The sequence below is a fragment of the Mus caroli genome, unplaced genomic scaffold (assembly GCF_978045245.1).
Source record: "Mus caroli unplaced genomic scaffold, Mus_caroli_1 scaffold_6, whole genome shotgun sequence".
NCBI classification, from domain to species: Eukaryota; Metazoa; Chordata; class Mammalia; order Rodentia; family Muridae; genus Mus; species Mus caroli.
Window position 1 is genome coordinate 24,884,054 of NW_028227261.1, and position 114,888 is coordinate 24,998,941.

Sequence of the window (114,888 nt, forward strand, 5' to 3'; positions counted from 1 at the left end):
TCAACATACAAACACATACAGACAGACGCACACACACACAGACATATACATAGATACTCAGACATACACATACATATACATACATACACACAAACACACACACACACACATACACACACACACACACATACACACACACACACACACACACACAGAGGCATGCAACTATTTTCTTGGCTAGAAATGTACTAAAGGGGTTGAAAGGATAACTTCAGGGCGCAAGACCTTGGGTTTGGTCCCGAGCACTGCAGAAATAAAAAGCAACCCATTCAGTCTTCATTTCACACTTCTTTCTTTCTTTCTTTCTTTCTTTCTTTCTTTCTTTCTTTCTTTCTTTCTTTCTTTAAACATTCACATTTTTTTTTTAAAGATTTATTTATTTATTATATGTAAGTACACTGCAGCTGTCTTCAGACACTCCAGAAGAGGGTGCCAGATCTCGTTACGGATGGTTGTGAGCCACCATGTGGTTGCTGGGATTTGAACTCTGGACCTTCGGAAGAGCAGTCGGGTGCTCTTACCCACTGAGCCATCTCACCAGCCCCCCCCCCTTTTTTTTTAAGATTTATTTATTATATGTAAGTACACTGCAGCTGTCTTCAGACACTCCAGAAGAGGGCGCCAGATCTCGTTACGGATGGTTGTGAGCCACCATGTGGTTGCTGGGATTGGAAGAGCAGTAGGGTGCTCTTACCCACTGAGCCATCTCACCAGCCCCATTTCACACTTCTAAGAGATACAAAGAGCCCACAAGCTAGAGAAGCTGGAGTACTCGTTGCTCTAACAGAGGACCCAGGTTCAATTCCCAGCACCCATGTGGAGGCTCACAGATGATTGTAATTCTAGTGCTAGGGGTCCAACATCCTCTGGTGGCCTCCTTGGGGACCAGGCACACTCGTGATGGACCCACATACATGCAAGTAAAACCCTTATACCATATAAAATAAATGAGATCTTAAAAAAAAAAAACAAAACCCAAACCAAAAGAACTTACTAACTAGATGATGTCTCTCCATATGGATCTAGAAGCTAGCATGTCAAAACAACCCTTTTTGGTTTTGGCACCGAATGTCACCTAATCTTCTCTTTTGTCACAAGTCCCGCAACACACACACACACACACACACACACACACACACACACACACACGGCTGGGCATGTTGATCTTTATTTACATCTGCCCTTCCCTTCCCACCTCCCAAATGAAATCCACTGGGCATCCTGCTCACTCTAGCACCACACATGTCTTGAATCCTTCACTTCTTTCCACTGTGACCTTTAACCCACCACCTCTAGCCTAGAGAACTGCAGGAGACTCCTAAAATGATAGCTAAGCATTTATTCCTGCCTGGGGCCATCAATTCTGATGTAATTGTTGTCTGGAAGACTTACTGCTTCTGTCTGCTAACCCAGGCTGCAAGCCCAGGTGCACTCTTTTCTGGGCCTAGAATGTTCTCAGCCTCTGAGACTGACTGCTGAATAAGCTCACCCCTTCTCTAGTTCTTTCTGATCTCTGATTGGCTGGCTCAATTCAACTGTTGTGACTCCAACTCCTCTCCATGCTAACCAATTCAATCTGGTTTCTCTGGGCTTCTCCTGAACTGCTCTTTTTGCCCTCAAACTATCTCTGTCAATCTGTTCGAATCTTCTGGCTCCTTCTCCTTCTCTGGCTTGTTCTGTCTTCCCCTGTGTCTAGTTTGTTCTCTCTCTGCAGCCTGCCTCTGTACCACTGTCCCAGTAAACCTGCCTCCCTCTTTTTCCTTTCTCTACACTGCCTTGCCTCTTTCTTTTCTTCCTTTTTTTTTTTTTTTTTTTTTTTTTTTTGGTTTTTCGAGACAGGGTTTCTCTGTGTAGCCCTGGCTGTCCTGGCACTCACTTTGTAGACCAGGCTGGCCTCGAACTCAGAAATCCGCCTGCCTCTGCCTCCCGAGTGCTGGGATTAAAGGTGTGTGCCACCCGGCCCGGCCACTGCCTCTTTCTTAAGTAGCTTCCCTTTCTCTCTCTTCTCATGAGTTGGGAAGATCCTACTTTGTCAAATCTGATTCTTTTGATAACTTTGACCACTTTGTCTGCCATTCAAATGGACATTAATTTGGACCGTGGTTGCTTCCTTCTACAAACTAATTTTACATTCATTGTTTGGGATTAAAGGTATTCACTAAGGGTGTATGTGCATTCTAGCTAGAGGGATTAAAGCTGCTGGGCTGAGGCCGAGTCACACCATAAACACAACCTCGGGGCTCATCGTGTGATCAGATCTCCTGCAAGAACAGGGTCTCACGGAAACCAAACCAGCATCGACATCACTGTGTGGAGAAAAATCACCTTGAATTTCGAATTCTCTTACCTCTATCTCCTGAGTGCTGGGATTATAAGTCTGCACCATTGTGCCCAGTTTATGCAGTGCTGTAGACTGGAACCTAGGGCATTCTAAAGGCTGTACAAGTTTTTAACACTTGGCCTCACATGTAGCCCCCACTGGCCTGGAGCTAACTACATAGACAAGAGCAGACTCAACCCTTTATCAATCCTGCCTCTGTCTCTGATAAATCTTAAAAAAAAAAAAAAATCAGGCTTACCTTATATGTATGAATGGTCCACCTGTATGTATGCATGTGCACCACTTTTATGTTCCCTGACTCCCCTGGAGTTGGGGTTACAGATGTCTCGACACCATGAATGTGCTGGAAACTGAATTTAGGAATCTGAAGCAGCTCTTCCTCCTGAGTCATCGATGCAGCCCCTCAGATCAATCTTTCAAAACCACAAACTCAGTCATGTGGCTCCTTGCTTTAAAAAAAAAAAACAAAAAAAAACCTGCCAGTAACTTCTTTCCTATTGTCTTTTCTCTATTGCCTTGTATGGTCCACCATGATAAAACCCCATACGGAGCCAGGCAGTGGTGGTACAGACCTTTAAGCCCAGCACTCAGGAGGCAGAGGCAGGTAGATCTCTGAGTTTGAGGCCAGCCTGATTTCCAGAGCAAGTTCCAGGACAGCCAGGGCTACATAGAGAAACTCCCATCTCAAACGAACAAACAAACCAACAACATCATCATCATCATCGATCCACACAGGGCCCGAGGTGCTGCCCACAATGCCCTGTCCACGCTGTAGGTATCCTTTCTCTCCCTCTTTTCCTCTGAGGCCCAGGTAGATGGGGCTTCTCTTTTCTCTCTGCATAAAATACTTTCGGTTAAATCAGGAGGCTAAATTCTTCTTGACTTTGAGATCTTGGCCCCTCAGAAAGTTCTCCATTTTATCATTCCATCATCTCGGTCTATCCTACCTATCTCCCCCCATCCCCCATCCTCCCGTCCTAGGTCTGTCCTCTTTTCTTGCAGGATTTTTTTTCCCTTTCTTCCTTTTTTGGTCCTGTGCAGCCCTGGCTGTCCTGGAATTTGCTCTGTAGACCAGGCTGGCCTCTAACACAGAGCTCTGTTTAGTTTTGGCCCCTGAGGACAAGGAACTGAGATTCGAATTTTACAGATCAAAGCAGACCCGGTTTCCAGGTTCTCCCAGCATCCCTCAGTTACTATCTGGCACACCCTGCCCCCAATCCTGAACTTTCCAGCCCGGGGGCTAGGCTGCCCTTCTCCAGGGGCACATTTTGTTCTCTGAGTTCTCTCTCTCCCTCTCCTCCTCCCCCTGCCCCCTCTCCCTCCCTCCCTCTCTCTCTTCTCCTCCCTCCCCCCTCCTTCTCTTCTTTCTCTGCTCACCGTTTTTCCTCTTTCTCTCCCCTGACCTTTGCCCTCATGGTGACTCCCCTGGCCTTAATCCTTGGGGCCAGTGAACTTGCCAGAGAGCCCAATAAACCTCCATTTAATATAATGTAATCTGGCTTGAATTTGGCTTGTTCCATGGATGGAGAAATAATTTATCAAGATCCACCTGCCTCTGCCTCCCTGGCTGTGGGGTTTTTTGCTTGTTTTTAAAGACAGGGTCACATGGAGCTTACCTAGACTCAAACATAGTAAGTTGTCAAGGATAAATTTGAACTTCTGATCCTTCTGCCTCCAGTTCCCATGTACTATGATTACAGGTGTTACTGCTATGCTCAACTTACAGTTTGTCTTTTCATTTATCATAGCCCCTTTTGGCTAATTTGCCAAACAAAGGCAGAGATCATGTCTGGCTTATTGATTGTGTGCATAAACCAGAATTGTCACATAGTAAATACTTAACACGTAATTCAAGGAGGGTCTGGAGAGATGGCTCAGTGGTTAAGATTACATACTGTGTGTACAGTATTCATGTCAGACAGTTTAAAACTGCCTGCAACTCCAGCCCCGGGGGACTCCATCTAGCCTTGATAGGCACTGCATTCACACACACACACACACACACACACACACACACACACACACACACACACACACAGAGACATGCACACATACACAAACACATTTTTTAAAAAGATTTATTTATTTTCTGTATATGGGTACACTGTAGCTGAACAGATGGTTCTGAGCCTTCATGTGGTTGCTGGGAATTGAACTCAGGACCTCTGCTGGCTCCAGCCCTGCTGGCTCCGGCCCCAAGATTTATTTATTATTATATGTAAGTACACTGTTGCTATCTTCAGACACATACTAGAAGAGGGCATCAGACCCCATTCCAGATGGTTATGAGCCACCATGTGGTTGCTGGGAATTGAACTTAGGACCCTTAGAAGACAGTCAGTGCTCTTTACCGCTGAGCCATCTCTCCAGCCCCACAAACACATTTACAAGTAAAAATAACTTAAAAAAAAAGGTTTATTGTATGAATGATCATTGATATTTTGTATTCCTTTCTTTCCTCTCACTTCCTATGACCTACCTCTTTTTCTTTCTCCAGTGCTAGAGATCAAATCAATCCCTAAGTCTCACACACACTAGCATGGACAGATCAATTAGCTCCATATTAAGTGAGGGGGACACAGAGAGACACACGCAAACTAAAATGTAATAAAGATTTTGGGTCATGTACACATGGCCTCCATACACACACAGCCAACCGATCTCAAGAGTACCATGGCCACTGTGTTCCTATTGCCTCTAATTCTAGCTTCAGGTCTCTACTGTTTTACCATTTTCCAATTGCCCATCTTTTGTAAGTGCACGTGAGTGCAGTGCTGAGTTAAGAGGCATCAGGGATAGCCCTGCAGCTGGAGTTACAGGCGATCTGAGCCTCCAGATGTGGGTGCTGGGAACCAAACTTTGCAAAAGCAGCATTCGGAGCCTTCTCTCCAGCCCATAGAGGACACTCATTTAAAACCCTGCTTTTCCCCTCCGCCAGCTCCAAGGATAGACTTTCCTCCTTGGTTGCCAGTGGGTTTAAACTCCGATGGTCTCGTAGTTCGAATCCGACGTTGCCCGACTGTCACCCCAATCCCACCCTCCTTGGGCTAGCGGGAAGCTCCATGGCAACCCAAAACATCACAACTTCATCGAGTATCGCGAGAAGCTCCAATGCTCCGGCGGCCCCCGGAGAGGCGGAGCGAAGGCGGGGCCTCAGCGGGCAAGTGGGCGGAGCCCGAGGGCTTCCGCTATCCTACTCGGAAGACGCTCTTTTCAGGCGGCGCCCCCGCGTGACTGCGCTTTACATAATCGCGGCCCCGAGCGTCACAGTGGCGTAGCCCAACCCGGAACGAATCAGAGCCGTCGGGAACTCCACGTTCCGCCCTCTCCCGAGTGATCGACGTCCACGCGAGCCAGCGAACGGCCTCTGAGCACCGGAGAGCCCGCCCCTGAGTCCCCGGCCCGCCCTCGCCCGCCCGCCCTCCGCAGCCCGCGGCCCGGCCGCCGCCGCCAGGTTGTGCCTGAGACTGTCAGATAAAGCGGCGGGCCGGCGGGAGGGGCGGAGGCGAGCACGGCCCGGGCCGGACATGGCGGCGCTGTACGCCTGCACCAAGTGCCACCAGCGCTTCCCCTTCGAGGCGCTGTCTCAGGGGCAGCAGCTGTGCAAGGTGCGCGGGCTGGGGCGGCGGCCGGGAGCTGGGGACGCTCCGGGCGCGGTTCGGAACTCTCGGTCCGGCGAGGACGGCTGCCGGGGTCCCCTCGGGCAGGGTGTGGCCGGCCCATTTTGCGGAGGAGCTGAGCCGGGCCCGCAGAGGACTGCAGGGTACTTGGGGGAGCCCCGGGCCGAGTCCAGGCCCTGGCAGCCGGCGTGTCCTGGTGCTTAGCAACGGCTGGGGTTTCTTCTCCGACCTGGTGAGGTCGCGGGAGGGGACAGCGACTCCCCTGTTTGCCCCCGACTGGCCCCCGGGAAGATTCCCTTGAACCGCCTTCTCTCCTGCTGTGGTCGTCTTGAGTGAGAATGAGGGCCCAGAGATTTCCCTTGTCCTGGATGAGATTGAACCCCGGAATCATGTGCTGCCTGTGAGGAGTGTTTCGAACTCTGACACTTCATGGGCACTTTACAGCCAATCTCAAAGTTAGAGGTGGCAAAGCTTTATTAGGGAAAATGAAAAAAGTACCCCAGCAGTGTCTTGGAAAACACACGAACAGGGTGACTTTTTAGCATCTAATTGGTAGCCTTCCTCCTCTTCCTAAGCATTTTTTAACCCCTGAAATGCCAGCGTTTTTATATATAACTTCCTCCCACCTCGTCGGTTCAAGAGAGCTACAGTTAAGTCGCCAAGCTCGTGCAGAGTTGCCGTTGACAGATCCTCAGATATTTCAGATACAGAATGTGTGTGTGTGTGTGTCCCCGTCCACTGTGTGTAGTTCACCTCCCCGCATCCCCCCAAAAAGATGCCCATATACTTTCCTTCAGCCACTTGGGTTTACTGAGTCTGAAAGATAGTGTTTGAGGGCCCCTTTGGACATAAAAACTTTGATCTAAACATTTTTCTTGTTTGGTTCTGAGGCAGGGTCATATAACTCATAGCTCTGGCTGTCTTTGAACTCTCAGAGATCTGACTGCCTCTGTCTCCCAAACACTGGGATTAAAGTCCGTGTACTGCTGCTCTGTCTAAGACTGTATGATTTTTTTGTTGTTGTTTTTTGTTTTTCCAAGACTAGGGTTTCTCTGTATAGCCCTGGCTGTCCTGAAACTCACTTTGTAGACCAGGCTGGCAGCGAACTCAGAAAATCGCCTCTTGAGTGCTGGGATTAAAGGCATGGGCCACTACCGCCCTGCTCTTTTTTTTTTTTTTTTTTTTTTTGGTTTTTCGAGACAGGGTTTCTCTGTGTAGCCCTGGCTGTCCTGGCACTCACTTTGTAGACCAGGCTGGCCTCGAGCTCACAAATCCGCCTGCCTCTGCCTTCCAAGTATTTTTTTTTTTTTAAGGAAGTTCTATAAACAAGACAGCTTTAGTCTTTTGCCTTCGTATCACAAGTAATCCTCACTGTCCCACAACAGCAGACGGACTAGCTGGACTCTTATCTAGAGAGCTAACGACCAATCTACAGCTTATTCATGATATATTTGTTTTAAAATCTATGAGTAGTTCATACAGATTCCTACTCCCACATCAACAGCAGGGAAGTGATATGCGTATAGAGGAGGGAATGAGGTCCAGAGGGTTACATGACTCACCCAAACCTCTTGCTAGCAACAGTTATTACCCAGTCTGCAGCTTCTTACCGAATTCAGACTTTCTGCTCCTCTGGTCCTTTTCAGACTGTCTCCTTTCATTTCAGGAATGCCGGATTGCTCACCCTGTTGTGAAGTGTACCTACTGCAGGACCGAGTACCAGCAGGAGAGGTACAGTTCTCCTTGACCTCGAAAGAGGTTTTTGTTTTTCTTGTTCTTTTGTTTATAGTTGTTTCATTTTGTTTTTGAGATGGTAGTCCAGGCTAACTTTCTTTTTTGTTTGTTTGGTTTTTGAGACAGGGTTTCTCTGTATAGCCCTGGCTGTCCTGAAACTCACTCTGTAGACCAGGCTGGCCTCGAACTCAGAAATCCCCCTGCCTCTGCCTCTCAGAGTGCTAGGATTAAAGGCAGACTAGCTTTCAGTTTGAGAACAGTCTTTATCTTCAACCTCCCTAGGGCTGGGATTAAAAATGTGAACCACCACATCTGCATAGAGAAATATCAACAGCTCTGGGTGTGGTGAGTCACTTCTTTAATACCAGCAGTCCCGTTGGCTCTGAGTGCTTAAGTGAACTGTTCTTCCAGAGGACCAGAGTTCAAAGGAGACACTCTTAGCAGATTCCCTGTAAGTTTACCTCCTGGGGAATCTGACCGCTCTGGTCTCTGGGCACCTGAAGAGACATGTACAGGACACACGTTTTAAAAAATAGTAAAATTAAAAAAAAAAAAAGAAAGTACCAGACATGGTGGCAAAGGTCTATAAACCTCTACAAAGGAGGCAGAGGCAGGAAGATCTCTGAGTTCAAGGCCAGCCTTGTCAACACAGCCAGCTCCAGGACAGCCAGGGTTATTATGTAGAGATCATATCTCTCTTACAAAGTCTTATACAAAAATATCAGTGCTCCGGGGCTGGTGAGATGGCTCAGCGGTTAAGAGCGCCTACTGCTCTTCCAAAGGTCCTGAGTTCAAATCCCAGCAACCACATGGTGGCTCAAAACCATCTGTAATGAAATCTGATGCCCTCTTCTGGAGTGTCTGAAGACAGCTACAGAGTACTTACATATAATTAATAAATAAATAAATAAATATTAAAAAAATATATCAGTGCTCCTTTAATTGTAGACTGGGAAGCAATCTGGTCTCAGAGTGGAAGTTCAAGACCCCACCAGGTTTACACATTACACAGTGAAATCATGTCTTAAAAATAAAATGTGCCAGGCAGTGGTGGCTCACGCCTTTAATCCCAGCACTTGGGGGAAGCAGAGGCAGGTGGATTTCTGAGTTCAAGGCCAGCCTGGTCTATAGTGAATTCCAGGACAGCCAGGGATATACAGAGAAACCCTGTCTTTTTTGGTTTGTTTGTTTGTTTGTTTTCCAAGACAGGATGCCACCATGACCAGCTGGATAAGGTCTTACTATGTAGACTAGATTTTTTTTTTTTTAAAGTTTTATTTTTATTGTTAACTCTGTTTGTGAGCTCAGTTGCTGGTAGAAGCTTAGAGGCGTCAGAAGCCACTGGAACTGGGGTGAAGGTGGGAGTGAGCCATGGAACGTGGGTGCTGAAACTGAACTCTGGCCCTCTGGAAATGGAGGAACTGTTTTTGGTTTTTTGAGACAGGGTTTCTCTGTATAGCCCTGGCTGTCCTGGAACTCACTTTGTAGACCAGGCTGGCCTCGAACTCAGAAATCCGCCTGGCTCTGCCTCCCGAGTGCTGGGATTAAAAGCATGCGCCACCACGCCTGGCTGGATGAAATGTTCTTTTTTTTTTTTTTTTTTTTTTTGGTTTTTTCGAGACAGGGTTTCTCTGTGTAGCCCTGGCTGTCCTGGCACTCACTTTGTAGACCAGGCTGGCCTCGAACTCAGAAATCCGCCTGGCTCTGCCTCCCGAGTGCTGGGATTAAAAGCATGCGCCACCACGCCTGGCTGGATGAAATGTTCTTAACCCCAGTATCTCGCTAGTCTTAGGATGGTCTCATACTCAAGACACCCACCTGCCTCTGCCTCCGCCTCCATAGTGCTGAGGTCAAAGGCATTCACCGTCTGTGAAACTAAATCTTACAGAAAGGTAGTCAGTTACATTGTATACAAGTTGTATGTTTCTTGTATATTAGTGGGTTTATAGTGTAAACATTATTTCCGGTTACCCATTGTTTGCTTAGGTTTTTTATTTTACTAGTGTAGTTTTCTGCCACTTTAAAAAAAGAAGTGGCGAGCTCAGCATGGTGGTACAGATCTGTGATCCCAGGGACGGATGAGGCCTTTCTCAGCCAAACAAAGGTAACCCTATGCAAATGATCAAGGAACTGGAAAGTAACTAACAAGTGACTTTAAACATTTAACCAGGCTGGCAGAGCACTCACAGAGAGAGAGAGACCTTGTCTCACAAAAACAGCAACAGAAACCACACACACACACACATCATCATCATCATCAGGCCTTTTACTGCAGCCCTGGAGAAGCAAGCCTGGTCTCCATAGTGAGCTCCAGGCAGCAGCAAAAGTAAGATGATGAGGTCAGCCTGGGGCTCATGCTGCAGACACACATCTTCCTCCTCACCTTTGAGTTCTCACGTACTCATCTGAAGCCAAGAGAATTGACTTCTTTTCTGGTGTTTCGTTTCAGATTTTGAGGGATTTTTCTATATGTGGTAGTTTTATTTAGGGATATTTAAAGATGTCATAATTAAAGCTGGGCATGGTGGTCTCACATCTGTAGTCCTAACAACAGGAGGTCAGAGCTGTCCTTCTCAGCTACATTAGTGAGTTTGAGGCCAGCATGGGCTATGTGACTAAAGTTCCAAACCTGAGGGTGGGGGATGGGATGTGGACCATTATCTGAAGTAACCCATTCTCTATTTAAACTAAGTTGTCATTATTAGTTTACCAAATGCCCATACTATTGTCAGCTGTCCCCTAGCACCTAAGCAGTGACAATTTCCTTGGATTTAAGAGGATTACGTTTTCAGATGTTCTAAGGAAAGCCTTGTGTTTCTTTTTTTCTTTAACAGTAAAACCAATACAATTTGCAAGAAGTGTGCTCAGAATGTACAGTTGTATGGAACGGTAAGTAGGATTTCCCTAATTAAGTCCTAACAAGAATGAGCGCTTAGATTTTTTTTTTTTTTAAGGTTTATTTTATGTATGTAAGTACACAGTTGTTCTCTTCAGACACACCAGAAGAGGGCATCAGATTCCATTACAGATGGTTGTGAGTCACTGTGTGGTTACTGGGAACTGAACTCAGGACCTCTAGAAAAACAGTCAGTGCTCTTAACCGCTGAGCCATCTCTCAAGCCCCGGAGTGTTCCTTTCTTAAGTGCTAAGAATTGGACTTCATTTGAGCCCTGTGGGGCAAATGGGTGATATTGGGGACACATGTTTACCATGTGTCATGGACTACAAAGTAGGATCATTGCAGTAAAAATGGACCAGTGGTTTAGGATATACTAATTTGACCTTTCTTTCTGTCTAAGCCTAAGCCTTGTCAGTATTGCAACATAATTGCTGCATTCATTGGGAACAAATGCCAGCGCTGCACAAATTCAGAGAAGAAGTATGGGCCCCCATATTCCTGTGAACAGTGCAAGCAGCAGTGTGCATTTGACAGGAAGGATGATCGAAAGAAGGTAAATTTTGTGTTTTTCTCCTCCTCCTCCTTCCTCTCCTTCCTCTTCTTCAACTTCCTCCTCGACTTCCTTCTCTTTCTCTTTCTCCTCCTCTTAAGGAATTGAGTTGGGCCCAAATCAGGTGGACATGCTTTTGAGATCCTGCCCTGCTTCTGTTACCAACCTTGAAGAGTTAGACTTTGTTTCTTCATTCATCCAATCTTGACTATTCTAACATTTCTTTAAATAAAGGTTTTTGTTTTTTGAGGCAAGGTTTCTCTGTGTAGCCCTGGCTGTCTTGGAACTAATTCTTTAGACCAGGCTGGCCTTGAACTCAGAAATCTGCCAGCCTCTGCCTCCCGAGTGCTGGGTTAAAGGCGTGCGCCACCACGTCTGGCTCATAAAGTATTTTGTTACCTTTTTTAATTGTGTTTCTATGAGAGGGATGCTTTGTTTGCTCGTTTGTTTTTTAGAATTATTTGTGCGTGTTTGGCCTGCATATACACATGTGCACCACATGTGTGCTTGGTGCTGGAGAAGGTCAGGAGAGGGCATCAGATTCCCCGGTCTTGGATTTGGGTGCTGTTGTGACTCACCATGTATGTGCTGAGAATCAAACCAGGGTTCTCTACAAGAGCAACAAGTACTCTTAACAGCTGTGCCATCTCTCCATCGGGTCTCCCATTTTGCTTTTTTTTTTTTAATTTTTTTTAATTAGGTATTTTCCTCATTTACATTTCCAATGCTATCCAAAAAGTCCCCAATACACTCCCCCCCCCAACTCCCCTACTCACCCACTCCCACTTTTTGGCCCTGGCATTCCCCTGTACTGGGGCATATAAAGTTTGCAAGTCCAATGGGCCTCTCTTTCCAGTGATGGCCGACTAGGCCATCTTTTGATACAAATGCAGCTAGAGTCAAGAGCTCCGGGGTACTGGTTAGTTCAAAATGTTGTTCCACCTATAGGGTTGCAGTTCCCTTTAGCTCCTTGGGTACTTTCTCTAGCTCCTCCATTGGGGGCCCTGTGATCCATTCAATAGCTGACTGTGAGCATCCACTTCTGTGTTTGCTAGGCCCCGGCATTGTCTCGCCATTTTGCTTTTTTAAGACAGGGTCTTGGGCTGGAGAGGTGGCTCTTCAGTTAGCACTTCCAGAGGTCCTGAATTCAATTCCCAGCAACCACATGGTGGCTCACAACCATCTGTAATGGGATCTGATGCCCTCTTCTGGTGTGTCTGAAGACAGCTACAGTGTACTCATATACATAAAATAGATAAATGATTCTTTAAAAAAAAAAAAAAAGACAGAGTCTCTTTGAATCTGTGGTTATCTTTTGTTTTTCGAGACAGGGTTTTTTTTTTTTGTTTGTTTGTTTGTTTGTTTCTCTGTGTAGTCCTGGCTGTCCTGGAACGCACTCTGTAGACCAGGCTGGCCTCGAACTCAGAAATCCACCTGCCTCTGCCTCCCGAGTGCTGGGATTGAAGGTGTACGCCACCACGCCCGGCTTAGGCAGTCAGTTCTTTCTCTGTCTTTTTCTCTCTCGATGATCTCGTTGCCAGGTAGGTCATGGTAAGGAGGTGGTAAGGAAATCCTTAGGAATGAAGAACATAATGGGACTGAAAATGTCAATGGCCTGAGCCACTTGGGCTTTTAAGGCTGGCTCTTGCTAACCAAATTTATTCATTTATATGGACGTAACTTTCATTGATGAAAATATTCCTGCCTGCCAGCAAGGACATTTCCTTAAACAAGACACTGGAAAAGCTGTGCTTGTAATCAGGAGATGCCTTTAGTGGTGGTCCCTGGGCTGCAGAGATGGCTCAGGGGTTAAGAGCGCAGGCTGTTTTTGTAGAGGACCCAGGTTTGATTCCTAATGTCCACCTGGCAGCTCACAACTCTCTGTATCTCTAGTGCCAGGGCATCCAGTGCTCTCTCCGGCCTCTGAGTGCACAGCACACAAGGTAAACTGACATACATGCAGGCAAAACACTCATAGGATAAAAATAAAGGGGAAAATAGCACTCTGTCCATCTTCAGGGCTGGGAGACTGTTTTGTCTTGTTCCTGGGGCTCGCTGAATGATCTTGGGAAGTTGTTCTTATGTGTCCATTTCTCTATCTTTCTTGATGGGAATAATAGCTACAGCAGAGAAATGGGAGGACTGAATGAGGTATTTACAGAAAATAGCTTTTTTGTTCTGTTTGTTTGAAACAGGCTCTCGCTGTGTAGCCCTGGACAGTGTAGAGCTCTCTGTTCTGGCCTTAAACTCACAGCTGTTTGCTTGCTTCTGCCTCCGGATGCTGATATTGAGGTTTGAGCCCACACTTGGCTTTTGTTTGTTTTGAGATAAAAGTTCTTTGGACTCATTATGCAGTAAGATTGACCTGGACTCTTGGTCTTCTTCCTGAGTGCTGGGATTATAAGCAGCTATCACTACACCAAGATAAAAGTCTTTTTTTTTTTTTTTTGTTTTTAGAGACAGGATTTCTTTGTATAGCCCTGGCTGTCTCCTGGAACTCACTCTGTAGATCAGGCTGGCCTCGAACTTGGAAATCCACCTGCCTCTGCCTCCCAAGTGCTGGGATTAAAGTCGTGCGCCACCACTGCCCGGCTTTTTTTTGGTTGGGGGCGGGGGGGTTCTAAGACATGGTTTCTATGTATGTTAGCCCTGGCTGTTCTGGAACTCACTCTGTAGACCACGCTGGTGTTGAACTCAGAAATCTGTCTGCCTCTGCCTCCCAAGTGTTGAAAAAGTCTTCTTTAAAAAATTCAAATTTGGGCTGGTGAGATGGCTCAGCAGGTAAGAGCACTGACTGCTCTTCTGAAGGTCCCAAGTTCAAGTCCTAGCAACCACATGGTGGCTCGCAACCATCTGTAATGGGATTCGATGCCCTCTTCTAGTTTGTTTGAAGACAACCACAGTGTACTCATACACATAAAATAAATATTAAAAAATAACCTGGGACATAACTCAGTAAATGATCTCTATTTTTTATTAATATTGTTAATATTAGTATTTTTAATTTCTACTAATTTGATGTCAAATTTATTAAATTCTTAGCATAAGTAGCTAACAATCCTACTCTAAGGGTTTGGTTTTTGTTTTTCTCAGAAGACAATGTTTCTTTGTGTAGCCCTGTTTGTCCTGTCCAGCCCCTTTGTAAACCTGGCTGGCTTCAAGCACCACACCCAGCCTAAGAGCATGGCTTTTTTCTTTTTCTATTTTGTTTTGTTTTGTTTTTTGTTTTTTTGAGGCAGAATCTTAACTCAGTATCCTGTCTTAGAACTCACTCTGTAACACAGGACTGAGCTACCACCAGTGTCTTATCTTTTCTGTCTGTCTGTCTGTCTCTCTCTTTCTTTCTTTCTTTCTTATTTATTTATTTATTTATTTATTTATTTTAAACATTTATTTATTACTGTATGTAAGTACAGTGTAGCTGTCTTCAGACACACCAGATGAGGGCATCAGATCTCATTACGGATGGTTGTGAGCCACCATGTGGGTGCTGGGATTTGAACTGGGGACCTCCGGAAGAGCAGTCGGTGCTCTTAACCACTGAGCCATTTCTCCAGGCCCTTCTTTCTTTTTTAAAGCAGAGTTAGAGTTTAATAAGAAAGACGTTGGGGCCCCGGGAGAGGAGCTGGGGCCCCTCTGGCTGGGTTGAGTACCCAGCACCCGCACGACAGTGGTGAAAGACACCTGTCACTCCAGCCTCATCTGATCTCCAACGGTACACAGGTGTCTCTGCAGGCATATACCCATACACATAAAGAAGATAAATCTAAAACATCTTTATTTTAAAGGTGTTGGCCCAGGTACCATGGCACATGTCTTCTTTAACATAGGTGAAAGAGACAGACGAATCTCCGTGGGCGACATAGTGAATTCCTAGAGACCCAGGGATACTTGGTGAGACCATGTTTCTCTGTGTGGCCCTGGCTATCCTGGAACTCACTCTATAGACCAGGCTGGCCCTGAACTCAGAGATCTGCCTGCCTCTGCCTCTTGAGTGCTGGGACTAAAGGTGTGCAACATAAATAAGTTTTTGCCTGTGTGGTCCCACACTAAGTAGCTTATGTGTATTGTCACTGAGTCCTCTGTGACTTGCCCCAGGCTCACAGGGCTGGAGTGTAGCTGGTTCTAGCTGCCCCGTGCTGCCCCGTGCTGCCCCGTGCTGTCCTGGCGCTCATGGTCTCTCCGCTGACTGCACCCTGTCTCGTTTTGTCTCCTCTTTCAGGTAGATGGGAAGCTGCTATGCTGGCTGTGCACGCTGTCGTACAAGCGTGTCCTTCAGAAGACCAAAGAGCAGAGGAAGCACCTGAGCAGCTCTTCTCGAGGCAGCCATCAGGAGAAGGAGCAGTACAGCCGCCTGAGTGGAGGCAGCCATTACAACAGGTAACCCCAGACGCATGGAGGACAGAGGAGCCGGCAGGGCGTGTGCCGTATTTTCACAGGCAGTTGAAGACGGTTTCGTCTCATAGAAGCTTTCTGTGGAAAGACTTTAGGAAGTTTCTTGCTTGCCATACTTAGAGTTCCCCTGTTTCTCAGGGCCAAAGAGGTTTCTGTATCATGGCTCTAAGGTCTGTGGGACTTCTGATTGCACTTCTCAGCCTTATTGTGCATAAGGTTATGGGGACTGGACATTTTGTTTCCTGTCTAGAAACAGCATTTGATATACGTGTTTTGATGAATAGTTGATAGGTATTCTAGACTTTTTCAGACTAGGAGCTAGTCAAAAGATGTCCTTCCCTTGATGGCTAAAGCTTCCTTTTAGAGGATGTACAATAATGTTGGGGCTTTAGGTTTAATTGTGTATCTAGCAGGTTTTCTCAGGGACAGTGAGGAAGAGAACAGTGTCACCTCACGGGGCTGCTGTGAAGGCTGACTCTGTAGGACATGGATAGCAGTCTGTTTTCTGATGACGGGATACAATGGGTTTTAGCTGGTTTGTTATTACTGTCATTATGGGTTTGTTTGTTCTCTAGGCATTAGTAAGTGCTCTTGTGGGCCAGGGCTCAGCTGGGAATACAGAGATGAATAAAAACCATGCTGCTTTCAATAGTATGCTGTCTGGTAGAGAAGACAGACTTGTAATCAAATCATTGAAGTCTAATGCAATGGGCACTACTTTAAAAACTTGTCAAGATTCAGACAAGAAAGGCAGTTCTAATTAACTGCTTAGGTTAAACGGAAGGCTGGCTTCCAGAGAGCCTGCTGTAACTCTCCCGGTTACAGCAGTTGGTCTTGTCAGATGACAATGAAGCAGGGTCATCCTCTGAGAGGGACCAGTGCTTGCAGAGGACCAGAGGGCGTGAGACCACACAGGTCCCTTGAGATTTGTGTTGCTGGAAACTGGAGGAGGAGGAGGAAAGGGCCTTGTACTTGTCATTGGTAGTGGGCAGCCACTGATAGGCCCTTCGAGGAAAGGGTGCAACCTGTGTTGGCAGTAATTGCAAAACTAGTAGAGAAGGCACTGAAAGGATAGGTAGCTGAGGACTGGAAATGTAGTTCACAGTGGTGTTTGCCTGATGTTCTCAAGACCTTGGGTGTCTACCTCTTCCCAATGGGGCTGCTCTTTTGTATAAGTATAGATGAGCTAGGAATGTTATAGAACCTCATCTCAGGCTGGAGGTGATGGTGCTTACCTGTAACTCGAGCTCTCTGGAGGTGGACGCAGAAGGTCAGCTGCAGCTGCATAGTAAGCCAGTCTGAGCTACAGGAAACCCTGCCTCACCCTCACATACCCCAACTTCTCCTACCCTTCCCCCCACTACACACATACAAAGAACCGTCCTGATGATGCCTTGCGACAGTAAGAAGGGACTTGGGAGCGAAGCTTCTAAGTAACTTGGATGCATGGTTCATTTGATGCGTGTGGTTCTCAGGGTTCTTACGTGGATGAATGCATAGATCCTAACTTAAGAGGAAACAGGAAGAGAAGGAAGAAGGTCAGTTTTGAAATGTTTTGTCTGAGGTTCCAGTGGTGTTGTTTAAACTGATCCTGGAACTGAGAAGATTCAGGCAGGAGTTGGTAGGAGTACATTAAACAAATCACTAAGAGCCCAGGAGTGGCAGTGCACACCTTTTAACCCAGCACTCATGAGGCAGAGGCAGGTGGATAGCTGTGAGTTTGAGGCCACCCTGGTCTACAGAGGGAGTTCTGGGACAGCCAGGGCTACACAGAGTAATCCTGTTTTGAAAAACCAAAATAAGTTTGTTTTTTTATAAAGATTTATTTATTTTATAAATAAGTACACTGTAGCTGTCTTCAGATGCACCAGAAGAGGGTGTCAGATCTCATTATTGGTGGTTGTGAGCCACCATGTGGTTGCTGGGATTTGAACTTGGGACCTTCGAAAGAGCAGTCAGTGCTCTTACCTGCTGAGCCATCTCTCCAGCCCTCCATTAAAGCCATGCTGCTTGATATATAACTTAAGAGCAGAGACTGAAGACAGAAGTTGGAAGCATTCAATGTTCAAGAATCAGAAAGTAGCCATCCAAAATAGGATGTGAGTGGTGAAGGTTCCAAGAAGGAGATCACTCACTGAGATCACAACTGAAGAGAGCTCAGATGAGAAGTGTGACCGCCGGGAAGGGGGCTCAGCAGTTAAGAGCACTCTCAGAATTTCTTGGGGGTGCTTGGTTCTAGCACCCCCCGGGTGGCTCCCAACCGTCTGTAGCTCCAGTTCCAAGGGATCTGATGTGTCTCTTCTGGCCTCTGAGGATGCACACAGTGTGCACAGGTACATGTATACAAAATACTCACACATATAAGATAAAATGATTTTTAAAAAATGGTATGTAGCAGGAGTGGGTGGCACTGGAACACTCGTCAGTGTAAAGGGGTCATGCTAGTGACAGGCTTCCAGCTTTAGTGGTAAGGCCAGTTTTTGAGTGACCTTACCAGACTAAAAGATGATTTTACTGTGAGGCTGAGGTCCATATTGGGTTCACAGGGATCTGACTAGGAGGCCAGGAGTTGCATTGCGCCTACTCAGTTTCTCAGCACACCTTCCCTGCTGGAGATCATTCCTGCTCAGGGAACCTTGAAGAAGTCGTCTCCTTCAAGGCCGGCCGAGAGAATAACTTGTCTGTATTTCCCAGAACTATGGGGTGGAGAATGCATGTGATTCAGGAAACAAAGACTGTTTCTTACTGTACTGTCACAGTTCTGTTTTATAGTGATTAAATCAGAGTGGTTTTGACCCCATGGAAACTGGGCTCTTAAGTGGACTGAAGCCAAGCACTGACCCTGTGAAACCTCCTCGGTAGATTTTACTAATTAAAAATAATAAGCTAGTGCACGGAAGAAATTGTCCATTTGACAGACTTTCCTTGGAGTGCGTTATTAATCTTGGATTTCTAATCTCTCTCTTTCTCTCTCTTTGCCATCAAAAGCCAGAAAACACTTTCTACATCTTCAATTCAAAATGAAATCCCAAAGAAAAAATCCAAGTTTGAGTCAATCACAACTAACGGAGACAGGTGAGCCAGATGGAGTGTGAGTGCATACTTGGAACACACACACAGAACTTGACTACACTGAGCGTGAACCTCGGAGCTAGCCAGGCTCCCGGGTGGACCAGTTACGAGTGCTGTGCTAGTCACCTTAGAGTTGGTAGATAAGCTGTACTGATGGCTGTTTATCAACTGAATATAAGAACTTAGTTGGCATGTTGGCTCATGCTTGTAATCTCAGAATTTGGGAGGTTGAGGCAGTTGGGTGGCCTTGAGTTCAAGGCCAATCTGATATAAATAAATAGTTCCAGACCACCTTGGACTACAGTTTGAGACCCTGCCTCAGAAAACAAAAACAAGATATTTGTGTGTGATGGCATATTCTTTTAATCTAGGACTTGGGAGGCAGGGGCAGGTAAATCTCTGAGTTCAAGGCCAGCCAGGGCTACAGAGTGAGACCCCGTTCACAATAGAACTAGTAACCAGGTTAACTGTAGTCAAATCCTTTTTTTTTAAAAGATTCATTTATTTATTTATTATATGTAAGTACACTGTAGCTGTCTTCAGACACTCCAGAAGAGGGCGCCAGATCTCGTTACTGATGGTTGTGAGCCACCATGTGGTTGCTGGGATTTGAACTCAGGACCTTTGGAAGAGCTGTCAGTGCTCTTAACGGCTGAGCCATCTCTCCAGCCCCAGGGAAATTCTTTAGTCCACTAAGAAGTGAGTCTAAGAAGTGAGGCGCCAAATATCCTGTGTGATCTGTCTGCAGCCTCCTCTGGGAGGAGTTGGTTTAGAGACAGGCGGAGGTGGGGTGAAGGCAGGGCTGCATGTCTGACAGGATAGTCCTTGCTTCCTTGGAGCCTTCCTCTGCAGATGCTGGGGCAGGCGAGAGTGCGATACAGTTCAGGATTTTGTTTGATTTTGGCCTGCCTAAATGCATATTTTCATTCCTCGGTTTCCTCTCTTCTCAGCGATGCTTCCTCTCATGAGCTGCATTGTCCTAATACTCAGAGCCCGTCTGCATTGGTGCAGTGGGCTGCTTCCCAACAGAGTCTTGGAGCCATCCATTTTCCTGTTTCTCCAGGCCCAGGCATCCTGAAGTGAGAACACCTGACATTTCCCCAAAGGCCTTGGAATCTTCTTCATTCTGAACGCTGGCATTCACAGCACTCCCTTCCAGCCTGTGGGCCTATGGGAGCGGCCAGCAGAGGGGCTTTGCAGGGCTGGCTGTTGCTTTCTCTCACAAAGTGTGAAGTATCTGGGGAGGGTGCTCTTCTTTTTTTTTTTTGTTTTTTGTTTGTCGAGACAGGGTTTCTCTGTGTAGCCTTGGCTGTCCTGGAACTCACTTTGTAGACCAGGCTGGCCTCGAACTCAGAAATCCGCCTGCCTCTGCCTCCCGAATGCTGGGATTAAAGGCGTGCGCCACCACGCCCGGCGAGGGAGGGTGCTCTTCTCTGTGGCGGATTTTATTTGCTTGATTTCAGGTCCTACCAAGGTAATCTCTGTTGGCTCCAGTTTAATTGGGTTCCAACTTCTTGAACGTCCTGGCAATGCTTACCCTTTTCAGACTGCATATGGGAAGGAACCCTGCAGACTAACTTTCTGGTCCCTTCTCCTGTTTTTTTGAGCAGCTAGTCTTACTGTTCTGAAGAAAACAGATGTGTTCATCATCTTTGACCTTGTAAAAACTGCTTCAAGGGCCGGGCAGCTGGCACGCACACCTTTAATCCCAGCATTTGGGAGGCAGAGGCAGGTGGATTTCTGAGTTTGAGGCCAGCCTGGTCTACAGAGTGAGTTCCAGGACAGCCAGGGCAACACAGAGAAACCCTGTCTCAAAAAAAATAAACAAACCAACAAAAAAACCCAAAAAAAACTGCTTCAAGGAACAATTGAAGCCCTAGAAAGCAGACCACTAAAGCCCAGCCCCCGCTTTCAAACCTAACTCTTGTACCCCTTGCATCTGCTCATTGCCCAGGCTGTGTTAGCCGTCCAGGGAGAGCTCATCTCTAAGCTCCCCCTCAGCCAGCCCGGTCTTGAGCAGCTCTGCCTCCTCTCAGCTTACTTGTTCTTGGGGCATCATCTGTTGCTTTGGATGCACCAAGCTAAAGCCCCAGGCTGATGTGTACATTGTTGAACCACATCTGGCCGCAACTGGCTTTTCTGAATGGGATGCTAGTCCTTACCTTGGCTACCGGGTCTTTTATTATGTTGTCAGAGAAGAAGATGAAGGCCATTTCCCATACTGTTTTTGGGTGTGTGTGGTAGTAAAGTGCTCAACTGCTGGGCTGGATCTCTAGCCTCATACTAATTGTAAAAGGTTATTTATTGCCATGTATGGTGGCCCACACCTTTAATCCCAGCACTCAGGAGGCAGAGGCAGGCGGATTGCTTGAGTTTGAGGCCAACCTGGTCTACAAAGAGAGTTCCTTGCTAGCCAGGGCTGTTACACAGAGAAAGCCTGTCTGACACCCCCTCTCCAAAATTATTTTTATTTTATTGGTTTGTGTGTGTATGTGTGTGTGCATGCGAGCTGTAACTTGTATGTAGTTCAGGCTGACCTGAAGTCATTGCCTCACCTAACCCACTGGTTACAAGATGTGCCGCCAAGTCCATCTTATAATTTGAAATTTAGGAAATTCTATTTGTTGCCACAGAAATGTTCATTTATAAACACATTCCTTTTGAATGTTCACACAGTATTAGTGCTTCTAATAATCTTGTCTACTTACTTGCATTTTCTTTAAAATATTGGTAACACAGCATAAAGTATATTTTGCTGTCCTTTTTACTTTTTGTGGGGTTTGTCCTGGTCTTTTGCTTCACTTTGGAAGAAAAGCATTCAGACACTGGGCTAGTGGTGCACCGCTATAATCCCAGCACTCAGGAGGTAGAAGCAGGAGAAGCAAGAGTTCAAGGTTGGGGGTCTGGAGAGATGGCTCAGTAGTTAAGAGCACTGACTGAAGAAAAAAAAGAAAGAAAGAAAAGGCCGGGCATGGTAGCACACGCCTTTAATCCCAGAATTTGGAAGGCAGAGGCAGGAGGATTTCTGAGTTTGAGGCCAGCCTGGTCTACAAAGTGAGCCAGGGCTACACAGAGAAACCCTGTCTCAAAAAACCAAACCAAACCAAACCAAACCAAAAAAAAACCCCTGTCTCGAAAAACCAAAAATAAAGAAGCACTGACTGCTCTCCCAGAGGTCCCGAGTTCAATTCCCAGCAACCACATGGTGGCTCACAAGCATCTGTAATGGAACCTGGTGCCCTCTTTTCTTCTGGTGTGTCTAAAGAGAGCAACAGTGTACATATATCTATATCTTTAAAAATAAAAAAAGAGTTGAAGGTCACCCTCAGCCACATAGGGAGGTTAAGTCAGCCTGCAGTACCAGAGGTACTGTTTCAGAAACAATAGAAGCATTTCTACAGGTTTTTTGATATTAATATTCAAACAATATTTTATTTATAAATATGGAATGATTTAACAATTTGCATATTTCCTTGGGCAGGTGTTATGTTAATTTTTTATTCAAATTTTAGTGTTTGTGTTGCTGAAGCAAACACTTGATAAACTGCCTGTGATGCCTGTATGTCTGTGCGCCTGCCTGAGTGCAGGTGGGGCACGTATCTCATGTATCCCAGGCTAGCCTTATTCTCTGAGTAGTGGAGGATGACAGATGACCTTAAGCTTCCTGCCCCATCTCTACCTCCTGAGTTCTGGAATTACAAGCTTGGGCCATTCTGCCAGGTTTATTTAGTACTGGGAATCCATCCCAGAGCCTTGTGCTCACTAGGCCAGCACTCTTGTCAGCCCAGGTGCATCCCTAACCCTGAGGGTTCTCATGTACTTAGGGGTGGGGCAGCTGCTGAGTACTTCCTGAGCGTGTGTGTAAGGCTCTCAGTTTTCATCTCTCAACGCTTTTTTTAAAATTTATGTTTTTACTCTTTAATTTTGTTCTTTGTGTCTTCCTTATATTGCTTCATGACAGTTCTATGTTGATCTTTTACTGCCACATTCTCTTATTTAATATGGAGGCATGTCTGATTCTCTTATTTGAGACAGGGTCTTACTACTATGTAGACCTGGCTAGCCTGGAACTTTCTATTAGCATGATAAGCATTGATTACACTTGATCTTAGCCAAGAGGCTAAGGAGCAGTTCTGGAACTTTTTGTGGAGACCACGGCTGGCTTGGACCTCAGGGATCTGGCTGCCTCTATCTCTGCCTCCCAAGTGTAGGATCAGTGATGTGCACTGCCGTGCCTAGCCTCCTCTCTTACCACTGTCCTTTAGCTTTCCATCTGGAAACTGGGCAGAATGTGTTAGCTTAGCTGTGTCTGATGCTTTGATACTTACAAGCTGTCTTAGTCTATTTGGTTCTTGTAGCCTACAAAGTTTACAGTCCCTGCTCATTCTTTTCTTTTCTTTATGTATATGAGTACAGCATTGCTCTCTTTAGACACACTAGAAGAGGGCATCAGATCCCATTGCAGATGGTTGTGAGCCACCATGTGGTTGCTGGGATTTGAACTCAGGACCTCTGGAAGAGCAGTCAATGCTCTTAACCGCTGAGCCATCTCTCCAGCCCTAGTATTTTCCAATTTGCTAGTTGTGACAAAAGCTTTCCAGTGTGAGGAATGTGAGTTAGACAGTACTCCTTCCTTGAGAAAACACACCAGTCACACTCTTCAGTCAGCCTGCTAAATGCTCCCTCTGTAGGCAGGCCAAAGTCAACTCAGCAGTGGGCGGCAGCCAAGTACCTAGTTTGTCATTTCCAAAGGACATTTTAGATTTCATTTTATTCTCTGCCCTTGAGCTGTGTACAGTATTGGGGTTCCCAATGGCCTTGAAGATGGCCGCAGGACCAGTGTGTTGTTGTTGCAAACCTGTTTTGATTTCACCCAAGGAAAATAGTTGTCCTGAGAGTGGGTCTTACGGCACAGTACAGGCTGGTCTTGAATTTCTAGTCTCCTTGCCGAAGCCTCTTAGCATAGAACTTGTCTTGTTAAAAGCTTTCAGAAAGGCAGGAAGTCCTGGAGAAGCAGTAAGATCGCTGTGTGGAGGTGTTTGGAGAGACTAGCTGTCCGTCATGCTAACTAGTTGTTGTTGCTTTTCATTTGTAGCACTGTCTAAGCTAAGATCTAGGGTCAGAGGGATCAGGCCCTGACACAGGATAAACTGGGCTGGTTTTACCTACAGCTGATTGGTGCAAGAGCAATTACTATGGCTGGCGCTGAAGCTCAGTGGTAGAGCATTTGCCTCTCATGCTGGAGATCATTGACTTGGTAACTAGCAGTGCAGTGGAAAGGCTGCTGTTTTGAGCTTCTTCCTCTGTAGAGAAATGCTGCACAGTAGCTGCCATGTAAGACTCAGGGAAGAGCAAATGCATGCGGAGGGGCTGTGAGTTGTTGCTCTGTTGACAAAGGGTTAGGACCAGTGTCCAGAAGAGTGTTCAGAGAAGTCAACACAGAGAGAGCGAGAGGACTCCTTTCAGAATTCCCTGGGGAAAGACAGGAAGTGACCTTTGGCATTGATTTCTATTCTGTCAAAGGAGCCTCTGGCACTTTTGAAAATTTTGGATCCTCACCCAGAAAACTTCCTGTTGTAGACTCAGAAAAGGTTCTGCACATATAGTTTCAGGGCTTTATAGATTCCCTGACATGGAAGAAACCAGGAGGGTCTCTTAAAAGAACAGGAGAGTCCCCAGTACGTGACAGAGTGGAGAGAGCGGAAAGCATATGGCCTGCATGACTAGAGTTGGCCACCTTTGTCCCTTTCTCAGCATCACAGAACTCTTTTTGTTGTTTGAGACAAGGTGTCTCGTACCATTTAGCTCAGACTGTTCTGAAGTTCACTGTGTAGCCCAGCTGGCCTCACTCAAGAGTGCTTCAGCATGCTGACTATTGAAAGTGCTGGCTGCCATTGCAGCACAGAAGCTAGTCTTCTTCCTGTGCGTCCCATCTATTTTAGGGGAGACTTGCTGCTTCCAGGGTAAGGGCCATATTTTTTTAGGAGCTCAACCTCATCACAGGACATTAGACCTGAGAATGTGCCCAAAATTGATGGTCTGTCCAGGATTCTAGGGACGTTCTCTGATCACAGATATGACTGTCAGCAGCAGTGCATTGGAGGTATGGACTGAGCCTGGAGCAGTATCCGTGGCTTTAAGATGGTGTTTATATTGGTCCCACATATGAGAGGTTGTGGGTTGTGGTTTGGGTTGACTTGGTTTTCTGATGACCACCTTTCCTATGCAGTTCAAGCCTAGCAGATACTGGTGAGTCTGAGGGGGTGGAGCAATTCGTTGAAGGCTGGAATTGAGATTATTTCTGAAGCCCCTGAGTTTACCATCAAGTGACCTGGAGTTCAGGACCAGAAGTGCATCCTTAAGTAGAGAAACGTTATTACATTCAAGTAATGAAATTTCCCTCTTCCTCTTCTCTCCAGCTTTTCCCCAGACCTGGCTCTGGATTCCCCAGGCACTGACCACTTTGTCATCATTGCTCAGCTGAAGGAAGAGGTGGCCACTCTGAAGAAGATGCTGCATCAGAAGGATCAGATGATCCTAGAGAAAGAGAAGAAGGTATAACCATTAACCCTTTCAGGCCAGAGGCTTACAAAAGTAAGCCTGTGGAATGGGGTGTGATGCTTACTCGCTTTATAATAATAAATAAATCTTAAAAAGAAAAAAGGAAAAAAAGTGTTTGAAAAATAAGAGTAGAGATGGAGAGGAGTTAGATCACTAAAGGCATTAAATCAGAATGTATCAAAATGTTTATATTCAACCCTACAAAAGAGACAAAGTATTTAGCTATATAGTTAGAAAAAAATGAGTTAATTTTTAAAAATAATAGTGCCAGCAAGATGGCTCAACAGATACAGTTGCTTGCCACCAAACCCGAAGACCTGAGTTTGATCTCTAGGATCTACATGGTAGAAAGAGGGCACTGACTTCGTTAGTCTCCCTGACCTCAGCACGCACACATCTAAGTAGAGAAGCAAGTGGAACTCTGAATGTGTCTATAAACAAAACAGCTGCAGCAGGTGGCTCAGCTGGCACAGTGCTGGCTTCGAAAGCCTGGCGACCTGAACTGGAACCCAATGAAAAGGTGGAGGAGACAAGCAGCCTCCTCCATAGCTAGCCTCAGACCTCCTCCTCTGTGCTGTGTCACTTGGTGCCCATGGGAGCTACACACAAATAACAGGGACATACTTTTTTTTTTTTTTTTTTTTTTTTTCGAGACAGGGTTTCTCTGTGTAGTCCTGGCTGTCCTGGAACTCACTTTGTAGACCAGGCTGGCCTCGAACTCAGAAATCCGCCTGCCTCTGCCTCCCAAGTGCTGGGATTAAAGGCGTGCGCCACCACCGCCCGGCTCTAGGACATGCATTTTAAATTAACTAATAGATGAAGGTTGATCGAAGTAGTGCAGCCAGCTTTTCAGAACTGACAGGAGAGATTCTCTCAGAACTCCTCAAACCCAGTCACCTTGGAGTGAGCATTTGGGGTTGTTGGCACGGTCAAATCCTAAAACACATTGGTGATTTCAGTTTTTTGCTGTTGTTGTTTTGGGTGTGTTTGTTTTGTTTGTTTTTTGAGACAGTCTCACTATATCTCCTAGGCTGGCCTTGAACTCAAGGCCACCTCCTGCTTTGGCCTTTTGAATGCTTAGATTATACTGCACCACCACCTCGACCCACTGAAGTGTTAACTCAGCGTCAGGGGAGGTGGTGTGGAGCTGAAGCATGGGAGGATGTGGGTGCCTTCCCTCCATTCTCTACCTTACTGCTTGCTGACCTTGGGAGGCTGAGGCAGGAAAATTCTTGACTCTAGGATTTTGAAGATAGCCTGGGAAATGAATCCCCACCCCACCCCACGCCCCCAAAAATAGAAAGAAAGGGCCGATTTGAAGCGGAGAAGGGGAGGAAGAAGAAAGGGGGAGTGGTGAGCTCAGGAGCTTGTGACGTTCAGCAGAGCCTTAGGGAAAAGGAAAGCTGTGTGGCTTTGATGAAGCGTGGTTGTGCAGGAGGGCCCTGGGTTTCAGTGAATGCACGACAGTGTTTAGTCCTGAATCCAAGACAGTCACCTTTATCAAGGTGTTCTTTCTAGTTCCTCTGATGTTTTCCTTCAGATCACGGAGCTGAAGGCTGATTTTCAGTACCAGGAGTCTCAGACTCGGGCCAAAATGAACCAAATGGAGAAAACCCACAAGGAGGTCACAGAGCAACTGCAGGTGAGCGTGTGCTGGCCGCCTGTGCCGGTTGTGTTTGATAGCCATGTCTAGATTGCTTTTTTTTTTTGGGGGGGGGGGGGGTTTCGAGACAGGGTTTCTCTGTGTAGCTCTGGCTGTCCTGGCACTCACTTTGTAGACCAGGCTGGCCTCGAACTCAGAAATCCGCCTGCCTCTGCCTCCCAAGTGCTGGGATTAAAGGCGTGCGCCACCACGCCCGGTCTAGATTGATTTTTCTTCACGTACGGAAGACACAGACCCCTTTAGACAGCTTTCATTCTTTGGGGTTGGCTGTGTTTTCATCTTTTTCCCTTAAGAACTGGAATTAATGGATGTGGTTTTGATTTCTTTAATTCAGCAGACGTGGGTCCAGGTGTCTGCATTATAGATTTGCCTGTCCCACTTACCAAAGCTTGTGGTGGGCTTTGTTGCATACATCTTCTGTCTGTAACAGTAGTCACCAAGAGGTCAGGGCTCACCATACACCTCTGCCAGGTCCTTTTTAACTCCCTGTCAAGTCCCAGAGTTTCCTGTTCTCTTCCTAGGACTACTTCCTGCCTCTTGAGTTCCCTCTTTATACCTACACAGACAGCTAGCTAGCTTGCTTTCTTTTATTATTTGTTTATTTGTTTGTTTGTTTGTTTAAGACACAGTTTTTCTGTGTAGCCCTGGCTGTCCTAGAACTTGAGACTAAGCTAGTTTCAGACAAGATCTGCCTGCCTCTGCCTCCTAAGCACTGGGATTAAAGGTATGCACCACCCCCACCCAGTTACCATTGTTACTATGACTCATTAAACTTATTCTGTGTTAAAACCACATTCTATCCTGTGGAAACTGAGCGTGTACTGACTTTATTTTTATTATTTTTAGGCCAAAAACCGCGAGCTTCTGAAACAGGCAGCTGCCTTGTCCAAGAGCAAGAAGTCTGAGAAGTCCGGCACCATAACGTCTCCCTGAAGACATGAGCAGGCTCCCAGCACCAAGCCCATACTCCCGGGTCAGGGCTGCTGAGCTGGCTGGTCTCTGGGAAGTGTGCTTCCTACAAAATCTCTATATTTTCTTACCTTACCCTCCTTGTTCTGATGCAGTGGGCTGAAAGGAACTCCTGGTCTGTGCCCTGTTATATGGCTGCATGCTGAGCGGTTAGGGTCCCAGACCTCCTCCTTTCCTCTTCCCGCTCCCCACCCCCCCCATGCTCCCCCCTCTCTCTGTTTTAGTACTCTGTTTTCCATAGTAGTCACTGCTCAGTGTCACGTGCAGAGTGTCTGTCCACCATCACACCTGCCATCCCCGTGAGCAAGCAGTCTGTCATCAGCTGTACATCACTGCCGCTCCCAACCTTGATACCTGCCACCTGGAGACTCTGTGCAGTGAGGGAGGCTTTTTCTCACCAATAAACCTTTGGCTTCAGGGTACACTCTTGGGTTTTTCCAGGTATTTTATGTATGACCTTTGTACTATGTATAGACAGAGTTTTATTTATTTTTTAAAAAGGAACCTTTTCTTGATAAAGGAATGATGGTAGCCTAGCTAGTTCTTGTAAAAGTGATGCCTCTTTAAAAAACAAACAAACCCAGTCCCGTTTGCTAGCTTTTAGTAAAAGAACGCAATCTTTTCTTTCTCATTACCTTAGAGTCTTGATGCTGAGGTAATGTTGGAGGTGTACGTGTGGAGCTAAGTGCCTTTTGGAGGACCCCATGGAAGAGCGTGTGAGGAGAGGCTTAAGGACGGTTGCTGAGTTTGGCCAGTCTGTCTTTAAGTAGGGCAGAAAGACGCTTGTCCAGGTTGTACTGGACACTTCCTCCTCTACCCACCCCTCCTCCTCCTTCTACATAATTTTAAATTCCCACACTGCCACTTCTTTTTTAAAAGTATTCCTGTTTCTTGCTACATCAGCTGTCGTACCACGTTGTTATCACAACCTGGGTCTTTGGTTTTGTTTTTTAACTTGAGCAGATTCAAGCGGGATAAGATGTGAACTACTGTGCATTTCCGAGGACTGGCATGGGTTGCTCGGGTGCGGGCTGCACCGTGGGGAGGACCTCACAGTTCCTTCCTTTCTCTCCCTCATCCCGCGTGCTCCCTGTTCTTAATGGAATGTCAAAAAGCACGCGCTTCTGGGAGCGCCCTTGACCCTGTCTGACTCTGTAGTTGTGGGGGAAGGAGCCGTGCTCCTCCATCTTTGGGAAAGGAACTAGAGATGGGGAGTATGTGCTGGGACACAGAGCAAACCCTGCAGTGAGTGCCAGTGGTGCTGGAGCTAGAGTGGATCCTGAAGGCAGTGACAGTCAGGGTCACTGTTCACCTGCTCTGTAGTCTGGGATTACATTCTCCAAAGAGTCACGTGCACACAGGTGAGCAGTGTCCGCACGCGAGTGGCTCTTCCCGACAGGAGATTCGAAGGACTGTGTTTTTGTAACACTGGTCGGGAGTGCAATTTTCCCTTCTAAGCAGGGAAAGCTGCTGTGCTAAATCATTTTGTAACTTTCCGAATGAGAGACTTCGGTAAAGATAAACTATCGTTAAGTATTTTTCAAATGCATTTGCATTGGCTGTGGGGAAAAGATGGTAGAAAAGAATAACAGCCATGGTTTCGTCAATGAAAAGTAAGACTGAGAAATTGTTGGTGTGGTTTGACAATATACAAAGGCTTACTTAGTTTTATACTAAACCTTTTTTAAGGTCTTAGCATTTAATATTCAGCAAATCCACACATTTTCTAAACTACCACGAGCTCCTGAAAGATAGAGGAACCTCAGTCCTGAAATGGTGATTTTTCTTTTTTTTAAAATCATGACAGCATTTTACCATGTAATTGAGTAACTTTTGGTAACACCTTCTGTTTCTTTGTATGTTTGTAATAATGGACATTTTAAAACATAGGAATGTTTGGTTTGTACAGACTTTGACAAATGTGTGTTAATAAAACTTCATACTGACTCGGATGCATGTTGTGATTCAGTTGCTGGATTGCTTCCCCCCTCCTCTCCCTCCCTGCCTCCCCGTCTCTCCTCCCTTCTTTTCCTCTGTGCTGGGGTGGAACCCAGGCTCTTACTAGGTCAGCAAACTGAACTGCTGAGCTGCCCCTGGCCCACGTGTTTGTTCTTGTTGATTCTCCTAGTGATATATTCTTCTGTGTCCTGCCACCCTAAAAATAGTTTAGCCTGTTTTAGATTACTAGGGAATTGAACAGCTGTCAGGAGTAACAGAGGGATCTAGTTGCTGTTCCTATAAGACAAATGACCCCAAAATTTAATGACTTAAAACAACACTTTTAATATGTTACTAGACCTTGTTGGATAATCTCAACAGGACAAGGACAAGAGTTGGTTTCTAAGCCGGGTGTGGTGACACAAGCCTTTAATCCCAGCACTTGGGAGGCAGAGGCAGGTGGATTTCTGAGTTTGAGGCCAGCCTGGTCTACAAAGTGAGTTCCAGTACAGCCAGGGCTACACAGAGAAACACTGTCTCGAAAAAAACAAAACAAAAAAACAAAAACACAAAAAGAGTTGGTTTCTATTCCATCTCTAGTTGTGAGCTGTATCAGATGAATCAGCCAGGAAGATTGAAAGTTCACAGGGCTGGGGTTGGCCCTTTGCTCATGTAGCTGCACTTGCGCTGGGTGAGGAGAAAGTGGAACAGAGCTGGCTCAGGTAGCCTTCCCGGGCATGGGGGCCTCAAGGTAAGCAGACTTGGGCCACACCTGAAGACTCCAAGCAGCAGTGTTACAGCCAGCGAGGTCCAAGCTCTGTCCATCCCACCAACACTCCTGAGGCCACATGTCCTCATGGCTGCTGTACACCTGTTGTTTAAGCAGTCAGAAACCCACTCAGACTCAAGGAGAGGACACGGATCGTGCCCCTTGATGGCTTAATGACAAAGTCCATGTGTGATGAGAGCCATTCTGACCATCATGAAGTAGGATCTGCTACATGAGATCGCGTCGGGAACTAAAACAGGTTCAAAAGAGCAAGGCAGCAGCTGCAGTGTGTTCTAATTCCTGCCTCAGGACAAGATCATTTCCTAGTTCCTCCAATATCCTATTGATTGCTGAGGCAAAATTACCACTGCTATTCAGCACGTGTTCCCAGGAGCAAGAATCACAAGTTGAGGCTGGAGGGATGTTCAGTGGTTAAGAGCACTAGCTGTTCTTCCAGAGGACCCAGGTTTAGTTCCCGACACCCGTGTGGTAGTTCATGGTCATCTGTTAGTCTAGTTCCAGGGGAATCTGACCACCTCATCTGGCCTCTGAGGGCACTGAGGCATGTGGTGCAGAAATATACATGGAAGCAAAATAGCCATGCACAAAATGAAATAATTCAAAACAAAACTGAATCCTGCTCTTTTGGAGGACCTGGTCTCAGTTCCCAGTTGCAGTATTTAGCCAAGTGTCTGAAACAGCAGTTGTGGGTGACCTGACACCGTCTTCTGACTTCTGCAGGCTTCTGTCCACACGTGTATACATATGTACACACACACATAATATTAAAAGAACTGCAGGTGTCCAGCTTGGAGCTGGCTCCCACACTGATCTTGGCTTGTAGGGTTAAGTTCTAAAACTGGTTGGCTATTTTCAGAAGTAGCTCATATACGTCTTAACTATCACTTTAATAGATGACTTCATTGTTTCTCAGTAGATAGAGGCATATTTTTAATCTTGCTTGAGAAAGTAAGGTCATGCTGCATATGGTGGCATGTGCTTATAATCCCAGCCCTCAGACAGCTAAGTGGGGGAAGATCTTGAGTTTAAGGCTAGCATGAGCTACATAGAGCATCTCAAAAAAGTTACCACCACTGCTAGCAACAATGAAACTAAGATCGAGCCGGGCATGGTGGCGCACGCCTTTAATCCCAGCACTCAGGAGGCAGAGGCAGGCAGATTTCTGAGTTCGAGGCCAGCCTGGTCTACAAAGTGAGTGCCAGGACAGCCAGGGCTACACAGAGAAACCCTGTCTCGAAAAACCAAAAAAAAAAAAAAAACAAAAACAAAACGAAACTAAGATCGTGGTGTGCTGCCAAGTCTGAGTGCCTGGGCTTTACTTTTGTCTCTGTCTTAAGATTGTACTGAGGTTAGTAACACATAGAAACCTTAGGACAGTGCTCAGCACAGGATTCATCCAGTTGTATAAGCTGTAAGCACTCATGTTTTATAGCACTAACATCTTCTGTTGGGAGTCCCACTGTATGCTTGGCTGTTTGGAGACTCAGAAATCCCCCACCTCTGCTTAACAAGTGCTGAATTAAAGAGGTGTGCCACCACACTGCACCCCATCTTCTGTTTCTTATGCATATCAGTGTTTTGCCTGCATGCATATGTATGTGGTACCCACTGAAGCCAGAAGAGGGGATCAAATCTCTCTGAATGGAGTTACAGGCCCTGTGGTTCCTAGGTCCTCTGGAAGAGCACCCAGTGGTCCCAACAGCTGAGCCATCTCTCCACCTCCACCTCTGTTACTTGAGACAGAAGGTGATAGACAAATTAGAATGAACCTTGCCCCCTTCCCCTCCTCCTCCCTCTTCTCTGCTGGACCTTATGTATATTAGGCCAGTGTTCTACCATTAAGACTCATCTCCAGCTCCAGTCACTCTTTTTTACTTCCATTAAATTAAATTTTACCATCACCTGAGCAACGTGACACATACATGCCTGTAATCCCAGCTCTTGGGACTAGTTGAGGTTTGTTTTTTTTTGTTTTTTTTTTTTTTTGGTTTTTCGAGACAGGGTTTTTCTGTGTATCCCTGGCTGTCCTGGAACTCACTTTGTAGACCAGGCTGGCTTCGAACTCAGAAATCTGCCTGCCTTTGCCTCCCAAGTGCTGGGATTAAAGGTGTATGCCACCATGCCCAGCTTAGTTGAGGTTTTAAGTCACTCTGGGCTTCAAACTGAGACCTTGAGCCTGGCATGATGGTACATGCCTGTAACCCAGCAGAAACAGGGAAGGCTGAAGTCAGGAGTGAGGCTGCTGTGTATTACAATTTCTAAGATAGCTAGAACTACAAAGTGAGACCCTGACTCAAAAAAAAGAGGGCTGGAGAGATGGCTCAGCGGTTAAGAGCACTGACCGCTCTTCCGAAGGTCATGAGTTCAAATCCCAGCAACCACATGGTGGCTCACAACCATCTGTAATGAGATATGACGCCCTCTTCTGGTACATCTAAAGACAACTACAGTGTACTTACATATAATAAATAAATAAATGGTTAAAAAAAAACAAAAACAAAAACGAAAAAAGGAAAAAAAAAAAACAGAAAGAAAAAGGAAGTCCAGCCTGCCTGTTAAAATCTAGCAAAACAGAACTTTATTTTCTGGTTATTTTCATTTTAGATAATTCTTTTTTTTTTAAAGATTTATTCATTTATTATGTGTAAGTACACTGTTGGTGACTTCAACTCCAGAAAAGAGCGTCAGATCTCATTACAGGTGTTTGTGAGCCACCATGTGGTTGCTGAGAACCGAACTCATGACCTTCAGAAAAGCAGTCAGTGCTTTTAACCCCTGAGGCATCTCTCCAACCCCTAGCTAATTCTTTATTTATAACCAATTAATTTTTCAAATAATTAATTGTAATTGTTTTCCTCTTGAACTAATCACAGGCCCAACAGTATTAGAAACTCAGTCTTTGTCTGGTATAAAATATATATTTCTCTCTCTCTCTCTCTCTCTCTCTCTCTCTCTCTCTCTCTCTCTTTTACCTCTGAGGCAAATTCTCTCTACATCACCCTGATTGTCCTGGAATCAGCTATGTAGACCAGGCTAGCCTCCCGAGTGCTGGGATCAAAGTGTATCACTATGCCCAGCCTGACAGTTTTTCTCTTCTGCAAGAGTTTCTAGTTTATCTTCTGTAAATGTTGGCTTTGGTTCCTGTTCTTCCTCCCTCTCTTCCCGAGTTTCACCACTGAGCACTACCCCAGCTCTGCTTACGTCTTGCTGTAAACTAATGTGCACTAAGCCAAATACAAAAGCCCCAGTGTTTTTCCTCAACAAATAACCCTGAAAGATAGTCAAATCTGAGTGGGATGTGGGAGCACTCCCTGCATGTGGGATGTAGCAGCCTGCAGATCTCCATGAGTTTGGGGCCATGCTTGAGCCTTGTCTGCATCACAAGTTCCAGGGCTACATAGACCCTGTCTCTAAACAAACAAACAAACAAATACACAAACAGAAATAGCAAAGCAGGGGAAAAAATTTGTGGCGTGAGCCAGCACATGCTTTACAATAATGGCAGCAACGTGAAGCTATGAAAACTAGAACGTGACAACTGGTGGATAAAGAAGAAACATAAGCTAAAACTTTCTGGGGCAATGAAGATGCCGTCTCTCTGTTTGCTTGGTATTTCCAGGACTGAACAAATATTGACCCATCAAAACTGAATACTTCCCATTGCATCCCATTGCAAAGCAGTTCTAATTCAATTCTAGTTCTAATTCAAGTTCTGAGAAACGTTGTTAAGTCTTAGAAGATGCTGCTGGGAGCACAACTTTTAGGCAGGACTACAGGGTATGTATGAATCCTGGCTTCCGCTTAATGACATTACAACACCAGGGATCTCAGAGTGTTTTTCTTATCTGTACCAAAACAAATCAAACTTCAATGGCGACAAATCCTGGGACGGTTGCTTCTGTTAATTAACAAATGGACTGATGCTGAGAGATCTTAATCTCTAAAGTCCTAGATTGTCAGAAATTTTGTTTTGCGATGTCTCTAAGAACAGGATTTTTTTAACCTGGAAGGTTTGATTCATTTGGGCAGAGGAGCCTCCTGGGTTTCTAAGGAAGGTGTAGAGCTTCAGATAAGAAATTTCCAGCTAGAGCATCCCACATTTATCTTCACACGGTAGTTTCCAAGGAAACAGGATCCTGAGCCGCCTTGATAGCTCAAGCCTGCTGATAATCCCTTTACACAGCCCAGTGTGCTTTGAAGCGATCAGAATACCAGGCTGGAGACTGTGGCAGTGGGAGCTCTCACCTGGCAGGCTCACCCTAAGGGCCTGATCCACAGTGCTGCAGAAACCAAACCAAACCAAAGAAGTGAAGCCCACCCCGATTTCTTTTTGGTTTAACTTGCATTCCCTCTTTCCCCCACAAACAGATAGCTTCCTCTCACCTGGTAATCTGGTGGCACAGTCCATGGTTCCTGCAGCGTGTGGTTTCCCTTACAGCAATGAATGTGACTTTGTCCTATCACCAGTTTTCATTAGGCACACATTATCGTGGGGATCACTGTGCATTTAAAAAAAAATGTTTCCAACACATGGCATCTAAACAGTACTTAAATGGTCAAGGTGGGACTGTCTGTGGAGGGACCATAGCTCGGTTGGGACTGTCGTCTGTGGAGGGACCATAGCTCGGTTGGGACTGTCGTCTGTGGAGGGACCATAGCTCGGTTGGGACTGTCGTCTGTGGAGGGACCATAGCTCGGTTGGGACTGTCGTCTGTGGAGGGACCATAGCTCGGTTGGGACTGTCTGTGGAGGGACCATAGCTCGGTTGGGACTGTCGTCTGTGGAGGGACCATAGCTCGGTTGGGACTGTCTGTGGAGGGACCATAGCTCGGTTGGGACTGTCTGTGGAGGGACCATAGCTCGGTTGGGACTGTCGTCTGTGGAGGGACCATAGCTCGGTTGGGACTGTCGTCTGTGGAGGGACCATAGCTCGGTTGGGACTGTCTGTGGAGGGACCATAGCTCGGTTGGGACTGTCTGTGGAGGGACCATAGCTCGGTTGGCAAATTGTTTGCCTTGCAAGGATGAGTGAGGGTCAGAGTTTGATTCTCAGAGCCCTCATTTCCTGACAGATGCTCAGAACCTAGAGCTGGGGAGGCAAAGACGGGCAGATCCCTGGTGCTGACCATCGAGCCAGCCCAGGCAACTTGGCAAATTTCAGATCAGTGAAAAAGATCCTTACTTAGGAAAAAAGAAATTTGCAAAGAGAGCAGAGGCTGAGGAGATCTCCTTTACGTTGCTAAAGTGCTGCTCAAGGCAGAGCAGCTAAATTTGGATCCCCAGCACCCACATAAAAGTGGGGTGTGGCCCACTTACCTGCACTCTCACTGCTGGGAGACAGGATCCCTGGGGCTCTCTGGCCAGTTAGTTTATCCTGAGTTGATGACTCCAGGTTCAGAGAGAGTCCCTGTCTCATAATAAAAAAGATGGAGAGTGATTGAGGAAGAGGCCTGACACCAGCCTTTAGGTAGCCCCCCCTCCCCACAGGTTCATATGAGTACATGAATATATCACACACACACATAAATGCATTAGAGGAAGTTCGGGATGGTCAGCACTGGAGGAATGCCATCCAAGAGCTGTCCTCCAATTGTGTGTGTGCACAGATGCACACGCACCTGCAAAGAAATACACCCACGCAAAAAGATAAAAATAAACACACACAAAAAAGTAAAAAAAAAAAAAAAGAAAGAAAGACACCCGTGCACATACACATGATAGTAGAATTAGCCAGGTATGTTTGCATCTATAATCCAAGCACTGGGGAGGCTGAGGCAGGAGGATTGCGGTGGATTTGGAGTAAATCTGAACAGAGGGATACCTTCTCTCAAATCACACCCCCTCCATGTGCAGAAAACAACACACAAGTTGTTTATTGAGGTGAATTTATATATTTCAAGAAATGACCTGACTCTAAAGCACAGTGTATTTAATCTCCCTCAACTTTTGTCATTTCAAAGGCATCACATATAATACTTCTAGTGGTGTACCATAAAATTGTCAATATAAGACACATCTATAGGACTGGAGAGATGACTCAGTAGTTAAGAGCAAGTGCTCCTAGCTGGGTAGTGGTGGCAACACCTTTAATCACAGCACTCTGGAGGCAGAGAGAGACAGACCTCTGAGTTCAAGATCAGCTTGGTTGGCAGGGTGAGTTCTAAGAGAGCCAAAACAAAAAACAAATAAGCAAACCAAGCAAGCTCTGCTCTTACAGAGCCGTTGCATCCAGTTCCTAGCATCGAGTTGTACAGCTCACACTGCCTGTAACTCCAGCTCAGATACCCTCTTCTGGACTCTGAGAGCAGCTGCTCTCACGCACATATACCCACAGACAGACAGACAGACAGACACACGCATGCGTGCGTGCACATGTACTCGCACACACACATATGCATATAATTTAGAGTAAAAACAAATTTTAAACATAAAAATGTTAAAACATTAATAAGTTAATTAAAATTTCGCATTAAAAATCTCAAGTCAGGCTGGAGAGATGGCTCAGTGATTAAGAGTTCTGCCTGCTCTTCCAGAGGTCCTGAGTTCAATTCCCAGCAACCACATGGTGGCTTCCAACCATCTGTAATCCAATTCAATGCCCTCTTCTGGTGTGTCTGAAGACAGCTACAGTGTACTCACATATATAAAATAAATAAATCTTTTTTTTTTTTTTGGTTTTTCGAGACAGGGTTTCTCTGTATAGCCCTGGCTGTCCTGGAACTCACTTTGTAGACCAGGCTGGCCTGGAACTCAGAAATCCGCCTGCCTCTGCCTCCTGAGTGAGTGGTGGGATTAAAGGCGTGCGCCACCACGCCCGGCTAAATAAATCTTTAAAAAAAAAAAATCTCAAGTCAAGGGCTGGAAAGATGGCTCAGTGGTTAAAAGCACTGACTGCTCTTCCAGAGGTCCTGAGTTCAATTCCCAGAAACCACATGGTGGCTCACAACCATCTGTAGTGGGATCTGATGCCCTCTTCTGGTGTGTCTGAAGACAGTGGCAGTGTACTCATACATAAAATAAATGAATTAATCCTGTTTTAAAAAAAAACTCAAGTCAATAATGAGTGTTCTTGTATATTCTGTCAGGTTTTTTGTTTGTTTCTTTTGGTGTTTTGAAGCAGTGTTTCTCTGCATAGACCTGCCTGTCCTGGGACTCTTTCTGTAGATTAGGCTAGCCTTGAACTCAGAGATCTGCTTGCCTCTGCCTCTTGGGTGCTGGAACTAAAGGTGTGTGCCACCATGGGGCTGCCACCACCATTTGGCTACTGTCAGGTTTTGTTGTTTGTTGTTGTTGTTAAGAACAATGTAAGGCAGTCCCCAGCTATGTGTTAATTTCTTCTTCTTTTCTTTTGTAGGCAAGTGGCATACTACTGAGCTTCTGTATGGTTTCTTTTTTCTTTGAGACAGAGTTTTATACAGTGCAGACTAGCCTTGACCTTGCCCCATAACCGAAGATGACCCGGAGAGTTTCTGATCTTCCTCCTGCCTCCTCTGCCTCAGGAGTGTTGGGATTGCACGCATGCTTCACCAAACCTGTTGTTTGTTTTAAAGTTAACTTCCTTATTTATGTGAGCATTTGTCTGCATGTACATCAGTGTACCGCCAGTGTGCCTGGTGCTCTCAGAAGCCAGCCTTGGATCCTGTGAAATTAAAAGTTAGAGATGGATACTGGGAATTGAACCTGTGTCCTCTTCAAGATTTGGCTTGGAACTCACTCTTTAGCTAAGGCCCACTTGGAACTCTTGACTTTCCTGCCTCCCTTCCTGAGAGCCGAGACTACAGGCTTACAGCATTGTGCCCAATGGAAAGCACACATTCTCTTACCACAGAATTATTACATGCATGGCCATGTAATAATGATAACCTTTATTTTTTATTATCTTTACCTTGGTAGACTTTCTGGTTTTTTTTTTTTTTTTTTTTTTTTCGAGACAGGGTTTCTCTGTGTAGCCCTGGCTGTCCTGAAACTCACTCTGTAGACCAGGTTGGCTTCGAACTCAGAAATCCACCTGCTTCTGCCTCCCAAATTCTGGGATCTCTTTTTCTATTTTCTCCTCCTCCTCCTGTGTGTGTGTGTGTTTTGCCTGTGTGTATATCTGTGTATATATGTATGCCTGGTGTCCTCAGAGGCTAGAAGAGGGAGTCAGATCCCCTCCAACTAGAGCTACAGACTATTGTCAACGTCTATGTGGGTGCTGGGAAGTAAACCTGGGGTCCTCAGGGAGAGCAGCCAGTGTTGTTATCCACTGCACCATCTCTCCGGGCCTGGAAGGCTGTTTCATCCGGATTCTTTACCTCTTGTTCTAGGATTGTGTCAGGGACTTGATGTGCTCTGCAGGTCTCTGGGTCTGTCCTCATCCTCATTGTCCTGGAACTTGTGCGGAACATTCTCCATAGAGCTAGGGGCTCCACAAGACTGGAGGTGACTCTCAACAAGTAGGTATCCCCTGGAAGGAAGATATCTCGGGAGGATCTGGGGACATCTTCTCGATCATATGTCCGCTGTCCCATGTCACTGTAGATGAGGTCTAAGCTTGGAACCACATCCTTCTCTCATGCATTCATGTGATAAGTATTTATTGAATATTTAGTATTTGCAAGGGAGGGCCATTGTGTTTCTGTGAGAGATGCACAGGATGAAACCACTTCTAACTTTCTATGGATGAAGAAAGCAGTAACTGTACTTTTAATTTCTGGAGAGACAATGAGTTTCACAGAGTTTCAGTTTAAATAGCATCAAATGTTTAAAAAAAAAAAAAAAAAGAGCAGTGGTGGTGCACACCTTTAATCCCAGCACTTGGGAGGCAGAGGCAGGCGGATTTCTGAGTTCGAGGCCAGCCTGGTCTACAAAGTGAGTGCCAGGACAGCCAGGGCTACACAGAGAAACCCTGTCTCAAAAAAAAAAAAATACAGTTTAGGGCCCTAGGGAGATGGCTCAGTGGTTAATCAGGTTGCCTGGCAAGAGTGACGTGTGGCGTTTGGATCCTCAATAATGCCCATCAACCTGTTATTCCAGCCTGTGACAGTGGAGGACAGGATCCCCACAGGAAATTCTGGGCTTGATGGAGAGACTCTGCCTCAATGAATAAGGTGGGAGAGAGGGTGAGGGTGACTCCTGACATCAGCTGTTGGCTTTCACACACAGGAATACACAAGTGATGTGGAGACTTAGGGGTTCTTTGGAGAGTCAGTTGTGTTGGAAGGTGTTTTGCTGGGGCAAACACGTGAAGGCGTGTTTTCCTGAAGTAGATACAGTTGAAAGGCTAAGGCAGACGTATAAAGGAACATTTCACTGAAGCAGACACAGGAGAGAGGATGTTCTGCTAAAGCAAGCACGTGAAAGGACATGTGATGAAGGATTCTTTGCCAACAACACACATATCCGTCTGCCTTACTGTTGTGTAGTTGAGCTGCATTTGTTGGGACTCTGAACTCAGGCTGATTGGATGCACATGCTGAGGCAAGGCACATGGAGGACACATGATGTTTGGAGGGTATAAATAGGACTCCGTGGCATGACAGAGACAGAGCTTTGGCTTGCTGGTACAGCTAGCTGTGCAGTGCTTGTGGGTCTCCCATCTTCATTGATCTTCACTCCCCTATAGCCTATTACTTCTCTTGGTGTCCCTCTAGGTCCCTCCTGCTGACTTGTGCCCTGGCTGAGACCTAGCTGTCTCTGCTAGGTCATGTCACCGCTGTTGCTAACCCAACTGAAGTGTGTTTGTGAGTGGATTGAGCTGCCGCCTCTGCCTGCTAACCTGTGAACCCCTGTGAACCGAACTGCAGATTTCCAGACAACACAGACAAGAGTTGCTCCAAAGAACCTTTCTCTTTTTTTTGGTGGTGACAGGGTTTCTCTGTATAGCCCTGACTGTCCTGGAACTCACTCAGTAGACCAGGCTGGCCTTGAACTCAGAAATCTGCCTGTTGCTGCCTCCCTAGTGCTGGGATTAAAGGCATGCGCCACCACCACGCCACCACACCACCAAGCCTGGCTCCAAAGCACCTTTCTTTTCTTTCTTTTTTCTTTTTTTTTTAAAGATTTATTATTACATTATTATTTATTTATTATTATATTAGTACACTGTAGCTGTCTTCAGACACACCAGAAGAGGACATCAGATCTCATTACAGATGGTTGTGAGCCACCATGTGGTTGCTGGGATTGAATTCAGGATTTCCAGAAGAGCAGTCAGTGCTCTTAACCAATGAGCCATCTCTCCAGCCCTGAGGGAAGAATCTTTAAAGGGAAAAACCACAAGAAGACTTTGAGCATTTGCACAGGCAAGTCAAGATCTGTTTCGCTCTGCTTAGATTAAGTAGTCAAGGTGACCCAAATATCTGCATAAGCAGGTTACAGAAGACAAAACCAAAGAAAAACAAGAACAGTTAGGCAAACTGTAACAAGTAATAACATGGTCATGGCTTTACATTTCAGTGTGTGTGTGTGTGTGTGTGTGTGTGTGTGTGTTAGAATTTCTATGACCCAAAGCAAGTTGGGAGGAAAGGGTTTCCTCAGCTTACACTTCCACATTCCTGTTCATCACCAAAGGAAGTCAGGACAGGAACTCAAATGGGGCTGGGGCGGGAACCTGGAGGCTGGAGCTGATGCAGAGGCCATGGAGCATGCTGCTAATTGTCTTGGCTTTCCCTGGCTTGCTCAGCCTGCTTTCTTATAGAACCCAGAACCCCAGCCCGGGGATGACCCCACCCATCATGGGCTGGGCCCTCCCCCCTTGTTCACTAATTGAGAAAAATACCATATGGCTGAATCTCATGGAGACATTTCCTCTCGGGAGGCTCCTTCCTCTCTGATGACTCTAGCTTGTGTCAAGTTAACTCACAAAATCAGCCAGCACAGTGGCTGATTGAGTCAGGGTCATTGGGAACTTATCTTCCAGAACTTGGAGTCATCCATAAATGGCTAGTGAGTACCAAGATGGATGCCTAGCATAAAATGGAGGGATTTATTTATTTATCATCACATCAGCACTTGGGAGGCAAAGGCAGCTTGAGCTCTGTGAGTTCCAGGCCAACCAGGGCTACATAGTGAGACTCTGTATTGAAAAACCATAACAACTACAAAAAAAAAAAATTAAAAAATACTTAAAAGTCTTTAAAAGTGCTATCCTAAGCCGGGCGTGGTGGCGCACGCCTTTAATCCCAGCACTCGGGAGGCAGAGGCAGGCGGATTTCTGAGTTCGAGGCCAGCCTGGTCTACAAAGTGAGTGCCAGGACAGCCAGGGCTACACAGAGAAACCCTGTCTCGAAAAACCAAAAAAAAAAAAAAAAAAACCAAAAGTGCTATCCTACTGTATAATCACCCTATTTGTGGAGTCTACCCTTAAGAGAACGAAAAAAAAAACCCAAAAACCTGTTTTATTTGCCCTGGATTTTCCACATAATCCACTTTTATAGCCTAAGCTAATACGTAGCTGCAGTCTTAAGTTATGTGCTCTCCGTGCTGTTGACATAGAGTAACGCTTGTGCATTGTGACCGTCATTAGCTAGAAACAGAAAATAGCAGAAGGCAGCTTTAGAAAGTGAGAATCGGGCTGGAGAGATGGCTCAGCGGGTAAGAGCACTGACTGCTCTTCCAGAGATCCTGAGTTCAATTCCCAGCAACCACATGGTGGCTCACAACCATCTGTAATGGGATCTGATGCCATCTTCTGGTGTGTCTAAAGAGAGCTATGGTGTATTCATATACATAAAATAAATAGATAAGCTGGGCAGTGGTGGCGCACTCGGACCCACATCTATCTGTTCCCTAATGTCTGTTTGCAGGTCTGTGCAATGATGTCCAGCTTTTTAAAAATTTATTCATTTTATGTATATGAATGTTTTTGCCTACATGTATGCATGTGCACCATGTGTGTGCCTGCCTGATGCCTGAAGAGGCCAGAAGAGGGCATCAGATCTTAGAGTTGGTTTTGAACCAACACTATTTTTTTTTAAAAGATTTATTTACTTATTTAATGTATATGAGTACACTGTAGCTGTTTCAGGCACACCAGGAGAGAGCATTGGATCCCATGAAAGAGCCACCATGTGGTTGCTGGGAATTGAACTCCTCAGGACCTCTGGAAAAGCAGTCAGTGCTCTTAACCCCTGAGCCATTTCTCTTCAGCCTGGTTTTGGGGTTTTCAAGTCAGAGTTTCTTGGTGTGGCCCTGGCTGTTCTGGAACTTACTCTGAAGACCAGGCTGACCTCAAACTCTGAGATCTGCCTGCCTCTGTCTCCTGAGTGCTGGGATTAAAGGCTTGTACTACTATTCCTGGCTCTTTGTTTTGGTTTGAGACAGGGTCTCACTGTGTATTCCTGGCTGGCCCAGAACTTGCTATGTAGTCTTGAATCACAGAGCTCTGCCTGCCTCTGCCTTTCAAGTGCTGGGATTAAAGTTTGTGTGCCACCACTGTCCAGCCAAAATGCCATTACTTTTAATCCTGGCACTTGGGAGGCAGAGCAAAGAGGTAGGTGGATCTTTGAGTTCGAGGCCAGCTTAGTCTACAAAGTAAGTTCCAGGACAGCCAGGGTTACACAGAGAAACCCTGTTTGGAAAAACAAATAAATAAGTAAAGCAGACCAAAAATGTTTAAAGATAAAATGGGGATGCTTCCTTGCTGTGAAGTGTTTATGAATCAGTGACCTAAGATTCATACACAGTATGTGCCCCCCCAAATATGATTATTACCTTCTTGCTTAATTAGGAGTGGAGGGAGAAATAAAAGTACTTTGAAACCCTTAAAATCACTGATTGGCTACAGACCTGAATGTCAAGGCTGCTTAATTTTCCTATATTTGAGCCTGGGTTCTGAGAATAGAGCAGAATAGGAAGTAAGGGTTGGGGTGGCCTGGTACATTTTTATGCAAATCAAAATTTCTTGCACGATGTCATGGACTTTGGGGAGATACATGGCTAGGAAAACTTATCCAATGGGATCTCCAAATATTTCATTTCATTGTCCTGTCTAGCATGTCACAAACCTGGAGAGATCTGATATCTAAGTCACAATTAGTCTGGAATCAAAGCACTTGTAATGATGCTTGTTTGGGGAAGCCCTGAGCACTGAATGAAGGGACAGCCCTTCATGTTACTAACGTTGAAACTCTAAATTAAAGCCGGGCGTGGTGGTGCACGCCTTTAATCCCAGCACTTGGGAGGCAGAGGCAGGCGGATTTCTGAGTTCGAGGCCAGCCTGGTCTACAAAAGTGAGTTCCAGGACAGCCAGGGCTATACAGAGAAACCCTGTCTCGAACACTCCTCCCCCCTCCCAAAAAAAAACCAACAAGACACTAAATTGAGGCAGTGTTGATGATCTTAAAACCCACTTCCCCAAAGAGCTTGGCTTCCAGTAGTGAGGAGAACAGATCAGGTTAGATGTAGGCCCTTCCAAGGAGTATGGTGCCTCAATTTCCCCTAGGGTCTCCCCAAAGACAGCATCTGGAAGAGGCTTTTCTATCAGCAGGGGAGGACAGCATCAAAAATTTTTTTAAATTTTTAAATTTTATTTATTTAATGTATATATGAGTACACTGTAGCTATCTTCAGACACACCAGAAGAGAGCATCAGATCTCATTATAGATGGTTGTGAGCCACCATGTGGTTGCTGGGAATTGAACTCTCAAAGAGCAGTCAGTGCTCTTAACCAGCACCAACAGCATCAATTTTACCATAGAGAACTTCCAACTCAGCAGCCTCTCTCTCCTGAGTTCTTCAAATGATTGGTAAGGCTTCAGTGAGAATGGTTTGTGGTGCTGGTTCATGGTGTAGCTCATACCATATGACCAGTGGCCAAACCCAAGATCTGCCCTAAAGCAGGTATTTGGGGGTTTGCAGTGGCAGTCTGCTTCCACCTGAGTGTCCCTGATCTCTCTGATGGGAGAATATACCTCTTCATCAATTACCTGGTACTTGAGTTTTTCATCCTTGAAAAGGCATAGTTTGGGGCTGGAGAAATGGCTCTGCAGTTAAGAACACTGGCTGCTCTTCCAGAGGATACAGGTTCAATTCCCAGCATTCACATGGCAGCTCACAGCTCTCTGTAACTCCAGGTCCAGGGGCTCTGTCACTCTCACAGGTACAGGCAAAAGACCAAGGAGCATAAAAATAAATAATTAAAAGAGAAAGCAAAGGAGCAGTTTATGCTGTCTATCTGGAGTTTCACCATAAACATGGCTTATGTCCACTCCATGGCCCAGCCCTCTAGTGAATATATGTCCTTGTTTCTGGTCTGTCTTGAGATACTGGTGGGTGAATTGCTGGCCGAAGAATGTGAATATCATATTTGAGCCCTGGGGGTCAAGGATGACTTTTTTTTCTTAGAATTTTCCCCATAATCTTTTGAATGAGAAACTCTCTTCTTCCCTTTCACAGGATGGGAGTCAGGCAGTCATCCGTTACAGGAGGGGCTCTGATGTAGTAGGAGAGGTTGGAGAAGGGTGCCCAGTTTTCGTAGGTGTGGCGCACATTGTAAGTTGGTGGGCTGTCAATCAAATGCCATCTGGCTGGCAACCTATCTCATGACTGAATTCCGCAGGAAGGGAATGGTTTTTATTTGTTTGGAGTGTGAGTGTGTTTTCCGAGACAGAGTTTCTCTATGTAACCTTGGCTGTCCTGGAACTCACCCTGTATACCAGCCTGACCTCAAAGGAAGGAAATGTTAATCGACAATGTTCCAGAATTCCTTGAAGTGGGTAAGCACGGGGCACACCGTATTGGCGGATGGTTTCAGTAGTAACTTTATTCTTGTTAGAAATTTAGATGTTGAACAGTTTTCACCATCGAATCCTGTCGGTACAACTGCACGTGTACTGGTCCAATCTCATGCATTCACCTCGGTTTTGACATGGGTTGGAAAAGCAAGAGCTTGCAGGGTGCCTGAACAACAGTGCCGCGCCGAGCAGCAGGATGCGGGATGCGGATGAGCGTGTTGGCGGCCGGAAGGTCGTGGAAAGCGGGGCGCGCCGTCTGTAGACAACAGGCTGAAGAAGTCAGGCCCTGTATTGGCTGCACAGCCGGAGGAGTCCGGTCTTGGGAGAACGCTCACCGCCAGCAGTTCGAAAACTCTCAAGAGACGACCCACCGCCAGTTCCTGCCGCACACGCGCACTGCAGGATGGGGCGGAGCGGGCGCATGCGCACCGCGATGGGCGGGGGGTCAGTGCGCACGCAATCGCGGTCCCTTCCCCGCCCTTTCTCTTCCCGGTTTTCCTCTCAGCTGCTGGGCCCGGTCAGTGGCAGCTTCCGGTAGGAGCGCCGCGAAGCGCGACCGGGTCTCTGCTCACTGTCATGTCCTACGGTCCCTTAGACATGTATCGGAACCCCGGGCCGTCGGGGCCTCAGCCCCGGGACTTCAACAGCATCATCCAGACATGCAGTGGCAACATCCAGCGGATCAGCCAAGCCAGTGAGCGAGGGGACCCAGCCGGGAGCGGGGGGCGGCCTGGGGGACAGACCGTGGTGAAGCTGCCAAGACGGGGAGCCCGGTCTGGGTCGCAGCTCAGGCCATACCTGAGGCCGTCGCGAGCCTCCACTCCGGGCGCGGCGAGCTGCCTTTCCCTGGGTCGGCCAGGCTCGGGCCCTTTCGGTCCACACCCCTGTCTTAGGCGTTTTGAGTTCACGGTGTTTGGGGTCAACAGAGCCGACAGCCCCGATGGTGGGAGGGAGTGTGTGTCATCTCCAGGACTGTGAGCAGCAGTCCTGACTTGGCGCAGTGGTCAGCCGAGTTTTTCCTGTCGTCGCCGGCTCCCTCTTCCCACCCACCTTGTTTTCTTCAGTTCCGATCAGGGGGTGCTTACTTGGTTGCGACTTTAGGTTCACATTCAGCTCAGCGGTTGGGTCCTCGGACATCAGCAACTTTCAATTAAGGGAAGTGGAGAATGCGTGCGTTGGGGTGACTTAATACACTGTGTTTCCTGTAATTAACCTGGACGTCAGTCAGTGACTGGTATTTAAGGGACGGGAGGACTGCTGCTTTATGGCACAGAATGCACCGGGAACATTTTAGTTCAGGTTGTCTTTGTAGCGAACGTTTTTCTCATTTCAAGCATGAAGATGTCCTCTTCTGCCTCCGTTGAGAGCTACTCTTGGCCACAACTGCACACCAAGTAAGAGATGGCAGGGTTGGGCCAATTCAGTTTGTAACTGCTTACCTTAAAACTCCCTTCTGTAGCTAGAGTCAAGTACAGGCTGTTTTTGAGTTTCAGAATCGTCCCAGAGCCCTGTAAACAGAACAACAGAAGCAATTTTACTTTTAAAATGGTGACAACCATCTGTATTGTTTATTATTCTGTTTTTTTTTTTTTTTTGTGAGCTTAGCTATACTCTATTAGTAAGTAGAGTCAGTTCTGAATTGCAGTTATGTCCTAAGCTTTAAAGCATAAGCTACCACCATAAGCTTTTCTTTTTCTTTTAATATTTTTATTTTTAATATATGTAAGTACACTGTAGCTGTCTTCAGATACTCCAGAAGAGGGAATCAGATCTCGTTATGGATGGTTGTGAGCCACCATGTGGTTGCTGGGATTTGAACTCTGGACCTTCGGAAGAGCAGTCGGGTGCTCTTACCCACTGAGCCATCTCACCAGCCCTTCTTTTCTTTTTGAGACAGTTTTTCTGTAGCTCTGACTATCCTGGAACTCACTCTGTGTACCAGGCTGGCTTCAAAATTAGAGATCCACCTGCCTCTGCCTCCCAAGTGCTGGGATTAACAATGTAGGCCACCACACCCAGCTTGTCACTTTGCTTTTATATCTAAATGTATACTGTAGGATTTGAGAGGTAGAAAGTTTCAGGCAGGAAGGGTTAGGCCTGGGTGTATGGAGGTAGGAAGAATACTCAGCTTGTTAACCCAGATATGAAAAACACAAAAATAATGGATGACTAGACAGTATGGCACTTTGTGTCCCAGTTTCCTTTTGTTAAGGAGCTGTAATACAGGATAAATCAGAAAATTCTTTTCAAGGGGCTGGCAAGATGGCTCAGGTAAAGTGCTTGCTGTGCAGGCCTGACAATCTGATTTGAGCCCCAGAACCCAGGTGAATGTGGAAGGAGCAAATTAACTCCACAGAGCTGTACTCTGACCTCCACACGCAGCCACACGAGTTCCCTGGCACACACATGTGTCTGTTTACATTAGTTATGTGTATGTTTCACATATCATACACACAAAAATAATAAAGAAAGAAAATTTTGTGCCAGGTGTTGGGGGCAGGGTCGTGCCTTTAATTCCGGTACTTGGGAGGCAGAGGCAGGTAGATCTCAGAGTTTGAGAGGCTACCCAGTTTACAGAGTTCCAGGACAACCAGGGCTACACAGAGAAACCTTGCCTTGAACCACCAGAAAGAAGAAAAGAAAAAGAGGAAAGAAAGAAAGAGAATTTGTGGTTTTTTTTTTTCCCCAAGACTGAAGTTTTCTCATTGAGACTAACAATTTAAATGTCTATATGTGGAATATTTCATATTTGAGTATTAAGTTGTATAGTAAGCATAGGAACTGATAAAGATTCTTTTAACTGCAAATCTGTGTTTACTTAAATCAAAATTAGAGTTGAAACTGGGCATAGTAGTACACGGTAGCATTTGAGAGGCTGAGGCAGGAGGATTATCATGACTTAGAAGCAAATCTAGACTGCCTAGTGTGTTCAAGGCGATCCAGGGCCACACTGTGAGTCTGTTTTCAAAAGGAAGAAGGGAGAAAGGGAAGGAGGAACAGAGAAGGAGTTTAAAACCAGATCCTGGGTGTGATGAGTCAGGTCTGTAACCCTAGCTCTCAGGAGGCCAAGGCAAGACAGTCTCCAGGTTCAAAGCCAGCCTGAGCTGTGAGTCTTAAAGCAAAACAACAAAAAAGGTGTCGGTGTTGTCTAGGAGCAGTTTCTTTGGTGATAGCTACTGATTTAGCCATTGATTAGGCATTGGTGTCAAGGGGGTCCTTAGAATCAATAATTAATAATGCTACTAGCTACTGTTTAAGTACATCGTGTGTCAGGCCTTATGAAAAGTACTTTACATGTAATATTTTAATCTGTAACAATCCTGTGGAGTAATTACAAACATTCCCAGTCTATGAGCTAGGAAACAGACTGAGAAAGGTTAAAGGGTTGCCTAGCTGAGTGTGTGGGTTCTTTTTCTTGTAATAAGATGAACATCTTCCCTGTTAGATTGTTAGCTTGCTTGAGGTAGGAAATACGGTTCATTCATCCTGATTTTTCTGCCATTTACCTTAGTCCCAAGCATATGATGAGTTCTTCCGTTCAACGTGCGACAAGCATTCTTTGAGCACTGATGTTCACTGGTGATGAGCAGAGAGCACACTGCTGCCTGGCACTGTGTGGATGTTTGCACGCATTTCCCAATAATATCAAGTCATAGCAGGCGGTACAGAGGAAAGGGGACAGGCTAAGTGCATGGAGGGAAGCGAGAGGGACGAACTATTATCGCCTGGTGAGGAAGGCCTCTCTGGAGAGATGATTTTTTTTTCCAAGACAGGGTTCTCTGTAGACCAGGCTGTCCTCGAACTCAAAGATCCACCTGCCTCTGCCTCCTGAATGCCGGGATTAAAGCCTGCACCACCACTGCCTGGGTAGGATGATGTTCAAATGAGCAGATTTCAGAATGGAGGGAGCATGGTGAGTAGTGGAGAAAGGCAGTGTGTGCTGAGGGCAAATGCAAGGACTTTCATGTGACAAAGAATAGCAAGGAGGAAGGTGTGGCTGGGTTAAAGGTAGGGAGCAAATGGGAAAAGACATCAGAGAGGTAGCCAGGGGTCAGGGCACATGGACGCTTACTAATTGTAGTCAGTTAATTTGAGTGAATGAGGTCTCTGTCATTTTATTTGTTTGGCTTGGTTTATTTATTTATTTTATTTATTTATTTATTTATTTATTTATTTTTTGAGATAAGGTGTCTCTTTAGCCCTGGCTGTCCTGGAACTTGCTCTGTAGACCAGGCTAGCTTCAGACTCTGCCTCTTAAGTGCTTTTTTGTTTTGTGAGACAGGATCTCGCTATGTAGTTCTGGCTGACTTGGACCTGACTATGAGACCAGGCTGGTCTGGAACTCACAGAGATTCACCTGCCTTGGCCTCCAGAGTGGTGGGACTAAAGGGGTGTGGCACTACACCAGGCTCTGCATTATTTACTGAAAAACTAAGAAACCTTTGAGTTTTTAAATGTTTGTAAACTAAGTTTGGGTTTTCCCTCAGCTTCCTGCTAGCTTTGTTATGTTTTGGTGAGTTTTGCTTTACGCCTCTTGCTGTTTCCTGGTCTATGGTCATAGTTATTTCATAGGGTTCTGAGAACTAACTGAGATAACTTATGTGAAGTGTTAAAACAGTGTGCCCTTCAAGATGGGTTCCTGTAATCCTCACCTTTGGAAAGTGCAGGCAGGAGATTGGAATTCAAGGCCAGCCTCAGCTACATAGCAAGTTTGAGACCAGCTTGGCTATGGGAGACCCTGTCTTAAAAAGACAGCGCCTACTACCTACTGAGTGAATACATAAAACATGTTATCTGTCATTTGGTTCTTTTTTCTTAAACATAACCAGTTTTTTTTCTCACAGTTTAATATCTATTTACATTCTATATCCCTTAATTAAGCCAAGCTTTTTGACCTTGTCCCTAGAGCAGTACTGGTTTGGTGGGATGAAGGACCATGCATTATACATTTCTCTTTAGACAGTGCCTGGCACAGCAGTGGCTGCTTTGGCATTCAGTATGTACTTAATTGATTTTATCATTGCTAAGTGCGTTCTTCTTGGTCTTGAGTTTGACAATAATAGCTGTCCTTAGTTGACTGCTTTTATGTGGCAGACGGCTTTCTAAACTTAGCCCAAATCGTCTCATTTTATTCTCACATCAACCAACCGAAGCTTCCCTTGTTACTGTCATTCCTTAGGTGAGGAAACAGGACAGAAGACGGTCATCATTTACTTTAGATCACTCAGCTGGGAAGTGCTGGAAGCAACAGTCAGGCATAGGCAGTCCTGCTGATCATGTGCTCCACACCCGTGATTCTGTCCCTTGAGAGGCAGAGTCAGGGGAATCACGTGGAGTTCAAGGGCAGCCTGGGCAAAACTGCAAGTTCTGGGATACTCGAGCCTGCATAGAGAGTTCCAGGCTATGCAGGGCTACATATGGAGAACCTGTCTTAAAAACAAGAACACAGTCTCAATTCAGAACCTGTGTTCTTAACAGCCACATGTGCTGTCACTCTTGTACAAAGTGGGGCGTTACACCTTTGGTTGTTAGTATACAGATTTACTATTCTGTTTAGTGACTGAATTTTTGGGGTGTGTGTGTGTAATAAAAGGTCTCATGTAACCTTTAACTCCTGACCTTCTTGTCTCTGCCTCTCAAGTGCTGAAGATATGTACTATATCACTCCTGACAAACCGTTTTTCAGAAGTTAAATCCCAGCCTTCAAGAGACTGAGGCAAGAGGATCAGGAGTTTGAGCCTAGCCCATCAGGAAATGGAAATAACTTGTTCAGTTTATAGAGACTCTATCTTTATAGTGGGGGTTGGGGATGTAGCTCAGTCTCAATAAATATGTATATCTGTGATGCCTATAGTAGGTAATTTTTACAATTTCTATGTAATATTATTTAAGTCTAATTTTGTGTATAGAATATTGAATTTACTTCATTTTCATAATCAGTGCAAAGACCTTGTTTGGTCTAGATAGTTTTTTTTTTTTTTTTAGGTCTGTGGATTTCCTTTATCTTATTTATTTATTTATTTATTTATTTATTGGTTTGGTTTGGTTTGGTTTGGTTTCTTTGAGAGAGGTTTTCACTGTGTGTTCTTGGTTGGCTGAGAACTATAGAGTTTTGGCTGCCTCTGCCCCTTGAGTGCTGGGATTAAACCACGTTCTATCACACATGGCCTTGTTTGATGTTTTAGTGCAAGTAATGCTTTTTATATTAAATATGTTTGTTTATGAGTGTTTGCCTGTGTGTATGTATGTGTTCTGCATGCATGCCTGGTACCCTCATAGGTCAGAAGATGGACTTACAGACGGTTGTTAGCAGACATGTGTACTTGGAATCAAATCCAGGTCCCTTGCAAGAACAGCGTGTTTTGAGTGTATTGAATTAGAGCATTAGATTGTCTCAAAGAGAATTATTGTACAGTCTGTGTGACAGAAAATTACTTTCAATGTGATTAAATAGGTTTGGACCGTAGTTTGTGGGAAGATTTAGATTTTGCTGATATCTGTTAAAAGTGGATAAGAAGTTGACGTTAGAATTATTCTTGGTGTTGATGTTAGTGACAATGTACGATAATTGATTTACTTCATAGTCTTTGAAAAAAGAGCCTTAGCCAGGACACACCTTTAAAAGGGAGGTCAGTGATAGGAGAGGTTAAGGGCTAGTGGGTTTGCTTTGGGTTTTGTTTTGTTTTTCCCAATCTCTGTAGATATCTGAGATTGCCATGAACAGATCCGGCTTGCCTTTATGTACTAAGTGCTGGGATGATAGGCTTGTGCCACCATGCTAGTCCTAGGCACAGGTATAAAATTGACAAAATTGCTTACACAGAACAGAAGGGGTTGTCTTTACATTTGGTTCATACCAAATGTAAAGTTTCTAATATTAGGAGATACTCAACTGTCTTAATGTAAAATATTTTTTAACTTATTTTATGTGTGTGGACGTTTACCTGTATGTATATGTACCATACCTGAAGAGACCAAAGAAGGTAGGGTGTGGGTCCCTGGAACTGGAGTTAAAGACAGTTGTGAGCTGTCATGGAGGTGCTGGGAATTGAACTTGAGTCCTCTGAAGACCAGCAAATGCTATACTCTACTGAGCCATCTCTTCGGTCCATACCCAGAGTATTTTACCAAGGGTAGGGATGTAGTTCAGTGGTAGAGCACATGCTTAGCATGTGTGAGATCCTTGGTTCACTCCCCAGATGATCTGCACATGCACAGTCATATTACAGAACATTGTAAGTGTTGATCTATTTTATGTGCTGGGGATTGAGCCCAGGACTTTACATATATTGTAGGCAAGCATCCACCACTCGGACAGATCTCTAACAGTAACATGTCAATCAAAAGGGGCTGAGGAGGTAGCTCATTTGAGGATCTGCGTTTGATCTTCAGAACCCAGATGTACTTAAAGTACCAGGAGACTGAGACAATTGAATCCTTGGAGATCAAAGGCAAGCCATAATGTATGGCACTTGAAGGATGACACCCAGGGTTGTTAACTGGCCCACACACTCCCACACATTCTCCTCACCCCAAAATAAAACTTTCATTTGCTAGAATTCTTGGAAAGGGAGTGTTCTGGTTTATAGACTTGGCTCAGGGGTTCAGAGGACCTGGGTTCAATTCCCAGAACCCAGATGGTGGCCCACAAGGACCCATGACTCCAGCACCAAGGGATTGATAAGTTCTTCTCATCTCCTCAGGCACCAAGCACACAAGTGGTGCACAGACATATATGCAGGCAAAATATTCATACACATAAAATTAGAAAAAATATAAATAAAAGGACTATTCACCTTAATCAAGTGGACAGAAGGTCCTTTTAGATTTAACTCATTTTAATAAAAATATTTTCCAAATTGTCATTTTGATATTTTAAACACACTCAAATGAAAGTACATGTCTGGGTAAGTGTTCCTCTCCTGTGCTTTATGTTTTGGGAAGGCTTCCTTTCTTGGGTGGAAGCTGTGTGGGCCAGTGGTCCCTAGTCATTAGTCACAGCTCCTCATGCAGAGCTTACAGAGTGCAGTCTGCAAGAAGCTCTGCCTTAGTGTCAGGTAAATGAAAGACCCTGTCATCCTTTTGGTTTGGATTTTAAGGCATCTGAAAAGTCTGGATGGAAACTTGTAGGAAGATATCTTAGCGTTCAGTGTTATAGAGAAGAGGGGCTGGGGAGATGGTTCAGTGGTTAAGAGCAGTGGTTCTTCCACAGGTCCTGAGTTCAGTTCCCGGCACCCACATGGTGGCTCACAACCATCTATAACTGTGGTCCCATGGGATCCAATTTGCAGATATACATGCAGGCATAGAGATTAAATTCCTTGGAAAAGACGGATGAGCATAGTCATCATGGCTCTAGGAATTCCAGACTTGATTTTAAATAAAGCAGACAAGTCAAAATCTCTTCTTGCTCATCAGCGCCACCTAGGGTCACTTGGGCACCGCCAAAACTGGGTCCTGTCCCACTGACCGATGCTAAGACCCTGAGCTCAGTGAACGTTAACCATACAAGGAGCATGTGGACAAGTGATCGGAAGGAAGGAAGGAAGGAAGAAAGGAAGAAAGGAAGAGCGAGCCAATGAAGGCTCTTCATTCATTCTGGTGCTTCGTAAGCAAATAACTCCAAAGTTCCCAACTTGACTTCCCCAAACTCCTTAACTAGGAAGTCCACATGATTTCAACAAAGGAAACCAAACAGATGAGGGAAAAGTTCTCTCTCGTTTGCAAATACCCAGGAAAGAGCTGATGATTGAGCTTCCTAGAGTATTTAATGCTTTGATGGTAATGGACAGCTAGCTATATACCTTGGTACACTTTTAGATATTCTCTGTTTACCTTCTGCTCCTTCCCCAAAACAGTTGGAACTCACTCTGTAGACCAGACTGGCCAATAACTCAGAGGTCCACCTGCTGGTGCCTCTTGAGTGCTGGGATCAAGGTGTATGCCACCACTGCCTGGCATCAGCTTACTCTCAGAACAGTTTCATTCTGTAGTCTAGGTTGGCCTTGAGGTTCAGATCTCCCCTGTCCTCCTGAGTGCTGGCTGGCAGTCAAGTGTCCACTGCCGTGCATGGCTGCCTGTCTTTTTATTCGTTTAGGTTTATTTATTTATTTGGTCTTTTGAGACAGTCTTGCTTGTGTAGCTCTGGCTGCCCTGGAACTTACTATGTAGACTGTTCTGCCCTTGAACACACACAGATCAGCCTGCCTTTGTCTCCCAAGTGTTGGGATTAAGGAAGGCATGTGCCACTCTGCCCAGTTTACACATTGCATTTATAAGATTAAGAAAGCCACACGTGCCGGGCGTGGTGGCGCACGCCTTTAATCCCAGCACTTGGGAGGCAGAGGCAGGCGGATTTCTGAGTTTGAGGCCAGCCTGGCTACAAAGTGAGTTCCAGTACAGCCAGGGCTACACAGAGAAACCCTGTCTCGAAAAACCAAAAAAAAAAAAAAAAAAAAAAAAAAAAGAGAGAGAAAGAAAGAAAGTCACAGGTAGAGTATCTCTGAGGCACTCATTTGGGTTACAGAAAAACTACATTATTACCCACTATGCATACTTCCGGGACTAGAGTGTTTCATTGTGACTGACTTTGGGAGTCAACAGTGTAGGAGGACTTGGAAATCATTTAATCCTCAGTAGAAGCAGTGTCTAATGAGGGGGTAGGGCATGTAACTCAGTTGACACAGTACTTGTGTGACACACACAAATCTTTAGGTTTATTTCTAGCACTACAAAAGCTGAGCATAATAACCCATGCCCGAGATCACCCAAGAACTCCAGAAGTGGAGGCAGGAAGATCAGAAATTCAAAGCCATCCTCAGTTATGTAGGGAGGCCAACCTTGGCTAAGGGGAACCCTGCCTCAACAAACTACAAGATTTGATGAGAAAAATTGAAAATTCCACACATGTAGTAAGTCTTCAATAAACATTTAGTTAAATCAGGATATAATCTGCAAGTAGTGAAAAAGGCCCAGCAAAATAAAATAGCACACCCAGTTCTGTACATCTGTTAATGGATAAGTATGGCTAAGATGTCAAGGCTCGTATTCCTAGTTTACCTTGATTCACATCTTTTGCCTTACCATGAATACCATGAAGTTGAAGGGAAGAGGCTGACTTAGTCAATATCCTTGTATGCACTGAGTACCTAGCACTGTGCTGGACTCCAGTGAATACAGAGGCAAATTCCCAGAAATGGGAGGACACCGGGGAAGGGAGCAGGTTAGAGCCAGGATATCAGTCTATCTGGAGTTAGGTTAAGGTACTGTCAGATAAACAGGTTGGGGCAAAGTGGAACCCTGGGGAATCAGACCAGCCCTGTGTGACTGCATTCTATTTCCTTTAAGACTCAGCCCTTGGAGAGCAACATTATGTGACTCAAAGCATATAGTCTTCAGAACCAGCCCTGTGTTTGAATTCTAGTTATGGCATGCTGTTCATAACTCAACAGTAGCTTGCCATTTAATTAAAATCTCATTATAATTGCACAAGGTCCTCTATAACCTGGCTTCCCACTACCTCTTTGGCCAGTACTTATCTCTTGCTCACTCAGCTTTAGCAGCACCACACCATTGGCTCTCCTTTTGAGGACTTTGCCCTAGTTAATTACTCTCTTTGCTCGGACTACCCCCTCTCCATAAGTGTCTTGCCCTGCCTGGCATTTTCTTTAGGTCTGTCCATTGTTTCCTTATATGGCCACTCATGTGAGTGAGTACCCTCAGCCTACTCCTTCACCTCCACTTCCGTTTATTTCCTTTGGTAGGATTGTTATCACCTTGTGTTTTTGTTATCCACCCTCCAGATCGTAAGCTTCCGGAAGCAAGTGCCACCTGGTGTATAGGACAATGTGGAATAAGCACTGTTCTCTGAACAAGTCAGGCCTGTCACTCTTGGGCTGCTTCTGCTCACAGGAAGCAGGCGCATGCTAAAGCCTTACAGCGCTGGTTAAGGTCAAATAGAAGCCTGCCAGTAACCACAGTGTCTGCATAGTAAGTGCTCAGGGCTCCTGTCTGCGCCATGAGTTTCTGGGTTCAAACTCAGGAGTCAGACTTTACAGCAGATATCTTTATCTGCTAAGCTGTCCAACTGGAACCAGAAGGATAGATTTTTAAACTCCAAACTTGTAGTAAGTGGACATCCTTGTTGCTTAGCTCTGGAAGCACTGCATATGTGTTACCTGTATGATGTTGACAGTTAGACAACAGCACTGGCTTTGTCACTTGCTTAACTAAGCCTGTTCTTCCGTAGTGTGGTAGCAGGAACGATGCTTTGATGTTATCCAGAGGGAACAGGAAAGGTGCTTGCCCACAGAGGAGCTACCTTTGTCTATGTAGTGTTATCTGTTGAAATTCTGCTGCAACTTAAAAATATATTTCCTTTGTTGTCACCCTCCCCCACAAGATAAGTGAGAGTGGAGAAGGAAGGAAAGGCTGTGCGCCATCAGCTGTAAACACCAGCCTGGCAGTGATGGTGCACGCCTTTAATCCCAGCACTCGGGAGGCAGGAGCAGGTGGATCTGTGAGTTTAAGATCAGCCTGGTCTACAGAGTTAGTTCTAGAACAGCCAGGACTACACAGAGAAACCCTTCCTTGAAAACAAAACAAAACAAACAACTAACAAAACTAGTAGTAAACACCACTTCATGCAGACAAACTAAGAATATTCTATTAATGAGTTCTGTTCTTTAGGTATCGTGAGTTTGCTTGTGTGAAGTCTTGGGTTCAATTCATAAGGAGACAGACGGATGAGACACAGGCATACATACGCATACATACACATAATATACAACTATCTGCCAGTTTAGTGTATCTTTCCCCTCCTTCTCTGACAACTTGGGGAAAAAAAATAGAAAGCAAGGCAAGAAGAAATCAAGGGCTCTGTCTCTGTGTTGCAGAAACTGGTGCCCGAACAGGGATAGGAAGGTTCCAGGCAGAGCAGTACTAACATGCTCCCTATTGATCGCCCTAGACCTCTTCAGGCAAGGAGATTAGATGTCAAGGATCCGAACATGAACATTCATTCCCAGGCTACCAGATATCTAGGGAAAAGGAAGGGCTGAGTAAAACTGTGTGTTTGGCTGTGATGCCATGTTTGAAAAGAAACACAGCCGGGCGTGGTGGTGCACGCCTTTAATCCCAGCACTCGGGAGGCAGAGGCAGGCAGATTTCTGAGTTCGAGGCCAGCCTGGTCTACAGAGTGAGTTCCAGGACAGCCAGTGCTATACAGAGAAACCCTGTCTCGAAAAACCAAAAAAAAAAAAAAAAAAAAAAGAAACACTTTCGATTGGAGTCTTTATGCCTGGGGATGAGTTTTTACTGTGTTACTTTTTATGTGTGCATAGATAAGATACATGTATCTATTTTCTAACTTTTATTCCTATGAAAGTTAGAGAGTGTGTATACAATTTAATGGAGTACTTGATACTAGAAGTGTTTAGCCAGTGTCCATCTGTTACTGACAATGAACCTGCATTGTTTTTCTAAAAAGCATTTGCTGTAGAATGGCTTTTTTGTATTGGTGGATAAGTCTTGTTGTTTTTGAGACAGAATTTCCTGTATTCCAGACTAGCTTTAAATTTGCTATATATCCAAAGATACCTTTTGAACTTAAAGGCATACATCTGTTTTTTTCATGCAGTGCTGGAGATTCAACCCAGGGCTTCATGCATGCTAGGCAAGCTCCCTACCAAGTAAACTACATTTGTAGCGCCCATGGGTTAAAATTGCTGAAAGCTCATATAGTGACTCAAAACTTGTAATGTCAAGAAAAATGGGATTAAAAAAGAGAATCAGGAATTCTCCCACTAGACCATTTATTCTCTCCCTTATGATTCCTTTGGGTCACCGAGAATAATTCTTTTCTTATTTATGGCTGATAATCCAACTAGACTAAACTATCTGGAGTCTAACTCATAGAATGTGAGGCAGGAAGATAGGAGATTGAAGCTAGCCTAGTCTACAGATGGAGACTGTCTCACAAAAACAAGTCAGAAGATATTGTCGAAGATTGTTGTAGCTTTGAGACTACAAAGGTGATGACTGCTTCCTTGCCCTTTTTTTTTTTTTAAGATTTATTTATTATTATATCTAAGTACACTGTAGCTGTCTTCAGACACACCAGAAGAGGGCATCAGATCTCATTACGGGTGGTTGTGAGCCACCATGTGTTTGCTGGGATTTGAACTCAGGACTTTCGGGAAGAGCAGTCGGTGCTCTTAACCATTGAGCCATCTCTCCAGCCCACTTCCTTACCTTTTTTATGCTACTAAGATGGAAGCCTTGACCTTGGGCATCACACTGCCAGTTTCCTGCCTTCCCAGTCCTAATGGGGGTGAAATGTTTAGTGTCATGGGACATTTAGAGGAATTATTCAGTTCTTTGGAGAAGATAAATAGAACTACCTTCTGAACCTTGCAAAAGCACTGTGGAGGAATGTGTTTGTAAAGATTTGGCTTTAACATGATTCCTGTTACTTGCATGTTAGGATATGGGGTGACCAGTGATCTGCAGAATAGGGTGCTCATGATGAATGTGGGGTTTTTTGTTGTTGTTTTGTTTTTTTAAATAAATCTTTCCTCCTTTTTTTTTTTTCTAGCTGCTCAGATAAAGAATTTGATGAGCCAACTTGGAACTAAGCAGGACTCAAGCAAACTCCAGGAAAATTTGTGAGTAGCTTCCCCAAAAGGTTGAGTTTTGTGAGAGCCCCAAAAGGACATAGGCCTTCCTCATGGAGGTGAGGTCAGAGTGGGAGGTGAGGGTTGGGTGGTGATAGCTGGACCTGGAAGAGGGGAGCAAAGTATTTCAATGGATCCAGATTTCTGCTGCCTTGAGCTGTTTCTTCTCTTGGTCTGGTTTGCGGAATAGTTTAAGAGAGGTAGAGAAGGAACTCCCTCCACTCTCAGCTGCCTCAAGGAGCTGTGTCAGTGTAACCCTGCGTGGGTGACCTTCCCACTGACACGTGACTCCTGATGATTTAGGCTACTTGGATTTCCAACTTTAACTAAGAGACAGTTATTCTCAGTGACACAAAGGAGCCAGAGGGAGAGAATAAATGGTCTGGTGGGAGAACCAAACCTTTTTGTTGGTGTTGTTCTTTTTAAATCACATTTTTCTTGACTTTATTTTTGTTTTAAAAGTTCTATTCTTGCTGAGTGTAGTGGCACACACCTTTAATCCCAGCGCTGGGGAGGCAGAGGCAGGCAGATTTCTGAGTTGGATGCCATCTTGGTCTACAGAGTGAGTTCCAGGACAGCCAGAAGTACACAGAGAAACCTTGCTTCAAAAAAAATCCCAACAAAACAAAACAAAATGTTCTATTCTTTGGGGTGGAGAGATAGTTCAGCGGTTAAGAGCACTGGCTGCTCTTCCAGAAGGCTGAGGTTCAATTCCTAGCACCAACTTGGTGGTTCATGACTGTTGATAGCTCTATTTCTGTGGGGTCTAGCTCTCTTTTCTGGCCTCTGTGGGCACTGCACATATATGGTGCACAGACAGACGTTGCAGGCACATACGCATAAAATAATAAAGTAAAAATTTTATTCTTTGGTGCTGGAAAAATGGCTCAGCAAATAAAGAAAAGTATTTGGAACCTACATGGTAGAAGGAGAATTCAAAATTCTGGAAAGTTGTTCTGTAATGTCAGCATATCTCATGTGCATCCTGGCACACCTGTGTCCAAATCCATCATGGTACACCTACACACACATACAAACATACACTAAACAAATAAAATGTAATTTTCTCTTTAAAGTTCCGTTTTTTATCTCAGACTGGGCTCAAACTCACAGAGATCCTCTTGCCCATGCTGGGACTAAAGACGTGCAGCCCCGTAGTCCAGCTCTGTTCTTTACTGTAAAGTTGGTTGAGCAGCACTGTTTGCTTCCTCGAGATGTTGTGAGATGAGCGAGTAACTGTTAGCACAGGGAGCTATTCTAAGGAGAGGTGACATGTCTGCATATGTTAGTGCTTCTAGAATGCTCTGGCTCCTGATTGGCTCCCTCTTGTTATCTCTCTGGTTTTCTAATCTTAGAAGCCTGCTTGCAGTGAAAAATCACTGTGGTGTCCTGGCCACTAAGGCTGCTGAAACAGTAGATCATAGGCCAGATAGTTTATAAACAATCATAATTTTATTTTTCATAGTCCCTAAGGCTGAGAGGTTGAATGAAGATCAAGGCTCTGGCAGATAGCGTGTCAGATGAGGGCCCTCTTTTCCGACATTCCAGAAGAGGGCACCAGATCTCGTTATGGATGTTTGTGAGCCACCATGTGGTTGCTGGGAGTTGAACTCTGGACCTTCGGAAGAGCAGTCGGGTGCTCTTACCCACTGAGCCATCTCACCAGCCCGAGGGCCCTCTTTTCCATGGAGAATGTTTGGGGTTTGTTTTGCTTTTGAAATGGTTTCACTATAAAGCCCTGGCTGCCCTGAAACTTACTATGTAGACCATCTAGCCTGGAACTCCTAGCGATCTTCCCACCGCTGCCTCCCAAGTATAGGGATGAAGGCATTTGCCATCACTAGGCAGGTGGTGCTTTGCTACCCGGGCCTTACTTGGTGGAATGCTTTCTTAAAAGGCCCATCACAGGCTAATCATTTTCTTTCTTTTTTAAAGATTTATTTCTGTATGAGTACACTGTAGCTGTCTTCAAACACACCAGAAGAGGGTATTAGAGTCCATTACAGATGGTTTTAAGCCACCATGTGGTTGCTGGGACTTGAACTCAGAATATTTGGAAGAACAGTCAGTGGTTTTAACTTCTGAGTCATCTCTCCAGTCCGTTAATCATTTTCTAATCCTACCTCCTAATAACATCACTTGGGGGCTTAGGAGTTCAACGTGAATTCAGACCACAGCATGTGGCTTCTCTGTCACCCCATAAAACTTTTGTAGAAATGGCCGGAGAGGAGAGGACGCCATGATGGGAAGAACCTGTGTTTATTTATTTTTATTTCCATTGCATCGTATTTATATCCATGTTCTTCCTCTTGAATTTCTTTGTTTGTTTGTTTTTTGTTTTTAGACATTTATTGTAGAAAGGCAGAGAGAGGGAGAGAGTAGGGAAGTAGAGGCTGGCCATGGCCACATGGAGAGAGGTGGAAAGGGAAGATGGAGAGAAGGGGAGTAAGGGGTAAGAATAAGAGGAAGAACTCCCTTGAATTTCTTTTTCCGTCCATCCGTCCATCTGTTCATCCCATTTTGTTTTAGAGACTGGCCTCAAATGTTCCTCCTATATCAGCCTCAGAGAAGCTAGAGCTGTGATGGAAGTCTCAGCACCCATCACCTAGCTTCTTTGTGTTTTTTGGTTGTTAGTGTTTATGGTGCTACAGACTGAGTCCATTATCTTGCAGAAGAGGTAAGAGCTCAAAACAGCATAGGGTCCAGATGCCAGGCACAATGATGAAGCGGGGTGGGGGGCAAAGGGAAAATCCCCACAAGGAACCAACTTTTGGTTGGGAAGAGCTTGGGAATGGGTCTTTGGAACTTTTTCCTAGGTATGTAGGAAGCTAGGCGTTTAATACGTTTTCATCTAACGGCCCTAGTCAGGGGACTAATAAGTGCTGACCGTGCAGAGCTCCTGGGAGGTCAGTAAGAACTTTAGAGTGAGTTCAGTGTGTTAAAGCCATTAGGTTTGGGTGTAGGTAGTAATTACTCCTCTCTTTCCATAGAATACAGACATTCATTTCTTCCTAATAGTTGAAGCTCCTGGTCTGTGCTTGCTTCAGCAGGTATCATTGAGTGAGCATCTTTCTGCTCAGTGGAACTGCTTCAGTAATGGAGAAGGCCTTGCCGTGGGCTTGTGAGCACAGCACTGAAGGAAGCTCTTGTTCTAATGGCTCTTCATTCCTTGTACTTGGAGTCCCTGAGCACAAAGTAACGATAAGAGCTCTCTCAAGAAGCCACAGCAGCCTGACCCTGTCTTTTCTCTCTTAGGCAACAGTTACAGCACTCCACAAATCAGCTCGCCAAGGAAACAAATGAGTTGCTGAAGGAATTAGGGTCCTTGCCCCTACCCTTGTCTGCATCAGAGCAGGTTGGTATTTTCTGTTTTGTTTATTAATAGAGGAGGATTTTGTTCTGATGGAGTGGTAGTATAGAGAACAAAAGTAGGGCTTTGGTTCTCGATAAACATTCTCTAAACCTTAATTTTCTTACTACCTTCCCCAGTTTCGTTTCTGTTGCTATGATAAAATACCACAACAAAAAGCAACCTAGAGGAGAATTCACAATTCCAGATTATAGTCTCTTTTTTTTTTTTTTTTTTTTTTAAAGATTTATTTACTCAATATAAGTACACTGTAGCTGTCTTCAGACACACCAGAAGAGGGCACCAGATCTCATTACGGATGGTTGTGAGCCACCATGTGGTTGCTGGGAATTGAACTCAGGACCTCTGGAAGAGCAGTCAGTGCTCTTAACCACTGAGCCATCTCTCCAGCCCCCCAGATTATAGTCTCTTAGTGTGGGAAAATCAAAGTAGCAGGAACTTGGAGCACCTCGTCCCATCTCGTCCACACTCAAGAGGAGAGAAATGAGTGTGTGTGTGCTTGTTCTATTCTCACGTGCTGTGCTTCGCTCCATTTTTCTACTTTTTTAAAAAAGTTTTTTTATTATCTTTATGTATGTGAGTACATTGTTGCTCTCTTCAGAGACACCAGAAGAGGACATCAGATCCCATTATAGATGGTTGTGAGCCACCATGTGGTTGCTAGGAATTCAACTCAGGACCGCTGGTAGAGCAATCAATGCTCTTAACCGATGAGCCATATCTCCACCCCCATTTCTCTCCTCTTACACAGCTCATGATCTCCTACCTAGGGAATGGTGCTGCCTGCAGTGGGCTGGATTCTCCTACACTAATCAGTTTAGTTAAGACACTCTCCTATAGACATGTTGACAAACCAATTCAATGTAAACAATCACTCATTGAGATTCTTTTCCTAAATAATTATAGGTTGTGTAAAGATAACCATTAAGCTACCCACACAGAGAGGCAGGATGACTATTGTGGCAATAATGTCTTACCAGGTGTAGCAAAGTGCCTGGCATCCATTGTGTCCTGAGTGTGTCATGGCTACTGCTAATCTTAATAACATATTACAATGTATTTAGCCAAGGAGGAATCTCAGTGTTTGCATCTCTGGACTTTGGTATCAGCTGGGCTTGCAGGCTGGGTCTTTAGTTTGTTTTATGCCTTATATCTATACATTTTGACTAAATAGCTTTCACATCTTGCAGTCACTTTTGTATCTCAGGTCACTCATAGGTGTTAGGATAAAGGAATGCTCAGGGAAGACTTCTTTTCCAGCTGGAGATGTTCTGTCATTGAGTGCTTACCTGGCTTGTGTACAGCATCACTAACAATGCATTTTAGTGCATGTGCCCTCTGGTTATCTCTGTGTGGCTGATGGTCCTTACTCATGCTGAGGCTTCAGTGATGGGCCTGTTCTCCTTCCATCCATTTCTTCCACCTTGCTTCCAAATCATCCCTTTCTTCTAGCTGTACACTGAAGGAGTACACATTTGCCAATAGTTTCTATGGTATTGACAAAGGAGTCTAATTGCCTGATGCAGGCAAAGTCTTATAAGTGCTTGAGAATGAAATACTAGCCCCAGCAAAGTATAAATAGAAGGTTAGGTCTGCTACCAAAACCTTCATCTAATGTGTTCTAAAGCCAAAGACTTTTGGATTACGCATGCTATTTTTCCCTCCATTAGCCTCGGTCATTAAGAACACAAAGTAGAGTTGCAAACATGCTCTCCTCCGTGAAATGCAGTTCTCTCTCTCCCGTTGTGCTGACTTCCCTTTGCCTTCCTGTATCCAACCTGGCTCATCCCCATTACTCATCTTTTCACCAGTGCCCTGTATGTTAGGTCAGCGGCTCTCAGCCTGTGGGAGTCAAATGACCCTTTCACAGGGGTCACATATCAAATATTCTGAATATCAGATATTTACATTACAATTCATAGCTAGCAGAATCACAATTATGAAGTAGCAATGAAAATAATTTTATGATTGGGGGTCACCATAACATAAGGTACTGTGTTAATGGGTTACAGCATTAGGAAGTCTGAGAACTACTGTGTTAGACCATATGTCCTGCTTTCTGTTTCCCATGCATACATACTGTTAGCAGATCTCTCAGCTGTTGACTACTGTGGCCTTTTTTGGTGCCCCCTTCTTTTGAGACAGTATTTCACTGATGGTGCCCAAGATGGGTTTCAGCCTTCTTCACTGATTCTTTCTCAAAGTTGGCATACCCCAGAGTTCTGCTATCGATCTTCTGATTTCCTTTCCTCAGCCTTTCTTCCCCAGGAGTTTTGCTTATCTGATGGCATCAGTGTCATCTATATAATGATGGCACCCAGATAGTTCCCAAACTTGAGCTCTAAAGCCCTCAGTTATTTCATTGTGTTTCCTGCTATGAAATAACTGAGTTATATTCAGTTATTACCAGTCCTTGTTCAACTCTTCTCTCAAACTTATCTGTGGTACTGGGAATGGAATCCAGAGCCTTACATATGCCGGATGGATATCTGATCTACTACTGAATTATATTTCCAGTCCTTGCTATATCTCCTCTTGAATATACTCTCTCCCTACAAAGTATAGCAATAATGGTCTTATTCTGAGTTTCTCATTCAAATCTGTGAAATAAGTTGATTGGTATATTTATCATCACAGAAATAATTTGCAAATAAGGGTTGGGTACATACAGCACTTAGCTGGTATGTGCAGAGTCTTTGGTTCCATCCCTAGCATAGGGAAGAAAAAAAAAATGTACCTTTTGATCAAAAAAAAAAAATTGAAGGAAAGTGTAAATTACTAATTACAATGAGACTCACTTTAACTTTAGTTATGGTAATTTAAAACTGACAATAATGGAAGGATTTTTTTCATAAAATGTAGTAAAAACAAGTTCATAAAATGAATGCACTAATTAAAATTCCTAATTTTAAAGAATATAGTAATACAGAAATATGATATATTTTAAAAATGGCATTTTGGGACAGAGGGAAACTCAGTATGGTTCCTTGGTATGTGTGTATAAGCCATGTGTTTGACCCAATCAGTAATTTATATTTATTTATGTGTGTGCTTGTGGGTTGGTCAGTTGGTCTCTCTGTATAGTCCTGGCTGTCCTAGAACTCTCCATGTAGACAAGACTGGCTTCAAACTCCAACTGCCTCGGCCTCCCTAGTTCGTGTTGGGATCAAAGGCGTGTGCTACCTACCATGCCCAGCTTCAGCAATTTTAGATGGCATGGTTAGGAGTGGTGTTCCTTCCTTCCTGCAACAGTTCTGCCTTTGCACCAAGTGCTGGGATTACAGCTCACAGAATTTTCTTTGGGGGGTTGTTTCTTTGAGACAAAGTTTCACTTCGTGGCTCTGGCTGGCCTAGAACTGACTTTATGAGGCTGACCTTGCACTCAGTGCCTGCCTCTGCCTCCCAAGTGCTGGGATCGAAGGTGTGAGTCATTGTGTCCAGCCTGTTAAAATCTTTTTTTTTTTTTTTTTTTTTTGGTTTTTGGAAACAGGGTTTCTCTATCTCTATGTAGCCCTGGCTGTCCTGGAACTCACTCTGTAGACCAGGCTGGCCTCAAACTCAGAAATCCGCCTGCCTCTGCCTCCTGAGTGTTGGGATTAAAGGCGTGCACCACTACGCCCGGCTTGTTAAAATCTTTTTAATGCAAAGATTAAAATCCCAGAAAGAAGAAAATTTTCCTCACCAAAATTGGCTTTCAGTATTGCCATCACTTTCCTGGGTTTGAAGCCTAAGTCATTCTGACTTTACCTTCTTCCTCCGTCTCTAGTCACTAAGTCGTAATGTTTCTTAAACTCCTTTTTGTGACCCAGTTACTACCATTATGTCCTTCTACCCATTAAACCTAGATTGTTGTAGTAATTTTTAAATTTTCCTTCCAGCTAGCAAGCCTCACAGCCTAATTTCTCCACATTAGTAGGTTGTCCTTGCTAGGCAGTGTCCCCAACTCTGTTGGTCCACTCCTCAGAGGTGACCCTGAGTGCACTAGTTTGACCCTGCTTCCCTGTTTTTCTGTTTTAGCTCTCTTATGAATACACCTTTGGGTCCAACCAAACTGCCTCTTTTTTTTTTAAGATTTATTAATTTTATGTATGTGTCTACACTGTCACTTTCTTCAGAAGAGGTCATTAGACCTCATTTCGATGGTTGTGAGCCACCATGTGGTTGCTGGGATTTGAACTCAGGACCTCTGGAAGAGCAGTCTTAATCAGTCTTAACCTCTTAATCACAGAGCCATCTCTCCAGCCCCTCCTTTTTTTTTTTTTTTATAAGTTATGATATAGGAAAATAAACTATTTTTAAAATACAGGCCGGGCGGTGGTGGCGCACGCCTTTAATCCCAGCACTTGGGAGGCAGAGGCAGGCGGATTTCTGAGTTCGAGGCCAGCCTGGTCTACAAAGTGAGTTCCAGGACAGCCAGGGCTATACAGAGAAACCCTGTCTCGAAAAACCAAAAAAAAAAAAAAAAAAAAAAAAAAAAAAAAAAATACAGTATTGGCTGGGCAGTGGAGGTACATGCCTTGGGAGGCATAGGTAGGTGGATTTGTATGAGTTTAATGACAGCCTGGTTTACAGATGGAGTTCCAGGACAGCCAGGGCTGCACAGAAAAACCCTGTCTTGCAAAATCATTAAAAAAAGAAGAGGCAGAGGAGGAGGAAGAGGAAGATGAAGAGCAGGAGAGGAAGAAGACATTATTTAAGTCAGATCTGTAGCTCAGAGCAAGTTCTCAGTTTATAGTTTTTGAGAGAGATAAGTAGTGTAGTGAAGATAGCCTGTAAGTAAATAAAGTAGTGGTGGTTTTTTTTTTTTAAGTTCTTGAAAATTTTAAAACTCAAAAAGAAAACCTGTAAAGAATAATGGTAATTTTGAGGAAAACTAATAACTTAGTATAGGAAAATGGTTTCAATACCCTCTCTTAAAAAAAAAATAGATGCACTGAGCTCAAAATTCTTTACTATGCATTTAGATTCTCCAGGGACCAAATATTCCAAATTGCGATTCCTTTTGAGTATTGTGGTAAATGCACGTAGCCCCAAGTTTGTCCGCGTGCTCTGACCTGGGCCGTAGGGCTTAGCTGGGACTGTGATTCATGAAGGAAACAACCAGCATTTAAGGAAAAGCCGATTCTGTAATAACTCCTGTACTTTGAAATCTCTAAAGTGCGCAATTGTGCTTTTAATCAGTATTAAACCAAATAGTTCTGAGTTCACTTGAGATTTCAGGTTCTTCTTTGCTTTGTTCAGCGCCAGCAGAAGCTTCAGAAGGAGCGGCTCATGAATGACTTCTCGTCGGCCTTAAACAATTTCCAGGTTGTGCAGAGAAAGGTATCTGAGAAGGAAAAGGAGAGCATCGCAAGAGCGAGAGCCGGATCTCGTCTTTCTGTAAGTTCCTTCCCGAGAGAAGGCCTTTAGCAGCCCAGAGGGTGCAGCCCGGCGCGCCTCCTGTCTCCACCAGATACCGTGCTTTATGTTCTCCGTCCAACTGAAAGGCAGCTTCACCTTCTCCCATCTCGTATTTGTTTCTTACTCAAGACAGATTGCCAGAGTGTCACTTATAGATGTGGTCGGAGCGGAGGCTGTCCCTCCTTAGTACCGTAGCCAAGGCAGCTCTTATTTTGTGTATCTCTGGCATGTTTTTAGATAACAGCAGCTACAACCATCTGTTTTCTAGGCAGAAGACAGGCAGAGAGAAGAGCAGCTCGTCTCATTTGACAGGTAAAAGGTCACTCATCCAACATGCTGGATAGTTACTGTGAGTCCACCCCTTTGTGTCTATTTTTCTTTCTTTCTTTCTTTCTTTTTTTTTTTTTTTGTATGTTTATAGAGGTTTTACTTGCATGTAATTCTGTGCACCATGTGTATGCCTGGTGCTCACAAAGGCCAGAAGAGAGCTTTGGGTCCCTTCTAACTGGGGTTTCAGACAGCTGTGAGCTACCTGTGGGTGCTGGGAATCAAACCTGGGTCCTCTGTAAGAGCAACCAGTGATCTTGACTGTTGAACTGTCTAGTCTCTTTGTGACTATTTTTACTTAAAAATTTAAAAAAAGAAATCAGGGCTAGTTGTAGTGGCACATGCCTCTAATCCCAGCACTTGATAAGCAGAGTCGAGTGGATCTCTAAATTCAAAGCCAGCTTGGTTTACATAGTGAGTTCTAGGACAGCTAGAGCCACATAGTGAGAACCTATCTCAAAAAGAAAAAAGGAAAAGAAAAGGAAAGGAAAGGAAAGGAAAGGAAAGGAAAGAAAGCATAAGTAAATAAGATCAGGATTTGAGCCAGGCATGTAATGCCTACCTGTAACCCTGTCAGTTTAGGGGATGAGGCAAGAAGATCAAGAGAATAGGAGGCAGCCTAGGCTACATAGCTTGTCTGTCAAATAAGTCAATAAAGAGTTGAAGAGATGACTTAGTGATTAAGAACACTGGCTGCTTTGCAGAGGAACAGGCTCAGTTCCCAGTTCCTGTGGTGGCTCACAGCTGTCTGCAGTCTAGTCTCAGAGGATCCACTGCTGTCTTCTGGCTACCACATGCCGTGCCCAGCTCCAATTTTTTTTTTTTAAGATTTATTTATTTTGTATATATGAGTACACTGTAGCTGTCTTCAGACACACCAGAAGAGGGCATCAGATCCCATTACAGATGGTTGTAAGCCACCATGTGGTTGCTGGGAATTGAACTCTGGAAGAACAGTCAGTGCTCTTAACCATTGAGCCATCTCTCCAGCCCCCCCAAATTTTTTAAATTTAATAAATAGCACTATTTTTTTGTAAGTGTACTCACAGCTATCTGAAACTCCAGTTTCAAGGGATCCAAAGCTCTCTTCTGGCCTTTGTCGGCACCAGGCATACGCATGGTGCACAGAATTACCTGAAAAAAAATCAAGTTGCAAATATTTTATTAGCTTTTAGTTTGGTTTTCTCTCTCTTTTTTTTTTAAGATTTATTTATTTATTATACGTAAGTACACTGTAGCTGTCTTCAGACACACCAGAAGAGGGCACCAGATCTCATTACGGATGGTTGTGAGCCACTATGTGGTTGCTGGGATTTGAACTCAGGACCTCTGGAAGAACAGTCAGTGCTCTTAACCGCTGAGCCATCTCTCCAGCCCCCCAGTTGGGTTTTCTCTTAAGTGGAGTCTTTTCCAAGGAAATTCCTGGGAACCAGATGTGGTTCTGACAGATAAGCTGGTAAAACCCTGTCTGGTGGCTTAGTGTATCTTCCTCCCTTTACTTAGTGCCTCTGGCTCCAGCCCCGCTTATACTTTGAGAGTCTCCTGGAAAGCTGGGTCTGGGTAATACATCGAGTCAAACCTCTGAAACCTCTGGATACTTCCTTTGTCTAGCAAATGCTAGCAAGACTGAAACAAACAAACAAACAAACAAACAACCTCAGTGGGAAAGGCAAAGAGGCCTGTTCTGCATAGTTCTGCCTCCTCTCAGTTCCGCCTGTGGCTGAAGCTTTCTTTTCTGTGTATCACCTCTTTGCCTCTGGATGAGAACACGGCCCACAGGGATTTTGTGCGGATAGCTGAAGAGTCGGGTCCTGCGTAGCACCTGCCTAGGTTCTGCTGTTAGCAGAGATGTAGTTACGTCTCCTCATACCTTAGAGAGAAGGAGTCAGCTGGAGTGCTTGTCTCCCTGTAGCCATGAAGAGTGGAACCAAATGCAGAGCCAGGAGGAAGAGGTGGCCATCACTGAGCAAGACCTGGAACTTATCAAAGAGAGGGAAACGGCGATTCGGCAGCTGGAGGTGAGAGGCAGGCTATGGCTTTTATTTGGCTCAAGTGTCTGCATATATTAGGGAAAAAAAATTTTTTTTTGTCAGATTTATATGAAAAGGGCTGTATTAAGTCTTTGTGTGTTTGTGTTTTTTTATTTTATTTATTTTATCGTAAGTACACTGTAGCTGACTTCAGACACACCAGGAGAGGGCATCAGATCTCATAACGAATGGTTGTGAGCCACCATGTGGTTGCTGGGATTTGTACTCAGGACCTACGGAAGAGCAGTCAGTGCTCTTAACCGCTGAGCCATCTCTCCAGCCCCTTTGTGTGTTTTATATTATCTATAAATTTAGTTGTGGCAAAATTGAACTTCTGCTATGTTCTGTTGGCCTGGCCACTCAAAAGCTCCTGGATTCTTGCTCAAACTCCATTTACTGTATGGTCTCTGGGAGAGACACATGCATGGAAAACAGCAAAGCAAGCGATACTATGTTGGTTCCTAGAACTTTCACATCTCAGTAGCTCTCTCCAGGTTAAGCAGGGTTCTGTGTGGAGAGCTCTTTTCATAGTCTCATAGCCCAGCAGAAAGGCAGGCTCCGGCTCTACTTTTGTACATTCTAAAGTCCAGTTCCATGTACAGCTCTTGTCCCTTCATTGGGTCAGACTTGGAACCACTTTTGATGTGGGGTTGAGGGAAAGTTCTGTAAGCTGTCCTTGGCTCCTTTGAGCTCCATCAAAACCAAGGCAACTGAATTAAAAAATAAAAGCAATTAAAAACTGTTGTCAAAAGTATGATCTCCTGGTGTGGTGGTTGGATGAGCGTTACTGCAGTTGTAGGTTATTTCAGAAGGACTAGGAGGCGTGGTTTAAACTTTTAAATGTTTAAAATTTAGTTTATGAGTGCTCTTGGGGATCAGAAAAGGGGTCAGATCCCTTGGAACTCGAGTTCTGGGTGGTTGTGAGCTCTGCCGTGTGTGTGTGTGTGCTGGGAACTGAACCTGGGTCCTCTGCAAGATCAACAGCTGATTAACTGCTGAGCTATCTCTCCTCCAGCATTCAAGTAAGGGCTGGCTTACAGTGCAGGCAAGCAGGCAGGCAGGGCATTGGGAGAGTACATCTGATCCTCAAGTTGGGGGGGGGGAGGGGTGAGAGAGGAGAGGGAGAAAGAAAAACATGAGTTGGGCCTGGCTTAGGCTTTTGGAACTTGAAAGCCCACCCCCTGTGATACATCTATCTCCTCTAACAAGGCCACCCTTTCCAATCCTTCCTAACCCTTCCTGGATGGCCTCCACCTGGGGCAATACTTAGTCACACCACCCCATACGCACATACCTTTATCAGGCACCAGTCCATCGTTCTTCCACCTGACTGGTGTTTGCCTGGCTCATTACCTATGAAAGTATAAACCTGAACAGAGAGAATCTTACCTCCATCACTGCTGGGAATACTGTGCAGCTGAGCCCACTAAGCTGGGAAGTTATTGAACATTTTCAGTCAGATCAGCTTCCAAATGATGTCCCTTCACCCTGCCAACTGTTCTCTAACATCGAAGCTGTTTGTCAGTTGGAAGCTGTTTATAGGGCATCATCCAAGTGACACAGAATCCGGTAGTTCCTCACATTGACCCTGAGTCTGGCCTGTGGAAACTATCTCCTTGGCTGCTTGTCTTCTATGTGTTCTCCAGGCAACACAGTCCTATAGAAGCCATTTAAATTCTGTAGTTAGAAGGCCTAGTAGTGGCTGACGTTGGTCTGCTCTCCCTAGAGCCGTCACTGAGCATGTGTCCACCACAGCACTCCAGCTTCTGGTGGATACGGTTGAGGCTTGAATGATCTTACTAGTTCCCGGGTAACATGTGCAGTGAATATTGCTCACTGAGTGGGGTTCTTGTCTGTTGTTCTACAGTATTAGGTAAGCAGCAATGGATAGTTTTTATTCATGGAGAAACCTTTAAAATGCATGCGATTATTAATCTTTAGGGAAAGAAAGGAAAGAAATCTTCTAACATTGCTTAGTGTGAGCTAATTGTTTTTGTTTTTGTTTTTGTTTTAATCTCCCTTAGGCTGACATTTTGGATGTCAATCAGATATTTAAAGATTTAGCTATGATGATCCATGACCAAGGTGATCTGATCGGTATGTATTATTAATACATCTAATCTTAGGGTGAGTACAAAGAACTCAGTAAGATGGGTCACCGGGAACTTAATTTAGGAATACCTTTTTTTTTAAATTACTGAATTCATTTTCTTATACAGTCAAGTGTAGAGGCTGAAGAGGGTGAGCCCTGTTCATTTGTTACAGCCTGCAAGTCTGTTAGAGAAAGGCCTGTCAGCACCTCAGCTTTGAGCTCTAGATGCTCAGAGATTGTGGGGTTAGTAACTTTTAAAAGCTTTTTAATGAGGAAATGATCTCAAATTTATAAAAAGCTACAAAATAGAAACAATAGAAGAAATCTTTTCTATATCCCTACCCAGGATTTTCCTGGTTAATAACATTGTGCCCCCTTTATTTTGTGATGTACACCTCTCTCTGTGTGTAGATACATAAATATGTGGTCTGCACACCCCCCAGTCTTTCCTCTTAAACTCTCTATAGGTTCCATAATTAGTAACCTGCTGCTATTAAATATGTCAGTGTTTATTTCTGAAGAATGGTACTGTTCTCTTATCAAGTTAGAAACGTGAAGCTGGGAACCGTAGTGATGCCTGTAACCTCCGCACTCATGTGGATGCGTGAGGGTCGGGAGTTTAGGCGGTGTCAGCTACAGGGCATGTTGTTAAGGATGCGGAGGCCATCTTAGACTACATGAGACCCTATCTCAGAAGACTAAATGAAAAGAAGCACATTTTTGATCTCGTGGCTGGCTGGTTTGGATGGTAATGGTGAATCTAAGGCCTGTGCCATCAGACCTGTTCAGAGGGACTGGATAAATGGCACAGCAGCTGAGAACAGTGGCTGCCCTTCCAAAAGACTATGGTCTGATTCCCAGCACCTACTCACCAGCTCATAGCCATCGGTAGCTCTAGTTCTGAGGGATCCAACACCCTCCAAGCATGTACATGGTATACAGACATACATGCAAACAAAACATCTATATACTTTTTTAAAAAAAGAAAGAAAATTTGCTTGTTTGGTTTTTTCAGTATTAAAAAACCTGAATGTGCTAAACTGTGCATCGTATGTTTTACAGATAGCATAGAAGCCAATGTGGAAAGCTCGGAGGTGCATGTGGAAAGAGCCACTGATCAGCTACAAAGAGCTGCTTACTACCAGGTAAAAGCCAGAATCAAAGAAAGTCACTCTATGCTGTAGACTCCGTGAACTTCCAGGCTGTGCTAACACATTGCTGGCAGCTGCAGTCTTTTGCCTGAGTTTAAGCTGGATGCAGGCAGTCATAGTTTGCAGCTCCAGTCCCATTTTTAGTATTTATTTTTGCAGCCAGATCTCCAACACCATCAAATCCTGAATAACTTACACAGAAGCTGTGTGGCTATAAAGCTAATGCCACGAGCTAGCTTGATGCCTAAAGTCTAGCATGACGCTAACCTTATATCCTAAATGGGGGACTGCTGGTAGAGTAAGAGCTGCAGGACAGCAGAGCTTCAGAGACCCCGTAGCCGACTGCTGACTCAGAGCGTGGAGCCTTAGAACCGGCTGTGACAGACGGCTCACGGTGAACAGGCCTCAGGCACCATGGAGGTGGTTCTGCCGGCTTTATGACTTTTATGAGTCGTTTTGTTTTGTTTTGTTGAGACAGGGTCTCACTGTGTAGTCCTAGCTGGCTTGGAATTCACATTGTAAAGGAGGTTGTCTTGGAACTCACAAGAGATTCTCCTGCCTCTGCCTCCCATGTGCTGGGATTAAAGGTGTGTGGCACAGCACCCTATTCTTTCTGAGTCTATAGTTGAGGTTTTAGATATTAAAAATGATGTCCTCTTTTGGTGTTGCATGACTTTTTAGAGGTAACTGGCACTTTAGTCATTTTCTGTCTTCCTAGGGTAGCTGTATTTTACCTGGGAATATGCTTGAGGAAGTTGAGTTTCATAACAGTATTCGTGAAAAATGGATGATCTTAGTTTACAGCAGTAAAAGTGTAATCACATCTACTCAGTGTCATAGTGTATGGGAGCTAAAGGATGTTAATGAGATTGTAGCAGAAAAGGCGAGTTTGTGCTAAATGCTAACAAGAAGAACATCAAATGTACAGTCTGATCCAGTTGTTCCAAATGGGGATGTGCACAGATGAGGGAGTGGAAGGAGCCTGGCATGCTGGCATGGGCCTGTAACCCAGCTTTCAGAGGCCAAGATAGTGGATCTCTATAGATTAAGCTAACCTGGACTAGAGAGAGAGAGAGAGAGTTCCAGGCCAGCCAAGGCTACGTAGTGAGACCCTATCTCAAACAAAAAAATAAACACATAAACAAGAGAGCAGACAGAAGTAGAATCTTATGTTAACAGTCTTACCTATGGATGATTATTTTCTTTCTACTGCTCATATATTTTACAGTGAACATACAATCTGATAGGTGTGAAGTGAGTTATTAAAATACACACACAAGGGGCCAGAGAGAAGGCTCAGTGGTTAGAGCAAACAGGAGCCCCAGAGTCCAAATCCTCAGCTCCCACCTCCCACGGGGGATTGTGGCACTGCTTGTAATTCCAGCCGATTCAAGAGCAGACTGGCTGTGTGAGACAAGTCACATCAGCAGATAAAACCTAGAACAAAGGCACAGCTCCCTCACAAATTTGTATTTGGGAACGATGACACTTGCAGTACTACTTAGAACTGTGGACTTGAGATTTTTGAGAAGATGTTTGCATCTATATGCGTGGCAAGAGTTAATTACAGGCTGGGGATGCCACTCAGACGTGAGGTGCTTACCTAGCATGCACAAGGACCTGGGTTAAACTCAGCAGTGAGATACAAGTCTGTTCTGAGTGACAAGGAGATGCATGGTTCAGATGATGATGCACTCTGAATCTTAGGTATAAAAATGTCTACTTGTTTCATGAGTGTCTTTAAATATTTCTTTCCTCAGAAAAAATCTCGCAAGAAGATGTGTATCCTCGTGCTTGTCCTGTCAGTGATTGTTACAGTCTTGGTAGTTGTTATCTGGGTTGCTTCTAAATGAAGTGTGCTTGCCTCAGAGCCTCCTCCTGCTGAGTTGTTTTCAAGGGCAAGTGCTTGAGAGAGTCTTGCCAGAACAGACTGACCACAGAAGAGAGTGCACCAGAGTATCCTGTGATAATTTAGCTAGAGTCTAACTACTAACTAGTCCTTGGAATTAGTGACCATGGAGACAGTATTTATCAGTTTATGCATACATTATATTCATTTCTCAAATAACAAATTACCTTATTCCTTTGTATTTTCCATTCTCTTGTATTTTGATTGCCCTTATTGCAAGTGTTTATTGACAGTTCCATCGTGGATATTTTTGACAGGTGACACTACATCATAAATTGTCTTTTTGTATATACGCAAACTTTACCTTTCTACGAGTATCTGAGATAAATTTCCCTCTGGAGCCAGCCTATTAGAGTCTGAGAAACTGTACAGTATGCCAGCAATTTTTATTATTTAACATTTTGATTTTGTTTCTGAGGGGTCTGTTTTCTGTTTTGTAAGATTTTGGCACTATATATAACTGGGGATTAAGAACATTGCACCCGTGACTTCAGACGAAATGAGAAGAACCTGGCAGAGCCGCCCACTGCCAGGGTGTGTGGGACAGTCTGGGTCTTGCCTTTATTGTCTGCTGGTGTTTACAGAGTCCATCCTCGAACACTAAGCCATCCCACTCCTGTTTCAGAGGATCGGTTCATCACCATGCTTACAATCAGTCGGGTCTCTCCCACCTGTCTGCATAGAACGGAAGAATTAGGCACAGCACGATTTTGGATAGTAAATGAGGATTGTTTGGAATGATTCCATCTTGTTCACCTGTGGCTTTCATTCTGGTGAATGATAAATGTCGCCATCAGACGCTAATCCTGACCCTTGTAAGTAAGGGTTACCTGGCTTTGATGGCAAGATTTTGAAATTTAGACTGAAGTGGGGTTTAAAACTCAGTCTGTGAACCTATGGATATAGCAAAACAAAGGTTCATTTTGTAAATAGTACTGGTTTAGTGATGTTAGACTTAGCCTAATTTATGAACAAGAGATCAAACTCTGTGTAGTTTTAGATGAAAACAGTTTTAATAAAATGTTTCTGTCTTGTATATAAATGTTGTCTACTGCCCTTTTTCACAGGCCTAGAACAGTCAAGAGAGTGTGTAATTGGTTTAGGCTCTCAGATAAATGTGAATTGAGGCCAGAAATGTCAGCTCATCCTTCTCTGAATTAGAGGATCTGGCTACTGTGGCTATATTTATGTTTGTTTCTTCTCTTCCTCATAATGTTACTTAATCTTGTTCTACACTAATGTGATCAGTAGAGAAACAAGGGCACAAATGCATAAGTTTCTCTGCACTTTTGCACCATCCCACCTACTTAATACCAATAAACATTTAAAAGCTTTTGTAGTTATTTTTATGAGTTAACATCCTAATGACATAGGTATTAGGTACTGTTCTGCCATGGAAAACACAGAGCTGCAAGAAACCTGGAGAGCAGGTAAGGTTTGGCTTGCGAGTAGAAAAGGCTTTGATGCCTTCCTTTGAAAAGCACGACAGAGAGCAACCATGGTGTGCACACACTTCTAATCCTAGTACCTGAGAAGACAAGACAGGCAGGTTGTGAGTTCAAGGCCAGACTGGGATATATGAGAGCTTTGAGATTCGACTCTGTTTTTAAGAGAAAGATGGAAAGGAAGAAAATCTGTCTGCATGCCACAGCGGCCCACGTGGTGACTTCAGAGAGAAGCCCTCGTTCCCAGGTCATAGTTGGACTTGGAGATATCATTTGTGTCAACAATCCAAGAAATAAAAAACGGGACCTGTTGTGACAAGCTATTGGGACAACAAAGTGGCTGTGATTGTATAATGACACTGTGGTGGCTGTCACGATGGCTGTGGGAAGAGGTAGGAACTTGGCCTGGAGCTGTAGTGGTTTTCGGGAAGCTCTAATAAACCTATCCCTAGAACCTGTGTTGCACTTGATTGTCTTTGGGGGCACTGTGCTCTGGGTCAGTGGCTCTTGCCTTCATTTTAGAAGGGTTTTTTTAAAGTGCTGAAGCCCTGGTCTCCCTGCTCAGAGATTCAACTTTTTTTTTTTTTATTAAAGATTTATTTATTTATTATATGTAAGTACACTGCAGCTGTCTTCAGACACTCCAGAAGAGGGTGCCAGATCTCGTTACGGATGGTTGTGAGCCACCATGTGGTTGCTGGGATTTGAACTCTGGACCTTCGGAAGAGCAGTCGGGTGCTCTTACCCACTGAGCCATCTCACCAGCCCCCTCAACTTTTTTTAGTTTGGTGTATTTCCTCCATAAGAATTGCTCCACATGCATGCTGTGTACAGCCCCAGCTGAGAGCTTTGTTTGTAAGTCAGAAACTAGACTGGAATATAAAAGGCCTGAGGAGCCCTAGCCCACCAGTGACCTGCCGAGGGTATTTGGACAAGTTGCTTAGCTCATAAACCCCATGTTTTCTCTATTGCTTGCTTCCATCCTATCTATCTATCTATCAACTATCTATTATTATAAAATTCCTAACAGATGTCTAATCTGAACATACAAATTGTAAATATGTTTCTGTATTCCTATCCACTTTGCATCTCCTGTTCAGCTTCCTGTATTGACATTGAAACGTTCTAGGAGTGCTGGGTACTTTTTAAGAAGAGAAAAAAGGGGGCTGGAGAGATGGCTCAGCTGTTAAAAGCACTGACTGCTCTTCCAGAGGTCCTGAGTTCAACTCTCAGCACCCACACGGTGGCTCACAACCATCTGTCATGAGATCTGATGCCCTCTCCTGGTGTGTCTGAAGACAGCTGCAGTGTACTCACATACAATAAATTTTTAAAAAGAGAAAAGGGTAGATTTTAAAATTTTATTTTATGTATATGAATGTTTGCCTGCACATATGGCTATGAACCATGTGCGTGCCTGGTGCCTTCAGAATTAAGAGCAGGGGTCAGATCCCTGGAACTGATATTAGAGATGATTATAAGCCACCATGTGGGTGCTGGGAACTGAACCTTGATTCTCTACATGAGCATCAAATACTCTTAACCACTGAGCTGTCTTTTCAGCCCCTCCAGCAGTCTCTTAAAATGAATTAGTGCTATTCTTTTTTTTAAAAAAAAGAATTCTGGCTGCTTCATTGGTAATGTTTCACAGTAAGAACTTGATACATAGTAATTGTTGCTCACAGAGCATTTATGTTTGTGTGTACATACTAAACCAACATGCACACACATCTTTTTTTTTTTTTTTTTTTTTTTTTTGGTTTTTCGAGACAGGGTTTCTCTGTGTAGCCCTGGCTGTCCTGGCACTCACTTTGTAGACCAAGCTGGCCTCAAACTCAGAAATCCTCCTGCCTCTGCCTCCCGAGTGCTGGGATTAAAGGTGTGCGCCACCACGCCCGGCTACACATATCTTTTTTTTTATTTCACTAAGGAGTACTTACCTACAGAGTATGCAGTCTGTGACACTTGAACTAAACTCACACCTCACAGTGAAGTTACCAGGCAGGCAGGGTAATAAAGGCCGTGAATCTTAGCACTCAGGGAGTAGAGGGAGGTAGTGCTCCATGTACTCCCTAGATGGCAGGTTCCAGGCCAGCCAGGGCCATATAGTAAGACCCTGCCTTGTTTGCTTTGCTTTGGCTGGGTTTTGTTGGTAGTGGGGTATTTTTGTTTTGTTTAAAAAAAAAAAATCAAGGAAGGAAGGAAAATAAGAGAAATTACCATTTGTCAAAAAAAACCACTTAAGCCCCTCATCCTCATATTCCATTTTCTGTTCAGAGACGATCTTGGTCATGGGAATGAAGCTTTGGCTTTTGGTCACTAAGTACAGGCCACAGAGCTCATGTCACACCTCAGTCCGTTCTGTTTCCCAGGGTTGGGAGTCCCCTGCTTTCTTCCGTGTTTTCCAGACGTGGATGTTCAGCTCTAAGCTTCGAAGGATTCTTTCCAGTATTGTTTTTTAGCACTACAAAATACAAGTACTTTAAAATCTCGATGTGACTATAGTTTAGAAGGTGTCGGTGTGTGTGTGTCTGTGTGTGTACCTTGTGTGTGCTTGTTGCCCAAGGAGGTGAGAACAGAGCATCAGATACCCTGAAGCTGGAGTTACAGATTTAAACTGCACTTAATTTTCAAAGAATAAACTTATATGTTGGTTATGGTGGTATTCGTGAGCCAAAGGCAGGTGGATCTGATGAAGACCTTTGATGCCAAGCCTGGTGTAACAAGAATAAATGTTTAGTGATACAGGATTTTATCTGTGGAGAAATAAGAATAATGCTACAGTCAGGTTTTGTTTTGTATTTTTAATTACAATTACAATTTAATTACAATTACAATTGTCGGTGAAAATATTCTTCCCAATTTTTTTGCATTGTGGGGCAGGACTGAGGGAAGTTCATACGTATGTGTAGGTGTGCCTATGAATATGTGTAGCATTATATGCTACAAATAACAACCACCTTGGGCATTGTTCCGCAGGTGTGTCATTTTTGTTTGAGACAGGGTCTCTTACAAACTTATTTTGCCAAGTAGGTGAGACTAGCTGGCCAGGAGCTTCAGGGGCTTTGCCTTTCTCTCCTTTCCACCTCCCCCCATAATTTAGTGATTTGTGTGTGTGTGTGAATTTCATATCATACACCCCAACCAATCCCACTAATTTCCCAGTCCTTATGTGTTTGCTCTCCATCCTTGTAACCTCCCCCAAAAGAAAGTAGAAAATAAAAAAATAAAAATGAAAAAAGTATTTCCATGGAAACTGCCATGCGTCCCGCAGTCTACGCCTTTGTCCACACAGCTTAACTTGCAAATATTCATTGTGGTGAGTCCTTGGTCTGCTTCCAGGCCTCTGGCTTCTGCATTATCAATACTGGGTCCTCACCGGAACTCCTCTCCCATACCCTGCTATTGCCCTGTGTCATGGAGATCCTGCAGCTCTGGTTCTGCAGGGCCCATCCCTTTACATGCTCCAGCAGTTCCTAGATGGGGTACTTGTTGGGGTGAGCCAGCTCAGGGCCCTGGATCTGTCTGCCTGCCATTCAGACTGACATTCATCATCATTCCCAGCTTTTTACATGGGTTTGAGGGTCCTAAACTTAGGCCCCCAGGCTTGCCACCCACATTTTTGTTAATGCTGGAGAACAAACAGGCTTTATGCATGACAGGTACAAGGACCTGGATGCTGGATCAAAGCCTCTGTACTATAAGCCCCTCCCCCTCTTTTTAAAGGAGTATTTAAATATTAAAATGAGAAGATGGCACTTGGCTACAGCTCAGTAGTAAACTGCCTTGGAATTCAACTCCAAGCACTGGCAGAAGAAGGTGATGGTAGATGGCAACTTCATTTGTAGCTCTTCATTGGCAAAATAAAAATTGAGACACCTATTACACCTCCCCACACTTACACACCTGCCAGAGTTTCAAGGCAGGAATGGTAGCTTGAAAGAGGATCTTAAAGCCGAGGTACTTTGCATGTAAATATCCTTTGTGGAATATTTGAGCCTTTAGTGACAGTAAGCTACTGTGCTAGATTTTCTTACATTTTATATACCTGGAAGGCTATCTGGGAGATTTAGTGTAGCCCTTTTCTGTCTTTTATTTTTATTTTACATGTATTTTGCCTTCATGCATGTCCAAGCACCGTATGCATTCCTGGTGCTGGGGAGTCGTAGGAGAAGGATTTGGAGCCCCTGGAAGTAGAGTTACAAATGATTATGAGTAGCCATGTAGGTGATGAGAATCAAACCCAAATCTTGCAAGAGAGCAACAAGTGCTCTTTATGGCTGAGCCATTGAGAGACCCCTTAATTTTTTTATTATGTTTATTTGGGATAGTCAATTATATGTCACAGAATGTGTGTAGGAGTGAGGAGTCTTCTCTCCTTCCACTGTCTGGTTCTAGGGATTGAACTAGGTTGTCAGGGTTGGAAGCAAACACCTTTACCTGCATAGCCATCTTGCCAGCCCTTGTGTACTCTTAACAGTGAATCAAGAAGCTTAGACAGGTAGCCTGAGCACAGCTTGTAAGGATGGTCATCTTGAGTGTTCATACTTCAAACCACCACTGTCCAGTACATACAGTCTGCAACATGGACAGAAGATGGCCTCACCACATTCTGATTGCTTCCTCTTAAGATAAATCTAGAGAAACAGCAATTTCTACTTAAATTTCAGGAGCATTGTCTCCTGCACTTTTTATCTGTTACCCTGCTAAGTGAAGCTTCCTGCTTGTAATGTCTTAGCCATATGTCTTTGTTAGGATTTTACTGCTATGAATAGACACTATTATGACCAAGGCAACTCTTATAAGGACAACATTTAATTGGGGTTAGCTTATAGGTTCAGAGGTTCAGTCCATTATTATCAAGTCAGGAACATGGCAGCATCCAGGTAGGGATGGTACAGGAGGATCTGAGAGCTCTACATCTTTATCTGAAGACAGCCAACTGAATACTGACTTTCAGGCAGCTAGGATGAGGGTCTTAAGCCCACGCCCACAGTGACACACAAACTCCAAGGCCACACCTTCAAATAGTGCCACTCCCTGGGCCAGGCCAATCATAATTCAAACCACTACATCCACTCCCTGGTCCCCATAGGCTTGTTCAAACATGAGTCTATAGGGGTCATACCTTAACATAGCATAATACAAAATACATTTAGTCCAACTTAAAAGGTGCCCATAGTCTATAGCAGTCTCAACAATGTTAAAAGTTCAGAGTCTCTTCCGAGAGCCATTCCATCACTTAACTGTAATCCCCAAAGCAAGACAGGAAACCAGCTGGGCAAACTCCAAACTCTGCATCTCCTTGTCTGATTTCAAGGCAGTCTTCAGATCTTCAACTGCTTTTTCGTCTTTGTTAACTGCAACAAACTTCTTTCTCCTGGGTTGGTTGCACTACCTGTTAGCAGCTTTCCTTGGCAGATATCCCACGGCTTTGATATATCAAAAAATCTTGGGGTCTCCAAGGCAACTTCAACTTCACAGCTTCATGTTCCAATGGTGTGATCTTCTGGGCTCCTCCAAAGGTGATCATCCCACATAGTACTGGCATCTCCAATACACTGGGGTCTTCCATTGCAACTAGACTTCAACAATAGCCTCTCATGGGCTCTCTTCATGGTGCCAGACCTCAACTTCTTTGTATGACCCCATCAGTCCTGGGCTATCAACTGCAATTGAGCCTGTACCTTCACCAATGGCCTTCCATGGCCTCTCACAGTGCCAAGCCTCAGCTGCTCTTCCTGACCCCTTCATGCCTTCAAAACCACTACCATCTGGGTGACTCTTATACATTAGCAAATCCAGCTGCCACATGAGGACAGGAGGTACAACCTTGGATATTTCTGGAACACAGTTTCTTTGTGCTCTCAGAAAACACTACCCAGAAGAGTTCACTTAAGTAATGCTGGTCTCTTCTTTTTTTTTTTTTTTTTTTGTTTTTGAGACAGGGTTTCTCTGTATAGCCCTGGCTGTCCTGGAACTCATTCTGTAGACCAGGCCGGCCTCAAACTCAGAAATCCGCCTGCCTCTGCCTCCCAGGTGCTGGGATTAAAGGCGTGCGCCACCACGCCCAGCCTGCTGGTCTCTTCTTAATCACTACTAATTTCTTAGCTCCAGTTAACTGGCATCAATCATCTCACTAGTTCACTAGTGCCTTCTATTTTTCACTCTAAAGCAAGAGCCATGTGACCAAAGCTGCCGAGTTCTGCTGTTTGCAGGTGTTGGAACATGCCTCCCTTGTTCTATTACATTATTACCAGCTTTCTGTTTTCTAACTCCTTCAGTGCATAAGCTTGGCTGTCCTGGAACTTGCTCTGTAAACTGACTCAGAGATTTGCATGCCTGTCTCCCAGGCACTGGGATTAAAGGTGTGGTCCACTAAACCTGGATTTTAATTTTTCTTCACCTAGAATTTGCTCTGTTCTAGGCTGACCTTGAATTTAGAGATCTGCTTGCCTGTGCCTCCTGGGATTAAAGGCTTCTACTACCAAGCCAGGACCTAAACTAACTTATCTTGCCCCAGGGTTGTCACTACTCCCTTAATTAAATCACAGGATTCAGCTTCATTTCACTTCCTGGTACTCCTTTAAGATTCGAACCATTTTTTTTTTCTGTTTTTCCTTTATCATCTTCTTATGCTTGTTTAAAATGCTCTTCACGAGACTTAACCAGAAAACAAAGTATATCTATGATGGGCATTACTGAGACTTCCTTTTCAATGCAATTAATCCAGTCTCTTCTCCATAGCCTCAGGCAGACTCTTCAGACAAGGGCAAAAAGTAGCCAGATTCTTCAACAAAATACCACAAAAAAAAAAACAAAAAAACAAAAACAAAAAAACAAAAACAAAAAAAACAGTCTCTAGGCCATATATTGAAATTCTTCACTAAAACCTCTTGAGCCAGGTCTGCAAAATTCAAATCATTCTCAGTAACAAAGTCTTCCATATTCCTACTATGATAGCCCATTGAGCCACATTTAAAGTATTCCACTGCTTCCCAAATGCAAAGTCTCCAAATCAACAGCCTTCCAAACAAAAGCATAGTCAGACTTATCACAGCAGTACCCAACTCCTGGTACCAACTTCTGTCTTAGGGTTTTATTGCTGTGAGCAGACACCATGGCCAAGGCAACTCTTATAAGGACAACATTTAATTGGGACTGGCTTACAGGTTCAGAGTTTCAGTCCATTATTATCAAGACGGGAGCATGGCAGCATCCAGGCAGGCATGGTGCAGGAGGAGCTGAGAGTTCTACATTTTCACTTGAAGGCTGTTAGTGGAAGACTGACTTCCAGGTAGCCAGGATACAGGACTTAAAGCCCAAGCCTACAATGATACACTTATTTCATCAAGTCCAAACCTCCAAATAGTGCCACTCCCTGGATCAAGCATATTCAAACCATGACATGTTCTATTGCTGTTGCTTCCTGAAACCTGGAGATTTTTTTTTATTATTATTTATTTTATTGTGTAGCAGGGCATAGTGTTGACTACCTTTAACCCTGTATCTCAGGAAGCAAAGGCAGATGGAATTTCAGATATGTGCTGCCACACCCTCCAACCATTTGTTTCTTTTAAAAACTGTGAAGTCATCATCCCATCTTTCTGCAAAAGGACCATCCACTGCATACTAAGGAATGGTATGTTGTCAAAAACATATGGGACTAGTAGAGCCTGGCCTTTGGCTTTACGTAGACTCAGGTTCGAATACAGCTCCTTGTAAGGTGAGGCTAGAGCCTCTTTTCTGGAATCAATCTGTCTTGAGTTTTGGGAATACCAAGTGAACTGATCCATATGAAATACATACATCCCAATAAGTACTCAATAGACAAAACCATTACAACCAGCAAGCTAATGGCTTAGAGGAAGATGGTAACCCTAATGCTTCCTATGTCACTATGACCCACAGAGAAAAATCCTAAGGGGCCATGAATTAAACATTTTTGAGAATTGGTTAAGTCGCTAAAATTTGGAGGCTTTTTTTCCTTTTGAGTCTCTGCCTTGCAGCAGTTTGTCCAAAGTTTTCAAAAACAGACTACATGATTTCTGACACAGTCGCCTAATCTATAGATTCTCCCAGACCTCAGAAAATTACTGGTTTTGGGGAATTGAATCAGTGGCCTCATTCGCGCCTGCTGAACACACTACCACTGAGCCATACACATCAGACTTGGGATCAGAAAGGACAAATGGGTAAGGATTCTGCTTTCAGATGCAGTGTTCCGAAGGAGGGCTGGAAAAAGGAAAAAAAAAAAAAAAGCCATCACTTCTTATCTCTAGCCATCACCTGCTTATCCCTAGATGAAGCTGGAGGGGGTGGGTTAATGCAGATTGCAGAGCTCAAGGGTTTCTGGCGGAAAACGCAGCGAGAAAGTCACATCAAGGTACAAACCACTCCTGACCCCGTGACCAAGGAGACACCCACCCCAGCCTCTCAGGAAAACGCTGCAGACTTCAAACCCAGCCCCTGATGCCCTCCGCCAGAGGCGCTCCCAGGAGAGCGTCCTCGCGTTGCGCGTGCGCACGCGCGCGCTGCGCACAGGCTGCTGGGATGCCGCCTCTTCCCTCCCGAGCTCTTAGTTTCCCGGCGTGCTTCAGGCCCGCCAAATGGGAGGGGGAGACGCAAGATGGCGGCAGCCGTGAACTCCGGCTCCAGCCTCCCGCTGTTCGACTGCCCGACTTGGTGAGTAATGGGGTTTCTGGGACTAGAGCGGCTCGGCGTGTGTTAACCCGGGCAGAAAGGAAAAGGTTGTACTTTTTTCCTCTTCCTTTTTTTTTTTTTTTTTTTTGCGATGAAACGAACGTCTCAAAAAGATCCTGGAATGATTGAGGGAAAACTGTCCGCTGTGAGGGGCCGGGCGACGTGTGGAGGATCCCGGAGCTGGGGCCCAGGCTCTGCGGAAACCCGAGTTTTGGGGGCTCGAAGGTATTCAGTTTATACAGCGCTTGGGAGGTCAGCCGCTCACCGGGGTGCTTCAGGCCTTGGCCCCTAACTTGCCCTAACTCATCACCGAGTGCCCGATGCTCTCGGGGAGCATCAATCCTTCCCTGGGTGCTGAAGGTCTGGAGCGCGCACGAGCTGGCTTCCCTACCTCAGCCCAACCTGATGCTGCATCCCTCCGTGGCTGCTGCACCCTCCAAGCGGACTAGGTGCTCCTTGCGGGCAGGGATGGCGCGGGACTGTTCCCCCTTGTTCTCTGACCAGACCAGCACGAAACCCGGTACAAAAGACAGCAGAAGTTGTTAGCATACAGCATTTTCATCCCCTGGGAAGTTCAGAGAAGTAGTAGGATGGTTTCCGCGTTGAGTGGGGTGCAAGATGAATGAATAGGAACTGCTTTGCACGAGGATGCATCAGGGTTAGAGCCCTTTCTTGCTGTTGCGGTTCTTCCTGGTTATTAACATGTTACCTCTCAGGCTTCTGTTACATTGAGATCTTCAAGGGCAAAAACCCTTGCATCATGCTCAGCTCCTAGGCCTGAGTCAATCACATGGTAGGATATTCAGGCAAAATATTTTGGCTTTAATGTTCATTTTAATCTCTTTCTCGAAGCAAATGGGCTTTTTGTTCGATGCACTGTCCTTTTAGCCACTGCCATGAGAGATTGGAGCGGAGCTGTGAGATGTCTGTGTTGAATCTTCAATGAGATAGACTCGATATCGTTTCTTCTGTGCAAATGTAAGGGCCCTGGAAGGTTCAAAAGAACAAGCCCAGGAAGTGAATGAATGCTTGGCTGTTTCCTGGATTTCTTTATTCTTTTAACATATCCATGTGCTTCAGCCTACAAATTCTTTATCCACACTGGTCCCTGGCTGCACTTATTTCAAATTTGGGCCAGCCAAATATAAAGAGACTCTTTCTTTGAGATCACCTGTCATTACCTCAGGGTCTGGTGTATACCAGGAACTGTGTCAGGTGATTTGAGACTCGAGCATCCATCCCCTTGAATGATGAAGCGAAGTATAGAAAACATTCTGATGACTTGGATTTTTCTCACAAACACCTGTTCAGGGTGCCCACAACACCTCCCCTCATTTGGAGCTTGGTTTCGTGGGCGTGGTTTTGATTTGCTCTAGTTCCCTAATTACAGATCTCTGATTTGGTACCAAGAGTTCATCTGGGTAATGGTTTTTGTTTATTTTGTGATGAGAATAATATTGATCAGCCCCCAAACAAACAATTTTTGTTATTTGGTTATTTTAACATATATTTGTTTTAAGGCAAGATCTCTATATGTAATTCTAGCTAGTCTGGAATTCACCTGTTATACAAACTAGGATGGCCTTGAACTTGCAATGGTCCCTCTGGTGGGAATTCACATGTGTATTTCTGTACCCAGCAAAACAACTGGTTTATTCTTTCTTTATATTAGGAGTAGTAAATCTTAGAGGAAACCCCGGTTAGACCAAGCATGGTGGCATACATCACAATGTAATTTAGCACTGGAAAGGTGGAGGAGGAGGTTCAGGTGTTAAAGGTCATCCTCAGATCCAATCCCACAAAGGTTTGAGCCTAGCTTGTTTTTGGAGACATGAGACTCTGTCTCCAAAAACAAGAAGGAAAAACCTTTCCAGGGAACAGGACATTGAGCTGCATTATTTCTGAAGGGCAGAGCCAGTATTAAAATGCAGGAGTTTGGGTTGGGGGTGCTCTAAATACAGACCCACTGAAATCTCCTCTGAATAATTGAATCACTTAGGAAGAAAGTGTTAAACACAGAAAGAAGCTCTAGCCAGGCAGTGGTGGCGCACGCCTTTAATCCCAGCACTCAGGAGGCAGAGGCAGGTGGATTTCTGAGTTTGAGGCCAGCCTGGTCTGCAGAGTGAGTTCCAGGACAGCCAGGGCTACAGAGAAACCCTGTCTCGAAAAAATCAAAAGAGGGGGGGGGGGGAGGAAGGAACAAGCTCTAACAGTGAATTCATGACATTTCTGTTTGAATATGAACTAACTCTTGGCTGGTAGGAGAGCCTCAGTGTTGATGGGACAGGGATTGAAAACAGTCATGGACTCATCCTTAAAACTGCTGTTTTGCTCTTCTTTTTCAGGGCAGGTAAACCACCACCCGGCTTACATCTGGATGTGGTGAAAGGAGACAAGCTAATTGAGGTACTGAAGCACACCGTTCTAAAGGTTTTCCGCCGGGATTCACTTCCCCCCTCTCCTTCACTTTGTCTTCAGCAATGTTACTTCCCTTCTGGGTTTCTGCTTTTTAAGACAGGGTCGGCCCTGGGTATCCTGGAGCTCCCTATATAGAGCAGCCTGGCCTTGAACTCAACAAGATTGATTGCCTCTGCCTCCTAGTCCTGTAAATAAAGGCATGGCTACCATGCCTGTCTCATCTTCCTGACCTCTTTTTTGGTTTTGGTCCCCTGTTAAAAGCTCTTAGGGACCTGGGATGGAGCTCTGTAATATAGTGGCTGCCTAGCATTGGGAAACCCTTTTGGATTTATTCTCTGGCATGCAACACTCCCACAACTACTCAGTTTTTCATTACTCCTCTCCCCTTACAAATGAAGATATTTTTAACAGGTCATAGGCCCAAGGCACCCACACAAACCGGAAACACAGATTTGGAATTTGTGGAATGCATAGTTCATATTAACTAAAGAAGGTTATGTTATAGATTGAGCTTTAACATTTCAGCGGCTTCTGTGAGATTCAGGGTGGTATAGTCAGGAAGGGCACTTGTCGAAAAAGAACATGAAATGGAACTAAAATTCATTCATTTAAACTAAGGGGAGAGGCCAGCTCTGGTGCCACGTGCAGAGGCCACATGCCGGTACCTGAGTTGGCGACCATAAGGGCTGTACATTGGGGTCCTGTCTTAAAAAATACTAAGGAGAGACAGAATCACACATAAAAAGATATAATTGTAGTTAAGTATAATAAAGGAAAAGTTTAATGGAATCCCAGCTTCCGTGGGAAGTTTCTAGAGTCAGGTCAGATTTTAGAGGACAGTAACTAGGTATTTTGTTCAACAGGTTTTGAGAAAGGGTCTCACCCTATAGCCCTATTGGCCTGGAACTCACAGTGATCCACCTGCCTCTCTCTCCCAAGGGCTGGATGTTCTTTTGTATTTGAGATAGATTTCCACTCTAGCCTGTATTGGCCTTGAACTCAATGTAGCCATAGCTGGTTTTGACTCTGAATGATAATCCTACCTCTGTCTCCCAAGGGCTGGGATCGTGTGAGTCACCATATCTGGCTTATTTATATTAAGATATATAATTATTTACCAAGAAAAAGGGAGTAAGCCCACTGATTTAATAGTTAGAAATTAAGCTCGAGGCTCTGTTATTGATTTTAATTATTTTAAAAAAAATGACATTTTACAGACGGTAGCTTGAAAAGTAAGGGGTTGTTTTGGGGTTGTGGCAGAGGATATGCACACAGCTCCTTTGTCATGGGTTCTTTTATGAAAAACAGAAAAATCCAAAACTCAAATGGTTATTCAAGGAAATAATTAAAAATATCCCGAAACCTCTTTTACTACAGGTGGTTCCATAGATAGAAAAAAAAAAGTTTTGTTGCTACACAGAATAGTGTGAAATTTGAAGACTTCTAGAGATCTACTTTGTGGGCTGGGGAGATGTCTCAGATGTAGAAGGCTTGCTCTATGAGCCTGACAACTTGAATTGGATCCCTGGGACCCGTGTAAACATGGAAGACGGGAACCACCTATACACAGTTGCCCCTTGGTCTCTACTGCGTGTTTCCTCCAATGCACACAGACACAAAGAGAAATAATAATAGCATATTAAGTTAAAAGATGAAATCGATTTTGTTATTAGACTTTGGTAAATCTTTAATTTGCAACAAGAGTAAATAGGCAAAGAGGCCCAGTGATGACATTGGGTTCCTTCATGGAAGATGTATCTTTCCAAAGTCCCTTTACTTCTTCAACGCCCTCTGGCTACTCGTCTCTTTCTGCTGCTGCTGCTTTTCTGTCTCAGGGTTTCTACATACACTGAATTGCAGAACGTTGTCAAGGTATAATTTTTAGATAACACTATATGGCTCTTAAAGGAGTGGGCCTGAGGTGTAGGAGTGTGTGTGTGTGTGTGTGTGTGTGTGTGTGTGTGTATGCCTGTGTGCGTGTGTGCGCTCGCATATATTCATGAGTTGTATTTGTTTTGCCATGTTATTGATCAGACAAGGGTCTCATGCATTCTAGTTAAGTGTGTTACTGCTTAGCTAGAGCCCTGAGCCTGCCTCAGTGTATTTAAGGATTTAGATTTGACCAGCACTTGATACTAACCGAGCTATCTGTATCCTCGTCTTGTTTAAAGGCTTGTGATATGCTGTGGTAGTTGGGTTGCAGAAGTGCGATATTAAAGTAAAAGCCATGAGTCTTTTAGGCCCAGTGTGTAAAGACACATTCTGAGTTATAACTCAGAGGCACATTTGGATAGTATCAGCAGTAGCCAGCCACAGGTCACAGCCTTGGGAACCAGAAGAACAAGGCACGATTCGTTCAGTTTTTATTATATTTCCTTAATTCTAAGAGGTTTTATTTTCATTTAACTTTCTGTGCTTGGGGTGCTGTTGATGGTGAATGTGTGCCTGTGACATGAGAGCCCTTCCTTTCTTTTTCCTTAGTGCAATCTCTGACACATCTTTTGCACTCTAGAATGGTTGCTTGTGACGCACTATGCTTACTAGCAAACAAGTCCGTGAGGACACCATTTTTATAAATAAGAATATGAGTGGAAAGTGCGATGAGATAAACCTGCATGCATGCATCCTTACAGGACAGCGCTATGCTTCAGGCCCTGCCACTAATTCTAAAGCAATGTTGTCTTAATAAGTGGGGCTTTTGTTCTGTTTTTTGAGATAAGGTCTCATCATGTAGCCCTGACTGGCCTGTAAGTTACTACATGGAGATCAGGCTAGCTCCGCACGCACAGAGCTCTGAGTGCTGAGCAACTTCCCCAGTCACCACTTTGAGACAGGGTCTTTAGGCTGTTTGTGAAGCCCAGGTGGGCATTGGATCCACAGTGGTCCTCCTGTCTCAGCCTCCAAAGTGCTTGGATTATAGGCAGCAGCTACTTCAGCGGGCTTCCCATGTATGTCTCCTTAGGAATTGGGATCTTTTTGCTTGGTTTGTTTTGGGGGGGTGGGGGAGGTGTTTTTGAGACAAGGTCCCAGAAGCTGCCATCCTCCTGCTTCTGCTTCCTGAATGCTGGGGTTCCAGGTGTGCACAGACACTGCCTACCTTAATCCATGTTTTAAAATGTAACATTGAGGCGACTAATTGGCTGTCAGGCCATTGCCAAATCTGGGTCTCCATAGTAGCATGGCCTTGAAATGAGCTGTAGCAGCAGTAGGTATGTCCTGTCTAAATCTTAAAGCTAAGCTTGGCAGAGCTCAGGTATAAGTGCTTTCATGGGGCAGGGAAAGAATATGAATACTCAAAATATTTATTCCTAGATGATTTACATTTTAGTACAAGTGGATTATGAAATTATATAATGTGGTTAAAAATGCTCAAACTTGGGGGACTGGAGAGATGGGTCAGCAATTGAGAGCCCTTCCTGTTCGTCCAGAGGACCTGAGTTCAGTTTCTTGCACCCAGGTTGGGCAGCTTTGAACCACCTGTAACTCCGTATCCAGGGGATCAGATGCCCTCTTCTGGCCTCCACAGGTACCTTCTCACATGACATACATTGCACACAAACACATAAAATTAAACTTTTTTTTTTTTTTTTTTTTTTTAAATAAGACTAGGTCCCACTATGTAGCCCTGGCCTGGAACTCACTCTATAGACCTGTGTAGCCTTAAACTCACAGAGATCTGCCTGCCTCTACTCTGGAAGTAAAGGCATTCACTACTGGTCCTGACATTTTTAAATGCTCAGGTTTAACTGGGCCTTGTGCTACATGCATGAAACTTCAGCACCTAGGAGGTAGATTCAGGAGGGTCAGAAGTCCAAGGCCATCCCAAGCTCTGTAGCTTGTTTGTGGCTAACCTGGAATATAGGAAGTCTTGGTTTTAAAAAAGAAAAGAATTTTAAACTGTAAAGTCATACAAATTTGAACTGTATTTATTTACTTTAAATAAATTATCATGGGGGTGGTATGTCTCAGTATTCTAAGCCCTACAACTGGAAGGGCTGTCAGCTGCAGGGGATTGTCCCCACCAGCGATGCAGTGTAAAGCTCATGGCAAGTGTGGCAGGTGAGTGCACAGCAGTTGTTGCTGTTGACAGTGCTGGAGATTCAAGGACACTAATGTGTGTATCCAGTGGGGAGCCTCTCCCTGGGCACTGCCTGCTGGAGTTCACAGGGGAGGGGACAGGGGACAGCTCTTGATTTCTAACCTGATGCTGACGTCACTTTACATCCTTCCTGAGCGTTTGTCGAGCTTTTCTGGGAAGTTTGTTTTGGTGGTGGTGTTGATGGTGCTGCTGCTGGTGGTTTTGTGTGTGTGTGTGTGTGTGTGTGTCTGTCTGTCTGTCTGTCAACAGGGCCTTACTGTGTGTAATCCAGGCTAACCTTGAACTTGGCATCATCCTTGCCTTAACATCTGAAGTTCCTTTTTTATTTTGTTTTTGTTTTTTTTCCAAGATGGGGTTTCTCTGTATAGTTGTAGCTGCCCTGGAACTTGTGGGCCAGGGTGGCCTCCAACTCTACCTGCCTGGGATGAAAGGCCCGCAACACCATGCTTGCCTTGAACTTCGAAAACAAAAGTGCCATCATTACTAGTTTCTCAGGGTTTAGGAATCTCGGGTGGAATGTGAGCTCAAGCTTGTAAGACCTTGTATTTAAAGGGAAAAGACAGCATGTTGAATGGGGTCCTCAGGTGCTAGACCACTAATATTGGACTAGAATTAGAAAAGGGTTAGTAACAATTCACCGAGTATCCTTCATCTATGACAACAGTAACTTGTTATACAGCATGATTCAGCCCAGAGTACACTTTTTCTGCCCTTCTTACTTGCTAATCAAATAATCTTTTTTTTTTTTTTTTTACTTTATGTATATGAGTGTTTTGCCTACATTTTATGTGTACTGTGTGCATGCCTGATGGAGGCCAGAAGGCACACACCTGGAACTGGAGTTTCAGACAGTAATGAGCCACCTTATGGGTTCTGGGGATCAGAACCTGGACAGCCAGTACTCCTAACCCTGGTGCCATCTCTCCAAACCTCTGTCTTTGTTTTTCCTGTGAGATGGGGCCTTTCTTTATAGCCTTGGCTCTACTGGAACTCACTCTGTAGACTAGGCTGGCCTCAAACCCAAAAATCCACCTGCCTCTGCCTCCCAAGTGCTGGGATTAAAGGCGTGCGCCACCACTGCCTAGCTAGTTACATTTAGAAAAAGAAAAAATTCTTAGAATTCTTATCTCATAGGGAGAGGCTACTTACATCTGATAGAATTAAGAGCAGTTTTTATTTTGTTTGTTTTGTTTTTTTCATACCAGCACTATACAGTGGAAGATAGTATTTAGGGAGATGTAATTTAATTTCCTGACAAACAGCGTTAGCTTAGTAAACTGCTGTGTGGGTGCATACGGGTGGGCCATACGTAGACCGTCCATGAGGTGAGTTCATGCCACTGACTTAAGGAGCACATAGAAACACACACACAGGGTTTGCTGCTCAGTAGCCCAGATCCCAGTTCTTCATCTGACAGTCCATTGCCCTGGGGATGATTTTAGTGGCATGCTTGGAACTGGGTGAATAATGTCCCCTAGGACCCAGGAGTGAACAAATGGAATAGCCTGCTATTAGCCTTAGCTAGAAGGAGGAAGAATGCATGCTGGCTGTGTCACATGTAAAAGATATTTGGATCTTAGGATGGTCATAAGCTTGTATGGGAAAGACTGGGACAGTTGGCTGGGGAAAGCACCTACAGTGATCTTACTAGACCCTAGAACTTAAAAAGACAATGAGAGATGCTTTTCTTGATTGCCAGAGAAGCAATGATAGCTATTCAAGTCCCCCTACTTACATGATTGGAAGTTTTTACTAAGCTTGCTTGGAGTAAAAGTGAAGTAATATTTAATCTCATATTCATTTAGAAGCTGATTATTGATGAGAAAAAGTATTACTTATTTGGGAGGAACCCCGATCTGTGTGACTTCACCATCGACCACCAGTCATGCTCTCGAGTCCACGCAGCCCTGGTGTACCACAAGCACCTGAAGAGAGTTTTCTTGATAGACCTCAACAGCAGTAAGTTCGCAGCTCCTGTGACCTGTCATCTGTGGGGATGGACATGCTATTTGGGTCTTGGTTTAGGAAGCTTTTTTTTTTTTTTTTTTTTTTTTAAATTTTAATCATCTCATCTTTATTTATGAGTCAGCTATTCTCCTGCAATAGTTGACTAAGGCAGAAAGATAGTTTGGGGGATTCTTCTAGGAGACCTTTGTATAGATAAGAGTAAAAATGTCATGGAAGACCTCGGAATATTGATGTTCAAGTCCTCATAAGGCTGAGTGATCCAGTTTAAGCTGAAGTCATGAGTAGGGTCGTTAATATGCAGCAATACAGGATGTTTACAAAATGCTTATTTTGAGCAACATTTATTATTTACAATAGGTTATTTATCCCAGATACACTTTGCTTAAACTCAGTTACAATTTAATTTCATAAGTACACTGAAATTAATAAGGTTTTAAAGTTTGCCTAAAATAATCTACAGAAATGCAGTTGAGACTGGACTGTGGACTGCTACAGTTTGCTTTTGCCATGATAAATAGAGTAAAACACACAGTCTTACATCCTCTGCTTTTCAGGTTGGCGCCCCCCCCCCCCCCAAGCAACACACACAGACATACAGCCCCATCTAATTACGTACAGAATGGGTGAGCCTTGTCTTACAGGTACTTATCTCTTCTTTCCATTTCATAACGTGCAGAAATGCTGAAGTGGAAGCATTCAGAATCCCTGGTAGGATTTTTGCCTTGCCTTGGCATTGACTTTGCATCTGGGTTGGCTAATCTCTGCTGTCCTGGCGAGTAGCTAAAGCATAATGCTGCCAGACCAGCAGTGTTCATGGTCCTTAGAGTTGGAGCTAGAGAGGGCAGCCCACAACCGATTGTGCCTCATGCCTTGGAGATCATGGCTTCTGCTAGGTTGGAGCCATTTCTGTTGGACCCAGAACGGAGCCAAGCCTTTCTGGCAGCAGAGAACAGGCAATCCTGTTCATGTGGAGAGCAGCGGATTTGAAGGTGTGTAACAAATCCGCAGTGTCCCTGCTATAGTGTGAGACAGGATGAAGAAGACCGAGTGGCATAGCATCTTTACTTTGTTTCTTTTTGTTTTTCTGCATACGTAGTGACACTTGTTTATATTCTCTTCTCGGCACTCAGGAAGATGAGGCAGGAGAATTACGAGTTCAGTCAGTCTGGTTGACATAGTTTGTTTGACTCCAAACTGGCTACATAGTAAGTTGGAAGCCAGCCCTGACTATACAGTGATGAGATTCTGACTCAGAAAGCAAGGGCTGGGTTGTACCTCAATGGTAGGGTGCTTGCCTAGGATGGGCAAAACCCTAGGGTTGACCCTAGTACTGTAAAAGAAAAAAAGAAACATGAAAGTGCTTTTGTGTCTATGATCCTGAATATGACATTTATTATCATTAAACACTAACAATCAGGGAGGCAAACTTGGTGAAGTGTGGGAGCTGCCTGACATCCTGCAAGGGAGCACTGGCTGCCTCTGCACTGGTCTCTTCCCCTTACACTTAAGACTTGCTTTTGCAGCACATGGCACTTTCTTGGGTCACATTCGGCTGGAACCTCACAAGCCTCAACAGATTCCCATCGATTCTACGGTCTCATTCGGCGCATCCACGAGGGCATATACTCTGCGAGAGAAGCCTCAGACATTGCCATCGGCTGTGAAAGGAGATGAGAAGATGGGCGGGGAGGATGATGAACTCAAGGGCTTGTTGGGACTTCCCGAAGAGGAGACCGAGCTGGATGTAAGTCTGTGTCATTGTCTTTTGGGATCCTTGCTTTAGCAGCGTGGAGCTGTTCTCCCTAATTTGAAATGAAGTGCTATAGCATCAGGAGGCTCTGCTCAGTCAGGTAGAAGCCCTCAGTGATGCGCGTGTCCAGCTGTGTGACCAGGCTTCCCTGCACTAGTTCCTCTAGGAGACCGTGCACTGCTCCACTGGCTGTTAGAGGCTGAGACTTACTTTGTTTGGTTTTACATTTTATTTATTTAGTTTATGTGTTTGAATGTTTTTGTTTTTGTGTGTGTGTTTAGAATATGGCATTAGGTACCCTGAAACTAAAGATAATTGTGAGCTACCATGTGGCTCTGGAAATCAAACCCAGGTCCTTTGGAAGAGCAGCCAGTGCTCTTAGCTACTGAGCCACCTCTGCAGCCAATTTTCTCCTTTCTTCATGACTGTGTTGAGCTGCACTGTCCAGTACCGCCTCATTAGGCATGTTTCCTGCATCCCATCTTTACATCTCTAGTGAACATGTTGGTAATTCAGTCAGCTGTGCCAGGAGAGTCTCTGTAACAATATAACTTCTTAACGACATTCATACTGCAGTAGGTATTAGAAATTCTCATTAGCTATGATCTAGCACTGTCTGTGGGAGACTGCCTTGGCATCTGAGAGTCTACATATTTAGATATCCACGGGGAGTCCCTGAAAATACACACCCACACACGGTGCGGGGGTGGGGGGGGGGCAGGCACGCCTTGGATACCCATTAAACACTATAATGTCCATCCTCACAGAAAGGTCTCTTGAGAAACACTAGCTTACCAAGCCAATATTTTCTTTCATTCATTTAGCCTTTTTGGTACTGACCAGACAGCCCAGGGATATTTAAAAAAACTAGGCTTCTTTGGGACTGGAGAGATGGCTCAGTGGTTAAGTTCACAGGCTGCTGTTCCAGAGAGGGCCCTGGTTGATTCCCAGCGACCACATGGACCTGGGGTAATTTTAAAGGCCAGCTACTGAGACACATTCAGTTGTTGTTTCCTTCAGAAGCAGCCACATCTAGGCTGCGGTGCTCGCTGTGTTTCCCTCCAGGCTCAGTGCTTCCCTGTCTTTCCGGTCAGTGTGTTAATTCCTCTCGCGGCTCGGAGTATCTCAAGCTGCAGTGCAGGCTGGAACAAGTCCAGCGCATTGAAAAGCAGCAGGAAGCAGTGCTAAGGCCACACTAATCACGAGATGGGTGGATGGGTGATTGTGAATGGAACTGGGGCCAGGTGTATGATGGAGAGTCTGCCAAAAGTTAAATGCAATGCCGGTGTCCTTAGGAGTTTCAAAGGAGACAGTCAGAGGTGGTGGCTTACTGTGATCTCAGCACTGCAGACATTGAGGCAGGAGGATTGCTATAAATGTGAAACCATTCTAGTCTACATAGAGCTTATCTGTCTTACCACCACCAGACATATGCACACACCACACATAGCATTCACACGGACATACACATGAGCACACAGAAACACAGAGAGTCAGACAGATAGACAGACAGACCAGGATGCTTTTAAAGGCCAGCCTCTGAGAAGCATTCAGTTTTTGTTCTCATTTTTTTGTTGCTTTAGAGTAAATGTTAGTATTCCTTTCAATAAATTCTGCTTTAATTCTTAGGGTAGAGACATGCTAGTGCTCCTTCAAAGCCAGGAAAGTAAGCAGCCATAGCTCATCTCAAGGGTGACCTGTTGTCGCCCAGCCTTTCACCTCCTTCACCTCATGGCCAGTGAGGATGTTCTGTATTCTCTCTGTTAACAGTCTTCATTAGGGCAGTGTGGGTCCTTTGAATACAGAGGCGTCTCGCTGACCCTGGGCCATCAGAGTAAAGCCCCAAGCCCCAGATGGCTTTTTTGCACATTATTTGGTGTTTTCTCCATGAAACTCCCTATGTATTAATTCTGGGCTTTGCTGTGTGAACTTTGACTTAGAACCTGACAGAGTTCAACACTGCCCACAACAAGCGGATTTCAACCCTCACTATTGAGGAGGGGAACCTGGACATCCAGAGACCAAAGAGGAAGAGGAAGAACTCGAGGGTGACCTTCAGTGAGGACGATGAGATCATCAACCCAGGTGAGAGAGAGAGAGAGAGAGAGAGAGAGAGAGAGAGAGAGAGAGAGAGAGAGAGAACGCTGCCTGGACCTCAGAAGTGAAACTAGGCCAGCTCGTGGGCAGATGTGAACGTTTGTGTTTCAGGCTGATTGGGTCACTCTGCTTGTGTTTTGAGCTTCTGTGACATTTCAAGTGCTCTGATAGATGGTTACACGGAGTGGCCACTCGGGCTTTGTGTAAGTAACCTCCAAGTTCTGTGAAAGATCTCCACTGACAGCCAGGCCGTGGTAGGCTGTGGGATAGGAGATGGCCAGTGACTTTGGGGGGTTTACTTAATTTACAACACGGGCCATCGGGGTATGTAGAAACCAGTCAAACGCAATTTAAAACTTGCATTAAGAGAAAGTTGGGGATAGTCACCCCAGTTACTCTCTGAGGTGTGTTGTGCAGTCTGAGTGACCTGCTGAGCCCTGCTTCTCGGCCATGTGTAGACTCCTCTGGATGCTGGGGTACAAGAGGACAGGGGCAGAGCACAGCTCCAATAGGCCAAAACCAGGGCCTGTGGGTACCAGGGAGTTAGCCTACAGAAAACAAACAAACCAGCAAGTCCAAGGCTCGGAGCCTCACCTCCCTTGGTAGGCTCTCCCTTTGGGGAGAAGCTAAATGTCCTCTAGGGTGGCAGTGCGTGTCACAAGCCATGACAAGAGATTGTTTTCATGGGCCACTCAGACCCTCGGGTGAGAGCCGGGACCGTGAAGCCCTGGCTCTGAGTCCTAAATCTGATGAGCAAACAGGAGTGTGTGGTCGCAGCCCCCTGTCGTGACACTGTACGACAGTGCATCGCTGTATGAGACGGTGATGTCTGCTGCTTGAGCTGCCTTGCTCTGTTCTCGTGTACTCGGCGCTGTTGGAGCTGTTGGGAAGGCTTAGCACATAAGATGCGTAGCATCAGCTATATTTCCTGTTTGAACGGCTGGGCTGATGGCTGTTTGGCTTGATGATCCCATCTCCCAACCTTGCTCTGTCTCTGCAGAGGACGTGGATCCGTCTGTTGGTCGATTCCGGAACATGGTGCAGACTGCAGTGGTTCCAGTCAAGGTAGGTAGCACCCTTTGAGAGCATTTGAGACGTCATATGGCCTGGTCTCCAGACCCCGCTTTAGGATCTAACTCAGGTGTAGTGCATACACTTAGAAAGTCCTGGCTTTGATCCCTAGCAATGCGAAAAGGGAAAGGAAGAAACCCCCCTGTGATGTGCAGATGAATGTTAATGTTTGTAATCTTAAAACACATTGTGTGCTTCTCTCCCTATAAAAAATTATTATTTTTACCTTTTTCTTTTGTATGTATGAGTGTTTTGACTGCATGTATGTGTCCCACATCCATGTCTGGTGCTGTAGGGTAGGAAGTAAGACCTGTGCCAATGCTCTGATTGAACCTGGGTCCTCTGGAGGAGCAGCCTGTGCTCTCAGCTGCTGAGCCGTCTCTCCAGCCCTCTTCTCCCAATTTTCATTCTCTGGGAATACCCTTCCCCTTACCTGTGTCTCAGAAACCCAGGAGTTCTGCAGAAGGACTTCAGGTGGCCAACGAGAATACAGTGTGCTAACCACTTGCTCTGGTGCCGTAGCTACCTTCCCTAAGGGTGCAGAGGGCCACCTTCCTTTTGCCTTCTCTGCTGGCTCAGGATAAAAGAGAAGCATTAACATGTGGCTTTTCCCATGTCCTCTTAATTTATTGTTATACCCTTTAAAAGATTTATTTTCTTGTTTTGTGTATGAGTGTTTCCCTGCACTGCATGTATGTATGTATGTTTGTATGTATGTGTATACATATGTATGTATATGCATGATGTGTGTGCCTAGTGCCTTCAGATGTCTGAAGAGGGTGTCTGATCCCTTGGAATTGGAGTTACACAGAGATGATTGTGAATTGTCATGTGGGTGCTGGAGCTGAACCTGGGTCCTTTACAAACAACAACAGCAGGTGCTTTTAACTGCTGAGCTCTGTCCTCACCCCTAGCCATGCCCTTACCTTATGCACAGGGGTGTCTAGATCCTGGGTCAGGTATCTTTAGGAATGGAGAAGTAGAGAAAACCAGGATGCCCTGACTTGGCATATTGAACTTCCTAGTGGGTAGAACTGCCTAAAGGTGGTACATTGCCTCTTCAGTGACAGAGGTGCCCAGAGTTGTTGCGAGAGGCTAATCATCAGGGTCTCCAAGTACCTTTCCCCCTAAGACAGGGTTTCTCTGTTCAGCCCTGGCTGTCCTGGAACTCGCTCTGCAGACCAGGCTGGCCTTGAACTCAGAAATCCACCTGTGTCTGCCTCCCCAGTGCTAGGATTAAAAGTGTGTGTGATACCATTGCCTGGCTAAGTTACTCTTAATACTTAGTACATAGTGAGCTTCTGTAAGAGTTGTTAGGCTAGGCTAGAGGTGTAGCTCAGCTGTAGCGCATTTAGGCTCAGTTTAGCAGTGCAGAAATAAATTAATATGTTATTATACTTTACTGTATAGGTGATAATGAGAAGAAGGGGGGAAAAAGATTACATATTTCCAGGACAGATGTTTCTTTGCCCAACTGTCCATCCACAGATTTTTGACTCCACAGTGTGGAACCCATTTACATTAAAGTAAATTGGCAAGATTTCTGCTTCATCTTTAAACAATGAAACTCTAGAAGCTTGCTTGCTTTCTCTCTTTCTTTGTTTCTTTCTTTCAGGATGATTTATTTATTTTAAGTATGTGAGTATACTGTGTCTGTCTTCAGACACACCAGAAGAGGGCATCAGATCCCAGTACAGATGGTTGTGAGCCATCCTGTGGTTGCTGGAAATTGAACTCAGGACCTCTGAAAGAGTAGGCAGTGCTTAACCACTGAGCCATCTCTCCAGTCTCCACAAATGATTATTTAAATCATTGTTTAAATGTTAAAGATATTTGTTGTTTAAAAAATGGGTACTCGCCGGGCGTGGTGGCGCACGCCTTTAATCCCAGCACTCGGGAGGCAGAGGCAGGCGGATTTCTGAGTTCGAGGCCAGCCTGGTCTACAAAGTGAGTGCCAGGACAGCCAGGGCTTCACACAGAAACCCTGTCTCGAAAAACCAAAAAAAAATAAAAAAATAAAAAATGGGTACTCAAAGCCAGGCAGGTGTAGTGGCCATGCCTTTAGAAGTCCAGCTGGGGGCTGGTGAGATGGCTCAGTGGGTAAGAGCACCCGACTGCTCTTCCGAAGGTCAGGAGTTCAAATCCCAGCAACCACATGGTGGCTCACAACCATCTGTAACGAGATCTGGTGCCCTCTTCTGGAGTGTCTGAAGACAGCTACAGTGTACTTACATATAATAAATAAATAAAAAAACAAAAAAAAAAAGAAGTCCAGCTGGTGCACAACACTTCCACTGCAACCAGAGCTATATAGAGAGGTCTCTGCCTCAAAAAAGGAGAGGGGTACCGAGCAGTGGTGGCCTTTAATCCCAGCACTTGGGAGGCAGAGAGGCAGACTGATTTCTGAGTTTGAGGCCAGCCTGGTCTACAGAGTGAGTTCCAGGACAGCCAGGGCTACACAGAGAAACCCTGTCTTGAAAAAAGACAAAAAAAAATGGGGGGGGGGTACATGTAGCTGGGTTAGTTCCCAGCTAGTTAGAAGGTGGAGACAAGAGGATTGCTTGGTTCAGAAGTTCAAAACCATAATACATAGTGCCAACTGGATGAGCATCATGGTGACTTCCTGGGCACAGAGACCTAGTTACCTGAGGAGAGGTAAGGCAGCCTATTGGGAGGTCAGAGCTGACTCTGAGATCAGAGCTGAGGTTGGTGAGGTCGGTCATGCCCGTGGATGGCCTCTGCTTCTCATTTACAATTCTCAAAAGCCAGGCTGTCAACCCTAAGACTTTTGAGAGGCAAGCAGATCTCTGAGTTCATGGCCAGCCTGGTTTACAGAGTGAGTTCTAGGACAGCCAAGGCCATGTTAGAGAGACTATGCCTTAGATAAAAAGAGCTGTTGGTGGGATGGCATCTGACCCTGAGATTTCAGAAATGGGCTTGGCTGCATGGTGGGATTTTCCCCAGATGTTAGCTTTCTACAGCTAGGATGGAGAAACAGCAGCCTCATCTCATGTCCTTTCTGTTTTTTCCCCTCCCTGTGACACCCCAGAAGAAGCGGATGGAGGGCTCTGGCTCTCTGGGCCTGGAGGAGTCGGGGAGCAGGCGCATGCAGAACTTTGCCTTCAGTGGAGGACTATATGGGGGCCTGCCCCCCACACACAGTGAAACGGGCTCCCAGCCGCATGGCATTCATGGGACAGCGCTCATTGGTGGCTTGCCCATGCCATACCCGAACCTCGCCCCTGATGTGGACTTGACTCCTGTTGTGCCATCAGCAGTGGCCATAAATCCCACACCAAACCCTGCAGTCTATAACCCTGAGGCTGTGAATGAACCCAAGAAGAAGAAATACGCGAAGGAGGCTTGGCCGGGCAAGAAGCCCACACCTTCCTTACTGATTTGATATTTTGGTTATGGAGAGGGTGGGGAGGGGGGTGGAGGGGTGACAAGGGGAGCTACTGAACTAAGGAGAAAACTTTCCATGTGTGCAGTATCGTCTTTCAGAAAGTCTCCTGAGGCCCCAACCATGTAATACTGAGACCAGGGGCGGGGCTAAAGTACCAGTAAGGACTGAGTCAGACAGCTTGAAGTGTAGAGAGAGGCTTCCCAGGCCCTTCTGAGCAGACTGCCCTGGCGCTGTCCCTGTGCCACCTATTAGGACTGTTTTATGTGAAGTCGCTCATGGGAGGCATCTGGAGCAATGAGAGGGTGGAGCCTCCTTAATTAATATTCCCTTCCCTCGGGAGAACCAGGTAACAGAGCAGTTGCATAGATACCAGGTTGGTTGACACTGTTCATTTAAACCACGGTAAAGGAATGTCCTCTTGTGCCTGTGGTTTTGAGATCTAATAGGCCATTCTGTATCCTGTCTGGTGGCATGAGGCCATTTTGAGTTCCCCTCATCTCTAGTCAGTGTCACAGGACAGGCTAATGGGTTTGTACAGTATTGTTGGACTTTACCTATGTTTCTTGTCCACACTGAAAACTCATTTAGTTCCAGTGCAGCCTCCTCCCTGTGGCCTCACTGTTGGTGTGTGCCCAGAGGCAGTTCCTTAAGGAGCGAGCAGTTGGGGCAGTTCCTGGTGAACAGGAAGACTACTGCAAGGACCAGGTGTGTGTTAGGAGAACACGGCTCAGTTTTGGTTTGGAGGCTCCCCTCCCCTGACCCCCCTCACCCCCCATGGAGAGTTCTTCAGCTCTCCAGAATAGACCTGGCTAACAGGAGACAAGGTAGGAACCATTGTACGAGCTTTGTACAGATTTGTACATTTGTGTAATAGGCCTTTTCTGCTTTAAGTGTAGCTTTTTACCTGTAACCTTTATTACATTGTAAATTAAATGTAACTTTTGTCAATTGGGTGTGGTCTTGAGTCTTACTGCCAGAGGACACTTGTCAGACCCAGGACAGTTGTCCTGAGAATTGGTCCCCTGCCCCTGTTAATTACCACACATAAATTCAGCCCCTAAAGACTACAAAAATCATCATTAGCGAGTCTGATCCCCGTCCCGAGACCCCAAGGTTCATGTTTGAAGAGGTTGCCCCTTCTGAGGTGTGGGCGACATTAAGGCTGGTGTGTCCTGGAGTCTTCTCATTCACTGTGCAGGGACACAAGGCCCCTTTCTAGAAAGGGCGAGTTTCAGTCGCACAGGTGGACTCAGCATTTGTGGATTGAGGACAGAAGGACCAGGGGCTCATTGTCATCCTTGGTTTCCTGAAGAGTTCAGGGCCAGCCAGGGCAACACAAACCCTCGACAGCAAACCCAACTCCTAAAGAATGGAGATGTGTAACCATAGCACAAAAGATTGGCTTCGCCAGTTTACACAGGCAAGTCCTCTCATGAAGATGAAAAGTCCTAGGACCTGCAGTCACCCACTGAGGTCCTTCCTACATCCTGTGGAGCCATTCACAGCACATCCACTTTGCTAAGGAGAATTGGACTCACATTAACCCGTCTGTGAGCACCATGGAGAAGTGACATCTGAGTTCAGATCTGTAGCTGCTTGGGCGAGGGAGGTCCTCTAAATTGTCTATTGCTGCTGCTCTCCTGTGCCTGGCTTCATCTCGGTTTTCTCTCCTGTTCTGGAGTTTATCCAGTGCCTTTAAAACTACTCAGGAGGCAGAGGCAGAGCGATCCTAGAGTCAGCCTGGTCTACTGAGGACAGTCTCGGGGTTACACAGAAACTGTCTCAAAACTGAATAGAATAAAACTAGTGGGTTTGGCTAAAGGAATGTCTTCGGTTAAAATTGGGGTTCTTGCAGAGAACCCCAATTCTGTTCCCAGTACAGTTACAACCTAATTGTAATTCCAGGAAATCCAAAGCCCTCTTGACTGCAAGAGCACCCATACATACACATAAAAATTTTGAAAAAGGATCCAGGAGTTGTCTCAGTAAAGTGCCTGGCACCACAAGTACATGAATCTGAGTCCAAATCCCTGTCCTCAACTATGTCATAGGCAGGTGACCCCTAGCATTGGGAGGGAGTGTGGGAAGCAGGGACCCCCAGAGCTCGTTGGCTATCCTGTCAAGCCAGATCCAAAAATTAGATGCTCAGTGAGAGACTCTTAGAAAACCAGTTGGAGAGTAATGGAGGAATATGTGCACACACCCCATGGGAATGCACACATCTTCAAAAAGTACTTAAAGCACAGCTGCGTGTGATGGTGCATGCCTGTTAATTCCAGCGCTTGAGAGGTGGAGGTAGGGGGTTCACAAGCCCCAGCCTATCCAATGTCATGAGTCTAAGGTCTAGCCTGGGATAGGTGAGACCTTGTTTTAGATGAGCCAGAAAGAAGTGGCCATGCTAAACTCCTGTCTAACTGGAAGGCTCTGATAGAGCTCGGAAACCCATGGAGACATAGAAGGTCAACATGGTTTCCGGATGACGCTCTAGCTGAGCACTGAAGAATTGTACCCAGAAGAGGAGGACCAAGGCTTTCCAGGTAGAGGAACCACTGTGAGAGCCATCAAGAGGGGAACATAAACAATGGTATGGTCAGTCACTGGAGGGGAACAGAGGCCACCACACAAAGGGTCTCTCCTCCCTGCTAGTTGAAAACTTCAGCTGGATATGGTGGCTCACACCTGAAATTTCAACCTGGGGGTCTGAGTTGGGAAGATTGCAAGTTCCAGGCCAACTGGGGCTACATAGCAAGACTGCCTCAAAAAGGAGGACTGGGGAGCTCGCTCAGTGGGTAGCGCACTGCTACCCACACCTGCTGGTGGGATTTCAGTCCCTGAAATCTACTGCACACAGCTGTCCTCTGACCTCCAACTGCTATAAACATTCAGGCACACATGTACAAGCAAATATACATACATGCTTGGGAGGCAGAGGCAGGCAGATCTCTGAAGAGTTCAAGGCCAGCCTAAGCTACATAATATGTTCTAGATTCCCTAAAGCTAAAACAGTGTCTCAAAAATATTTTTTTTATTTTTGTTTTTTGGGGTTTTTGCTCGCTTGTTTGTTTTTCAAGACAGGGATTTTCTGTAGCCCTAGCTGGCCTCAAACTTGCTTTGTAGACCGGGAGGCCTCGAACTCAAGAGATCTGCCTCCCAAGTGCTGGGATCAAAGGCATGCGCCACCACCATCCAGCTCAAAAAGTTTTCCTAAAGAGTACAAAAGGCATTCTCAGTATTCAGGAAGATCCAGGAAAGGATGTAGACATGTCACCTCACCCACACTTACCTTCCTTCCAGGGATTTCTGGTGGGACAGTGACTACTTGTGCTAGAATGAGACCCTGAAGACAGGTAAGGCTGGCCCTGGCCTGGGGGAGTCTCTCCCAAGTAAGAGACAGGCAGATGTTCTAGGTCCTCCCCACATCTGTCTGTCTAGCAAATTTAGTTATTAGTCCAACTATTTAGAAAAATGAAGAGAGAATATTTTATATTCTTTCTGGCAAGGTGGAAGGAACAATGTAGCTGTAAACTCTTCCAAAGTGGGTGACACTTGCTGTCGCCAAGAATTGGAGGAGAGGCCACTTCATTCTGCAGAAGCAATGACAGGACACAATGGATGTGAACCCTGGCAGGTAGTGGGTGGGAAGGTCTAGTGGCCTGTGTCCTAATGGGAGCTAGCTGTACTGGGGCTGGGTGCAGTTCCAGCTATCACCAGCAGGAGGGGCTCTGTGTTTACCATTGGAGCCACTAGGCAAGCATCCAGTTTCCTAACACAATTGCTAGGCCAGGACATTGGAAGGAGAGAAGGGAAGGATTCACTGTTGAGCACCCTGCAGAGAATGCTCTCTGTGCATTGTCTCCAGCAGCCCCAAGGGAGGACTGCAGTATCTCCACTTTATAGAACTCAAGGGTTAGTGCACACAGTTCACGATGATAGCTACCACAGCACAGGCAGTTCCTGGCTGCTGCCACTACTGCCGCTGCCGCCACTGCCCTTTGTATTCCCAGGACCGGAGACAGTCTAGGATTTTTTGTTCCCTTCCTTATTATTATTATTATTATTATTATTATTATTATTATTATTATTATTATTTTAATTAGCCTCTTGGTTGTGTCTATGGTGGAGAAAGTGTTATGTGTGCACAAGTGCAGTGCCTGCAGAGGCCAGAAGAGGGCAATAGATTCTTTAGAACTGGAGGTACAGGTGTTTGGAAGAACAGAAGTGCTCTTAACTGCTGAGCCATCTCTCCAGCGCCGTTTTTTATTTATTTATTTATTTTCTCATAGCCATTGCCTACCCATCTGTCTCCATCTCTGGGCCTTTTGGTGGTGGGTGAAGCTTTCAAGTACTGAATCCGCGCTTGGGTCAGGTGTGGGTTTGGGATGCTCTCCGCTGGGACAAGGGTACTGCCAGGAAGGGCAGGTGAGATGTTTAAAGCCACCCTCAAAAGGCTTTCCAGGTACTCCTTGTCACACCTTGCCCACTGCAGCGGCTCTGTTGGAGGCTTCTGCTCTAACCTGCTGTTGACACATGCAGTGCTGACATCCATGCCTGCCTTTTTTTCCTGGTTCATCCACAGCAGCAACATTATCATTGTCTGTGGGGAACCTGGGAATGTAGTTTAGTTGCTGGAGAGGTTGCTTAGGATGTACGAAGCTCCATTTCCCGGCACCACATACACCGGATGTTGGAGCACGTACCTTTTTTTTTTTTTTTTAAGATGTATTTATGTATGTGAGTGCTCTATTTGCATGTATGCTTACATGGTAGAAAATGACATCAGATCTCATTCTATATGGTTGTGAGCCACCATGTGGTTGCTGGGAATTGAACTCAGGCCCTCTGGAAGAGCAGCCAGTGCTCTTAACCACTGAGCATCTCTCCAGCCCCGGTAGCACATAACTTCAATGCTAGCTTTTGGGGAGTGAGGATAGAAGAATCAGGAGTTCAGAGATGGAGAGATGGCTCCGAGGTTAAGTGCACTGACTGCTCTTCCAGAGGTCCTGAGTTCAAGTCCCAGCAACCACATGGAGGCTCACAATCATCTATAATGAGATCTGGCACCCTCTTCTGTCATGCAGGGATACATGCAGTCAGAACACTGTGTACATAAGGGGGAGTTCAAAGCAATCCTGGGCTATGAAGTAAACTCCAGGCCAGCCTAAGCTACATAAAATCCCATCTCAAAAAGGGCGGGCATTAATCCTACAATGCAGGAAAACAAAGCAAAAATGCCTTGACTCTAAAAATAAAAAGCCGGGCGTGGTGGCGCACGCCTTTAATCCCAGTACTCGGGAGGCAGAGGCAGGTGGATTTCTGAGTTCGAGGCCAGCCTGGTCTACAAAGTGAGTTCCAGGACAGCCAGGGCTATACAGAGAAACCCTGTCTTGAAAAACCAAAAAAAAAAAATAAATAAATAAAATAAAATAAAAATAAAAAGCCGGGCGTGGTGGCGCACGCCTTTAATCCCAGCACTCCGGAGGCAGAGGCAGGCAGATTTCTGAGTTCGAGGTCAGCCTGGTCTACAAAGTGAGTTCTAGGACAGCCAGAGCTACACAGAGAAATCCTGTCTCAAAAATCCAAACAGGGGGTGGGGTCTTCCCCATCCCTCAAGGAATCTTCTCTAGTCCCACTATGGCTCAGTTGGTCACATCTGGGTCTCTGCTGAGAGTGCTCTGAAGGCCTTCCATCTGCCTCAGTGACAGGCAACCTAGTGATTTACAAGCTCCACGTGTTCCTCAGGACTTCACCTGTCAACGCCCCAGGCTTCTGTTTCTCCCCTCTGATTCACTCTCCTGTGTGGGTTTCCTGGATTCAGCTGCTGCTCCAATTCTCAAAGCCAGGCTCCTTTCCATGCCCTGTGGAGAGAACTCGCTTCAAAATGTCAAATTGGCCCTTGGCTTTCTGTCTCCAAGGGACAAAGAAAGAAGCAGCCTCCATCTGCAGGAAGCAAAGTGGGTTGTCTCCACCTGATCAGAAACCATTGGACTGTGTAGCAGAGTCCCAGACCTTAGTATGCTGTAAGACCTTAGCACAACTGACTCCATGATGGAAGTCCCATTCGGGCTGTAAAACTCAGCATGGAGACAGCACCACCGACAAAATGAACACACAGCTCTAATCCATCAAAGTCCATGTAGTTCTGGGAAAGTCTCTAACCGACTCACCTTGTGTTTTGTTTTTGTTTGTTTGCTTTGGGCTTCTGTAGTTTTGCTTCTGGCTAACTGTTCTTGTTAACTGAAGTGCGTCAACCTAGAACATGGTTTATGTCTTAAAAGCTCATCCTGAGAAAGGCTCAGTGCTACACAGGGATCCCAAACACTTGGTGTAGCTCTTGCCGGCTAGTAAAGACTGTTGGCTCAAAACCATGTCTGAGCCGTCTTCTCTGGTGACTACCTCACAACACCAAAGGCAAGAGAGAGCACTGGTAAGATTGTTTTTGTTTGTTTGTTTGTTTGTTTGTTTTGTATATTTGACACAAGCCAGAGGAAGAGGAAATCCCAACTGAGAGCACACCTTCACTAGATCAGCCATAGGTAAGGCCGGGGCATTTTTCTTGGTTGATGTGCCAGCTCTGAGGGGTTAAATTGTCGGGAAGCAGTGTTCTCCCTGGCCTCTGCTGCAGTCGCTGTCTGCTCTGACTTCACTCAGTGACAGACTAAAAGCTATAAAATGAAATAAACCCTTTCCCCCCTCAAGTTGCTTCTGGTCTTTTTTTTTTTTTAAGATTTATTTATTATTATATCTAAGTACACTATAGCTGTCTTCAGAAGAGGGCATCAGATCTCATTACATATGGTTGGGAGCCACCACGAGTTGCTGGGATTTGAACTCAGGACCTTCAGAAGAGCAGTCAATACTCTTAACCGCTGAGCCATCTCTTCACCCCTTTTTTTTTTTTTTTTTTGCTTCTGGTCTTGATGTTTTATCACAGTAACAGAAAAGTAGTGAATACCACAGGCAAAGCCACTCTGACCATGATGGGTCCCTGCACAAACAGGACTACTATGTGACATCTGAGCACAGACAAGACATGAGCGTAGTGTGTTGGGGTCTCGATGGACTAGAGTTGCCTTCTTGGTACAAATCCTGACCCTGGATAAAGTCTAGAAGGACTTTCCTATGTGGTAAAGCAGGACCACAGGGCAGGGACATTCTGAAGGCAGAACTCATACAAATAAGGTCAACAAGCTCATTTGCTCAACCTCCGCTGGCAGTGCAATCTCTACTGGCTAGCTGAACTATGTAAAAAGTAGTGGGAACATTTTTTTGCTTTCAAGGTAGGGTCTCACGCCGGGTGGTGGTGGCGCACGCCTTTAATCCCAGCACTTGGGAGGCAGAGGCAGGCAGATTTCTGAGTTCGAGGCCAGCCTGGTCTACAGAGTGAGTTCTAGGACAGCCAGGTCTACACAGAGAAACCCTGTCTCGAAAAACAAAAACAAAAAACAAACAAACAACATCAACAAAAAAGATAGGGTCTCACCATGTAGCTCTGACTGTAGGGAACTGGTTATGAAAAGCAGGCTGGCCTCAAACTCAGAGCTTCTCCTGCCTGTGCCTTCCAAATGAGTGCTGGGATCATAGGCATGCCCCTCTGTGACTCACCAAAACCTCGCCTAGACTACACAGTTCACTTTTGAACGTGAGCCCACAGTCTTTCATCTGTGTCTACCATGATCCTGATTCTCCTTTCCAGACCCCCTCATGCTGACAGTTGTTTTAACCATGACACCTAAGCAAACTTAGGCGCTCCTAACTGTAACAGGGTCCCAAACTTTAGTAGGCCCCCCAGACCTTAGTACAACTGGTTTCATAATCGAAGTGCCAGTCAGGCTGTGAAACTCAGCATGTAGTCAGCACCTCCTGCCAAAAATGAAAATAAAGACCTAACCCATCAAGTCCACAGTTTTAGGAAACCAGGATGTGCTAAAAATAAAAGCTCGCCCCGATGCTTGGAGAGATGGCTCAGAGGTTAAGAGCACTGGTTGCTAACATTGTCATGGCAGCTCACAACTATCACCAACTCCAGTTCCAGTGGGTCCCAAGCCCACACAGATACCAACGCAGGCAAAACATCAATACATTAAAAACAAAACCAAAAAATGTTCACCCTGAGAAAGACTCAAGCTACATTGGGGTCCAGAACACCCAGTGTACTCTCTGGCTGGCTAATAAAGACTTTTAAAATTTATTTATGTATTTATGTATTTATTTATTTATTCGTTTATTTAATGTGTTCTCTCTTCACACACACACCAGAAGAGGATATCAGATTGATTACAGATGGCTGTGAGCCACCATATGGGTGCTGGGAATTGAACTCAGGACCTCTCGGAAGTACAGTTAGTGCTCTTAACCACTGAGCCATCTCTCCAGCCCTGATAAAGTCTTTCTATTGGCTTAAACCCATGTCCAGACAGTTTTCTGGTGACTACCCCACAACACGAACTTGTTCATAAAAATGGCTTCCTTTGAGAAATACTGTTGTTCGTGGCTGGAGCTTTCTCTTACTGTTGTCTTGATTGTATGGTTTAACAATATTGCCTAAGCTAGCTTCAAATGCCTGGTTTCAAATGATCCTCTTTTTTTTTTTTTTTTTTTTTTTTGATCTCCTGAGGACATGGGACTTCAGTTGTGCCACCATGTCCAGCTAAGGCTGGGACTTGAAGGGCAGTTAGAGGTTATCCAGGCACAGAGTGAAGAGTACCCCATGAGCCTATGGTCCAGGGAAGCAAGAAAGTACTCCAGGATTAAGAGCATATGCCTGCAGCTGAAGAGACTGATTAGTGGGTAAAGGGCTTGTAGTGCCAGCATGAGGACCTGAGTTCAAATCCCCAGCACCCACATCAAATGCGCACTTAGAGCCCCAGTGCCTTGTGGGGGAAAGGCCTTGCTTCCTTAATGCCATCTATTGTCACCTGCTCTATCAAGGTTTTTGTCTCCTTTGCAAAGTTCCGTGAGTCCTGAGGAGAAAGGTTTGATGGAGACTTTCCATCTAGGACTGGATGCTCCAAGGTAACTAAGTTACTCTCTGCATATTGTTCAGTGTCGGTCTCTACTTGTTTATATCTATTACAGGAAGAAGTTTCTCTGATGATAACTATGCAAGACACTGATCTATGGATAGAGAAGCAGGTTACCAGGAGTCATTTGTTCTGTTAGCAGAACAAACCTTTTTGGTTTTCTGCTAGATACCTGGCTATTCACAGGTTCTTGGCCACTTAACATGTGTAAGGCATGGGATCCAATTCGTGGAGTGGGGCTTAAATCAAATTACTATGATGGATTATTCACACATCCTCTTAAAAATTATTTATTATCTATCAGTGTTCTGCCTGCATGTATTCTTGAAGGCCACAAGAGGGCACTAGATCTCCTTACAGATGGTTGTGAGCCTCCATGTGGTTGCTGGGATTTGAACTCAGGACCTCTGGAAGAGCAGCCAGTGCTCTTACCTGCTGAGCCATCTCTCCAACCTTGTCCCCACATCTTTTAAGCATCTATTGCACCAGCATATGATGGAGACAGTGCACCATTGTAGGTCAAAGCTAGCTGAGTCGCCGGGCGTGGTGGCGCACGCCTTTAATCCCCGCACTCGGGAGGCAGAGGCAGGCGGATTTCTGAGTTCGAGGCCAGCCTGGTCTACAAGGTGAGTGCCAGAACAGCCAGGGCTACACAGAGAAACCCTGTCTCGAAAAAACCAAAAAAAAAAAAAAAAAAAAAAGCTAGCTGAGTCAATGGCCGCCTTTCTCTTTGGGTGGTGTGCAGGATACCTTCCAGTAGGATGAACACTAGTCAAGAAGAGATGAAGGGTCAGCCGGGCGTGGTGGCGCACGCCTTTAATCCCAGCACTCGGGAGGCAGAGGCAGGCGGATTTCTGAGTTCGAGGCCAGCCTGGTCTACAAAGTGAGTGCCAGGACAGTCAGGGCTACACAGAGAAACCCTGTCTCGAAAAAAAAAACAAAAAAAAAAAAACAAAAAAAAAAAAAAAAAAAGAAGAGATGAAGGCTCAGATTCTCTTTATTCAATGAGATATGTAGGTGTTGTCTTTAGATATACGGCTTACCATCAGTTTGTGGAAAATAACCAATAGACTTGGCAATAGTTTGAGTAACTTTTTTAAAGGGTCCCTAACCCTTTTAGGGACCCCTTTGGCCAATGACCCAAATGAGTTGTAGTGTGTTCCTGACACTGAAGGTTTCACGTTTAGTGGTGAGAGATGTCTAGTGTGGGCTTTGTCTCTCCGCTATCTAGTGATTGCATTTAAATGTTTTTGTTCATGTGTGTGTGGATAAATATATAAATACACATACATACACACACACACAGGAGTAAGAGGGGGGAGGGGAAGGGGGGAGGGAGGGAAGGAAGGGGGAGGGGGATACACACACACACACACACACACACACACGAGAAAGAGCGGGGAGGGAGGGGGAGGGGGACAGAGAGAGAGAGAGAGAGAGAGAGAGAGAGAGAGAGAGAGAACAAGAATGTACCAGGATCCATGGAACCATGTTATTAGGGGCTCGAAATTGAGCCCCAGGCCCATGGGGAACCTTGACCAACGTGACAAATTCAGAGCTATATTTTAAAAGGCCATGGTGGGTGGGAAGCTGTAAGGGGCAGGGATCAGCAGCTTGCTCCACTGCGGCAGGAGTGTGGCTTACAAGCTCAGGGAGGAGGAGGAGGAGGATCCAAGGCCTGGAGGCTGCTGTCCCAGACACTGGACTCTTCAGAGGTGACATTCAGTCTAAGGACAGCACCTGAGGAGTTGGCTCTAGGAAAGGCACTGAGTTGAAGGTTCTCTGTGCCATAGGACACAGGAGTGGTGGCGCGTTTACCTGGAGCCCAACATTGGGCAACAGACACAGGCTTGCAGATGGGCGCAGAGAAGCTAAAACCGAGGAAGAGAAGGATCCTGAGTGGCATAAAGTGAAGCCACAGGCAGGAGGCTCAGGGTGCAGGGACAAGCAGAATCAGTGTGCCCCACCCCTACTCCTCCATCCCATGTCTCTCCACCCACACCAGTCACTTCTCTGATCTCTGGCTGTGTGGGTCATATTGGTCCCCTGTAGTTCCCTGGCTCATGTCTGCCCCTGTGCGCAAGCACCTAAGCAAACCTAGAGTGCAGGTTTCCTCCACGCTCTGCATTCTGCCCCCCAGAATGCGTCTCCCATCTGCTTCCCTCCCAGGCTGGTCCTCTATGGTCCCTCGTCTGACTCACTTCCTAGCCTCTATCCTGCCTCTTCCTGCCTGTCAGGCTACTTTCTACACCAGGACCAGTCTGTTGAAAATCCCACGTGCTTTCTGAAGCTCCTCACTCCAGTAAAATGGGGCTCGCCCCCAGAACTTTTTAATAATAAAAGCCAAACTCTGCCTCCCACATGAAAATTCTTTTAGTTCCTTGCTGTCCTCTTGTCTTGCCTCCTGTTGGTCTCCCCCTCTGAAGCCCTGGTACTTCCTCTGACCAGCTTTCTCTGGTCCCCAGGCTGCAGAAGCAGGAAGGCCACTTGAGTAACCTTTACACACGGAAACTTGCCTTGTCTATTGTGACAACTGTTTCTCCAGGGAACTACACTTTGGCCTTTAAACAAGATCCGCTTCAGGGTCTCCTTTTTCCTTCTTCTCCTCTTGGTTCCTAGGCCCTACATCAGCTGAGAACTCCTCTCCCTCCCAGCCAGAAGGAGCAGCTTGCTAGTGTGTAAATTGACAACGTGACTGTTCCACGGTATGGGAAATGGGAAGGTTTTCGTTTTAGATAGGAGGGAACAGCTGGAGACATCTGGAAGAGTCCAGAGCAGAGAGAGAAGTAGACTGAACAAGGCCAGCAGAGTGGCTGTGGACAGGGCTATCTGCAAGAGGGGATTGGAGGGGAAGCAGGAGAGAGGGAATGAGGAAGACACACTGGGAGAAACAAGAGCAGAGCAGAACAGAGAGTGAACATGGCAGGGTTAGCAAGGTTATAAGGAGGAGGAGCTGCGAAGAAAGTAAGAGAGCAGGAGGAAGTTCAGGGTCCGGGTGTGAATCCCAACCATGGAAGAAGAAAGTCCCCCAGCCCAAATCACCATGGCCAAGTTAGTTAAAGCAAGCTTTTTTATTTGTATACAGGGAATGTTTCCCCCTAAGGGTGGGGTTTGCAAGTTCAGCCTCTGACTTGAAGGAGACAAGGTTTCTATAGCTCAGGAGTAGGGTGTTTTCAAATGGGGGATTTGGTGGGCAAAATATGTATGGTTGTAAGAGCAGATCGTAAGCATAACAAGTTAGTCAAACCAGTCCCCCCTCCCCAGCACACAAGTGGGGTTGCCAGGTGGTCGGAACAAGGTAGTCATAGCAATGGGTAGTCATAGCAACGGGTAGTCATAACAACCTTTCTGAAACAAAGGTAGGGTTGCAAGATGGTTATAAACAGGGCTGGTGAGATGGCTCAGTGGTTAAGAGCGCTGACTGCTCTTTGGACGGTCCCGAGTTCAAATCCCAACAACCACATGGTGGCTCACAACCATCCGTAACGAGATATGACTCCCTCTTCTGGTGTGTACTTACATATAATAAATAAATAAATCTTAAAAAAAAAAAGATGGTTATAAACAACTGTCTTAAACAAAGACATGGCTGTGGTTTCTCTTAACAGGCAGGACAGAAGTGGTTGTAGTTAAGGCTACAGGTGGGGCATACCTTGAAGAAGAGAGGTTTAGTCATAAACAGGAATGAGCCCAGCTTGTCTTTACTTTAAGAT

The 114,888-nt window shown here is 45.2% G+C and overlaps 3 protein-coding genes and 1 non-coding gene across 7 annotated transcripts; all 4 read left to right on the top strand.

Moving 5' to 3' along the window:
• Positions 1-5,768: 5,768 nt before the first annotated feature.
• Fam76a (family with sequence similarity 76 member A) lies at positions 5,769-29,756 on the top strand. 3 transcript variants are annotated; one of them, XM_085838878.1, is made up of 10 exons: positions 5,769-5,949; positions 7,628-7,692; positions 10,530-10,584; positions 10,995-11,147; positions 15,367-15,524; positions 18,528-18,614; positions 19,562-19,690; positions 25,031-25,166; positions 26,713-26,814; positions 27,682-29,756. In XM_085838878.1, exons 1-10 carry the CDS (start codon positions 5,869-5,871, stop codon positions 27,766-27,768), a joined length of 1,053 nt encoding a protein of 350 aa, XP_085695004.1. In that variant the 5' UTR covers positions 5,769-5,868; the 3' UTR covers positions 27,769-29,756. The 3 variants fall into 3 exon arrangements, with proteins under 3 accessions (XP_085695004.1, XP_021016752.2, XP_029332346.2); XM_021161093.3 differs by lacking the exon at positions 19,562-19,690; XM_029476486.2 differs by lacking the exons at positions 18,528-18,614; positions 19,562-19,690.
• Positions 29,757-45,690: 15,934 nt separating this feature from the next.
• On the top strand, positions 45,691-77,097 carry Stx12 (syntaxin 12). Its single transcript, XM_021161027.3, has 9 exons — positions 45,691-45,940; positions 58,841-58,910; positions 62,175-62,274; positions 67,531-67,668; positions 67,958-68,001; positions 69,929-70,034; positions 72,071-72,143; positions 73,201-73,283; positions 75,050-77,097. The coding sequence occupies exons 1-9, from the start codon at positions 45,823-45,825 to the stop codon at positions 75,140-75,142; spliced, it is 825 nt and encodes a 274-aa protein (XP_021016686.1). The 5' UTR covers positions 45,691-45,822; the 3' UTR covers positions 75,143-77,097.
• Positions 77,098-85,213: 8,116 nt separating this feature from the next.
• Positions 85,214-103,103, top strand: Ppp1r8 (protein phosphatase 1 regulatory subunit 8). Of its 2 annotated transcripts, none has more exons than XM_021160322.3 (7): positions 85,214-85,328; positions 87,692-87,752; positions 93,669-93,822; positions 95,355-95,575; positions 97,522-97,666; positions 98,679-98,743; positions 101,799-103,103. In XM_021160322.3, the coding sequence occupies exons 1-7, from the start codon at positions 85,273-85,275 to the stop codon at positions 102,150-102,152; spliced, it is 1,056 nt and encodes a 351-aa protein (XP_021015981.1). In that variant the 5' UTR covers positions 85,214-85,272; the 3' UTR covers positions 102,153-103,103. The 2 variants fall into 2 exon arrangements, with proteins under 2 accessions (XP_021015981.1, XP_029332662.1); XM_029476802.2 differs by having other exon boundaries at positions 101,802-103,103.
• LOC115030977 (small Cajal body-specific RNA 1) lies at positions 89,888-90,052 on the top strand. The gene has a single exon (XR_003836570.1).
• Positions 103,104-114,888: the final 11,785 nt, after the last annotated feature.

Bases quoted from the DNA above. Each gene is read 5' to 3' on its own strand.
- Fam76a (XM_085838878.1), top strand. From the start codon at position 5,869: ATGGCGGCGCTGTACGCCTGCACCAAGTGCCACCAGCGCTTCCCCTTC. The intron at 18,615-19,561 runs GTGAGCCAGATG...CTCTCTTCTCAG, and splicing joins ATCACAACTAACGGAGACAG to CGATGCTTCCTCTCATGAGC. The intron at 26,815-27,681 runs GTGAGCGTGTGC...TATTATTTTTAG, and splicing joins AGGTCACAGAGCAACTGCAG to GCCAAAAACCGCGAGCTTCT.
- Ppp1r8 (XM_021160322.3), top strand. From the start codon at position 85,273: ATGGCGGCAGCCGTGAACTCCGGCTCCAGCCTCCCGCTGTTCGACTGC. The intron at 93,823-95,354 runs GTAAGTTCGCAG...TTGCTTTTGCAG, and splicing joins CTTGATAGACCTCAACAGCA to CACATGGCACTTTCTTGGGT. The intron at 98,744-101,798 runs GTAGGTAGCACC...GTGACACCCCAG, and splicing joins CTGCAGTGGTTCCAGTCAAG to AAGAAGCGGATGGAGGGCTC.
- Stx12 (XM_021161027.3), top strand. From the start codon at position 45,823: ATGTCCTACGGTCCCTTAGACATGTATCGGAACCCCGGGCCGTCGGGG. The intron at 58,911-62,174 runs GTGAGTAGCTTC...TTTCTCTCTTAG, and splicing joins AGCAAACTCCAGGAAAATTT to GCAACAGTTACAGCACTCCA. The intron at 67,669-67,957 runs GTAAGTTCCTTC...TCTGTTTTCTAG, and splicing joins GAGCCGGATCTCGTCTTTCT to GCAGAAGACAGGCAGAGAGA.